The sequence below is a fragment of the Zosterops lateralis genome (genome assembly GCF_965231275.1).
Source record: "Zosterops lateralis genome assembly, chromosome: 7".
In the NCBI taxonomy this organism is placed as follows: Eukaryota; Metazoa; Chordata; class Aves; order Passeriformes; family Zosteropidae; genus Zosterops; species Zosterops lateralis.
Genome location: NC_139767.1, coordinates 36,849 through 141,301, shown reverse-complemented (window position 1 = coordinate 141,301; position 104,453 = coordinate 36,849). Strand labels below are relative to the sequence as shown.

At 51.0% G+C, this 104,453-nt stretch overlaps 3 protein-coding genes across 6 annotated transcripts; 2 read left to right on the top strand and 1 right to left on the bottom strand.

Annotated features, from left to right (window-relative positions):
* Positions 1-828: 828 nt before the first annotated feature.
* On the top strand, positions 829-23,678 carry COL6A1 (collagen type VI alpha 1 chain). The gene is made up of 35 exons (XM_083865266.1): positions 829-1,120; positions 1,845-1,974; positions 3,616-3,816; positions 4,107-4,266; positions 4,382-4,504; positions 4,595-4,615; positions 4,800-4,820; positions 4,918-4,962; positions 5,248-5,301; positions 6,040-6,084; positions 6,189-6,215; positions 6,502-6,528; positions 6,624-6,668; positions 6,904-6,957; positions 7,502-7,564; positions 8,051-8,113; positions 8,275-8,328; positions 8,409-8,444; positions 8,598-8,660; positions 10,591-10,653; positions 13,991-14,053; positions 14,746-14,808; positions 14,914-14,964; positions 15,049-15,084; positions 15,643-15,705; positions 16,153-16,218; positions 16,575-16,610; positions 16,702-16,738; positions 17,485-17,493; positions 18,317-18,450; positions 19,537-19,646; positions 19,914-20,097; positions 20,305-20,479; positions 20,842-20,871; positions 21,623-23,678. Exons 1-35 carry the CDS (start codon positions 1,012-1,014, stop codon positions 22,231-22,233), a joined length of 3,072 nt encoding a protein of 1,023 aa, XP_083721392.1. The 5' UTR covers positions 829-1,011; the 3' UTR covers positions 22,234-23,678.
* Positions 23,679-43,429: 19,751 nt separating this feature from the next.
* Positions 43,430-68,482, top strand: COL6A2 (collagen type VI alpha 2 chain). 2 transcript variants are annotated; one of them, XM_083865707.1, is made up of 28 exons: positions 43,430-43,665; positions 47,808-47,954; positions 48,637-49,235; positions 49,705-49,725; positions 50,377-50,442; positions 50,842-50,895; positions 50,977-51,021; positions 51,214-51,240; positions 51,530-51,556; positions 51,683-51,727; positions 52,912-52,965; positions 53,349-53,411; positions 53,665-53,727; positions 54,186-54,275; positions 55,072-55,134; positions 55,504-55,566; positions 55,687-55,749; positions 56,201-56,263; positions 56,690-56,740; positions 57,086-57,121; positions 57,492-57,554; positions 57,798-57,860; positions 58,050-58,085; positions 58,306-58,351; positions 58,477-58,629; positions 58,801-59,253; positions 59,542-59,580; positions 66,778-68,482. In XM_083865707.1, the coding sequence occupies exons 2-28, from the start codon at positions 47,837-47,839 to the stop codon at positions 67,383-67,385; spliced, it is 3,072 nt and encodes a 1,023-aa protein (XP_083721833.1). In that variant the 5' UTR covers positions 43,430-43,665; positions 47,808-47,836; the 3' UTR covers positions 67,386-68,482. The 2 variants fall into 2 exon arrangements, with proteins under 2 accessions (XP_083721833.1, XP_083721834.1); XM_083865708.1 differs by lacking the exon at positions 66,778-68,482 and adding an exon at positions 62,153-64,305.
* A 125-nt stretch (positions 68,483-68,607) lies between these two features.
* FTCD (formimidoyltransferase cyclodeaminase) lies at positions 68,608-78,193 on the bottom strand. 3 transcript variants are annotated; one of them, XM_083865709.1, is made up of 17 exons: positions 78,036-78,192; positions 77,136-77,319; positions 76,660-76,788; positions 76,459-76,547; positions 76,060-76,239; positions 75,834-75,971; positions 75,416-75,547; positions 74,701-74,762; positions 73,896-74,025; positions 73,587-73,748; positions 73,166-73,209; positions 72,949-73,087; positions 72,569-72,664; positions 70,722-72,398; positions 70,251-70,286; positions 69,707-70,008; positions 68,608-68,895 (listed from the first exon to the last, which is right to left on the bottom strand). In XM_083865709.1, the coding sequence occupies exons 1-14, from the start codon at positions 78,087-78,089 to the stop codon at positions 72,312-72,314; spliced, it is 1,626 nt and encodes a 541-aa protein (XP_083721835.1). In that variant the 5' UTR covers positions 78,090-78,192; the 3' UTR covers positions 68,608-68,895; positions 69,707-70,008; positions 70,251-70,286; positions 70,722-72,311. The 3 variants fall into 3 exon arrangements, with proteins under 3 accessions (XP_083721835.1, XP_083721836.1, XP_083721837.1); XM_083865710.1 differs by lacking the exon at positions 73,587-73,748 and having other exon boundaries at positions 78,036-78,193; XM_083865711.1 differs by lacking the exons at positions 73,587-73,748; positions 73,896-74,025; positions 74,701-74,762.
* Between the last annotated feature and the right edge of the window lie 26,260 nt (positions 78,194-104,453).

The following is a 104,453-nucleotide window of genomic DNA, read 5'->3' as shown; positions in this document are numbered from 1 at the left end:
TTGAGATCAGCCCTCAGGTATTTCACCTTTCCCCACCCTCCTCCATAGTAATTAATGCTCCCACTGTGATGGGGGGGGTTGGCAGGGCTTGGGACGTCTCCAAGACTGTCTCCAGCTCTGGCCATAAAGAGAAGATGGTCGATACCACCTTGGGGTGCCTTGCTGTAGAGGTCCTCAGGCTCTCCTGCCATCTTACAGAGTGGGAAGATGCTCATCTCCAGATATCCCTAAGGGCTTGTGATCCTACTTCTCTTCCTCCTGGCCTTGACAGCTTTGACCCTGTCCCCAACTCCCCGCCCTGAGCATGGCCCTGGGGAGAAGTGTTGTTCCCAGTCTGGGGTGACCCTATGGGTTTCTCCTCAGGAACAATCCTCTCCTGTTCCTGAATGGCTTGAGCAGAAAACCCTGAAAGTCAGGGAAGAGAGTGCTTCTCCAAAAATATTGTGCCTCCATGGTGCCCCCATGCCTGGGACAGCTTCAGCTGTGCCATGTGGTGGGGACTCCCCTGGCAGAACCCAGACCAGCTCTCGTGCAGGCTGGGACATGATGGGAATTCCTGTCCCCCTGGCACAGCTTTCTTGGCCCAGGATCTGAGAGGAAAGTGCTAGCAGGTTCCCCAAGCCCCTCTGCCCCAGCAAGCAGGCTAAGCTTGCTGGGCACTGCCTGCTCCAGGGCTCCCCACGAGGCTTGTGGAAGTCCCAGGCACTGGTGTCAGGCTGCCATCGTAAGTACATTGCACTGACATTCATAAAAAGGGTAAGGAGAAATACTTCCTAAGTTTGACTCACAGCTGACACTTCCTGATCCCTCCCTCCGTCCTCAGGCTGGAGAAGTCTCCTCCTTACCCTTACCCTCCTGCCTTCTCTTCCTCCCACAGAAACCAAGGGGAAAGTGGTAAAAAAATATCTTCAGCGAGTCCTGCCTCCGGACCGTGGCCTCGGTCAGCTGCTGGGTTTTCCTTCCCTGCTTTTTTCCTTGGATCTAGCTCAATGGTAATCTGAACCGAGAAACATGAGGCTGCGAGACTTCTTGCTCACTCTGCTGCTCCCGGCTGGCTTCCTGTGGGGGGGCTCATGTGCTCAGCGCCCAGAAATCATCACCCAAGTCTCAAGCACAGAAGGTAAGCCTGGAATGCTTTCCAAGGTGGTTTTCCTTCCCGGGATCAGCAGACAAGCCTGACTGCTCTTTCCCTCTGGGGCGGATGCCTCTGCTGCTGACACACCGGAGATTTGTCGGGATGTTTGGGCTTGCTGAGGAGAACAATGTAGGATTAGAGAGGATCTGCAAGAAGTACCCATTTTCGTGGTTTTGGCTCTTTTTCCTTGGCTCTGTCTGGTCGGGAGCTACCAGTAACAGTGGGATGTATGAGAGGGGGAAAACAGCGGATACCAGTCCAGCTTTCTGAACTATTCTGGGCTGGATGCTGGCTCCTAAGGAAGTTTATGTTATTGCTCTTTCCTAAAATTATCTTTTGGCAGGATCTGTCCTTACATTTTTACTTTCTTATTGCACTGATTGCTAAAATGGTTTCATTTTTTTGAGTGGTTCCTGCAGCTGCACGTTATTTGGTATACTAAGTAGTATAGGTCTTGCAAAGATATCCTTTGAATGGAAACAGAGAAGAAGGTAGAGGAAAGTGTTAAATGCCATATAACTATGTTTTCTGAAAAACTGATCTTGCTTACTCTTGATGCCAAGGGGGTTCGGACGTGAAAGCATTCCCCTTAGCCCAGATCCCGGGAGCCTGCTAGGAGGGAAATGGAGTGGGCAGTGCAGGAAGCCTGGGAGGGGGAGGCAATGCCACAGGACCGCTGGCCAATTCCTGCTTCTGCACTTCTTCCCAGACTGCCCTGTGGACCTGTTCTTCATCCTGGACACCTCAGAGAGCGTTGCCCTGAGGGTGAAGCCCTTTGGGGACCTGGTTACCCAAGTGAAAGATTTCACCAACCGGTTCATTGATAAGCTGACCCAGAGGTACATTTCCCGGGGATTTATCTGGGCTGCTTTGAGGATGGAGCCTGCTGCTGGGTGGGATGATGAGATCCCCCTGCATATCTGTCCACAGAAGGAAAAAAGGAAAGGAAGGATGCTGGGGAGGGGGATGGAGCCTCTCCTCCCTTTCCCAGTCCTCGGCTGCTCTGTTTTGGCTCTGTCTGTGCTGACAGCAACAGCGTGGCTTTAGCAGGGCTGCTTGCACCCACCCTCGGGAAAGATAGGAATTGCTGGAGCGGCAGACGTAGCAGCCTGACCCCACCATCTCCGAGTGGCCATGGGTTATTGTGCAGTGCCAAAGCAATGCTGGTCCCTGTGCTGAGGCCCAGAACCACCCAGGTGCGTGGGTGACAGCAGGACACCTCTGGGGTTAAACCCAGCACTCACAGGCACCTTCCAGAGCAAACCCTCCCTTGCCACTGGTGCACGCCAGGTTTGGGTGCCCCTTACCCACCCCATTTTCCAGCTCTTCTTCTGCCTCCTCTTCACCCACCTCTGCAGCCACCAGCCCTCGTCTGAGCCGGGATGACCCTGGCATCCCTGAGGAGGCCACCCAGGGATGCTCAGGAGCACCAAAGCTCCTGTATCCCAGAGGGGGTGGTACTGGCCTTGACTGTGGGCAGGAGATCCAGGGATGCACAGGAGCACCACGAGTTCTGGAGGCACGTGGGTCTTGCTGAGTTCCTGAGGGCAGCAGGAGATGTGTGCTGGTGCCCAGAGAGGCACTGTGGGGATGTTCCAGTGCTGCACCAGCTGGAAGGGCAATGCCCTATCTCAGGATAGGTAGGAGGAGGTTAACAGCTCACCTGTCCTTTGCCCAGGCAGGAGAGTTGTCTCACAAGGCTTTGAGTGACCAGGAGCCTTGTGCTTGGGAACAACTTGCCAGGCCTTCATCAGTGCAGTGTCACTCTCCCCTGTGTAAGGCCCTGGGCTCAGTCCTGCAGTGGGATGGATGGAACAGCAGTGGACAAGGCTCAGGTGGCTTTGGGACAGCTCCTGCTGGGCAGAGAGAAGCTGTACATCACCACTTCTTTGGGACTGTCCCTACTTGCTGAAAAAATAAATTGTATACCTTTGGGATTGGTCCCCATATCCTGAAAAGACCTTTTTTGGGGCAGTGGCCAAAGCAGAGGTGATGCCTCTGTCCCAGGGAGTCACAGGTGCTGGATGTATCAGTGCACAGGACAGGGCTGCAACACACACATACTCATCCTTCCCTAAGTCAGAGCATCCTTCCGAGGGAGGCTTCCCTCTCTGATTTTAATACATCTGGCAATGGAAAACCTCTTTGCAGGGTGTTTCAGTGGTTACTTGCCATGCACACACACACACCCCTGGCTGTCTGGCTCAGCCCCTCCTGCCCAGTTCCAGCCCCTGGCACCTCTTCCAGAAGCTTCTCTGCCAAGCTGTTTGATCCCTGCAGCTGCCCACCCACTGCATCGCTTTACCCTTCCACCCACGGGACAAGCTGCCCTGAGGTCCTGTGCTGTGCTTTACATGGGAAGCATGTCCCAGCTTTGCAGGAGAGCGAGGAGTCCAGGCAAATCCCAGTTCTGCAGAAGATTTGTATTTTCTATGCTAGTGCAAGCAAGAAGAACCCCATGTCCTGGTGTGTCCATGCAGGTACTACCGCTGCGACCGCAACCTGGTGTGGAACGCGGGCGCGCTGCACTACAGTGATGAGGTGGTGCTCATCAAGAGCCTCACGCCAATGCCCAGTGGGCAGAACGAGCTGAAGAACCGCGTGTCAGCTGTCAACTACATCGGGAAGGGCACCTACACTGACTGCGCCATAAAGCGCGGCATTGAGGAGCTTCTCATCGGGTCAGGCAGCAAGGCTGCAGTGGGCACAGAGGAGTGGGGGTGGTGTGGCTCTGGTGGGTGGGGGGTGGGAGCTTCTGTGTTGGGACAGTGCACTGTGCAGAGCTGTCCCCAGGCTTGGAAAAGAGGTCACAGTGCAGGGACAGGGGTGGCAAGTTGCTCTAGCTTTGCTGGGATGAAGTACGCCCTGACCTCAGGCTGAGGCACTGTCTTGGGCGTGTCCCCAGGTGTCCAAACCACTCCCCTCCAACTAAGTCCTTTCAACATTAAATTCCATGTTTAAACCCCTCCAGTGGTTCCCATCACAAGGAGAACAAATACCTGATTGTGGTGACTGATGGACATCCCTTGGAAGGTTACAAGGAGCCCTGTGGAGGCCTGGATGATGCTGCCAATGAAGCCAAACTCCTGGGGATCAAAGTGTTCTCCGTTGCCATCTCCCCCAACCACTTGGTAGGGACCACACAGCACGGATGCTCCCGGCAGGGGGTCCCCAGTGTGACAAAGGAAGGGCACTCAGAGCCTGCACAGGTGCCCACAGGTCTCACTCTACCCTCCCCACCCCCAGGACCAGAGGCTGAACATCATTGCCACAGACCACGCCTACCGCCGCAACTTCACCGCCACCAGCCTGAAGCCCACCCGGGAGATTGATGTGGAGGAGACCATCGACACAATCATCGACATGATTGTGAGCACTGCCCACTCCCTCCCCAGGCCACTCCTTCCCCAGGCCCCCCTGTCCCTCTCAAACTCTTCTCTTTGCTTTCTTATCTTGCAGAAACTTAACACGGAACAATCGGTGAGTGTCCCTCTGCAACTGAGCCTGTCCCTGTGGGTGACCCATGGCTAAGGGGCCCTTGGTGGCACAGCCCTGCCCTGCAGGCAACCCTCATCAGCCTGGGAAGCCTCTTCCCAAGCAGGGTGCAGCCTGACCCAGCTGCTGTCCCCTCCTCTAATGTTGTTTCCTCCTTCCCTCTGTGCAGTGCTGCTCCTTCGAGTGCCAGGTGAGTCAGGCTTTTGAGAGCCCTGTCCCCTTCCCTCCTATTCCTGTGGTCCCAGGCTGTGCCTCAGGCTGGTCTAACCCACACCTCTCTCCTGCAGCCTCCCCGAGGGCCCCCTGGACCTCCCGGTGACCCTGGCCATGAGGTGAGGGACTGGTTGTGTCTATGCTGTGGGACTGGGGCAGTGGGATGGGCTCAGTGGGGATGTTCAGAGACCTGGAATCATTATCATAGAACCATGAAGGTTGGAAAAGGCCTCCAAGGTCACCTGTGGGGCATGGACCCACACCATGCTCCCATGTAGCCAGCACCATCTGCTCCCTGTATCCATGGAGCATTTCTGCTCCCACCCTCTCTGCTTTTCTTTCAACAGGTCATCATTCTGTTCCTGGGGGTGATAAACTAACTGTGTTTCTGTCCTGTATTGCAGGGAGAACGAGGCAAGCCAGGTCTTCCCGGCCAGAAAGGAGAGGCTGGAGACCCAGTAAGTGGAAGACCAGCCCTGGTGGCTCTGCACAGGGGCTGATTTTTGGCTGCTTCTGGCCAGACCTCTCGGGCACATCTTCACCAGCATCACCCTGTTTCCATGGGGTGTGCAGTCATGCTGTACAGTGGGGCGATTCCTCCTCTTGCTACAAGGCTTCCTTGTTCCTCACCCAAAATAGCCGTCCCTCCTGCAGGACACATTTCTGACTCAATGTGCCAGCCCAGGGGTGGACTCTGGGCTCCCTTCAGTGTCCTCTGACACAACAAGCACAGCAGTGTTACAGGGAAACCTTTGGTAAATAAGCTGAGAGCATGAGGAAACTATTTCACTCCTCCTCCCTCTTTTATTTTACTAGGCACACTTATTTTTGGGAGGAACATTTCTCCCACACACGTGAGCATCCATCTTGTGTGTTCCCAAATTGGAAATCCCATGCCATGCATTTTTCCTTCCCAAGGGTTTTCTACCCTTCACTTTCATCCCAAAGGATGTGTCCCCAGGCACCCAGTTTCCATCACCTCCATGAAGAGCTGGAGGTGGTGCAGGTGAAGGCAGGTCCTCTTGGTCCTCCACAATGATCCTGTGCTTCCAGACCAGGAAAACATGGAGCAGAGTTATGGGAGAGGCTCCTGTGTGAGAGAATGGCAGCTGAGCCCCATATCAAGAGTCAGGGGGGATGCTGTCCCATGGTGGCAACTGCATCTGCCTCTGTAACACCGTGTTTCTGTCTCCAAGGGCAGGCCAGGAGACATGGGACCTGTTGGCTACCAAGGAATGAAGGTATGTGAGGCTGCAGGCTCACAGAGCTGGTTCAGAGGTGGACCACAGGCTTTGTACTGCAAGTGTTCTCATTCTCCCATTTCCCTTTCTCCTTTCCTCTCTAGGGCGACAAAGGAAGCCGAGGAGAAAAGGTAAGGACCACAGGGATGTTTGGGGGAGATCACTGTGTCCCTATGAGGGGCTGTTCTGGGCTGGCCCTGCAGCTGCGTGGCGTTGGGGTCTGCTATGTGCCCTGACATCCACCCCTCCTGCTGCCACTGCCTGAGCCAGGAGTGGGGATCCAGTGGGATCCAGTGGTGTGCAGAGGAGTGGTGAATAGCTGTGCCCTCAGACTGAGCTGGTGTGGGGACTGCACTGAGGTGGGGGGACAGATCTGCTCTGCATGGACATCTGACACCTCTCTCCTTCCCTCTGCAGGGCTCAAGAGGAGCCAAAGGAGCCAAGGTCAGACTCTGCTTTTGCACCATTTTTCTCTGTTTTACATTTAGGGGGCATTGGGAATTTGGGAATCACTTTGTGGTCCTTGTACTCTGTTTCAGGGTGAGAAAGGCAGGCGTGGAATCGATGGTATTGATGGCATGAAGGTAAATCTCTGCTCCAGAGTGCTTTGCTGGCCTAAGCACCCTGGCTTTTGCTGCTCCAAAACCATGATGGGGTCTGGGGATGAAACCTGTGGGGCAGTGGAGTTCCCTCCCTGCAGGGCAATCATCTACCAGCCAGGGATGGAGCTGGAATGTCTCTTCCAGGGGTCTGGGATGATGGATGGGGTCTTCCCATGAATGTCACTCATTGGGGACTCCTGCTTTGGTTGCCTGACAGGGTGAAGCTGGATACCCCGGATTACCTGGCTGCAAAGGCTCACCTGGATTCGACGTAGGTACCCTGTGGGAGCCCCTTGCATGCAAGTGAACAGCTCTGCCATGATGGTGTGTGGAAATAGGGAATTGCTTGGAAATGTGCGATGCTTATCCTAGCCATGGCAGCTTGTCTTAGGGGCTGGTCTTGGGGCAGTATGCCTAGTGCTTGCCTGGAAGTTGTCCCTAGTTGCCCTGGGGCTGCCTGGGATGCAGCTCTGGAAAACATTATCCTGACATTGTATTTCCCCAGTTTCCCTGCTTTTTCCCTGCTCCTGGTATGACACATTTGTGGTGGCACCAGTGCCACTGTGGTCAAGCTACCACAGCCCAAAACCACCTTTTCTGCCATTTTCCTCTGAGCTTCAGAAGTGTTTCAGCAATATGGGTGCAGTACTGCTTGCACAGCTCCATGGTGCAGGAGTCTCTTCTGGCCATGTCCCTCCTGTCCATCCCAACTGGGAGCTGTCTGCCAGGCTGCTGGGATGCTCAGTCCATGCCCAGTTTCCTGCATATGGTGACACCAGTTCAGGTTTCAGCAATGCTGCCTTTAATTTCAACAGGGAGCTCAAGGCCTGCCTGGACCAAAGGGAGATCCTGGTGCTTTTGGACCCAAAGGAGCAAAGGTGAGTTGCTCTGCCCAGTCTCACACAGAGGGGGGATGTTGGGACCCCTTTTCTGCAGATGGAAATTCCTTGCACTGCTTGGGGCAAGTCTATCACAGAATCAGAATGGTTTGGATGGGAAGTGACCTTAAAGTCCACCTCATTCCACCCTCTGCCTTGTGCAGGGACACCTTCCACTAGACGAGGTTGCTCCGAGCCCTGTCCAACTTGGCCTCTTCACTAAAAGATGGCCCTCATCACCCAGAGTGTGCCCAAGGTTTGTGGGCACCCACAAACCTGGCACAAAGCATCCCTGAGATATCAGGGGAGTGCTGTGAAAAGGTGGCTTTCACTGGGAGTGGAGTAGGGAGGAATCTGCCAGGATGGGGAGGCACCACAATCCTGAAAGAGTCTTGAGGTGCACTGTGGCTCCTGACAGCTTCTGTACTGTGAGAGTTGAAATTCCTGCTGGATGCAGTCTTGACAGTGCCTTGTGTTCTTATGAAGGGGGAGCCTGGGAATGATGGAAAGCCTGGCCGACAGGGGATTCCTGGCAACCCTGGAGAGAAGGTGGGTGAAGAAGCACCCTTGTGTGAACATCCTCTGCTCTCTGTGAGAGGACCCCTGCTCTAGCCTGGGCTTTGAAGCAAAGCTTGAACAAAGCTCTTCAAGTATGCAGGGCTTTGCTCCAGAACTGTCTGACTTCTTGTTTGCATCTCTGTGCCTTGCAGGGTGCTCCTGGGAACCGGGGTGAGCCTGGACCAACAGGAGAGACTGGTGATGAGGTGAGTTCTCTGCTTGTGATGCCCCTTGTGTGCTTGCTGGCCATCCCCACCCCCTGACCACCCCTCTTGTTTTTCCACAGGGTGCTCTAGGTGAGGATGGTCCTCCTGGAGAACGGGTAAGTTAGAGTGCCTCTGCCCAGGGCAGGGGCTGGTGCCCTCTGGAGGAGGAGGAGGGGGCCTCAGGCTGAGCCTCAGAGGTGGGCAGTGAGGGAGGGGCTTGCCCTGCTGGGAGCAGGCCCTGACTTTGTGATGTCACTCTCTCTTTGCAGGGCAGCAATGGAGAGAGAGGACCCCCGGGCTCGCCGGGTGACCGCGGGCCAAGAGGACAGCCGGTAACTGCACCCGCAGGGCAGCCTTCAGCATCTGCTTTCAAACAGGGTGCTGCTTGCAAGCCAGGGGCTGGGATAAGGTGTCCAGGGGCTAAGTCCACCAGCCTGTGGGCCAGCAGGCAAGCTCAGTGCCTTGACCTGCCAATTTGGGAGGGTTCTGCTGTTGTTCCCCAGAAATTGCCATTTTATGCCGGCAGGTAATCACCAAACAGCCAAAATCTAGAAGAGAGCATGCCCAGCAAGCCAAGAGCAGGACAGCTGTCAATTCCTTCCTCACAGCTGGAAATGTTAATGGAGAGGAAAGAGTCAAGGTGTCCTCCTGTGGGTGCACAGGGGCTGCTTGGGCTACCAGTGGTTTAGGCAGGAGGGCACAGGTACAATCAGCAGCAGGGCAGCATGAGTGGGTGTGGATGGAAGGGGGAACACACTTCCCTCCCCTTTTGAGTGGGAGTCACTAGGAAAGTATGCTTCTAGCCTGCTGGGGTGAGTCATCCAGTGTGAGTGTGGGAGGGACAGGCAGGAACCCTCAGCAGGCCAGGACAAACATGTGGCAAGTGACAGCCATGTCACACATCACAGGGAGGGGCAAGGGGTGCTGTGTGCAGGGTAGGGGTAGTGGGACCCAGGGCATTCCACAGCAGCATCCCATATCCCCATCCACCTTTGCACCACTCATCCCCTGTCCCTGAAGTGAGGACATACAGGACCCAGCACCAGCTTGGAGGGAGGCAGAGGTCTGCCTCAGGGAAAAGGTAGCTCTGGCAGGGGACTTCTGGCAGCCTCCCCCTTCCTGTTAACTGCTCAGGGAGCATCAGTGCTGCTGAACAGGGTGTGCAGGGCAGATGTATGGGAGATGAAGGCACGCCAGTATCCTGCAGTTAAATTGTTCAGCAGATGATGGGCTGCTTCCTTCCAACTTTGAGTCCAAGCATGAGGCTGTGTAACCTCGCCAGAAATATCTTGGGGCCATTTGGAAGTTGTGTTTTATATTTGCTGTTTGGCGTGTGCATCTGGACGCTTCTAGGTTGCAAACAACAGCTTTAGGTCACCAACTGTTCTCTCAACTGTTTCCCTCAAATTCCCCTCTCCTCTGCCTCCCCAACTTGCTCATTCCTGGTCGTGGGTCTGGATGGGGAAGGTGCTGCAGAGCCAGCAGAATTTGGCAAGGCACACTGCCCTGTTGGAATGCAGCTCGGCTGGATTGGTGGAAGGCTGTTCAGTGAAAGGGAACTGAGCCATGTCCATGGTGTATTTCCTTCTACTGGAACTGTTGGGCTGCAAAATCACTGAGACCCAGGTTTTTCTCTGAGACTCAGCACCCTCTTGGGCTGTCAGTTCTCTGCAAACAGTCCTGGCTCAGGGTTCTGCGTGTCAGCAAAGGAGAGGGGAGAACATTGGCAGTCAGAGGTGAGAGTGTCTCTTTCTTCATCTGTGGCTAATTCCCATGGAAATCCCCTTAGTTCCATAGGGATGGCAGGCTGGAGGAAGGATGTAGCTATCCTGGAAGCCATGTTTCTCTCCATGCAGACTGCTCAGGGCAAGAGCTGCTCTAGAAGAGCAGCCACGGGTGCAGAGTGTGGCTGGTTTGGGTCCCAGGCCAGGTCTGTGTATCTGCAGATTAATCTCTCCACACTTTTGCTTTTCTTGCACAAAATGGGCTGAAAAATGTCCCCTGTATGAAGCTTCATAAGGCCTCCCTCTTAGGGCTATTTTCTTGGATTCAAGGTGTCCACACTAGCCTGTCTTTATCTCCCTCCATCTCTAACAGTTCCCTACTCAATTCCTGAATCTGCCTCAAACTCCTGCCTGTTTGGATGACTGCATTTCCATCCTGCTGTGGGTGCTGCACCCCTGCTCCCCATTGCACAGAGGTCCCTTTGCACCCACTCCTGCTCCTCTTTGTGCTTCTCATGCCCTCTGTCTGTGTTTTCAGGGAGAGCCCGGACCACCTGGTGACCAAGGGCGGGAAGGACCCCTCGGACCACCTGGTGACCAGGTAAGAGCTTTGTTTAACCTTCTGGATCCCAGATGGAAGTGGTTGAGATGCCAGGGAGAATGGGATGAGACAGCATCTTGGAGTGACTTCTCAGCATCTTCCAGACCAGGAAGCAAAGCTGGCAAAGAAGGGAAGGGATTTTTATGAGAACCCAGGATATGAACAGGGCCAAAAAAATGGAGACTTGAGTGCTGGGCTGGGGGCAGAACAACCTGCACGCCATTCCCCAATCCCATGGAAACAGGCATCAACACATATGACAGAACTGGAAACTGGCAAGTGCAAGCTGCAACCATACACAAAATGTTCAGGCCTGGGGCCAGAAGCTGCTCATCTCAGTCAGGGGTGTCAGTGAGACATCTTGTGTCAGTGAAGGTATCCTGACGTGGCCCCAGTGGTGTTCCTGACACCCCTGTCATCCTGCAGAGACAGCCTCTCCCAGACCCAGCACTTCTCAAGTCTGCTGACTGCAAGGTGTGGCCCTCCTGCTCTGGAGTCTGCCTGTGCCTTGTGTGCCTCAAGGAACAGATCACAGACCACACGGGCTTGCTGGAGAGGAGGGTGGGACACCTGCAGCCTGAGGAAGGTTTCTGTCCCCTGCACAGTTGAAGGCTCTTTCTTCCCAGCTGATAACTTGGGGTCTGGAGGTGTTGCTGGGTCAATCCTGCATGACCATGGCACTGATTGCAATGGCCAAGAGGATTTTTGCACCTGAGCAAGCACATTTTAGGATCATCCTTGGACTGGGCTCTGTAGGACAATGGCCCTCCTACCCACACCATTGGAGTTTTGATGGATCCCAAGACAGAGGAATGTATCAAGATAAACACTCCCACGCTGGCAGAGCAGGGCTTCCACAAAAGATGAAGCATGGAGGCCAGTGTGCAGACAAATGTGAGATGGCTTTTAAACTCCTTTCTGCTTGGCCAAGTGTTGGAGAGCCCTTGGAGAAGATCTGGAGTGCAGAACAGCCATGAAGGGGTGGCTGTTGCATTCACATTGTCCCCAGTATGGGTGACCCCCATGTCAGACCTGCACTGTTCCACAGCCTGAAGAGAGGTCATGCTTGTCCCAGGCTTGGAATTGGACTTCCCTTGAACCTGTGTCATGCTAGTGAAGAGCATCAAATCCCCACAGGACAATTGTCCAAGTCCTACTGTTCTGATATTTTCCCAATCCTGTAGCAGAGCTGAGATCCTGCTGTGACCAGAGTCTGGGAGCATCCATCTTGCTCAGGTGTCTTTTTGGGAGGTGGCCCTGGTGGGAAGGCAGCTCTTCAGATGTGTGCATGTCATGATCCACTGATCAGTGCCACAGACTGGTGCCAGAAAAAGAGGCTGGGGCTGGAGCTGCTCTCTCTGGGGTAGAGGCACATTCCAGATTCAAGGCAGGAGGAAGACCATGCAGAAGACAGAAATTCGATGAAAGCATGGTGGGAATCCAGAGTGGGATAGATCCTACTTCCAGACAACCTTTCCTGTTAGGGATGAAGAGAAGAAAGAATGGTCTCCCTGCTGTAACTGAGCCTGTGGGCCACCAGTTTTCCCTCCCCACCACTGAACTTGAGTCAAATCCCTGTCAGAGAGGAAAGCATTACAAAAGCAGCTCTGGTGCCTCCCCAGGCCAGAGGCTGTCCCAGCACTCCCACAACTCCAGGGAGATTTGAAAAGCAGTTGCAAAGTGAGGATGATTTTTCCATGTGCTGAGGAAGAATGCTTGTGTTTGGCCAAATTAAAAATAAATGCATAATTAGGTTTGGGTTAGAGTGGGACCTTGGCAAACACAAGTATTTTTCAAGCCGTGTTATCAACAAGCTCTGGACCTTGGAGTGTGTTTCTCTTGGCAAGGAGAAAGTGCTCCTGCTAATGTTTGACTCCCTTTCATCCTGTTTCTATCTGAGAGAAGCTAAAGGCCAGCATGCTCTTTCCCTGAGCCTTGTGGACAGGTTTGGTGGTCCTTCTCTATTCCTGGCCATGGTGCCCATCCCTTTTGTTGGGTCCTTGTTGTGTGCAGAGAAGTAGTGGACCAGATTTCCTTACCCAAAATCCTGTGTCATCTATCAAACTCCTCCAGGGCCATGAGGAATTTGCACTGTGCTGCTGCACTGAGGACGAGAGTGGCCAGCATGAGCCAAGGATGCTGTGGCTCCAGCCTTGGCTTGTGTGAAGGATCTTAAGTTCCTGTCTTTCCCTCCAAGATTTCTCTCTTCTGGGCTTTTGTGCAGAAAAAAGATCACATGCCTTGGAGCAGTTCAGTGCTCTGCACTGTGCAATTTTAAGATTTCTGCACCCACAAGGACACCTTTCCTTGGAAGAAAGGTGCCTACACTATGTACAGATGTTTAGCATCAGCCCTCTGTGTTCCTCTGTCCTCTCCATTGCCTGGGGACTGGCTGCACACCCAGCTCCACACAAAATGCTGCCTGAACATTTGATGTGATGCCAGAGCATCACTACCCAGTAATTATCCACCATCATATCCCACCTCCTGGAAAGCAAACCCTGCAAAGAGCTGTGGGCACTGAGCAGAAGGTGGAGGCAGTCCCTTAAGCGTCTATGGACCTCTCAGAGAAAAGAACCCTCTTCCCTCCTCTCCTGTCTTGTACTATCTCTGGCCAGCTCTGCAGCTGGTGGACTGAGTGGCCACTGCCCAGATGGGATGTGGCAATGTGACAGCTTCCTCTGTTCTACCTCATGCTACCAGGGTTCTGCAGCCTCCTGAAGACAGAAACTCCCCAGAGCCCTGGCTGTGACCCCAGACACGTTCAAGCGGTGACGCACAGGAAGGTTTGTGTCACCTTCAGGGTGATGTGCTTGCACCAAGGACCATCCTCCAGAGGCACCTCTCTCATGGCCGATGAGATGCCACCGTGCCACACAGATGTGCTTTGATCCTGGAAAGCTTCAACCTGTCCTCCCTGGTCCTCTTCCCACCAGGTCCTCTGTTACTGGAGTGAGCTCTGAAGGAGAAGGATGGCTCTGGGGGCCTGCCACTGAAAGCATATGATGTTCAGCCTATACCTATGGTATCACACCTTGGCCCACAGAGCTTTTGGGTTTGGTTCATGCTCAGCAGGGATCTACCTCCCAGAGGGTTTTGCAGAGAAAATGGCATAAGGGAGAAAGGAGGAAAAGGAGGAGCCAGGCACAGCTCCTGAAGCACCTCCCTATCAGTATTAACCTTCATCTATAGGTCCTTTCTAGGGCTGTCCAAAGTGGAGCTGACTCATGGATGGGCAGCTCTATCCATCAAATCGTGAAACAAAGGGATCAGCCTCTCAGAGCCGGAGTGGCAGCAAGAGAAACCCCCTTTGAGAGAGCTCTCTGTCTTTCCCTAGGGTGAGCCTGGACCCCCAGGACCCAAAGGCTACAGGGGAGATGATGGCCCCCCCGGCAGTGAGGTCAGTGCTGCTTCATCATCGCTTCTTCTGCAGGGAGGGGAAACAGGGAGGGGCAGCAGGTGCTGCCCCTTAGGTCTTTACCCACATCCTATGGATACTGGAACCCTGTTGAACCTATTGGTACAGGCTTCCTGGCAGACATCCAGATATTTCCATGAGTCCTTAAGGCCACAGCTGCCTTTTCCCCCACCTCCCACAGGTCATTTCTTGGAGAGGTTATACCCACACCACAAACCACACAGCTTCCCATCATGGGAGCTGGGAAAGATGCTCTCTGAGGGCAGCCACCTGAATTGCCAGCAGGTTTGATCCCCAGGGCAGGAAGCAAATGGAAGCCAAGCACAGCTGTTGGCTTTCATAGAAATCCTAGAACAGTTTGGGTTGAGACAGACCTTAAAGCTCATCTAGTGCCATGGGCAGGAACACCTTCCACTATCCCAGATCTCTCCAAGCCCTGCCCAGCCTGGCCTGGAACACCTTCAAGGAAGGGGCAGCCATAGCCTGTCTGGGCAACCTGTGCCAGGGCCTCCCCAGCCTCGGAGTAAAGAACTTCTTTCTGACATTTAATCTAAATCCTCACATTGCTCCTCTATAAGCAGAACACCTCCACAGTGGGCTCGTGTTGGTAGTCATTGTCTTCCCAGCTCAGATGATGTTGTGCAATGCTCGACTCCTTCTTCTGCCCTTTGCAGGGCCCAAAGGGATTGCCTGGAGCACCTGGGCTGCCTGGAGACCCTGGGCTGATGGGAGAAAAGGTGAGTAGTGCTGGGGAGATACACTGTCTGAGGAGACCAGCATCCTGCTGCTGTGCTGAAAGATCTATATTTCTTTTTCTCATCTATGTCTGTCTTCCTTTCTAGGGGGAAGATGGTCCTCCTGGGAATGGCACAATTGGATTCACAGGTGCCCCAGTAAGTTTTTTGTGCTGCCTTGAAACTGTAATACCATTACGTCTACTTGTCCAACCTAACATGCTTCCTTTTCTCCATCCCCAGGGGCAGCCAGGAGACAGAGGCAACCCTGGAATTAATGTAAGTATGCTGATTCCTCAGCCACACAGGATTTGCCCTTGGTGGTGGTTTGGCACTTGGAGCTTCTCCATCAGCTGCATGGTGGAATGGGCTCCCTGGAGCAACCTACTCTTCCAAAACCCTCTTTTCCCTCTGCCCACCTCTCCCTGCAGTGGATGCTGCCAGTGGAAGTGTCCTGCTGTGGCTGTAACACCCAAGGGCAGCTGCTTGGGCTGGGTACTCTCTGATGCAGTCTCAGAGCCAGAGTTCGGGGTTGGGAGTGGCACCCAGGAGAGCTGGATGATGCTATGCTGGGGGCTTGATTTCATGCTGGGTTAATAGTTGGATTTGATCCTAGAAGTTGTTTCCAACCTAAATGATTCTGTGATTTTGTAGCAGTGAAAGCCACCTGAGAAGTTCTCCTTATCAAGAGCACTGAAATCTGTTGCTGGGGAGCCTATGTGCTGCTCTCCACCCCTGTCCTAAGCCAGCTTTCACAAGGTTACCATGCGCCAGCACCAACTTCACCATGCTAACAATAGCCACTCACACAGCAGTCTCATCCATACTGTTTTTCAGGGAACAAAAGGCTATGTTGGACCTAAAGGTGATGAAGGGGAAGCTGGTGACCCTGGCAATGATGTGAGTAACCTGTGCAATGCTGAATCCTCTTTTCCTGTGAGCACAGTGCAGGAGCCTTGGGCAATGATGGGCCAGAGCCCATCAGACTTTGTAAATCTTCAGCCTTTTGCCTCTGAGCAGTGACCGATGCATAGCAAGGGGAGCTTCCTCTAGGTGTTCATTTTGTGTCTGACTGCCACATTTGTTAGGCTGAGGTGGGCATCACCTCTGCAAGGCTTTATATGCTTCCAGGTGGCACTGATGATGATGGTACTTGTGATCTGAGCTTTATCGCTGCCCCATGGAGGGAGATTTCCCCAGTGTCCCTTCCAAATCCTCATTTAGCTGGGTACAGCAACCTCAGAAAACACTTCAGTGGTGAAGCAGGGCTCATCCGACATCTGGAAGGAAAGACACTGACCCCTGACATGCACAGATGTATGAGTTTTTGTTTTGTTTTCATTCCAGAACCTGACCCCTGGGCCCAGTGGCATCAAAGGAGTAAAGGGCCACAGGGGACGTGAAGGTCCTCCAGTAAGTAAGGACCCTGGCAGGGTTGGCTCCAGTGGCATGCATCCCTCCATCATCCCTTCATCTCTCCATGCTTTGGGTGCTCTGGGAGCAACACCAAGCCATGCATACATACTCACTGCCTTCCCACCTGGGTGTACATGGCACACATGGAAGTGGATCTCCTCCTTCCACCTCTGTGTGGCACCAAGCCATCATGCAAACAAGCAGATGTCCCTGCTCCAAGTCCGGTGCAGGGGCCAGCAACTGGGAAGCCAAGAGGCTTTTCACAACTCTGCATTGCTTGGCAAGATATCATTAGAGTACGCAACAGATAGGACTGACTGCTCCTGTAACTCCTCTGTACTTCTGTCTGACAGGGACCACCAGGACCCGTGGGGCCTCCAGGACCAGATGTAAGTGGGACAGGATTGGGGTGCTGCTTGCTGGTCTGCTCTGTGCATTGCTTTAGCTGTTAATCAAACCTTTATTTTCCTCTGTTTTCAGGAATGTGAAATCTTGGACATCATCATGAAGATGTGCTGTGAGTATCCCTGTACCCCTCCTCCCACCCTGCTCAGTGCCTTGCTAAACAAGAGGCAACTGACTTTTCTCTGTCCCCAGGCAGGGGAATGTCATCCGTGGGCATCCCTCCCCTTTCATGAGCCACAGTTAAGTCCCCTTGATCCAAGGACCTCCAACTCCATCTCTAGAGTAGCTGAAACAACTGTGTCACACTTGTATGTGGCACAGATTTGTTTGTCTGTGGCTCTGTACAGGGAAAATATGAGCAAAGTTCTGTAAAAATCCTTGAGTGGCCCATTTTGCAATGTTCTTTTTCTCCTAAGTATGGTCTAATATTCCCTCTTAGGAAAGGGGGCCTGATTTGGGGTGTCCCACCATGGGGAGAAGCAGTACATATGTCCTACAGAGGATTTCTGGCCCATGGCCAATAATGAAGTGCTGGAAGTACACAGAGTACTTGGGGAACTGACTTTGAGCTATATACTCTGGTGACTTACTTAGCTCTTGTTTTTATTTAAATAAGAACACATCAGCATGTGCAGAAACTGAGCTCTGCTGTGTGTGGTGCTCCAGGTCAGGCATTCCAACCTGAAATGTGAGAGAATCTGGGTATTTCAAGTGGGAGAGAAACAGCCACGAGCTTGGATTGTCCAGGCCAGGCGTCCATGGGTTTGCAGAGACACAAACCTGCAGTCTGCATTAGGGTGTGAAAAACCCTTTTGTCAAGCATTTTAATGTTTTCTCTTTCTCTCCCTTTTCCTCTAGCTTGCTGCGGTGAGTGTTACTTGGCAAAGCGGCTCTGCAAACATTTGCTAGTTCTCTTTCCTTGCACCCCTCCCTTTCCCTTCTCCTTGCCTTCTGCTATGGAGATGTAGTGACAGCCCATGAGGGAGAACCAGACATGAGCCAGGCAGGGGAGGGCAGGAAGCAATTCTTGAGCGTGCCACGTGGATTAGAGGCTGATGTGGTTGAATCCTGCAACTGGGAAATGGTTGTCAAGGTGCTCTGTGCCAGCAGGGTGGATTTTCTCCATGCTTTTTGCAGTTGGGATGTCTGTTCTGGGCACACTGTGTATCTAGCTCTGTCCTCTTCCTTCCAAATCCTGTGCTGGTTAGCAGAGGAATGTGCTGGGCTTTATTCCCTGACACTGCCCTGATAGGTTGGGTTTGCAGTCCAAAAACTTGAAGGAAGAGCCAAAGGCACATGGTGTTCTTCAGCTATGAGAAAGAGGGGAGCAAGCTGAGTCAGCCTCCTCCAGCCCACCAGTGTCACCTCTGTCCTGCTGGGCTGAGTGAATGGAAGAAGTGAGAAGACTTATAAGGAAATGGGTTATGGAATAATTACTGGGTGGTTTAAGGGTACTCACAGCCCAGAGATGCCCCGTGTCTTACTAGGGAGAAAATACACATGGAAAAATTTTTAAACTGGCTCTCAAGTCTCCTATGCAGCCATTTTTCTGCATTGTTTTGCACCATGCTTTGGGGGGGTGGATGGGGCATAGGCACCCAGCTGGGTAGGGCTGCATCAGGCATCAGCTGCTTCCTTTGGAAATGCCTCCCTGCAAAACAAGTCCCTCCACTCCTGTGCTGTGCTCCAGAGTGCACCTGTGGTCCCGTCGACCTCCTGTTTGTGTTGGACAGCTCGGAGAGCATCGGCCTGCAGAACTTCCAGATTGCCAAAGACTTCATCATCAAAGTAATCGACCGCCTCAGCAAGGACGAGCGGGTCAAGGTGAGATTTCCACAGAGTGCTGTGAAATCCTTGTGTGCACTCACTTATTTTTCACTGCAAGCAGGAAAATGGGGAGGTGCCTCCACTCCAAAAAGCCTCCACTAGGGTTGGCTTCAAGCTAGGGGTGGGTCTTCCCAAATTTATAAAGTGATGGAGATTATACAGCAGTTTGTTGTCCGAAAGTAGACATTTCACTCTTTCTGGTCAAAGACACTCTGTTTCCTCCACATCCCAGGGCAGATGGCTCACTGAGCATTCAGTCAGCCTGATCAATCAGTATCTCAGTCTCTCCCATGTTCTGATGAGTGTTTCAGGTGTCTGGAGTGTGTGGAACATTCTGATGTCTAGCCCCCTTGCTTGGATTTAGGTCACCAGTTAAACACTCTACTAAAAATGACCCTTGCGTCCTAAGCCCAGCAATACTGCCCTCATAGCAAATATTTCAGTCTGAAGAGGGACATAAATGCTTGCTCTCCTTCCTAACTCCTCTCTGGTAACCTGCTGTATTATGTTTTATTTACCTCTGTGATTTGAAGGGCTGTTTGGAATGAAGACTTTCCTGAAGGTATAACCAGTCGTATCTAAAGCACATAATCTGCTGTTGAATACTTGTGAGGTGGGCATACATGGTGCTTTTTGGTTGGCAAAGAGCCAGTAATAAGCAGAAAAGGTAGAGCTGGATAGCAAAACCACCGTGTTGGAAGAAAACCAGGAGTCTTGAAAACATATCTTTCAAAGAACCAGAGAATCCCCTCTGGTTGGAAGGGACCCAAGGGTCGAGTCCAGCTCCTGACTCTGCACACAGGACAATCCAAAGAATTCCACTGTGTGCCTGAGAGTCCAGTGGCTGTTGTTGAGACCAGTGAGCTGTGAGATCTAAGTTTGGGTCTCCTTTCACTTGCTGTCTCACCAAATTGGTCCCAATGTGCATCCACTCCTGGTGGGACTCTGCCTGCCCAGAATAAGGCAGAAGAGAAACATCGGCGCCTACCATGAAGGCATTCAGGAGAAACTATCAGCAGGATTCTGAGCCTCTGGGTTCCCCTGAGGTATCTGCTCCTAACTGGTTTCTGTTTTGTCTCACAGTTTGAAGCTGGGGAGTCCCGTGTGGGCGTTGTGCAGTACAGCCATGACAACACGCAAGAGCTGGTGGCCATGGGGGATGCCAACATCGACAACATTGGGGCGCTCAAGCAGTGAGTCTGTGGGGTCTGTGAGTCAGGTACACCTACTCAACCCCCATCCTCCATCTCCAGGCCAGCAGCCCCTGCAATGATCTAAATGTCTTTAGTGGAAGGTAGTGGCTGGTGGCATCATAAGTGATGCTGAGGCTAAACTAAGGAGCTTGCCAGTTTTCCATCCAAATCCCTATGCAGGGTTGTCTGCCTAGTCACAAGCTTTGTTCTGGCTCCTCCAGTACCTATGGGCTGGGCCGGCAGGCTCACTGGTGTCTGTCCTTGCAGGGCAGTCAAGAACCTGCAGTGGATTGCTGGGGGCACCTACACTGGGGAGGCCCTGCAGTTCACCAAAGACAACCTGCTGCGGAGGTTCACATCTGACAAGCGCGTGGCCATTGTCATCACAGACGGGCGCTCCGACACCCTGCGGGACCCCACCCCACTCAACTCCCTGTGCGATGTCACCCCGGTAAGGGCATAGGGGACCTGCCATGTGGCAGCTGTGTGGCACAGTGCAGGCTTTTTGGGTGTCTTCATGTCCTTGCTACACAAGGCTAGGGCAGGGGACACAGCTGTCACTAGAAGCAGTTTCACAAAGTGGCAGGCATACATTCATACAGTTATGAATGCATTAGATGATGAATGCATCCAGTGATGGACTCAAACTTCCCCCCAGGTGGTTTCCCTTGGGATTGGTGACATTTTCCGGAACCCTCCAAATCCAGATCACCTGAATGACATTGCTTGTTTAAGCAGACCAACCAGGCCAGGACTGTCCATTCAAAGGGACAACTATGCCGAGCTCTTGGATGACACCTTCTTGCAGAACATCACCTCGTACGTCTGCCAAGGTAGGTGAAAGGCGGTAGCTGGAGGCAATGGGAAAAGTGGCCAGGGATGCAGAATGCCCACCCTGTGTCCCCTACTCATGCTCTTAAGCAGGTGTGAGGGAAGAGAAGAGAGATCAAATTTAGTTAAATAAGGGACAAGGGCATCTTGTGTCTCAGAATACTTTGTGGTCATGTCCCCATCCTCACCTGCTGCAGGACATGTCTGTCCTCACCATTTTCATACACATTTATAGCCTTTACAAAGGTGGCAAAGGTGGATGTTCACCTTCTGTAGGTGAACTTCTGTCTGTTCTGTGGCTCTATGGGACAAATGATTTTCCTGGGTGCGCTAGTGACATTAATCTCTCTTACTTTCTTAACAGAGAAAAAATGTCCTGACTACACCTGCCCAAGTGAGTATTGACTCCTCATGCCACACTGAAGGGCTGTGGGTGCTGTGATGGGGGAAGTGGGAGTTTGTGTTTGTGGGGATGCATGGCTTGGCCACCTCTTGCAATGGGGACACTGCTGGGCCGGAGAGGTGAGCAAGGTCTGTCAGACACTCTCAGGGTCTCTTTCACACACACACCAGCCCAAAGCAGCTGGGGAAAATCTTAGGTGGTTGTTTCTCTGGCATCTCAAACCTAGAGAGGAGGCTGTGAAAGACTGTGACCCTCCCAGGTTTTAGCAACTGACCTCATTACCTGCTTCCACTATCTAGTGGTGGAAGCACGAGCAAAATCAGCTCCATGGGAGGGATGCTGGAGAAAGGTGCTTGAAAAGTGAGTACAGGGAGGGTTTTAATGGAGTAGACCTCCAAGTCAGAAACATAGTCAGCCTTCAGAATTTCCATGGAAAGAAGGGAGGCGAAGAAGATGAAGTGGTTCCCCAGACACACAAGGAGAACCACTGTATTTAAACAAGAGTCATTAGATTATCTCAGCCAAATAAACACTTACCTAGCCTATCCTAAACCAAATAAAAGAAGGATTGAATAGGTGAACAGATAAGTGTAGGACAGCACTGGAACAGGGGAAAGAACGGTTGCATGAGTGGAGATTTCCCGAGTCTGAAAAGGCAGGAAGCCTGTGAGACAGCCAGTGACTTCATCAGCTTTCCATGGAAGTGGCAAACTGTAACAAGCCCTGAACCTTTCCCTTGCAGTCACCTTCACTGGGCCAGCAGACATCACGATGCTGGTGGACAGCTCCACCAGTGTGGGGAGCAAGAACTTTGAGACCACCAAGAAGTTTGTGAAGCGGCTGGCGGGGCGGTTCCTGGAGGCCAGCAAGCCCGCTGATGACTCTGTGCGCATCTCAGTGGTGCAGTACAGTGGCCGGAACCAGCAGAAAGTGGAAGCTCAGTTCCAGTACAACTACACGGTCATTGCCAAGGCCATCGACAACATGGAGTTCATGAATGATGCCACAGATGTGAACTCCGCTCTGCAGTTCATCACAGAGCTGTACCGGCGCTCTGCCCGTGCCGTGGCAAAGAAGAGGGTGCTGGTGTTTTCTGATGGACATTCCCAAGGGATCACTGCCAGGGCCATTGAGAGGGCTGTGCAGGACGCACAGCAGGCTGACATTGAGATCTATGTGCTGGCAGTGGGCAGCCAAGCCAATGAGCCAAACATCCGTGTCCTGGTCACGGGGAAGAGTGCGGATTACGACGTGGCCTATGGGGAGCGGCACCTTTTTCGCGTGCCTGACTACACCTCTCTGCTGCGTGGTGTCTTCTACCAAACTGTCTCCAGGAAGATAGCTGTTGACTGAGCATCTGGATGGGTTTCTGCCAAGGCCATAGCTGCTTCTGTCTCACCCAAAAATGAAAATCAACAAAGCAAAAAAAATTTTTAACAATATTCTTGACCAACCTGAGGAATCTACATAACCATAGAGCCACAGCCTGGCTGTACATAGTCCCCTCCCTTCTCTCTCTGCTTCATCATCTATGTCTCTACTCTGTTAGCATCAAATTCCCTCACTGCCCATAACTTCCCTCCACAACCGGAAAACACGAGCACACCTAGCAATAAGCCATCAGAACACGAATACCAACCTCATCCCACTGTGCTTTTGCCAAGAAAGAATCAGGATGAGGACTTTTGTACCACTAAGGACTAGCCTGGTCTGTTAAGGCTGATTATGCTCTTTTTAGCTACCTTGTTGTTGTTGTTCTTGTTCATTTCTTTCTCTCTTTTATACATCATCTGAGCACTTGCCCAGCTCATGATAATCCTAGCTTAATGCTGTGCTTCAAGTCAAATAGTCACACTTCAGCAAGCTTTGAGAGGGGATTGTTATCACAGCTGGCAAGTTTGGTTCATATCTCCCTATGCGTGGGGAGGAGAGAGGACTGTATTGCACTACCCAAGCTATGTGCAAACATCTCTGGCCTCCAGGGCTGGAGGGACACTCAGTTCCCAGGGCTGGGGTATAGGTGGGTGGTGGAGCATCCCTCGGCACTGACGCTCCCATTCAGGGCAGGGAGGCTGAACACTGACCAAAGCAAAGATGAGCAGCAGCCTTTGGGGAGGGGGAAACCCTAAAAGAAGCTACATAACTGCACTCCCTCACTTAACTGATCTCATGGTCCTACAGTGAAACCAGGAACCTCATGAATAACCTGAAGACTTGTTTAATGGTTCAAGCTTCGTTCTGGAAAATCTCTCTGAGCCCAGTTAGTGGGATTTTTAGTTTGGTTTTTTTAAAATTTTTTATTTTAAAAGAGCCAAGCTGACTTATTCCCAGCAAGCTCTCTTGGAGTACTGTTTCTATAGGACCATCTGGGAGTTAGGCACCTGGGCTCTAGGGAAACCCACTAAGTGCACTATATATTGAATTAAGGCCTCATCCTCAGCCCAGCAAAGTCAAGGGAAAGGCTGCCATCATCTCCCAAGGTCTTTGACTCACACTCTACAGATATATTGACAAAGGTGCTATCACTTATGCGGGTGATGTGAGCCCTTGGTGTTTACACAATTGTTTCCGGGACCACACTGAAAATGTGGTTTGGCTGGGTGAGATTTTGTTTCAGCGCTTCTATTGGTGCTCTTGCTATGAATTCATGCCCTTTCGAGAAACCAACAGTGACTGCCAGGTATCAGCACCCCAAACTCTTTACTTTGTATCCAAAACTCCATTGTACCAGTTAGTTTTATTTTATGCCTGTGTTTTACTAAAATTGTCCACTTTGGAAATTTGTTAAATAAATTGTTTTCCACAGTCTCTTAGGGTGTTTGTCCTACTTGACTTCCTCCCTCCCAGATCTTGATTTTACATCCTAAGAGATCTCTATAATGTCTTTGGGGAAATTCCTAGCCCCACCTCTGTGTCCCAGGGCTTGCCACAGCTTTTCACTGTGAATTCATGCAAAGTCACTTGTTCCCCAGACAATGGGGACATTCAACAGGACATTGTCTCATGTCCTCCTCTTAGTCATGCTGCCTCCATCTCTGTGAAAATGCTTGTTGGGCTCCCTGCAGCACTGGGGACACCTCACTCACAGCTGGAAAGTCTGAGGAGCAGCTCTGGGGCAGGTCTGCAGGTGGCAATTGTTTGTGTCAGATCTCCTGCTCTCCATTCCATGGCAAGTCAGGAAAAAATGCCTTCACATTTGCCCTAAGAAAGGGGGTTTTAACAGCTCAAGGAGTGCCTACTAATGGCTTGCCACAGTCCTTGGCAGGAGTCAGGCATGGAGGAACATGATAGGAACAAGCCCTTGGGCTACACATTTGTGGATAGGGATGCCCAGCCCGCAGGACAGGCTGCTGCCAGCACAGAGGGGTGGGAAAAGGGGGCATCTGCCCACCCCCTGCTCTATGTCCCCCCACATGCCACCTGGACCATATCCAATTCAGGGATGCAAAAGGCACCTGAGGAAAGATCTCCCTGTCTTTGGGCTGGTTTACAGCTTTTTGCTAGAAAAAAAAGTAGGTGGCAGGTGGTATCTTTCCTGCTTCTGTTCATTTTTCCCCTCCATTCTGAACCATGCCCTAGCATTTTCCCTCTCCAGAAAGGAAAAGTAGATCCCAAACCAGCAAAAAATGCCAGATTCTGGGCCTCCGTTCTGGAGTGTTTGTCAGTTTCCCCCATCATTTCATCATGTCATTTAGAGAAAAATCTAACTGTTCTCTTTGAATTCCAACTTGCCCAAAAGAAAAACAATTTTAACCAGAACTGGGTGGCAAGCTGGCTTCCCAGGAGACAGGGAGCAGCAGGAATTCTTCAGAAGTGCCCAGTGCCTCATGTTTAGCAGTCTTGCCTTGTCTCTCCCCACTGCTGTGCACTGCTAAGTTAGAACTGTGGAAGCCCTGTCAGCCTGGGACAAAGCTGGCCCCAATATGCTGGACTTAATTTGTCTTCCATTTTTGGTGATATTCACTAGCCTCTTTTCAGTCTCAATTTTTGTGCTTCCATTATGGGGAAGGTCAAAAATGCCTTTGCCTGAAGGCCTGCTTTGTTAAACTTCAGATGTTCTCCAGATGTTTAGCAAGGGGGGGTTATGTAACAACAACAGAATCCGGGCCACATTTCTCTGTTTTCTTCTGACTAAATGCTCCTTGTTTGAGGCAACACTGATTCACAGCCCTTCATGGGAAGGTGATGGCTGGGGAAGGACTGGATTGCTGAGATCACTTTACCAGTGTGGTAGGACTCCTAAAACACCCAGCTACTCAGGGATGATTTTGAGTATTTAAGAGCCTTTCCTGTGCCTACGACTTTCCCAAGGTGCAGAGATCCATTGCCTTACCTCTCCTAGCTACGACAGCCAAATAACTGAATGTTCAAATGCCTCCTGCTCCTTTGAGGTTTGGGGCTTGCTTTAGCTTGTATTCTCAAGCATGCTTTAGTTTAAGGCATGCATTATTTAGTCCAGTTGCATGGCTTTTCCCCTTAAAAGAAGTAACATTTTATAAGGAGAAAGAATCATGGACAAACAGTAGAGGAAAGACTGTAACTTATTAAGAAATATGGAAATATGAGGTTTGTGGAGGGCCCTGCCTCTGAAGAGGTCATTGAAAGGGTCATGAACCCTGCACTCCCTTGGAGAGCAGATAGTGCATGAGCACCCCCCAGCTATGGATTGGCTACCCGTTCTGTTCCCTGGTTGGTCAGTTCTGTATCCTTCCCCTGATTGGTCAAGTTTCGATCCCCTAATTTGTTTGTTTATATTCTCCCTGATTGGTCCAGTTCCTCAGTTTGTAACCCCATTGGTTGTTGGTAAAGCCACACCCCCTTTGGTAGGTGCATAAAACCCCGACAGCTGAGCCCTTCGGGGTCTTTGGCCCGTCGGCGGAGATGAAGTAAAGAAGCCTCCCAAAGACCATCCCTGGCTCCTGTGTTTCCTTCTGCGCCGCTTGGGATCACCCCCTCGGGAAGGGCAGCCTCCAACAGCTAGAGCCTTGTCCAGACTGATAGTCTTGGACTTCACAAGAGAGCTGAAATCCACCGAGGTGCCCTGTGCCACCTGGGCTGAGGCTGCCTTACTCAAGGCAACTCACTAGGGAAGGTCGCTGCCCTCAGAAGAGCTAGCCAGAGGCAGAGGCGGGTGGCGATAGAGGTTGACACACAGAATTAATTTTCAGCCAACTCAAGGCCATGGAGAAAGACCATTCCCTCCCTGCCCCCACCACACACTAGCATCATCATCATAATCATCCTCTCTCTTCAGGTAAAGGATTTTAGGAAGCTGACAGCCTCCCATAATGTTGCATGGGATGAAGGAGTATCACCAAAGCATGATGCAGTTCTGGGAGATTGCATGTAATAATTTTAGGTTTTTTGCTAATTCCCATCCATAATTAGGTCACTTAGATTTTAGGAACCTATGAAATAATGGGACTAAATAAGTTGTTATGGTCTGGCTAGGCTGAGAAGACTTTAATTTGGCAGGCAATTAACTTTTTATATCTAACTTAACAGTGTCTTCCCTAGCTGTCCATAGATAGCTAAGCCCACAGGCAAATACAGATGCTCTACCAGGGTCTTGTCCTTCAAAATTTCTCTTCATTGTTCGTAGGGAGATCAGGCTGGATCCACAGTGTCTGATTTCTATCCTTTTCCACAGAAAATGTATATTGTGTCAGAAGAGATTCTGGAGGATGTATGGCAGGAGGGGGTCTGCAGCCAGGTGCGCCTCACCAGGAAGGTGAGATGTACTTCTGAACACAGTAAGGGGCACTGTTTAATTTCTATTTCCTTTTTTTTTTCTTGTTTCTTTTAGCTTCTTATAGGTGTGGGCATCTCTGTCACACATGGAAACTACAGAGGTGCTCCCAGGAGCACGCTGTGGCAGTGATATGGCTCTTCTACTGAGGATTTGGAATGCATGGAATGACTTATTCCCCCTGAAGTATTCCACCTGCTCACAGACTCAGCAGAGCAACGCTCCTGGTCCCATCCATCTCTGCAGACACCAGCAAGAAGCACTTCTCAGCTTTGTCATCCCCGTGAAAATGCTTGTGTTTAACATCCAAGTTGCTGAACCAGACAAGAATGCAGCTGGGATGTCTCTTCTTGTGGTAATATATTAAAAAGAGAAAATGGAAAGAAATAGCAGAAGCTGGAGGCAAAGCAGACCCTTCCCACAGCAGACCACGTACATCTGGAGAAATTTTTTTCTTTTTATTTTCACTTTTGGTTATGGTACTTTATAGAATCATAGAAACATAGGAGAGTTTGGGTAGGAAAGGACCCTAGAAATTATTTTGTTCCAAATTACTTTGTTTGTCCTGCTGTGGGCAAGGACACCTCTTACTAGACCAGGTTGCTCCAAGCCCCATCCAACCCTCTAACACTTCCAGGGATGGGATGTAAATAACACTTCCTCCTTGTTCTGAATGCTTCTAGAGGTCTTGAGAGATAAACTATTTCTTGAGATTAATTTCCTAGAGGGGAAAACCCATGCAAGAAGCTTTGAGGGCCATCTATTGTTACAACATCATCTGATTTGACTGCACAAAGCTGTAGCAGTCTTGGTACAGCCTCTGCCTAAGAACTTTTTTTTCCATAATCTAGTGGCCACATAAAAGATGATGCCTCATCAAACTCAAGTTTCTTTTGTCACCAAGAATGAGGAGATCATTAAGCCCATTTTCTACCTTTATGGTATGTTTTACCTCGCACAGAGGTTCCTCCTTCCCTTGTGGAGTTATCAGCTGAAGTCTTTTACTTGTGTTTTCTTTTTTCTCTCATGACCTGACAGTCAGTTCTTGTTTTAGGTGTCAGTAGCCTGCAGGAGCACAACAAGGTCAGGCTATGGCAGAAAGTCCAAAGGCTTGTTCCTTAATATTGAGACCTCCACCCATCATAAAGGTGGTGTTGAGACATGACAAAGCCATTCCATGGAGAAGATTAAAAACCCAAACTAGACTTCTGGCAAGAAAAACCCTGAGACAACTTGGTTTGCACCGTTGTCCTGGAGACTGAGAAGGGATTAAGTCACAAATTGTCTGTGCGCAGGCAGCTTTGAAACAACCTTTGAGAAAGGCAACCTCTGTTTTACATGTGGATCAGTAGAACAAAGCTGGAATTATCCTTAAGCTTCTGCCAGTGAGCAGCAAATCATTTTTGAAGCTGAATCTGATCTGTTATCCTGGAAAATAAAAGCCTCAGAGTGCTCCCAATCACAGAGACAACCCCAGAAGAGGCTTGACAAGAGAAATAAATAGCATCCTTCCACAGAATCAAGATGAGGAGGAGAGACAGCCTGCCAGACCTCGTGATGCCCACATTCCTCAGATGTGCCCTTCCTGGAAGAGGTTGGATGAGGCTTGGAGCAACCTGGTCTAGTGGAAGGTATCCCTGCTTATTTCGCGGGGGGTTGGAACAAGATGAGCTTTAAGGTCCCTTCCAATCCAAACGCTGGAGCTAGTCCTTTCTCAGGATCATCCCTGCATCTGCTTCATTTTTTCCTTCCATTGAGGATGCTCCCTGCTGTCTGCCAGGTCAAAAATCACTAGAAGTCAATAGTTTCATTGCTAATCTCTCCTTGCCCTTTGCATGAGGGGTGATGCTCTTTGATGTCCTTCCTGCTTTCCAGAAGCAAGATTTTATAGTGTTAGGAGTGGGGGGATTAACTCCTACTGGCATATTAAAACTCAGATGCTGGTGCACACCAGAAGGGGAATTCTGCCATGTCAGCAATGCCTCTCCTGTAGTCAGACTGAACCAAACCAGCCCACCTGCATGACTCATGCTGCAATCCAAGCATCTCAAGGCCAGGCCTGGCAGCCAAAGTCTTTGCCTCAGAGGGCAGCCAAGGTTTCAAGACATGTCCTGCTATAAAAATATATTTGCATTCTACAGAAGTTCCCCTCATCTCTGCTGCTGCTGCCCAGGGCCTGGCCTGCAGCAGTGGCAGGACAGGCTGCAAACAGTGTGGCCTGAGGACACCATTTTGGAAGCAGGCTTCCCCTCACAGCACAGGCCTGGTGTAATGAGACCCTTAAATATGGGTCTAAGGTTGCCTCCTTCAGTTTTTCTCTGTCTTTCTTTTCTTCTGTCCTCACAACTAAATCCCATTCCCTTCAACTAGCATTTTTTGTCTCTCAAAAGAAAGGAATCAGGAATAAGCAGGAATAACCTAGATGCTCACAGTTTCCAGTGTTCCAAAAGCAGGGGGGAAGGCATATGTGTCAGTCTGGTTGCTGTTTAGTTCTTGGCTTGGCTTTAGAAAGCAGTTCAAACCTTCACAAACATGGAAGTGCTTGTCTATAACTCCTGAAATCCCTGGAAATCCCTCTCTTGCCCCCAAAGAATCCAAACTCTCAGGAGCCACAACATGTTTGCCCTTTTACCTGAGTCATGCTTGCTTCTACATAAATGGGAAGTTTGGCCTGGATTATTTCTCTGGATTTCTGATAGCACCACCAGTGGTAAAATTATTCCTGCATACAACATTATGTTTAGGTTAATGTGAGAGCTGAACACAGTTACACATGGTATTTTTCATGGGGCTTGAAGCCCATGAGATTTTTTTAAGGCAGCTAGAAAACACAGCATGTTGCTTTTCTGAAGCAAGCCTGTCCCGGATAAATCCCAGGCCATGAGCTGCACACTGCGGTTTTTCCTGGCTCCAAGAGCCAGAAGCACTGGGCACGTACTGAACATGACACAGGCAAGGGCAGCTGGATGAGCCCCATCTGAAGTACCACAGCTCCTTTGAAAAGTGTGTCAAAAGGGGTCTGGCATGCAGGGGAAATGAGAACATGTGGCAGATTACTGTGCCTGAAAGCAGCCACCCCCACAACAGCCCGGGATGTGCCTGGAGGTGCCGCAGGGTCCTGCTGGAAATGCCATTGATTGCTAGGCAGGAACAGGCTGGCCTGGCACAGGTTTCCCTCTGCAGAAGCCCTGGGCCTCACAGCTGCTGAGCAATGTCCAAAGAAGGGACTCCAACATGGGGAAGGGAAAGGGGAAGCTAACTGAGGAGCACTTGAGGTCACTTGGTTTGTTTAGCTGAAGAAGAGAAGATTGAGGGGACATCTTGCTGCGATCTGCAGCTTCCTCATGAGGGGCAGTGGAGGGGCAGCAACCATCTCTGTGATCAGTGACAGGACTGAGGGAACAGCTGGAGCTGTGTCTACGGAGGTTTAGCTTGGATATTAGACAAAGGATCTTCTCCCAGAGGGTGCTGGGGCACTGAACAAGTTCCCCGGGGAATGGTCATAGCCCCAAGGGTGCCAGAGCTCTGGAGTGTTTGGACAATGCTTTCAGGCACATGATGGGATTGTTGGGGTATCTGTGCAGGGCCAGGGGTTGAACTCAATGATCCTCCTGGGTCCCTTCCAGCTCAGGATATTCGTGGTTCTGTGGCTCTGTGATTCTACCAAACACAAATTGAGTGGTTCCACTCCTTGTCATCACAAGGGGATTTGGGATTTCCTGTGAATTCAGGGTTCCTTGGTTTCACATTGTATGGGGTTTTTTTGCAGGGCCTGGGAAGCCCCTTATTGATGTGGCAAGACATGGCCAAAAATCACTCTGATGGCAGATGCTCCATGATTGAATGGTGAGTCAACCATGGCATAATCCAGGCATTGCTACACCCCAGGACCTGTCTCACATACTTTAAATGAGGTAGTTAGCAAAGATATTTGAGTAATACTTTTTGTTTGTGATGTCTGGTGGGTTGTTAGCTAAAGCCAAGAGCTGGAAAAAAATTTGGGGAGATATTTTGCTGGTGGGGTGCTGCAAAACAAAGAAATTAGTAGTTTGCCAAATACCAAGACTGTGGTAGACATGGGAACAGAACCTATCTCCTTTGATTCTTATGTGGAACAGATTCTGAAAAGGCAGGGCCAAGAACTGAACACGTCTGGAGTAAAATTGTCCAGAGTGGTATCAGACAGGTCAGAGGATGACAAACTGGTCCATACAAGTTACCAGTTGTAAAGGGGGCCCCAGTGGCTGTTTCAGAAGTGAACATTTCCTTGCAGAGTGTTATGAATTAGGAAGAAATATTAGCAAAAGTTCTTTATTCAGAGGGTGGGGAGGCCTGGCACAGGGTGCCCAGAAAAGCTGCGGCTGCCCCTGGATCCCTGGAAATGTCCAAGGCCAGGTTGGACAGGATTTGGAGAAACCTGAGGTAGTAGGAGGTGTCCCTGCCCAAGGAAGGGGGTAAGAATGAGATGGGCTTTAAAGTCCCTCCCAACCCAAACTATTCTGAGATTCTCTGATTCTATGATTTGTATGCTATTTTTCATAAGCTTGTATAGTTGAATCAAGGCTGTGGCCATTATGTCTCCAGTTTGTTTTCAGTCCCATGACCTTGATAGCCAGATTTGAAGCATGTGTTCGCTGTGCAGTTATGAAATTGAAACTGACGTGCTCAGTTGACCCCAAACATTGTTTTTGTTGCAATTAAGTTGATGACTGCTTGTTCAACACTAAGGTAGGACACGTGCTGCATCAGTAAAAATAGAGTTATTGCAGTGTGCATTTTTTCTGGGAAATTTGCATCAAAATCCTCCAAAAAGACCCTGAGTTCTATTAAAATGTTTGAAATGTAGTCTTAAATGTTAATCATTCAACAAATCAGTGCCTGATAGATTTTACTGATAGTGATAAAGAGAAATTCAAAAATCAAGTGATTTAAACAGGACCAGAAGTAACAGTCACGACCTGAAACTTGGGAAATTCCATCTGAACACAAGGAAACACTGGTCTTTTTAGAGTAAGGGTGGTAAGACACTGCACCTGGCTGCCCAGAGATTTTGTGTGCTCTCCATCTGTGGAGGTGCTCAAAACCCTGGATATTGTTCTGGACATCCTGCTCAGGCTGACCCTGCTCAAGCCACGGCTTTAGACTGGATGGTGTCTGCCAGCCTCAACCATTTAGCTGTGACTCTACTAGTCCCCATGTCACCAGAGGCAACAGCAAGTCTTCCCTGCAGAGTCCTGGCTTAGTCAGTGTTTCAGAGGGTTTTAGGGTTTCACTTTGCAGTCCCAAAGCACTACACAAGACAAAAGAAAATTATAGAAGGATCGTCTTCCCTCTTGAGTGCATCACAATGACTCAGAAATTACTTTAAAAGTCTGGGTTAATTTTTGTAAGCTTAAAAATGGTTCCTGACATATCTCTAGGTAAACCTGCTGGATTTGGGACCACTTCTGCTTCAGAGCACCCAGAGCCAGGCTTCAGGAGCTGAGCATCTTCTTGCTTAATATTTCCCTTTGTGTCTTCATGTTTCTGGTCACCAAGCTGTATCTGGGAATAGTGGAGGAGTGCCAGGGAGCATCTGCATAGTTTTTGTCTGTGTGAAAGAGCAGCAGTTACAGAAAGTGCAGGATCTTGTGCCGACTTTGCTGCTTAGTCATCCTGCAGTAACTGACTTGGCAGCTGGTCTGACCCTGTCCATTATAAACGTTTCCATTTATGGCTGGGATTTTTTATTTCCCTTTGCCTCCAAATGTCCACACAGCTGGAAAGCCTCCAGAAAGGAGAAGCTGTGGGTTTACATCAAGAGAAACCAACTATGTATATTCATACCTTACATTTGAAGCCTCACTCACAGGAGCACACCACCCAGGATGCTCCAGGGATTCCTTAAGTTGCCCAGAAGTGGGTGCTGTGCCTGTCTGGTGGCAGGAACACAGATGACATTGTGGTTGACAATATTTTACTTGCCCAGGGCTCAGATGAGCTGGGAAGGAGAAAGCTGCAGCCATGTGACCTGGCTGACCTTGTGACCAGCCACGTGTTGTGCCTGGTCCTGTCAGGGACCCAGAAGAAGGGATGGCCATGAGAGCAGATGCTGGAGACACTTGGTGCTGTGCCCATCCAAAATAGCTTCCGCGTGCTCCTTGCTGGCCTCTGGGAAGAGAGGATCTGGTCACAGGGACTCAACATGTGGGATCCAGGTTCCTTCCAGGCATTACAGATGTGCAGGTTTTCTCTGCACTCTGCTCTGGCAAGCCAACAGAAAAAAGCATTCCTGGCTTATGAAGAGCTTTAGAGCAGATAAAGCAGAGTCATGACCTAAGCTGGAAAATGGATATGCCTGCTGCGAGTTCATTACCATGCCTAGAGCTGGAGCCTCTGGGGGAATAGCACTGGGGTGCTGTATTCCATCTTGTGACTTGTCTTGTGCCAATTCCCCATGTCCTGCCCACGAGGAGAACATGGATGAGTGGCCTGATAACAACTGAGGAAAAAAAAAACAAAACCCAAATAATTTTCCTCACCCAGGACACCAGATAGGAAAAATATTTTTCATTTAAGGCCAGATTCCAGCTAGGCACTGAAAATCCTGTACTTTTTGCTCCTGCTCCATGTATTTTTGTGGAAATTTACTGTGTAAAAGAGGTAGCTGCAGGTGGGATGGGACTAAAAGCCCTCCTTTTTTTACAGCAAGGGTGCTAAGGTGGGAGCATTGACCTAACAACCTCCTCAGGTTATAGATAACCTCACCATGTCTGAACTCTTTCCTTCCAAACCTTTTGCTGGGTTCTGGATATTCTGTAGAAACACAGGAATTCTGTAGAAACCTTTTGCAAACAGAGCATCTTTTTTTTCTAGCCAAAAAGGCCTAATGTCTGCCAGAGCTGATTCCTCTACAATCAAAGCATTCAGCTCTTCTGAACAGAGAGTCACCGTGCGAAGAACAAATGGCAGTCTTATTGCCGGGACTTGCTGAGCGAATTCCTGTCTACAGCTCTTGTTGTGACAAGGATTCAAGAAAAGAAGATCAGAGCCACTTAAAACCATCCCATCACAGTGTAGAATCCCTCACTCTCATCCCTAATCACCAAGTTATCCCTTTCATAAAATCTTGAGTCCTACCCAGTCCTTTCTCCACCCAAACAGGGAGAAGAACAGGAGAGAAGCTCAGAAAGGAGTGAGACCCTAAAGTGCCCCTCCTAGCTTAGAAGCTGCACTGGGATGGGTCCTGTGCCAAGTGTTTTCCTGATGGCCTGGATCTGGGACCTTCATCTCACAGGGATGGAAAGTCCAACTGGAGATTCAGGGGGTCCAAGGAGCTGCTAATGGGGCACTAGTGGAGAATCCTGGTTGGGAGGCAGCACTGAAACTGCCCCCAGAGAGAGGAGAGAGACCCCACCACCACACAGAGGGGAGCCCCAACACTTAGCACAGGGAATTTGGGAGCTACAATGGATGTGGGACATTGGAGTGAGTGGGATGCAGCCGATGGCTCATGAGAACAGGCTGCTGGGACACAGCGTCCTGTGCAGGGCAGAAAAACTTTTGGAGGGAAAAGTGGCAGGATATGTAGAGCAGTGGGTCAATTCTGCTGTTCTGAGGGGAAGCCATATGGAGTGACAGGGCATGGAGACTGCAATAGGTGAATATTCAAGTAGTGGATGTGTTATAGGATGTTTGTTCTGCTCAGGGAAAGGATGGAGGTTATTATAGGACCTCCACAGGGGCACAGAGTGGAGATTGTCTCCTATGTGTGTTTAAACTTGTAACACCTTCCTAGTTTTTGGTGTTTTGTAGGGTGAGGAAGTTATCATGTCCCACTCAAACTGTCCATGAGGAAAGGTAGCACCTGTGGAGCGTATTTGTTAAAGGTGTGATGATGATAAATTACTTTGTCATGAAGGAATGATACACACACGTATCTGAATGGCAGCTCCTAAATACATATTCTCCTCAAATGCGGGTTTTGGGCTGCATGAAAGCAACTGCCAGTTCTGGCAAAGGACTCTTAACACAATGCTGTTGAAACTGAAGCTGGGGCTGTTCATGGGTGTCAGCAGCTCCAAGGCAGCAAACCCAGGCAGTAAACTTTGCTGGAATTTCTGGTGTGCTCCAGCCATGGATTTTCTTGGTAGCTGCAGCATGTACTCCCAAAGCTGCTGAGGGGCAAGGATAGACCTAGCACCTCCTGTGCTCCCACACCTCTTCCCAAAGATTTCAAGAGCAAAACCTGAACTGAAGGCAAGCTTGCAGTTTGCTCCCAGAGCAAATCAGGCCAGAGGCTTTGTCAAACCCGGCTGCTGTGTCCTGCTGCCAGCCCTTGGTCCTCCTCCAAGGAGGTGTCTGTCCACTGTGGTCTCTCAATGGGATCCATGTGTTCTTGATGAGAGGCCTGGAGAGCTTAATCATCCCTGGTCTGGGGTTTTCTATCAAGTACTCCTACAACATTCAATTATCTGGATTCCCCAGAAGGGATGTGGGAGCCTGATTTTCCCACAGGGCTCCCAGTGGCTTCTGCAAATTCTTCCTTCCCCCATCCCTGCTCCAGTATCCTTTCTCACTGTGCTTGTCCTCATGCTGCCCCTCGAGGGTGGGGTCGGCTGGATAATATCTCAGTCACAGACTCACCTTTTCTCTCTTAGCGTCTGACAGAGATATACTGAGCAGACAGGCCGTGGGCTCTGCCTTGGAGGCAGTGAGGTGTGCAAAGGCGAACTTGGGCTGCTCTTGGGGATACTCATGTTGGCCTGAGTTCACACAAGTTCAGCTGTTAAACCTTGAAGCTTTTTCTGTGAGCAGGTGAATGTGCCACAACCACTACCACAGGTTTAGGAAAAGCACAAAATATTTACTTTGTGACTTCATGGCAGAGCATATTTTTAATTCATTGACAGTAGTTCTGCTGCTGTCTGAAGAGGCACTCAGGCAGGTAATGCCAATCCCTCTGGGACTCTTTAGAGTGACACAGGGGAAATCTCAATGTAAAATGAAACTCTGGCTTCTATGCCCAGTTAAAAAAATTAGTAATGCATTATATCTTGCTCATTTCTGTGTTTCTCTTAGCATTTTTATCCATGTAGGTAGAGGCTGCCAGAACCTAGATAGAGAAGGGACAGAAGGGAGGGTGAAGAAGAGTAGGTAGAAAAATTGTAGGTAAAAAGAGCTGCAGGTAAAAGAAGAACAGCAGGTAAAAGAAGGACTGTTTGTAAAAAAAATTGTGTGCAAAGGAAGTATATGTGGGAGCCATTGAGTACATGCCTGCACATTCCCATCCTCACTCTTCATTTTGTTTATCACACACTGAAGCTGGAAAATCTCAAGCCTCTTTGGACTGCAGATAAGCATTCCAGTTCCACTGGTGGCCTTAAGGAAAATGAGTATAAACTTAAGATATTGTTTATTGTGTGCATGATCAAAATTATTTCATTTGTTGTTGGAGACTGAGCTCATGTTAATGCTCCAATTAAACGCACAGACTTTCAGTTACCCTGGTAAAAGGGGATGTTGCATCTCCAGCAGAAATATTTTAGCTTCCTTGTGACCCTGATCTCTTGGCTTGATTTAAGATACCATCAGAAAGGAATTTAAGGAAGGACAGAATACAGCTCTCCTAACTCACTCTGCAGAGTACTTGCTTTGTCTCAGGGGAATACCTATTTAATAATGAACCTTTTTTGTTTTGTTTTGTTTTGTTTTGTTTTGTTTTGCTTTGGGGGTTGGTGGTTTTTGGTTTTTTGGGGTGTGTTACTTTGTAGTAACACCTTTGAAACCAACTCAGATAAGAATCGTTGTCTTAACACTGATTATGTATCTAATTATATTACATTTCTTACATGCCTGAAACTCCTGTGACAAACTTTTACGACATTTGGTGCAAATACTGTTTTCCTTCCCAGTTAGTGTGATGGAAGAGGGCAATTTTTTATTGCTGTGTTGTATTTGGCCAGGAGGACAATTCATTACAGAATTCTAAATTCCTTTAGCATAAAGAGAGCCACAAATGGGATGAGAGCCTTGTTTTGTGTTAGAGCAAGAATTCCAGCATGTGTGTAAGCGAAGGGGGAGTGTTAAGTGTTGTGCCAAAAGCACAAGCAACACTCTGCTGTACGTGACCCGGGAGCTGAGCCGAAGGGCTGCACAGGGTTCCCTGGATCCACATCAAATACGTGAGGAGCAGCAGCCATGGAGCAGTGGAAAGCTCAACAACCCCAGGAACAGCAGCTGGGAGGTTGCCCACCACCCTCCCCAAACAGGGATGTCTGGAGAGTGGAGCAGCTTCCTGCAGCCTCCATCTTGGTGGAGGAAAACAAGTCATGAAGGGCTATGCACATAAAGCCCGGCTGAGGAGGGCTGAAGACTAGTTAGGATTTTGCTTCCTGAGTGGATGGTTGAGGTGGACACAGATTTCAGGGGTCTCACTCCAGTTCTGAGGCACCTCTGTGTGTGTGCCTGTGGGCATACACTGTTAGCACGACTTGAATCAGCTGCAAAATTTTGGGGTTTCAAGTTATTTTGCAAATTATTATGATTGCAAATTTAACCTTGAAAACTTTGGGCCCATACTGAGGTCATGAAAGGGGTAACAATGGAATCCGTTTCTCCAGGACTGCACTGGTCTTCGGGAGAGTTTGGGGGAATGGAAGTGAGTAGCCAGACACAGCTCCCTACCACTGCAGGAGCTCATTCCCCAGCCTCCTCCTACCGCCTGAGGAGAGGTGAGGATTAGGGGTTTTCAAAAACCTCAGTTTAATGCTTTCTCTTGATGAACATCCTTAGTAGCAAGTTGCAACATTGAAGTCACAGATTTTCTTTCAGGACCTGAGTAACAGGTCCCTAAAGCCAGCAAAACCTCTGTCATTGGTTTCAGTGTTAGTTTTTTTTCACATTTCCTTTCTAATTCCTTCCTCTTTACAAATCCCATTGAAATGGGAATTAGACATAATCTGCCTCAACGATTCAGCTCCATACAAGGGCTAATGTTGGAAACACTCGTTTAATACCCGAAGGCAGAATATCAGGGTTGCAGAGACAAAGCCGGGATTAAAGACACGATTAGCATTTCGAATAAATCAGCTCAATTACTGACTCCCGAGCAGGCTTTGCCGGGCCACCGGCCTCCTAAAGGGAGTCACTGAAACCAGGGCCAGCCCCCTTCCAGCGCAGCAGCCCACACTGATATACCCCCAGATTCAGAAAAAGAAGCCTTTTTTTTTTTTTTTTTCGCTATTTGCTCCATTTCAGCCCCCTCATTTCCCAGGCTAAGGCAATAATTAATTCCTTTCCTTTCTATTTATATCCATTAGTCATTGCAAAAGTGTCCCCCATAGATTTATGGTTCAATAAAATGAGTGTGTCTTGAGGGAATATTATTCATGCAAGTAGCTGAAATCTAAAAGAGAAAGTCTCTGTTTTATTTGTAACCTCAGCCAGAGCAGTTATTTCATTGGGGAGGGGGGGGTGGGGGGAGGGGCGGGGGGGAGCGGGGGGTAGACTGCACCTCTAGGCTCCAGCAAATGTTTAGATAGGAAGAAAAATGAGATTTCTTTCCTAGGCTGGTACATGGCGTTAAGGACCGTGGGTGGGGTGAGCTGGGATGTGACTAAGTTGTTTTTTGTTGTTTTGGTTTTTTTAAAACCATCACCAGTAAAAGGCTAGGGAGAGTCATGAGGTTTCCTCTATAAACTATGTGGGTATGTGGGGTTTTTTCCCTTAAATTCATGGAAACACCACTGCAAGATTTTCCTTCTCGTTTCTCTGGTGACAAGAAAACAAAACAAATGCAGCTGGGTCATTCTGCTCTCACCAGTATTGCACCACAAAGACCCAGAGATACACACTGCATATTTTAACTCTTCTCTCCCTACCCAGGACTGCAAAATTACAGACGGCATGAAATCTCCACAGAGATATCCTGGATTATCCAGCATGTGCCCCAGACACATCAGCCATCACTCTGAGGTCCTGCCCTGCCAGGGAGCTGGAATGCAGTTCACTATACAAAGGTTCTTCTCTATGAGTCAACAAGTTCTGGGACTTAACCGTCCTGACTGGCTGCCTGGAAAAAATGTGCTGCAAGAGGGGAAAGCATCAAAAAGCACAGATTGGGAAACTGGTAAAAGGGGAAGTATTCTGGCAGAAAGATTCCTCTTCCCACTCTGTCTCTATTCTCTGTCCACCCATTTTTCATAGTCAAAGAATTCCCTGAGCAGGAAGGGACCCACAGGGATTATCCAGTTCAGCTCCTGGCCCTGCACAGACACCTTAACAATCCCACCCTGTGCATCCCTGAGAGCATTGTCCAAACACTCCTGGAGCTCTGGCAGCCTCGGGGCCACTTCCCTGGGGAGCCTGGTCAGTGCCCCAGCACCCTCTGGGGGAAGAATCTTTTCCTGATATCCAACCTAAACCTAAATAATGTGCTTGTTGTGGTCACATAATGAAGCTGTGTTGGTGCTGCCTGGCACTTCTGTGAGAACACTGGGTACCCTCCCTTTCTCTGGCATTGAAATGCCTGAGATGGCTCTGCCACCACCTCCATTATAGTGAGCAGACCCGGACATGCTCTGGGAGTTTGTCCTTCCAGAAGGGATCAGCTCCTGAAGATGCTGAGCCACCATGAAAAAGATGACTCTAGACAATAAGCTTGGACTGAAGGACTGAAGACACAATATTTTATAAGTTAATAATTATGGTGTTAATTACTCCAAAGATCCAAAGAAATTGTGCACCTTGGCACAGAAGCATTCCTACTGCTTCTTCAAGCCGGTGTCCTCAAACCCATTCTGAGAAGGCAGGTCCTGAGCAGACAAGAGATAAATATTGGAGCAAGGGCCTCCACACTAGTGGGGTCTAAACAACCATTTCTTAGAACTCATGGAGAATCAGGTTTTCTTACCACTGTATCTACACAGTGCAGAGTCCCTGGGATATCTGCATCCCCTAAGGATCTTGAGCTCTAGCAAAAAAACGCAGGCTACAGATATAGGCCTGTGCCTGGCAGAGCTTCAAAAGTGCTGTAGGTTGGGAAAACCTTGGGTCTGTTTAAAATAAAATTCTAGAAACTCCAAACAGTCCTTCCTTCCTTCCTTCCTTATGTGTTAGCAAGCAACAATTTGCAAGCACACAAAAGCTGTGTATAAAAACTGGATGCTAAGTAAATAAGAGCTGCAAGAGCACAAGGGACTGAAAAGTTAACACTGGGGTATTAAAATAGGAGAAAGTATGCAAGGCCTTAGATTGTACTTGTGTGTTCATGAACGCTCTCTAAACATCCTGGAGCAGTTGGCTTTAATGGCCTAAATCCCAGGAAATGCTGCTAAAATATGGTATCAAATTAATATTTGCTTTTTTCTTCATAAAGATTCCCCTTTGTGCCTCATCTTACCGCAATTTGAGAAAGTCAGGCTCAGTGGGGGCTGTTGCTCACATGCATAAACTGGCTTAATGCAGAAAAAATAAGTTTATTTTCTTTTCTTTAATATATAGATATGTTCCTTTAATAGATGTCTTCTCCTGGGCAAGATCTGCTAGAGATGCCTTGGAGTCAGCCAAGTCTGTTTTGAGAGGATGGTCCAGCACAGGGGATGTTGTAGTAGGGTTCTGTCAGAGACCACCCGATGAAGACAAGGAGGTGGATGAAGTGTACTTCAGACCCTTGGAGGAATTCTTAGAGCCACAGGCTGAACATGAGCACTCCAAGAGGTTTCTGGAGTGAAGGCAGGTTCCTGATGGAGCTGATGAATGAACCAATCAGGAGAGATGGTCTGTTGGACCCACTACACAAACACAGGGAAGAACTGGCTGAAAATCAGAGGGTTGGAGGCAGCCCTGTCTGCAGAGACTGGGACACTTCAGAGGGTAAGAGAGGTCAGCAAGGCGCAAAGAGCAGAATTACAGCCTTGAGCCTCAGAGGGGCAGGGATTTGCCTGTTGGGGTGAAGGAATGCGAACACATTGTATGAAGTGAGCTCAGAAGTCACAACCCTGGAAGTGTCCAAGGCCGGGCTGGACAAGGCTTGGAGTGACCTGATCTAATGGAAGGTGTCCCTGGCACCTGCCAAGGCCAGAGGTGGAACTGGATGAGCTTTAAGGTCCCTTCCAACCCAAAGCATTGCTTAGTTCTGTGAATAGGAAGCAAGAATTTCAAAAAATGGCAACTACGAGAGTGTAAAATCCATCCTGCTGTTTGTCATCAGTGAGAATGCTGAGAATATCAACTGCATACTTACAAAGAGATGATAACCAGCATCCATTGTTCTCAGTAAGCATTTAACAATCTTGGCCTCAATTTTGGTTCTCTGCTCACAGTTAGAAAACAAGACCCTTGGAGATCACTGCATAACATCAGAATGACATGAAGGGTGGTTGCAATTGTAGACAGACACAAAGGCAGTACAGTAGCTGCTTTCCAGAGAACTCATAAAGCTGTTTCACATGTACACAAGTGGTTTAAAACAGGGAGTTCACATTTTACTGAGGGCTACAAGTCAGATGAAAAAAAAAAAAAAAAAAAAGCAAAGAAAGGAGCAACAGTTTATAAAGGAGCAACTAAACAAACCATAAAACACATTCCAGTTTACAAGGGGATGTAGATGAAATAGTAGCCATCTGTGTCTTACTTCCAATTCTATATAGCTGTAGAGGAGAGCAGATATGCTTTTGTCTTTCTTTCTACCCTTCATCTTCCTCTGTTTCCTTTCTCTCCATTTTAAAAATAGTGGAATATTCAGTATCTGTTCAGTACAGTGTGTTCTGTGAGCTGCAATAATAATTTGCAGGTCAGATAGAATAATAGAATCATCAAGATTGGAAAAGAACTCCAAGATCACCAAGTCCAACATAGAGGGTGAGCAAATAATCCATATCCATGAACGTTCTCTGCAAAATATCTTTCCATGAAATCTGTAGTTCAACTGAAAGGAGAAAGAAAGAAAGAAAGAAAGAAGAAAGAAAGAAAGAAAGAAAGAAAGAAAGAAAGAAAGAAAGAAAGAAAGAAAGAAAGAAAGAAAGAAAGAAAGAAAGAAAGAAAGAAAGATTTCCTTCAGAGCTTCCTATATCCTCAGACCATTCTTAAGAAAAAACCCTCAGTTACAGAAAACTAGCTAAGGCCTTTAATACCAGTTCTAAAAGAAAATTGGGGGGGGGGGGGGGGGGGGGGGGGAAAGGCAGCAGAATGTTTTAGAATGTTTTGAGGTTATTTTGTCCCATTTTCCACCACTATAATGTGCCTGTGTGTCAGGCTGCCCCAACATAAGACAGGAACTTGCTAAGTGTGCCCATCTATGACAGAGATGTCATAGATGTCTCACATATGTCCTTTTTGTCCTACAAATGTCATGCAAATGTATATCTAGGCAGGTGAGAAACACCAAGATTGCCTTTATTATGGAGGGAAAGTGTACAGCAGGGAGCTGTTCTGTAAAATATACAAGAATCCTCTTAGGGACAAGGCATTTTGTCATGTCAAGCTGCAAGGAAAGGTTTTGATTTGACATGAGAAAGTTCAAGAAGCATGAGAGAAAGTTCAATGTAGGTCCTTTGCTCAAGAAACTGCAGAGAAAAGACAAGACTCTCCAGTCTGGGAGGAGGAAGAGGGAGATGTAGAATTGTGGGTCTGTGCTCTGCTCCTTTCCAAACTCTGGGCACTCACCAGCACTGCAAAGGACAGATGTGCTGTCCAGCTGTTTGTGATAAGGCTTCTTTCTGGAGAAACAGCTTCTGGAGGGGTAGGTTCACCTAGAATCAGCTGCATTGAATGGATTAGAAGCATCATGAATGGGTACCCATGAACATAACAGAGCCTGGACACAGCAGCAAAGCAGGCAAAACAAATGGCCTGGAATGTGGCATGTTCACTGGATCACTGGTGGGTGGATGGTTTGCTCAGATATCTCTAGTGCTGTCGGGTAAACCACTGTGAGCAAAAGCTGGACCCCTGCTTTCCACTAAAGATGCTCCAGAGGAAAACGGACCAACCCATTCAGAGCTGTGGGAGAGTCCCTGGAAAGCAACAGCCTCACAAAATCCTTCTTTTGCTCTTCAAAACAAAGTTATAGCTCAAGGAACAACAGGCTGTGTTCCTGAAAGTCACTGCTGTTCTCCATGTTTTCTGTTGGGACATTTGGCCCTAATTTTCATTTAAAAGAGCTAAAAATAGCTTGTGAATTTAAAAGTAATTTAAAAAAACTACAACAACAAAGCCCTTGAGCTCAAGGAGTGTTTGGACAAAGCTTTCAGGCACATGGTGTGTTTTTTGGTGCTGTTCTGTGCAGGGCCAGGAGCTGGACCTTGTGAGCCCCTTCCAACTCAGGACACTCCATGATTCTATAAACACAAACCCAGAAATTAATTAATAGAAACAGGTAATACTCAGACTTGGCTGACTCTGAGCAAGACTTGAATATTTGCAAGGGCAATGATTCCACAATTCTGTGCGATCTGCTCTTTTTTGAAATGTTCTTGTTTTCATTTGTTCCACTCAGGACACGTTACTAGGATGGAAAGAGGAGTAGGGCAGTTGGGGGGGGGGGGGGGGGCGGGGGGGGGAGAGAGAGAGAGAGAGAGAGAAACTGTTTGATGGTATAAATATATGGGGCAGCAATGCCAACCCCGAAAAGGGGCCTCTCATCATGGAAAAATGAGATCGCGTCAAACAAAGATGCCTTCAGCTCCAGAGGGGACAACCTCGCCCCAGCCCATCCCAAGCCGCGTGGGAGCGGAGGGGAGGGGACCCTGCCAGGTCTCGGTAGACCCACAGTGACTCTCCGTGGATGTTAGGAGCTACTGCAAACCAGACTCTGTCCGATTTTGGAGGAGGAGGAACTCAGAGAGCAGTTCCAGACGGCCGGGAAATAGGGGTCTGGAGACGCCTCCGCTGCTCCTCCCGTTCCCTCATCCCGCACATCCCAGCGCCCAGAGCCCCAGAGCCACTGTCCAGCCGGGGATGCGAGAACGTTCCTGACACTGGCCACTCCACAGAGACCATTTTCCTTACATTGCGGAGGGATTTGGGAGAGAAGTTTTGATGACCTCATTTTCCAGGTAGGCAGACATTTTCACTCGGAGTACAGGGGTTCTGTGGCTACTTACTGACCAAGCTCCAGCCAGGAATAACAGAAATTCCTCTGAAATTTCAGCCTGTGCCTGCTGCTGCTTACCAGCCTTCCATCCAGCAAGGTGTCTGTTTCATGTTTAGACAGTGCCTGCTATAAGAGAATATAATTTTGTTTTCTTTACTTTCAGCTCTTGGCTAGTTTGGGGCATTTTTCCAAGGTTTTGGGTTTTATTCCAGGTAATAGTGTGGGCCACAAACTGCCAGGGCCACAGGTCTAGACAATCCCTCAGTGAAGGGGGTGGGTTTGTTGAACCACAGTCTTCTCTGGGGTAACTGAGCTGAATTCAACAGCTGCAGTGAAGTGATAGCAGCGGGGCAGAGAACTGCTGTGCTGCGTGACTCCTCCTTGATTTTTGGGATTTCAGAAGATACGATTTAGACTCACCTGTGGCCCTTGTCCCCTATTTATGCTGAATTACATCTGCACAAGCTTCTCTATTTTGGGAGGTGGCAGCACATTTAGGAATGTCTGTGAATTCATTGCACTTGGTGGCAGGGGTTTGCTCCCTCCAGCCTTCCTGCAGCCCGGGCTTTGCCTGGCTGAAATCCCAGCATAATTACATTGGGAGACCTGGGGAAGATCTGAAGTCCCTGCTGCTAATCTCTCCCCTGGGTGCTCTACCCAGGGATTAAAATTACAAGGCACTTTTGGGTAGTAGCTGCAACCAGCACCAAAATTCCCTCCTCATGCAGTGTGCAAACCAAGGCACACAAATGAGAGGGAAGAGGAGGTGCATTTATAAGAGTTTTGTTCCAAATGGGACATATTTTTCTTTTCTGGTTTCATTTATCAAACATTTGAGTGGAGAAAATGCTGCATGCACAAGTGAGTAACACCGCAGGCACTGCTTGCTGGGCATGGCCATAGAAAATGCTGGGACTGAGCAGTAAGGAGGCTTCAAACTTTATTCTGCATATTTTAGCAGAGTCAGCATAACTTTCCTTTCTTAAGAGTAATGCAATTTGTGTGACTTTAAATTTATCTGGCTTTAGATAAGTTCCTTGAAGGCAGTGTTAGCTTAGAGAGAAGGGCATCTCAATTTTTGCAAATTTGGGGAACAGTTTCCTCAGTTACAATGGGTGTTCCGGTGTTGGAGGAGACATACACAGTGCACCAGGGGGAACTTCAGGAATATCAATGTGTGGGATAAGGCAGACCATGACTCTGCCTGGCCAGGTACATGAGGCGACATTTCCACAGCATTGGGATCTGCTCTAAGTGATAATCAGATGTGAAATGGGAAATAATCAGATATAATTTGCACATTTGAGCCACTGCAATAAATTGTCTGCCATAATATCACTTTTGGTTCAGTTGCTCATGCTGGGAAGACAAGCAAGCAGAGAACTTGGGTCCTCCTGCAAGGCCACTCTTTTGCAGGGCTCTGTCTAGATAAATCCATATATTTTTAAGTTACGTGCCTGCCAGGTCACCTGGGATCTCTGTGTGGGATCAGCAAAGACCATGCATTTTTCTGCACCTGAGGTAGGAGCACAGGACCCTCATTCAGGGAGAATGGTGCAAAATAGTACCCTCAAATAATGTTCAGAGGACCCACTGCTTGAGATTTCCTATTGGTTTTCCCTTGCGTGCATCTCATGGGGATAGAGGTGATACACTCAAAAATACAAATACTGAGAGAAGGCCTCATAGAATCAAAGGTCCTGCTCTGGCAGAGAGAGAAAAGTCAAGAAAGAACAGGATAGGCAGACCCAATTGTTCAGGCATTTATGAGCCAGCTCCCAATTTGCTCTTTGTGTTAGTTTTTTGAACTGTGTTAAAAATTTGCCTTCAACATGCAGAAAACAGTCTGAAATACTGGTGAAATCTGGGGCTTCCATCTCAGCATCTTGCAGCGGCAGGTGGGACTTTAAGTCAAATATCAAATGTTACGGAGTTTGCAACAGCATTACAACAGCTGGTGGTGCTCTGAGGTTGACAACAGCCACTCCAGCTTTGGAGGCCTCTGAGGTGGGGACTGGAGCTCCCAGCAGTCCCATACCATGTATCCAGGGGGGTTAATACCAGGTGGGATGCTGGGAGAGCAGGAGACTAACATAGCTCAGAGTGCAGAGTGGGATAGAGGAGATTGTGCAGGAGGACCCCAGGGAAGTGAGTTGTGTCTCATGTTTTCGGGAGTTGCTTTCCTGCCTCGTTGTTCTGCCCATGGAGACACCAAGGCCATGGTGCTTCACTGACCCAGTCCCTGAAGGGGACACAGCCCTGAAGGCTGTGGGTAGGAGCTGTCCTGTGCCAGAGTTGGCCCTGGTTGCCCATGCAGACCAACTGCTCTGCTCTGCAGTGCCTTCCCACCCACACACACAGAGGGAAAGAAGGAGGGAGAGAGGGACGTGGTTAAACTCAGGATGCAGTGATGAGTCAGACACTTGGCCAAAGCCCTCAGTGCTCCCACCCTCTCCAAAAGTTAATGTCTCTGTCTTCCTCAGCTAAAGGCTGGCTCTAAAATGGTGCTGTCTGAAGGCTCAAAGCTGTTGTGTCCTACAAAAGATCAGGATCTCCTGAAGCCCTGTTTTATGAAGGGCAAACAAAACTAGGAAAGGCTTAGAGGGGTGAAATCTTGATCTTACCTTTAGCATGAAAGTGTTTTATCCTTACCATACCACTTTTATTCTCTGCAGCACAATGGAAATTGAGGCGTACTGACTTGTGCAGGGACTTCATAGAGTCATGGAATGGTTTGGGTTGGAAGGGACCTGAAAGACCATCCCATCCCACTCCCTGCCATGGACAGGGGCAACTTCCACTGTCCCAGGTTTCTCCAAGCCCCATCCAACCTGGCCTTGGACACTTCCAGGGATCCATGGGCAGCCACTGCTTCTCTGGGCAACATCTGCCAGGGCCTCATCACCCTTACAGGGAACAATTCTTTCCACACAGTACACCACACAGCCCTGCCCTCTGGCAATGGGAAGCCATTCCCCCTCGTCCTATCACTCCAGGCCCTTGTCCAAAGTCCCTCTCCAGCCTCTTGTTGCTCCTTTTGGTACTGGCATATGCTGTAAGGTCACCCCAGAGCCTTTTCTTTTCTAGACTGAACAATCCAAATTCTTTCATAAGCACAAGCCCTAGTGAGGAGAAAGACTGTCACTGTTGTAGGGTCTCAGCAGCACTGACACCAACCTTTCCAGCACAAACCAGTTTGCAGAAGCCTGTGGGGTGCACTGCAGCTGGCACTGTAAACTGGAATGGGGCATGTCCCACCAGACAAGAGCTGGGGCACCACATGCAGAGAGGTCTCAAGGGATGCCAGGGACGGCTGAGTTGCCTGTATTCTTCAGTAGTGCTGTTCCTCAGGCAGCTGCGGCAGCAGCCCAGCTGCATTGCACACTTGCCCTCCTCCTGCATTGCCAGCGCCACCAAATGCATGCTCAGTGCCCTTTCAAGCCTTGGACTCTTCCAAAAGTTACCTCAAAAAAAAAAAAAACCAAAAACAACCCCAAAAAAACCCACCAAAAAACACCACACCAAAAAAAAAAAAAACCCTGCCAAAAAAAAATTCAAAAAGAAGGTCTCTTTTTGGACTGGATCCAGGTCTTTTTTTCATAACAGACATCCCACATGCTCCTATTTGTGATGAGTGATAGTGATGAGTTGGCCACCATGCAGAGAAGCATCTCTGGGCCACCACAGGGCCATGTTGGTTGGTTCTGGGGTCCTCTAGACACAAAGGTGAGCATCTCTCCTTCCTCCATATTCCATGCTGGTGACAAGTGTTGCTTTAGTGTTTCCTGAGAATATCCTTTCAAATCCCGCATTCCTTTGAACACTTCCATATATTCCTAAGAACTTTTCAGACTAGATCTCTAACTCTTCTGCTACTTTAAGTTGTCATAACCCTACATGAAATAAACTCCCACATGCAGCTGGGTCTTGGAGGCCTGGTAATGGGTTAAGCACTGAAGAAGTGCATTTCTTCAAGAGGTTCTTTATTTTTCTTTCATTCCATGGGTTTACAAGGAGCAAGGTTTACTGGCTGGTTTTATGTCATGCCAGCAGAGTCAGGAGACTGCACATCATTTTTAATGTGTAACTTGTGTTTTCCCACAGGCATCTCAATATCCTGAGGGGCTGCTGAGATGTTCCAACAAGCCTTGTTTCCCACTCTCCTTTGTGTGTTTCCCACTCTCCTAGTTCCTCTCCACTCTGCTCAGCTTGATGTGGATGTTGGAGATGTCAGTCCTACCTCCTGTGCAGGTATTAACCAAATAATTTGGGTCACTTTTGTGGGCAGCAATTTTAATAAAAACAATGCTCAGTTGTAGAACCTGCTTGCCAGGAACTGCCAGTGGGACATTCCACCTCCCCCGGCCCTTTGCACTCCACTTTGTGGTAACAATCCATCTGTGAGGAGCATCATCCTCCACCCAAACTCACGTTTCCAGGTTTGCTTTGGTGTGCAGAGAGGTAGAGATGGAAGAGCTGGGGTCTGCCAGTGGTAGTCTCTCCCAGCAGCTGCAGTAACAAATATCAATCTCCAGCACTCAGCTCTCTATCTGATGCCAGAAAATTGTTCATTTAAAATCTGGTGATTTCCTCACTTTTCAGTTACAATAAAGAGGTGATTCACAGGTCCAGCCTGACTCTTACCAAAAAAAATCAAGATTTTCGAGATTAATTCAGTACTGAGCAGTGCTGGCTTAATGGTTGGACTCAATGATCTTAGAGGTCTTTCCAACCTTAATTATTCTTTGATTCTATAGCAGATCTTTTAAGTCCTGGTCAGTAGGGAACTGTCTAACCTAAACACAAGTGTCACTTCTAGAACTAGGGGGAACTTGTGCTTTCTCCAGTACCACACTTGGTCAGGGTGTCTGCGGGACAGTGAAGGGGGTGCATAAAGTGCTCTGACATGGTCTGAATAAATGTCCCCATGCAGAAAAGAGGAACTGCCCCATCAATGTATACTTCATCATTGACACCTCGGAGAGTGTGGCTCTTCAGACTGTGCCCATCCAGAGCCTTGTGGACCAAATAAAGCGGTTCATCCCCATGTTCATCGATAAACTGGAGAGCGAGCTCTACCAGAACCAAGTCTACATCACCTGGCAGTTTGGTGGGCTCCATTACTCAGATGTGGTAGAAATTTACAGCCCTCTGACAAGCAGCAAAGACATTTACCTGCCCAGGCTGTCTGCCATCAAGTACCTGGGCCGGGGCACTTTCACGGACTGTGCTATCTCCAACATGACCCAGCAGATCCAAACCCAGATGGCCAACGGTGTGAACTTCGCGGTGGTCATCACCGACGGCCATGTGACAGGTAGCCCCTGTGGGGGGATGAAGATGCAGGCTGAGAGGGCACGAGACATGGGCATCAAGCTGTTTGCTGTGGCCCCCAGTGAGAAGGTGTACGAGCAGGGCCTGCGGGAGATCGCCAACCTGCCGCATGAGCTGTACCGAAACAACTATGCCATCACCCAGAGGGACACTCTGGAGATTGACAGCAACACCATCGACAGGATCATCCAGGCTATGGTAGGGGCAGGGAAGGAAAAGGGGGGCAAAAGAGGAGCAGCTCATGGATGGGGGATGCTTTCCCTTATATTGGGTTTTAGAGATAACCTCTAGTAGAGAAAGTGGAGCCTTTTTCTGGTACTTAGCCAGGATGCCTTGGTTTGTGCCTCCATTTTCCAGCATGTCTGGGAAGGCTGCCTCCCTAGTCCTGGCTCTTGCTGAAGACCAGCCCATACCCCAGCCTGCTTTCCATCCAGGGGCATTGCAAAAGTGTGCCATACTGAGACATATGCTCACCATCAGCATGGTCTTTGAGACCCCAGCTATGAGGCGCTGTTAATGAGGAGCTTTCCAGAGGACATCTTTACAGCCAGGGGACCTTTACCACCTCTCCCTTACCACCACACACTCCTCCAAGGGTGGAGTGCTATCTCCCCCATGGGACTGAGCACCTTAACTGATCTTCTTCCTCCTGTTCTCTCCTTTGCAGAAACATGAAGCCTACGGCGAGGTGAGTGAGCAGCATCTTTATGCCTTTGCCATACAGCACAGGTTTAAGTTACCCCAGTTAGAGCAGACCAGCTCAGGCCCCAGAACAGCATGGACCTGCATGGGATTGGTCCCTGCTCATCTGTGCATCAGGGCAGAGTCTGGGGACACATTTCCTTATCCAGGGGTTGTAATAGAATACTGGACTCACTACCTGCCTCCGCCTCACCTGCAGTGGGTTCTGGTCTATGGAATAGACACATTTCATCACTTTGGAGGCACATTCCGTAAGTGCTCCCCCTGCTGAAGCTCCTGCCTTTCTGGTACTTTGAGCAAGGTTTGGCACACAGAGAGGGGAGTATGCAGGGGATGCTCCAAAGAACATTCCAGTGCCCTGATGACCACAAATGAGCAGGCCCCCACCACCTCTGACACTTGGAACTCTTGTTCTTCCAGTCTGAGTCCAGAATGAAGCTGTAATGAACATGCTCAAGGCAACTTTCCACTCTTAATTTATAGGCAACACTTCTTTGTGTGCTTGTTGCTGCCTCAGTCCTGACCCAATAGATTTTAGGCCTGAGCTGATGGGGAGAGGCACATGGAGAGCTGTGGGTGCAGAGCTGAGTTTGGGATGCACACTGTCAGCACCTCAGTTTAATTTCTTGTGTTTCAGTGCTACAAGATGAGCTGCCTGGAGATTGCAGGTCCACCTGGTCCCAAGGGATACCGAGGGCAGAAGGTAAGTTGCTCTAAGCTGTGGGAAAGGCAATAATGCCCCTGCCTGCCACAACCACTGCAGGATGCCCTAGACCTCACCTCACCTCAGCTGCATTCTCAGGTAGCACCAAGGTGGGAATTCCCCCCAATATCTGTCTTGGCCTGGGGAGCCACAGCCAGCACTGGTGTGCCCAAAACTGTGCCGAGGCTGATGCACTGCCAGCAGTGCAGAGACACCTGAGCACCTGAGGACACTAGGACTGAGGCAGCAGCTGAGCTCCTTACTCTCAGATCAGAGCTCTCACATGCACAGGGTGCCTCACTATCCTGCTCCAGCTCTGTGTGCTCTGATCTCACAGAACTTGCCATTTCCTCAATCACCACCAAGCCTGGACTTACGTTGGGTTTTTCCTTTCCTTAGGGTGCAAAAGGGAACATGGGTGAGCCAGGTTCCCCTGGGCTGAAGGGACGACAGGTGAGTTGTGGAAAATTCTCCCCTCCGTTTGCTACATCTCTAATGACCTCAAGCTAACTCTCCGCGCCTTCCTCCCCGTAGGGCGACCCAGGTATTGAAGGTCCTATTGGATACCCTGGTCCCAAGGTAAGAATCCCATAGCTGATGGCTGAGCTCTTTGCATTCGTTGAGTCTTGGTAAAGCAGGGGAAGCTTTGCTTTTCCCTCTCACCTGCCCATTTCCCACCCCAGACCCCTGCGCTCAGCTCCTGCCGACTGCCCAGACACTAACACAGTGATTTTCTTTTTTTTATTTTTTTTGTTTCCCTCCGTTGTCCAGGGTGTCCCAGGACTGAAAGGAGAGAAGGTGAGAAAGAATGGCTGGCTGGGTACTTGGCAGAGGCCACACTCCTTTTTAATGCACAGAGGAGAGATGAGCTGTGATGGGGAAGGATAACAACCCTATTAACGTGTAATTGTGGACTGGGGGAGGGATTTCCGAGGGCATCGCAAAGCCTGTCTCCTCCTCCAGGCTTTGATCACGGTCTGGTGAAGCAGGAATGGGTTTAGTATGTAAATGAAGGGCGGAGAGGGAGGCGGGGGGGGGCGGGTGGGATGGGGGCAGTGTCTGACTTCCTGTTCTCTTCTTCTCCCAGGGAGAAATTGGATCTGACGGACGGAGGGTAAGAAAGAATATTTTCTAACCTGCACGTTGTTCCAGCTCCCAAACCCTTGGACTGTGTGTTAATAATTTTTTGTGGTTTTCTGTTTTTTGTTTTTTGGGGTTTTTTTCCTCCCCATGATCCAAGGGTGCCCCTGGCTTGGCAGGAAGGAACGGCACAGATGGACAGAAGGTAACTGGGAGCACTAGGAGCACCCCATAATATTGCTGCTGCTGTTCTGTTTCTTTACCCTCTTTCATCCCCACAGGCTGTTAAGTTTCTACTATCCCACATGCTGGCTTTCTGTTCCAACGGAGGTTTCTGTGAACTTATCTTTACATTATTCTGCATGTCCTGTAGAAATACATGAAGTAATTCAGGACACTCCAACAATCCCGCCCTGTGCCTGAGAGCGTTGTCCAAACTCTCCTCGAGCTGTGGCAGGATTGGGACTGTGATCACTTCCTTGGGGAGTCTGTTCAGTGCCTCACTACCCCTTGGGGGAAGAACATTTTCCTAATATCCAGCCTAAATCCCTCACACAGCTCCACGCCATTAAGTGCTGTCTCTCTGTCAGCAAGCTCTCTGCAGGACCTGGGTATGTAACCCAGTCTGTGCTCCTGCTGAGAAGGTGATAAAGCTAGATAATTTGGGTGTAGATACCTTATTCTGAGCACAGAAAGCTTTAGAAATTTGGGGTTCAGCGTAGTTTGTCACTTCATCTGTAAACCACAGCTTGTACTTAGTATTTCAGCCCTAAAGCCAAGTTCAAAGGCCTCACAGCATAGTCCCAGGCTTTGTCCACTGACCAGCACACCCTGGCTTTGCACAGTTTCCTATACCCAGCCCAGTCTATCTGTGGGTGATAACTGTTCTTCCCACTCCTCAAGTGCAGCTGAAGCTCTAAAACATCCTTCAGCCCCCCCACTCTCTAAAACACTAAAGCCCTTCAGTTCCTCCCAGCCTCTATCCCAGAGCTGTCTCAGCACTGGTGACAGAGCTGTTTTGAGACAGAGCAAGGCAGTCCCTTCTCTCACAGCATCTGTCCAGCAGAGTGGTTGCTGCACACTTGAGAGGCATGAGAGAGGACCAGCACAACCCTGGATATCAGTGACCGCCAAATCTAGCCTCAAGGGATATTTCCATCTCTCAGGGTACACTCATGGGATGAGCCTCCCTGATTTCCTTTGGTCTGCTTTCTTCTTCTGCACATTTCACCCTGTTTAAGGAAAACACTTTTTATGAATGCTCTAGCTGGTGATGGATAAAGTCAGTGGATGATGCTAGTATTATTAACTGTCAGCAAGAAAAGCTGTGTTTTCTCTTCAACCACCTATGACTTCTCAGTCTTTTCATTTTGAATGCAATCTCTCCAGGGCAGGCTGGGGAGAATTGGACCACCAGGATGCAAGGGTGACCCCGGTGACAAGGTAGGAACACTTTACCCTTCACCAGCACGTCAGTATGTAGAAAGATGGCAAACCAGAGTTTACTGGCCCATTTTCCTACTAGCTGTATAATCTGATCCCAGACCTGGGATCCCTGGAATGGGGACCACAGTTTGATTTTTCTGTGCCTCATTTCCATGGACAAACAAGCTGGGAGCCCCCAGTGTCCCTCCCCTCCATATAGAGAGGAGGAATTTCCCCTTTCATCAACATTAGCAACAAGCAAAAACTACCTCAGCCTCTAAAGCAACTTTCTAAGCACTGGCTTAGAAATGTTATTTGATTAGAAGGTTGTATTTGATTTATTCTGCATGGAAAGTGTTCCCAATGTGAAGTGTGTGGTTCTTTGTTGTTTCCCTCCCCAGGGCCCTGATGGCTACCCAGGAGATGCAGGAGACCAAGGAGAAAGAGGAGATGCAGGCATAAAGGTACAAGTGCTCTGGACAGACGGCAGGATGTGTTCAGAGGCAGACAGTGGGGACAGCTAAACATCATTCCCCATATTTTTATATATATCCTAAATCCTTTGCTGCCTATGGAGCCCATAGGCTTTGGGGTCTGGATCCCATCACCAGGCACAGGAGCTGAGGGAAGAGCCTTGCTGACCTTGCTCCTTGGGCTACTCGTGGTGCAATGTGCTGGTGAGGCAGGCAATGACCATTGGCTCTCTGGTTGTTTCAGGGGGATCCTGGCCGGCCTGGACGTAGTGGACCCCTGGGGCCCCCAGGAGAAAAAGGAAGCCCGGTAGGTTCATGCAGTGTTTTACTGTGGTCTGTTCATAAAATCACAGAATGGTTTGGGCTGCCAGGGACCTTAAAGATCATCCAGTTCCACTCCCTTCCATGGACAAGAACACTTTCCACTAGACCACATTGCTCCAAGCCCTGTCCAGCCTGGCCTGGAATACTTCCAGGGATAGGGCAGCCATAGCGCCTCTGGCTTTGGGCAGGACTGGACAGATGCTGTAAGGGACAGTTGACAAACCTGTTGTCAGCTGATGGAGGAAAGGTGACACAGGATCAGTCTGCTCCCAGGCTGGAGCCCCTGCTCATGGCAGTTCCACTGTGTGGAAGCAGAACCTGGGTGGTCATACACACTTCTCCTTGAGGGGGACTGCTTGACAGAGGATAAAAATGGGTGTGTGCATGTGTGCACACCTTGACCTCTCTTCCAACAAACTATATTTCTTTTTCTTCTGTAAGGGACTTCCAGGCAACCCTGGAGCTCAGGGGCCTGCTGGAACCAAGGGAAGGAAAGGTGAAGTGGGACCTCCTGGACCCAAAGGAGAGGCTGTAAGTGACTGAATAGATCCCTGGACATTACGCACACCCCGGGAACCTGAGGCAGTTTCATGGATGAGTGCTGAGAAACTCCCCTGTTCTGCCTTGTACATCCCAAAAGATGTGCAGATTCTGATCTCCTTGTCTCTCCCATCCTCACAGAGCAGAACTCCCATAATCCTAAGCCTGATGTTAACCATTCATCTTAGAGAAGCATCCTGTGTTCCCATATAACCACACACACCTGGCCTCTGTGGATACCCGGGGACACTTTGGTTGTACCCTGGCAATTTCACCAAACCTCTGGCTCCTTGCAGGAGCTCAAAGAATCAGGATCTGGTGACCATTATGCAGAGCTCTGTGAAAAGGGCATTCTCACATATTAGTGGTGCCACACAGACCCAAGTTAATATGATGGGGCACTACAAATTTTGGATAGTGGATTGGAGAGGATGATGCCTGGCGCAGCTCCACCAGCACCAAGGGGCCAGAGCCCAGCCAGCCTGTGTCCTTGTGCAAGATCCAGTGAGGAAAGCAACACTGGATGAGCTGGAAGTAAATCATAGTCTTCAACCCTGAGGCAATGAGCCAGGCGTGTTTGCAGTCACTGTGGTGAAAAAACAGTCTGGCTGTGGCTTCCTAAAAGGAAGCATGGACATCCCTGCTCCCCTGCTGCTGGGAACACACCTGATTAGGGGGCAGGTGTACATCTCTTGGGCCCAGAGGGAGGAAGGAGGGCAGCCAGGGGTCACTGCCCAGGTGACATCTATCCTTTCACCCCATTTATGTGACTTCTGTGTCTGCCAAGGGGCGACGTGGAGATCCAGGGACGAAAGGCAGCCAAGGCTCTCCTGGAGGCATAGGAGAAAGGGTGAGTAAAACAACTGCCCAGATTGTTGCAAGTAAGCCCCAAATTGACAGGACTGGGGTGTGCGTGATGTGCTACAGCCCAGCCATGAAGTGTCCATACAGCACCAGAGCTGGGAATGCAGATCCCACTGTGCTGTGCTCCCACTGTGCCACTAGCACCAGCTACAGCCTCCTCCTCCAGAGTTTGGTCCAGAGAGGGGATAAAGGGCATCAAAGCTCAAGGCTGAGAGACACATTCAGAGGGCACACTACCCTGACACTGTTTCAAACCAAGGACCACCAGGTTTAAGAAGGGCATCATGGAACACTGCCATTCACACAGGTAGCATTGGAGACATTGCTGACTAGGAATATCTTTCCCTTCTCACAGGGAGATCCTGGTCCAGAGGGTACTCGTGGTCTGCCTGGTGAGGTTGGAAACAAAGGAGCTAGGGTAAGCATGGAGCAAGCTTGGTGGCAGCCAGGAGGAAGGGGGAGCTCTGGTGCCACCCAGGGCAGCATGCTGGCTTTCCTCCTTATGCACTCTGTTCTTGTGTCTTTCTTTGCTGTGCAGGGAGAACAAGGACTGCCAGGACCCCGAGGCCCTTCAGGTGCTGTGGGAGAGCCAGGCAGGATAGTAAGTCACACTTGGGCATATGTGTGATTATGCCCTCCTTCTGTGGTTAGAGCTTGCCCTGCTGATGCAAGCTGCCTGCACTGTCCCTCCCAAGGAGAACCTGCATGACTTTCTGTCAGGGAGGCTCAAAAATTGGGTGTTCCCATGACAATGTGGAAGGGATCTCTGGAGTGAGTGGGTCACTGGGAAGAGGGAAGATGGGACTCCACAAGCACCCATTTATCCTGGGTCTGTGTTTAGTCCATCACTGCCACTGTGACATCCAGGTGGCTCTACGGGACGTGGGAACCCCAGTGGTAAGACCATCACTGCCACAGTAAACTCATGAAGGGAGATGGTCCTGCAGCACCATCTTGAGAGCTGGTTTCTCCAGCACAGTCCCCTGTGTGCTAGGGGGCAGCAGGGAACATCGTCACTCACTCCCTGCCTTCTCCCCAAATCTATTCTGCAGGGATCACGTGGGGACCCTGGTGACTTGGGCCCAAGAGGTGATGCTGGACCACCAGGACCAAAGGTAAAGTTCATGAATAAACCTCTACATTTGAAAAGGCAGGTTTGTGTTCCTATTTACTTATTTATTTATTTGTTTATTTTTAAAAGGCAGTTTTCACAGCAGAAACTTGGTGTGCCTTAAAAATAGAATCAGACCTGAGCCTGCCTATGGGGCAGAGATGTAGGTCTTGCTCTGGCCAAGGCAGCTCTAATTACACTCCTCACCCTGAGCAAACTCAGGGGCATCCCTGGCATGTGACATCCCCAAGACCCTGCAAATCCTTGCTCTGCAAAGCTGTTCCCAGTGCTTCAGGACCAGCTGCAGAAGCCTTGACTCCTGCTGGTCTGTCACCCCCAGAGAAGATGAAAATGACTGTAACTGTCACAGACAAGAGCAGGTCAAAAGGGCCAGGTTTTGTATCTCACAGGTCTTTTTGTTCTACCAAAGGGTGACAGAGGCAGGCCTGGCTTTAGCTACCCTGGACCCAGAGGACCTCAGGTATGTATTCCTCTTCCAACACATGAGGAAATCTGTTTTGAGTGGATGTTGCTGTTGGATCTGAGCAGACTGAGAAAACAGGGAAGGAGGAAGAAAAATGCTCAGGGTCACAGATGTGTGGAGCCTGTGAAGGAGAAAGGGGCTTGAACACCAGGACTGAACCTGGCCACATTCCATCAGATGCTGGTGACCGCAGCTCAAATCATGGTGATAGTCCCTCAAGCATCAGCCTGAAGCTACAGTTGCTCTTCACCTTGCCTGTCACTGCAATCTTTGGGTGTATGGGTACACAGTGTGGGGCCAGTCCTGGACAGCTGCTAACCTCTCCCTTGTCTCCTTTTGCAGGGTGACAAGGGTGAGAAGGGGCAGCCAGGACCCAAGGTGAGTGTGGTTGTCTCCATCACCTGTATTTTTGTACTGACTGGAATGCCAAGGAGTTGTCTCCCAGCCCTCAGAGTTAATGGCTGAGGAGCCAGCCCTGCCAGCAGCTGCCCTGGATGTTCCTGCAGCTGGAGCCTGGTTATATCTCCCAAGCCCGTTTTCTTTTTAAATCATATGAAAAATGTGTTGCAGAACTTCTTTTTTTTTGGGGGGGTAATGCCTGTATAAACACTGTTTGCTGTCCTCTGAGCTGCTGGTTTAGAGGATGCTCTTCCAAGCCAGCCAGGTATATGTTTGTGATGCAGCAGAGCCTCTGCCTGAGCACATCCAGATGTGCTTCATGCCAGATGTTTCTGCTTCCATTGAGCAGGGAGGACGAGGTGAGCTTGGACCAAAAGGAGTACAAGGGACCAAAGGAGAGAAGGGGGAGCCGGTAAGCAGACTCCTTGTACTGCCCCAGGGTCAGTGTCCGCCACCCACACCCCTGCCACGTGTGCTGGGGATGATACTGCCACCCTCTACCTGATCCCTGTCCCCAAACTCAGCTGTGGCAGGCTGGTGACTGTGCTTAGCAGGGCTGGGGCTGACCAGGGGGTCCGGAGGGTCCCTGAACACTGGGGGCTGCATTACCAACAATGCCCAGGAGATATTTGACCCTTCTTTACTTCTTCCCCAGGGTGATCCTGGCCCAGGAGGAGAGCCTGGACAGCGTGGTCCACCTGGTGAAGCAGGCCCTGAGGTACAGTCTCATGGAACTGTGTCTGAGCAGATGTTGTTGGAGGGGACACAGCTGCCAGATGTGTCCACTTGCTCACAGTGGGCCTTCCCCTTCTGCAAAAAGCCACGTTTTTGATGGCTCTGACATCTAGTTCCCAGAAAAAGAACTCTTGGGAAAACTGTGCCTGAAATTCCTGTGCTCTTCTTACAGGGAATCCCTGGCCCACCAGGAGACCCCGGTCTGACTGTAAGTAACCTTGCTACTCTTCCTCCTGGGGCAATCACGGCTTTCTTGTGCACAGCCCAAGAACAAAACAGGGCATCAGGTCCTGCTGCTGTCTGGCAGAGGTGGCCTGTGGCTTCCCATGGGAGTCAGGGAAAGAGGGGAGAGGGCTGGCTGGGTGAGAAGGGAAAGGGGAACTTTTACTTTAGAGGGAAAGATTGACCTTGCACCCCTTTCCTGGCAGGACTGTGATGTGATGACCTACGTGCGAGAGACGTGCGGATGCTGTGGTGAGCTGACATAACCTCTCCCCAAGGAAGGGGAACAACCATATGTGGGATTGGAATGGGGGGTCACCAGAAGGTTCCCAGCATTGCTGACCCCTGTGTTTCCCTCCCCCTGCCCCTCTCCCTAGACTGTGAGAAGCGCTGCGGTGCCCTGGACATCATGTTTGTCATAGACAGCTCTGAGAGTATCGGCTACACCAACTTCACCCTGGAGAAGAATTTTGTTGTCAATGTGGTCAGCAGGCTGGGCTCTATTGCCAAGGACCCCAAGTCACAGACAGGTCAGGACTCTGTGGGGACACAGTGGGGCATGGGGAAAAGAAAAGGGTCTTGGATCCTTTCAGCCTCAATGGTTATTTTCCATGGCTTTTGAGACCAATTGAGCAGCTCTTTGACTCTCTCCACTTTTCCCCAAGAATGCAAAGCCAAGTAACATGACACTTCCTTGGCAGGTGCCCGCGTTGGGGTGGTGCAGTACAGTCACGAGGGGACTTTTGAAGCCATCAAGCTTGATGACGAGCGCATTGACTCACTGTCGAGCTTCAAGGAAGCAGTGAAGCGCCTGGAGTGGATCGCTGGAGGCACTTGGACACCATCTGCCCTTCAGTTTGCCTACAACAAGCTCATCAAGGAAAGCAGGAGAGAGAAAGCCCAAGTGTTTGCTGTGGTGATCACAGATGGGCGCTATGACCCCCGGGATGACGACAAGAACCTCGGGGCTCTTTGTGGTAGAGATGTGGTGGTCAACACCATTGGCATAGGAGACATGTTTGACCAGCCGGAGCAGAGCGAGACCCTGGTCTCCATCGCCTGCAATGAACCCCAGCGAGTCCAGAAGATGAGGCTCTTCTCAGACCTGGTGGCAGAGGAGTTCATTGACAAGATGGAGGATGTGCTCTGCCCAGGTCTGTCCCTGTCCTTGCATGGAGCTGGAGTTTTGAGCCCCAGGGTTTGGTGTAGGGGGCTGTGAGATGAGATGTGTCCCAGTATCTTGGCCAGCAGCTGGGTCATCCATGGTGGGGTCTGACCTTAGCGCTGAACAAAGAGTCCTTCCTCAGATACAAAAGGACCAACCTTTTGGGACATCCTTTGGTGTTCCCTGTAAGAGACCTTGTCCTGTCACTCTGACTGTGCAAGCTGTAAAAGGGGATGGCAAAACATGGCTGAGTTTTCCTTGTTTCTTTTCCTTCCAGATCCACAGGTCGTCTGCCCCGAGCTGCCCTGTCAGACAGGTAAACATTACAAGTAGCTTCATGCCATCTGCACAGTCCCTGGGGGGAGACTGCACAAGGCTCAGGAGTAGGAGAGTGCAACCCTGTTCAATCCCTTTGGAAGGCAGGACTTTGGGAAATAGTGTTACTTTACATGAGGAGAGGCTCCAGGGTTTCATCTCCTGCTCTTTTCCTGTCTCTCTGTGTTCTCTGCACAGGTAGGCATGAGTGTACTGTGGGAGTACATGGGTCATCCCTTGTATTTCTCCCCATTCAAATTCTTGGGAGCCACCTGGTTTTGACCTCCAAACTCAAGTCAAAATCCCTTTGCTAAACACCCACTTACATGACCTTTGTAGCAGAATGCTCCTTGGGGGTGACAGGCAGAGCAGATATTAAGGATCAGTTGGAAAATGGCAATGTAGTGGACCCAAAGCTTTGGCTTCTCTAATGCTGGCTGTATTTAATTAACAATTGACTGAAGGTGTTGTATTAAAGGAAAAGGCTGTAAGGATCCTCTAGTGCTCTGTGTGCTGAAGGTAGCTTTACTGGCTCACATATTGCTTGTTAAGGGACAAATGTGCATCCCAAATTCCTAGAGATCCTGTCTGCCTGAATCCCTGTGTCTGTTTAAATATTATAGATGTACAGAATGCATCTATAGTATTTAAACAGACATGAAGTTTATAGAGGACCACAGTTTTTCCCATTCTGCAGTTCCTATCTCTTCTCTCACCATGAATGTTTTTGTGGCAGTCCCCGGCTTCAAGTGATCCTTATACAGAATATCAAATTTCATTTTTAAATAAGTCCCTTTCTTTCCATGCAAAGGAAAGGAAAACTGGTCCCAGGATGCACAGAAATTCAGAGAAAAGCTGTAATTATTCCTGTCTAAAATCTCTTGTTGGTATTTTGAGTATTTGCACATGGCCATGCCAGGGACACAGTGTCCAACTGAGATGCCAAGCTCCTCTGCCATGTCCTCTGAGGAGCTTTACCTGCAATCTGTGCACAAGGAGGTGACATCCCCAGGCCACACTGGTGATTGCTCAGGTGTCTTCCTGAGCTTTTGGTCTTTGCAGCCTTCCCATTTCCAAGGAACACAAGCAGTGGCACACTCATTTCCCCTGGGCTTGGGCCATCAAAGCCCTCCAAAGAAAGGCAAAATTGTCAGTTCTTTCCTTGTAGTGCAGTTGGGTGTTCCTGTTCCTGATACAGGGTGAGAACAGTTCACTGGTGCCTGGCAGCCCTGGGAACCAGAACAGGAATAACTTGAATAGGCATCTGAGGCTGTTCCCTCTTCAGTGAATCCTTTAAGCCGTGTCATACACAAACCAGGCTAAGTGCGGGCAAGACCTGCTCCTCAGAGAACTTGAGAGGTAGAGTGACATGGCTGGGTAAGGTTGGCCTCCTCTCAAAGTGCCCTTTTAGCATGAGCAAAAGTTGTTCTAGGTCTGGTAGATGAAATTTTAAGTAATAGGTTCAGGAGTCTCCCACCCACCACACTGGATGGTCTGTGCTGCACTGCTGTCACAGTTTAGAAGGATTTGCAGTGGTCACACTTCCCTTGTGGCAAGAGAACATGTTGGATGGGATGCAACGGAGCATAAGGCACATGACAGAGCCTGGGGCTTCTCTGGTTCTCACAGAGAAGAATCCCATGAGCTTGTGCCAATTCCCATCCAGTTCCTCTGGGTGAGGACATTGCCCTTTGGAGGGAATGTGAGTGAGCCAGTGCACATCCAGTGCATGTGTGTGTGTCATGGACTGGCCAGACAGACAGGTCAGGGAGGCAGATAAAACAGCCCTGGTTTAGCCCCATGGCTCAGTGTGGTGGTTCTGGCACTTGGAAAGGCAAATCAACTGCCACAGCTTCAGCCTGGGTATTGCACAGCCCCTTGTCTCTCATCAGTTACTGCTGTGCTAACAGGATGCTGGAGGGTTGAATGCTGAGAAATCTGAACTAACCACTTGCTTCATAGAAATCGCATGACATCCTGAAAGGCTCTTGCTAACCGATACAAAAGGATTTGCCTTGAGCTTTGGGATTTTATTCAGTGTTAAATTCAGCACAGCCAGGTGCAGACAGAAGCTGTCAGGGTCCTGACAAGCCCAGCCACCACATGGCTTTGACTAGAGTCACTGCTCTCAGGCTGAGTGCCAGGCAAGGAGGTCACATAATGTTGTCCCTTAGATGTCTTTTGCCTTACAGCATCATGTGTGCAGTTTGCACATAGCACAGTCCTAAGCTACGTGACTGGTGAATCCCATCTGCAGAAGGAAGTGGCCTTTTTCCTGAACACTGCTCCTTCTCCATCATGCCTGTGCCAGATCAGTAGGAACCTGGGGAGTTCAGGTTCTGTGTAATTTTCTGGAGTCACTCAGTTGATGTGTGAAAGAGTTCAGGGCAAATCTCACAGTGCCTCAGACACAAATGGCAGAAAGATTTAAAATCTCGCTTTGGTTTTTACTTCTCTGTCCTCATTAGCTCTGTTCTTCTCTAGTGCAATGCAGGTAGAAAAGCCAGGTAGCTTTCAGAGATGCAGCCATTGCTAGCAAGCCCTGAAAATATTCTTTTGACGCTCACTTGCAGATGACAGGAACCCTGGGAGCGTAAACTCAGTAATTTTCCGCCCCATGGAAGAGGGAGTCAACATAGATTTCCCCAGCACCATACACTCGATCGCCCAGTTCCTAAACTCCACGCGGGAATCCCAGGACCCCAGCATGTACACCCAACTGGTGGCCACTTTGGCCTTTACCGCCGAAAAAGCCAAGTTTGCCACTGGAAATGAGCGGCAAGAGTGGATGGACTTGTTCATTGACACTTTCAAAATGGTGCACAGCGAGATTGTGGGGGACCCAGAGACTGTGCTAGGGCTGTGCTGAGACCTCTCTTGGGGGTCACATGGAGGCAGAGGCTGACTGGAGGTGGAACTCATCCTGTGTTCCTGTGTGGCAGAGGGGACAGCACAGGGGGAGATGCTTTTCATTCAGGAGAGACAGAGGCAGTTGGAATGGCTTGGTTGCATTCAGCTGGGGACAGGACACAAGGAGCAGTCCCCTCCAGCCAAGCCAGCATGGTGGCTTTCCCCAATAATACCAAGGGATGCTCTTGCTCTGCCTGCTGCTTTTTTTGCCAAGAGCCTAATGATGCATTTTCCTCACACCTTCTTGCGTATGTCCTTGCTGACCCCCTCCAAAGCACCTTCTGTATCCTCTCTCTCAGTTACCACATGGTCTCTCTGAGTCCTGTAAGGCTGATTAAGCAAGGTGCATCCCTGTTCACCAGTGACTCTGTGGAACCCCTCATGGGCAGCTGGGGGTGTGGAGGGAAGGAGCAAGCAGGATGAGAGAGGGAATAACCCTCCCCTTCCATTGGGAGCACTGACATGTGGGCTCATGTCCCACTGACATGTCTCTCAGAAGCTGTGTGGGCTCCCCTGGCCTTTTTCTCTGCTTGTACAGTTGTGTTTCCTCTGTCATAATCCACAACATGTACTTGTCAATATACAAAAGGCAGATATTCTGTCACGTAGGGCCAGGTGGTCCAAAGCAAAACACCTTGACTGATGTGAGTTGTTTAAAAGCAAGCTTGATGTAGTAGAGCCTACTCAATCCACACCCAGTGCTGCTTTGGCTCAGAGCCACCACCTGCACTGCAGGTGTGTGTGTTTAGACAAGGCCTGGTATCTCCATCCACTCAGCTGCCTCTGGTTGCACAAAGTCAGGTAGGCGAGTGCCATTCCCACCTCCAGTTTAACTGCTCTCAAGCTCTGTTTAGAGGTAGTGGGATTTCGTGTGCAGACACAGGAGTAGAAGCGCTTCCTCTGACTGACATGATATTCTTGCAATAAAGTATACTGAGCAAATGTAATATTTAATGGGCAGAAGGGAGGTGTGCCATCTTCAAGAATTTGGCTGTAGTATTTCCAGCTGTAAAAAGTGAAGCCAGTTGCCAAACTCAACCATGGGAATTGCCCACTTTGGACTTACTGTAGTGTTCCCCCAAGGTTTCAGTACTTTTTCCTCCCAGGGACAAGTCACTTAAAGAACCCTGCTGCTATCAGTGTAGAATAGAGGGAAAAAGGTTCTGAGGGCTTTCCATGGTGTGCACTGTGTTTTAGGTGAAAGCAAAAAGATCAGCCTGTGGCTGACTCTGGTCATAATTCACATATTCCAGATAGTCTGTGCAAAGCCAAACTCCCTATTCTGTTTTGATTTTTTACCCCAAAATTAGTGTGACTTAGCCTACTGGGATGCATACAGGACTGAACTCAGAGTAGTTAAGCTGCTCCAGCCATGATGCCAGAGGAAAAACTCCCAAACCCCACTGATTTGAAAAGGTCTCAGGGCTGGGACATTTTGCTGAACAAAGAGAGAACTGGGGAAGATTTCAGCAAAGGGGGTGTTGATTTTATTTAATTTCATCACACAGTAGCCATTTATTCCTAGCAAAACATTGGAAACAAAGTTTTTTACCTCTCAAAAACCTTCAGCTCTTTAGATGTGGGGAGAGGGAGAAAATGTCTCTTTGCATGAGAGATGTCTCTGTGCTTGTCCTTGTTAGAGGTAAATGAGTGAAGGAGTGGATTTTTTAGCATAATCCTAGCTAATCCCTCTGATAAAACCAGATGGACTTAATTATAGTAGCAGTTCCTTCAGAGAAGCTCTTGGGCAAAGGAAGGACAGATAAGGAGCTGGGTAAAGGATGGTCCATGCCTCCCCAAAGACACAGGAGGGGCTGAGAAGGAGGGAAACCCCAGAAAGGCCTGGGAGGTCAGTCCCCACCTCACTTTCATCTCCACTGTCAACACTGCAAAAGAATAGAGGAAATACAAGTTCCTCCAGTTTTAGAAGAAGCCGGAAGGTGATGTGAATGGGTGGGGTTGCTCTGCACACACTAATGGCAGAAAAATCAATGATATTTCTGCTTATTTGTGCTGCCTTTGTTAGACATCCTCAGCTGTGAGCTACAAGCATTCATGATCTGCATGAGAAGGACCAATGCACCAGTTAAAAGCATTACAGGAAGATTTTAGTTGGCCTAATTCATGGTGGTGCCTTTGAGACCATCTCTAGCAGTTAGGATGAGAATCTTGCCACAGGAAAGGGTGCTCGGGTCCTCAGTATCTCAGAAATGGGAACAAGCTGCCACCAGAGCCTGACAGTGAACAGGACAAACCTAAGGCTTTGCTGCCTCACATTCCCTTGAGATAACTCATATGTAAAGGCACCTTATTAAAAACAGCTGGAAGGTAGCCCTCTCCAGCTGTGAGGGCTGATCAGCAAGCGGAACATGGCTTTGGGGAATGCTCGTGTCAGGTGTGCACTGTGCTTTCATTGAAGCTCCATGGAGTGATGCTGCCCTCTTCTTAGCCAGGAGCTCTTCAGGCTTGCTTGTCATCTCAGAAAATATGTGGGCAGGCCTTGGGGGAGGCTGTTAACACTGCCCCAACATGACGTGCAGCCCCTGTTCCCAGCTGCTTTCAGACCCTTATGTAGGTGTTGTGCTGTGTGGTTGCAATGGGGATTCCTTCTTGCCTTTCCTTCTCCATGGCTGCTCAGAGCAGGTGAGGACCAGGAGTGCAGGTGCTGCCAAGGGGAGGTATATCTGAGGCAGCAGTGCCTGCATACCAGGAACTGCAGCATCAGCATGCCTTTACACAATATTTCTCATGGAAGATTGGGCAGAGGTGAGTATGTGCCTTTATTGCTTTAAAAGAGGGGAGATAGCAAGTGAGAGGACAAAAGGAAATAGCCTCAGGTTGCACCTGGGGAGATTTAGATTGGGTATTAGGGGAAATTTCTTCACTAAAAGGGTGGTCAGGCACTGAAACAGGCTGCCCAGGGAAACAGTTGAGTCATCATCCATGAAAGTGTGGTGCTTAGGGATATGGTTTAGAGGTTAACACAATAGTGCTGAGTTAGTGGTTGCACTTGAGGATCACAGAGGGCTTTTCTAACTATACAGAATCTGTGATTCACTTGTTTCATGCTGAACCCAGGAATAGCACTGTTCAGCACTAAGGAAGCTCTTTGTTAGGCTGGATTTGCTCATAGTGTGGAAATTCAATCTAACATTACATTCCTACCCCCAAAGTTACTCCCTGTTGCCAGAAATGGATGCTCAAGGTAGGGCTGCTCCAGAAGCTCCTATTCCTTGCCAGTCATGCAACACAACAGGGCAGCATCTTTGACACTTCACCCTTTTGAAATTCAGTCTCAGAGCCATAGAACTGCTTTGAGAGTGCTATGGGCATTGTTCTGCTGCCAGTTCAGGGGGAACACTGAATGGAATGCACATAACTAGAGAAAAGAGAGGAAATAATGGTCTCTGACTATTATAGTAGCTATAAAGATAGCTACTTTATTCTCATTTTTTTTTCCTGAGTTTATTCACTGTATATATTCATATATTCTATATGCTTGGATTGGGCTTGGAGCAACCTGGTCTAGTGGAAGGTGTCCCTGCCCGTGGCAGGGGGTTGGAATGCGATGAGTGTTAAGGTTCCCTCCAACCCAAACCATTCTGAGGTTCTCTTATTCTAGGATTTTATGATAAGAGTAACTCTGACACTAAACCACTCTCCTGAAGTAAGTGAGAGGTTTCCAGGTGCTGCTTGCCATTAATCTCTGGATATTCCTCTCACAAATAAGAGCTGGAAATTGATGTAGGGCAGTGGGTATAATTCTGGGACTGAAATGCACAGACCTGTCTAGTTTCATGAGGGTCTGCCATCAGTCCCAAAATTAACATTCATTAATGCTGCAGTTAGGGACACGAACCACACTCACCCATCAGGTTGAAGTGAGAAAAAGAAGGCAGTTTATTATGATTTAGGGTTTTTATAGTATTAGGAATTTGGTCGAGGATTGGCAGATGAGAGGAACACCTCTCTGACCCCAGTGGTCAATTCAGAAGTCCATCACCGAGAGGAATGAAAACAATCTACATTGTTTTGAGAGACTCCAAAGGAAAATCTGTAAACAATCATCACAGTCATCAGAAGGCTAAGGATTAGGGCAACACATTAAATGCCCAGTAGCTGAGGGCATCCAAAGCCAAGCTCCTACATTTCAAGCTGTAAAGACAGGCTTTGGCAGCAGGATTGGGCTGGCTCTTCTTTAGACAAGGATGCACAGTGGCAACTCCAACACAAATTATCCCATAGTTTTCTCATCCTCCCAGCTCCTGTCTTCTTCTTCCCCCTGCAGAGCTTGCTGTAGCCCAGTGCACTCAGCGCCCCGTTGACATTGTCTTCTTGCTAGACGGCTCAGAAAGGATCGGGGAGCAGAACTTCCAGAGTGCCCACCGCTTCGTGGAGGACGTGGCCCAGCAGCTGACACTGGCCCGGAGCAACAGTGACCACATGAATGCCCGGATCGCGCTGCTGCAGTACGGCAGTGAGCGGGACCAGAACGTGGTCTTCCCATTGACCCACAACCTCACCGAGATCTCCGATGCCCTGGCGCAGATTAAATACCTGGACTCATCCTCCAACATTGGGTCAGCCATCATCCACGCCATCAACAACATCGTGCTCAGCCCAGGCAACGGGCAGCGACTTGCCCGGCGCAATGCCGAGCTCTCCTTCATCTTCATCACTGACGGCATCACGGGAAGCAAGAACCTGGAGGAGGCCATCAACTCCATGAAGAAGCAAGATGTCATGCCCACAGTGGTGGCCCTGGGGAGTGATGTGGACATGGATGTCCTGCTGAAGCTTGGCCTGGGGGACCGGGCAGCCATCTTCCGGGAGAAGGACTATCACAGCCTCTCCCAGCCCAGCTTCTTTGACAGGTTCATTCGGTGGATTTGTTAAAAGAAGGGCACACACACAATCCTTCTCTCACTGATATACACACCCCTGATATTACCGGTTGTATTTTCTTCCCCCTGTATGGTTGCTAGCCCAGAAGAGTTGCCCTCTGGATCCTCCTTTCTGCACAAAATCCAGAGCTCTTTTTCTGTTTTCTTCTTTTTGATGATGAAGAGTCATGTATCTTACATTTATGGTGCTAATTAAAACATGCATCAAAGCAGGATACAGAGCCATATGAAGTACTTCTATAAAGCGTTGCACACACCAAGCCATGACTTGTGTACATACTGTAATCCTAGGAGGGCTTATCAGAGATGGAAGAAACCTTTCCAGAGCAGCAGGACAAATGAGTAATTCTAGTTTTCAAAAACTCTCAGTATCTCTTAGTGCATCTTGCTCCTCCTTTCTGGGCACAGCAGGATGGTGTGAGAGGTTTTGCTGCCTTCCACAGATGCTCCTTTGGGTGGGGTTATCTATCTTAATTTTGCAAATCATCTCTAAGATTTTTATTTTCATGTGGGCCATACTTGCCTTGATTCCTTCTGTCATTCTGCCCTTCATCAGAACCTACTCATCTATTACTCCATTCAGAATATCAGCTGAGAGGGGCAGCATGATTCCCAGCATCAACAAATACTGGACAGCCACCAGAGCTGCCTCCCGGTCATCCCAGTGTGCTCAAAGCATCCATGGTACCTTCCTCCCACCAATATCTGCTGAGCAATACCCAGATTTGAACTTGAATTGTGCTGTCTGCAAAAATAAACAAAGCTTTTTTCACCCTATCCTGAAAAAGCCTTTTTTTCTGTAGTTGTGGGGATTTTAAAAATTATTTTCAGTGAGCAGCTGATTCTCCTGGTTTCAAGCTGGTAAATCCAGATAATCATGGAATCACAGAATGCTTTGTGTTGGGAGGGAACTGAAAGACCATCTCATTCCACTCCTCCTGCCATGAGCAGGGACACAGATTGCTCTAAGCACTGGTCTTGAACACCTCCAGCTGTTCATGCTCATCTGTTCATGGGAGAATCCCTCTGTCATGGTGCACTTTTTCCTACAAATTATTACCCTGGTGTGGAGGATGGCAGCGCATAATTACAGCATCCCCCAACCACTCCCTCTGCTACACATGGGAAAGCTCACATGAAATGTCAGTTTTATGGGATCCATGTTAGCAGCCAGCATCATTGCCTGGGAAAAAAAACACACGGAGACCAGCAGATTGAAAAATAGCATGTGATGACTTTCAGCAGGCTCTCCCAAAAGATAGAGGGTGGATTGACTTGGAGATTCTAGGTCAAAGGATTTACAAACTACACACAAGAAAAATCACTCAGCAGGCAAAACACTGCTCCAAGGGGAAGGGGGAGGGAGGGGATCGACGTGCAGACAGTTCCCATAAGGAGTTTGGCTTCATGTTTTGCTGATCACCGCAGAGCAGGTGGGACATGCCAGATGTTCAGTCAGAGTCAGAGCTGCTGCTTGAGCTGCTGCTTGAGCCACCAGAGGGCTGGGGAAGAGAAAACAACTTTAGGACAGCAGGGAAACAAGCATTCTTGAGAGGGGTTAGTGACCCTGTGATGGCTGTCCTATATTTTGGGAGGGCTGAAGGTTTTTTATGATTTTTTTACAAGGCTCTTAAGGTCAATGAAGGAAATTCCAGAAAGATCTTACTTTCTGCCAGTAAGGACGTTGGTCACAGCAGATCACTTCCAGAGCTGTTTCCCAGTGAGAGGAGCTGCTGGTATGATTTGTTTGGGAAATGCTCTCACCTCCAGTGTTGGAAGTGAGACCTTGTTAAGCAGTTCCTCATTCAGACCTGCTGAGGATGGTGCCCATCCCTGGAATGGTATTTTCTGCAGAATCTACTCCAAGCATAGGGAATTGCTTCTCCTTTTTGGGGTTTTTTTGTGAGTTTTTTTTTGGTTTTAAGGGGGAAGCAAACAGTTCCTCTGCTGCAAGACACTGAGTGAATGTCCATTATGGAGGCATGACTTGCACTCAAGTGAGCAGGACAAAGTCCCAGGATTTAATACACTGCCTAGTGCACCCCGAGCCATGTCACCCCTTTAAATGGCTTCAAGGAATTTCACGGATTGCTTTTCAAATTACTCACTTAATATTACTCATTCTTGCCTATTTATTAATCCAACAAGTTTCCACATCTAAGAAAAGCCACTGAAGTTTGGGCAGCTTGCTCCAGCCACTACAGGGTAGGAGAAGAGAGTCCCAGCTGCTCAGGCTGGATGCTCTGGTATGGGGAGGGGCTCCAAAGGACTGCAGCAGAATTAGGGAAGAGTTCACTGCTGTCCCGCTCTTACCTTGCCTCCATGGTGTTTGCAACGCTTCTTCTTATGGTGCTTCTTATCATGCTTCTTATGGTGCTCCTGGTGCCCGTGGGGATGATGCCCTGATGGGGGGTGCCCGTGAGTGTGCTGGCCAAGTGGAGCAGGGTGTGGAGGGCAGATTGCCACACCACCAGGGTAGGGACCTGTGCCAGGACCAGGGTGTCCTGGAGGGGCAGCAGGGCAAACTGCAATGCCACCAGGGCAGGAACCTGTGCCAGGACCACAGTATCCCGGAGGGGCAGGAGGGCACACTGCAAGGTGTGGTTGTGGTGGGCCTAGGAAGAAGAGAGGGCTGTTAGTGGTCAGACAGGCTCTCCCCAGACAGACAGTGCAGGGAGCTAGGGTACCCTTCCACCCAAAGGGCCCACCCTGGTCTATCTCTTCCTCACAAGACATCCCACACCCCTTTGAGATGCAGGTAAACCCCCTAGGTGTCTGTGGCCATGGCACAGATCTCCCCTCTAAACCCTGATGGCTGTGTGGTACCTGCAGCCCTGCCTGGCCCACAGCTTCTCACCTTGGTTGGGGTCACACATCCTCGGTAGTCTCCAATCTGAAAGGGAAGGACAGACGTCATCGGTCACCTCCTGCCATGGGATATTGCCAGACCAGCAGCTAGGACCTATCTCCTCTGTCCCACATGTCTGCCCCCAGCATAGGGACCATGCTTGCTTCCCCAGGAGTGTCATCTGCCCACAGACCCCAACCGCCGTCCTGTCCCTTCGGTGACAGTGCCAATCCCCAGAGTGACTGTCCTCCCCTCCATGCACCCCCAAGGCCCAGGTATGCGGTTTCCATTGTTAATAGAAATAAACCCACACTGGCCCAGCCTTGGTGCTGAGCTTGAGTCGTTGTGGGGACTCAAGGACAAGGGACTGGGGACACATGCCTGTGTGCAGTGCCAGCTGTGGGGACAATGCACTCTGACCCACGGGTGTCCATGCTCCCACTGTCCCCGTGCTCCCCTGCTGCCCTGCGCTCATCAAACCTGCAGAAAAGTTCCCAGAAGAGGCAGTGCCGGCAGCACTCGGGATTCCCGTCCTCAGCACGGCTCTCCCGGCTGTCGGGCACCCGTTAAATAGAGGGGCCCTGCCCCAGCTGAGCAGGGGTGCGGCGGGCAAGGGTGCCACCGGAGCGGTGACACTGCGCTGTCACCATGGGCACACAAGAAACGTCAACATGCCGCTCCCAGCCGGCACAAAGGTCCCACAGGGATAATAAACACAGGTGATGGAGGGTGGTGATTCCAGCTCCCGGCGCCAAGGGGTGGATGGAGTAAGTCAGTTGACCCTGCCATGAACCCTGGCTCGGTGCTCCCCGCTCGGGCACAGTGCCCAGGAACAGGGGTGACCTTCCCACAGACGAGGCTATGGGACAGTGGGGTGCAGAGGCCAGACACTGCTCAGTGTGCTGCCGCGCTGTGCGGGTGGAGGACACAGTATCTGCTGTCACACCCGGTCAACAGGGACAGGAGGCAGGGCTGGATTCCCTGATTTTCAGGTTTTCCTCTTGGAGGATCTGTGAGGAGTGTGGCGGTGGGTTGATGAGCGCTGATGGTTATCCTTTGCTGATATGTTATGTGTTAATGTTGCATAGTTCATGTCTTGTTACCGCTTATTCTTCCTATTCTTAGGACCAAATAGCAGTTACCTGTCAATCTTGTTGTTTACATGGCACCTGCTCCTGCCAGTCAACCAGAGACCTCTCCCAGTGTCTGGAAACTTCTAAGAAGAGTCCTGGGTGATTGGTTGGAGTCAGAGTTTCCCCCTCCTACAAGTTAAATTATGTACCCTGAATTCCTGTCATTGGTCCCCATGCTCTGCTGTCCCACGTGTTCTTTTCCCCCCTTTAAAAACTGAACCCTTCAGGCGCTCGAGGTCTCTCCGTGTCTCCTGCTCTCCATCTCTCAATCTTGGAGCCTTGGCCCTGGGGTTGGAATAAAACCTCAGTTGCGGTTTCATCAGAGGGTCCCGTCTCTCATTTCATCTGCGCCTTAGCAGTGGCTCTGTTTCACTGACTCAAAGACCCCCAAGTTGCGGTGGTGCCAGGGCTGGCCAGAGCCAGCAACACCGGGAAAACCACAGCAGAGGAGGGTGCAGGGTTTGTCCCATCTCAACCTACCCCACCCCCCTGCTAACATCCCTGATGGTGCCTCATGTTTGGCAGTGCTCCCTTCCCAGAAAATTCAACAGGCTGGAATTGTCACACACAGCTAGGAGGGTGTTTCATGGGGGGTTCTGGACACAGGGGCTGTGCCAGGTCAGGAGGTGCTCATGCACAGGGATGTCCTTGCAGGCAGTGCCACAGGGATCCTGCCATCCCTTCTGTTGGGATCACTGTGGTCCCAGGAACTGCCAACACAGTCTGCCCCAGGGATGGGAGGATGGAGCCTGGGGTCCAAGCCCCAGACAGCAAAAATCCTCCTTGTCCAGGGAAAAGCCAGGGGATATGATGCTGGATGTGCCTGAGCAGAGCAGCTCTCTAGTGGCAGATACCAACAGAGCCTAGGCAGGGACAAGAGTATTTCCCAGCTGTATTTGCCACTGCAGAACCCCCAGAGCATTCCCCCGAGCCCTTCTCAGGCCACCCGCTTGTCGAGGAGTGCCAGCACGACCGCCGAGCCTTGCTTCGCCTCTTCCAGCAGCCCAGAGACCTTCTGTGACATCTGTGTGGGGACAAGATGCGTAATTTGCCACTCGACAGGCCAGAAGAGCCCTCCCCCGAGCAACCCCACGCGTCCTGTCGGGGCCCAAGGGGGCACGAGGGTCCCGAGGTCACCGCCACCTTCGCCCCCTCCGCCGCACCGCCAGGGGGCGCCCGCGCGGACCGGCTCACCACAAGCTTGAACTTCTCGTCCGTGATGTCCTTGAGGTTGATCATGACGTTGAAGTAAGCTCCGAACACCGCCGCTTCCAGCATTTTGGCTCCCACCTGAGAAGAGTCGGGCTTGCGAGAAGCTCTCCTTCTGTGGGTGAACCAGCCCCACCACACAGCGCTGAAGCAGGTCAGACCCTTACGCTGCAGGACTCCCACCCTGCCCCACCCACCAACACGCAGCATTTTCCAATCTATTGGTATTCTCAGGAAATGGGTGCCAAAGAATAACTGGGTGGAAACCACTGCCCAGTTTTAAAAGCACAATCGGAGAGATGCATCCTGGAAGTCAGAACATGAAGGAACACCTTGCAGGGCAAGTGTATGAGGTGGGGCCATACCTGGATGTCAGATTTGCAGGCCAGGTTACAGTGTCGTGCCAGCTCCTTCAGACCAGGCCAGAGCCCGCTCACCTTCTCTGCCAGGCCATAGGGCACCCCCACGGCTATCTTCAGCCCCTGCTGCATAGCAGACATGCGCCTGGGAGAGGGGACAGCACTGGGGTGAGTGCTAGGTGGCTGTGCCCCCAGTGAGCCAGTCCCTACTAGCCCAGCTCACCTCTCCTGCTCCTCAGGGGTGTTCTTAGGCAGCTTCATGGCTTCCTGCAGGCAAAGAAAAGCAGGTTTGCTGCTGTCACCCAGACCATGCCTTGTACTGGGGGTAGGGGCAGACCCCATAGTTCCCATGCTCTTGCAAACCTCCCATATGTGACGATGGCCTTTCCCCAGGCCCAGGCTTTAGCGTCCCTGGAAGTGTTCAAAAAGCAAGCAGACATGGCACTTTGCCATATGGCTTAGTGGGCATGGATGTACTTAGAAGGTTGGACTTGATAATCTTGGAGGTCTTTTCCAACCTTAATGATTCTATGATTCTAAGATCAGAGCCATACTCCTAAGGAATCCAGAGCGCACCATCCCAGCCCTCCTCCCAGCTGGAAAGCCCCCTGTTTCCCTGCAGGATGCCTCTGGTGGGTCCTCACCATGTAGCTGCTGAAGGCACGGGAGTCAGCATCCACCATTGCCACCAGCTCCTCCATGGCCTCGTGGAAAGGAGGGATCAGCCTCCTCATGATGGGGTCCAGGTCCTCAAACTGTCGCTTCCCGTAACTCATCAGCCCCACCATGCTGCCCAGTGCTGCTCCCTGGTAAATCCAGGGATTTACCAGGGTAAATCCTCCGCTGCCAGGGTAAATCGTCCAGTAGGACACAGTGCCCACTGCTACCACCATGCCAGCTCCCCTTGGCACACCCAGGACCCCCAGCCCTCCATCTCGGTGTGGGACACTTACAAGGGCTCCTGCAGCTGCAGACACAGAGCCTCCTCCAGGCGCTGCTGACCTCGCTCCAACTGCTCGCACAAAGGCACCCAGTGGCCTGGCCACCAGCCCTCCGTCCACCTCTCCTGCCTCCACCAAATATCTGCAGCACAGATTATTTAGAGGCCTCCATGTGCAGGAACACCACCAACACCCAGACCCTTCTCATCCAATACTGCCCTCTCCAGCATCAACCCTGTGAATGAGTAGGGGACTAATCAAAAAAAACCCAGCCTGAGGGGCAGTGTAAGGACTGGGAACCCCATGGGGACAGCTGGGAAACACAGGTGGTGTGGGGGTTGCTCTGCATTAGGCAGGTTAGGCTGATGCAAACAGCATTTGGTGGGACAGAAACACTCCTGCAGCCATGGCCTGGGGGTGGTGACAAGGACTTCACCTTGTGAGTGGATTTCTCTTCCTTTCCCCCTATACAGACTCATGTTGCACACTGGCTGGTGCAACGTGAATCAGAGACAGTGAAATTTTGCATGAGGATAGGATAAGGAATTTTAACATACAAATCTGGCCACAAAACCTGTTCCCACTGCCTGCTGAAACAACCTGTGGAGTTTCCTCACTCCACATTCACATCCATTAGCATTCGGGAGCAGAGACCACCCTCTTCCTGCACAACACCCAGCAGAGATGTCCCCAGGCTGTGAAGAGGAGCTGGGAGCCACCACTCCCAAAACAAGCTGAGTGCAGGATGTAGGCAGCAGGATCCCCCCATCCAGGCAGGAGTGGGCACCATGACAAGAAGTAGGATGTGGGTCCCTACTCGATGATGCGCTCCCGGGGGTGAAATGGAGACAGAGAGTCCAGGCCCAGCCGACTGACCACCTGCAATGAGCAGCTCTGTTGCGTCAGCTCTGTCACTTAAGTCCTGCTGTATCCTCATTCCCCAATGCTAATTAACCATGGGTGAGTCAGCACTGGGACAGAGCCACCACCCAGGGAGAGGACAGCCGGCACCACCAGCCCATCCCATCCCAGACTCGAGGGTGGTGTGCAGTCACCTCCACATGACTGGGAACTGTACCGATAAATCATTAACTTGCTCTTATCTAGCATGTTGCCCACAGGGTGGAAAAGTCCCTCCCTCCTCCAGTGGAGCAACAGAGCCTGTCTCCTCCTTTCCAGCTTACTCCCTGTCCTTGGACAGCCTCCCATAATGCCACACACTATCCTTGAGCTCTGGGGACACCTTCTTCCCCTCCTGGCCTCCATGCAGGCAAGACAAGTAGCTGCTACCCACTTAGTCCTCATGGGTTGTGATTCCTGCTCCCTGTGCATCTTGGCATCCTCAGTACAATAAAGCAACTTGTCCCACTTGTTGTCACCCCCCAAAATCCACCCTGGAGACAAGTGTCATGCCTGGGGCCTGAGCACTCCCAAATCTCTGCTCAGCACCACTTTGGGAGGCTGGTGGGGGGGGGGGATGTGTCTCTCTCATGATCCGACCCTTGTGCTGGTAGCAGGAGAAGCCACATTACCAGCCTGATCTTCTGTTCCTCCTCCAGGATGAAGAGTTTTTCCTTCTTGATGTAAAACTCAGCTGCGTCCAGCATGGCTTTCTTGGGAATGAGCCCCACTAGCTGAGACCCCACCACAGGAAGATTCAATTTCTGCAAAGGACATTGGAAATGTGATATTCCCCAGAGCCCTGCTGCCATTACTACCCTAGCCTGGTGGTCTTCATCCTTTCCCAAGCCATGGGAAACTCATAGAAAAGCTTTCAACAGAGGAGCTGGGGGCTTGCAGCAAGTTGCTGAATTTCTGGGGGTTTTGTGCTATTCAGCACTTCAGCTGAGCTAAGCATGAGAGAAACCAGACCTCAGGGTGGGGAAGAAAATGTGATGGGAGACATCCTTTGGGAAGCCCCCTTGGGAACACACACCCCAGGCCACCCACCTGTGCATCGCGGCAGATCTCCTCATAGACGGTGTGGAGCGGTGTGGTCTCAAAGTCCAGCAGGTTTGTCGAAACCTGGGCCATGTTCTCCTCCTCCAAATACCAGCCAATTCCCTGAACCTTCTTCAAGCGCCCGGGCTGCCAACAACTGCCACATTCAGGGTACAGCCCAGGAGATGTGGGGACAGGCAGGCACGCTTCTGGCATGCCCATGCTCCTGGAGTACCTGGTTAGGGCCGCGGCCCTGCTCACGGATGTTAAGGGCAATGCGGTGAGCCAGCTCCTTGGTGCACAGCAGGTTGATGTTGTACGCAATAAGGAAGGTCCGGGCACCTGTCACTGTGGCCCCCCACCGGGGGACAAAAGTTGGGGGCCCAAAATCAGGAGACCACTCTGGTTTTGCAAGCTGGGGAGGAGGGAGGAGAGCTTGTGGGCTGGCACCACCCAGGAGCACATGCCACTCTCCCAAGGAGGGCATCTCCTTCCCCAGCTGGAATCTGCCATGACCACTTGTGTCACCAGCTCCTCTTGGTGTAAAGGGATTACACCAGCCCCTAGCATGCTCCCTGAAGCCAGGGAAGTACAAGTCAGGTGTCTGCGCAGCCTGTGCCACCACCAGACTCACCTTCTCAGGGAGAGCCTCATACTCCCCAGCACGGATGGAGGGCAAGGCTTTCCTGCTCTCATCCCGTGCTGCCGCTCCATACAGGTAAACTGCAAGACACAGCCAGGGGTGAGCACCACCAGGCAGGGGCTAGGACTTTCTCCAACAGTTGGAATCATGCAGGGTGGGATGGAATGTGGAGAAGTTCCTGACCCCACTCACCAGGCACACTCAGCTCTGCTGCCAAGCGCTGCCCGAAGATGTGGGCGCAGGTGACACATTCGTCCATGCTGACGTTCCTCACTGGTACAAAGGGGCAGACATCCAAGGCTCCCATCCGAGGGTGCTCACCTGGTTGGTGGGGCAGATATAGGAGTGAGAGGTGGGAAGAACAAGCAGATAAGGAGGGAGAATAACCCTTTCCCCCACTCTTACAGACTGGACACTATTGATTGAGAAAATCATAGAATCATGGAATAACCCATTTTGAAAGGGACCCACCAGGATCACTGAGTCCAGCCCCTGGCCCTGCATGAGGCAGCCCCAACAATCGCAACATGTGCCTGAGAGCATTGCAAACACTTCTTAAACTCTGTCAGGCCTGGGGCTGTGACCACAGTCTCTGTTCCAGTGCCATGCTTGGTCCCAGCATCATGGCAGCCCTCTCTGTGCCAGCACAGTCCCTGCCCCAAGCTCACCTGAGTGTCGGCTCATGTCAATGAGCTGCGCAGCCACCCGGGCCGCGCTCAGTGCCCCTTCCACCACGGCCTCAGGGGACCCCACAAAGGTGTAGACAGTGCGGTTGGTGGAGGGGCCGGCGTCCACGTCCAGCAGCACGCATCCTGATGTCCGGGAGATGGCCTGTGCCACCGCATCGATCACCTGCCAGACAGCGGATGGGAGCAAGGCAGCTGAGATGGCTGGGATTGCACAACAGCCATGGCTTTTCAAGAGAGGGCACATCTCAGCTCTCCCCGTTCCCACTGGTGGGGGGGTTGAGGATGGCCCCATGATCAGTGGGGATGCAGCCTTGCTCACTCCTGGGTCCCCAAACTTGCCATGATGGGGGAGAGACACCTGGCTGCTGCTGCATGTCACAGAGCACAAATTGCTGTTCCTGAGGATACATCCATCTGCCAGCTTCCCAACACATTTGGCTCTGAAAAGCCTCTTTGCTGGAGGAGGCTGCGTTTTTACAGCCATGGTGGGTTTGCTAAACTCTTCTGCCACCAGCAGAGCCAAAGTTCAGTTGAAGGCTGATGCCCAGGATGGACTCCATTAACCTGGACAGTGTCTTTTGGCACAACAACTTCAAGCAATATTTCTCTGCAGGGGTATCACAGACCAACCCCAGACCTGGTGCTACAGCAACCCGCAGGCAATGGTGGAGGAGGTCTGAGCCCCAACTTCTCACCGAGGTGCCATGAGGGAGCTGAAGCTACCTTTAGGGATTTGGTACTAGCCAGGTAGCGAAAGGTGCGCGGCACTGCAAAGGAAGCATGGCAGAGTCTAGCACTGGGTACTGTCCTGCAGGAGGAAACCTGGCTGTCAGCACCCCAGTGCCACCCACCCCTCAGCCCTTCCATGTATTCCCTCACCTCTTTGTTATTCCCCTCTGAGAAGTTGGGGACACATTCCACCAGCTTGGCCATGGTCCCAGGGTCTACTTGCACCCCTCAGCCCCCAGCTCGGCTCTTCACACCCTGAGGGTTTCCTGCCCTTTCCTGCTCCACTGCGGAGCAAAAGCCTTTCAGCAGCTGACCCGTGGCCTCTTTCCCAAGCCAGAGTTTCTCATTAACTGAATCGATCTATGGCCAGGGGGACAGAAACGGGCTTGGATAAACACCATGGTAATGACCCTGCTGTGCTTGGCACAGCTTCAGGCACAAGGGCTCTGTGGGGCCAGATGGCAGCACTCACCAGCACCGATTAATGGATGAAGGAAAAAAATCTGCTGCAATCAGCAAGATCCTGTGATTACCACATGGGACAGGCAAGTCACTGCAACATGGCCACCACTCCTAGCTGGGGGGGACAGAAAGAAAAAAATCTGCTGCAATCAGCAAGATCCTGTGATTACCACATGGGACATGCAAGTCACTGCAACATGGCCACCACTCCTAGCTGTGCGGGACAGCTTCTTGCAGGACCTTCACCACGGATACCATAGATACCGGGTAAAGCCCATCACTGCGAGCAGGATTCGAAAATGCACATCTCGAGTTCAACGCCTTCACCCCTCGGCCATCACAGCGCCAGTGCCGCAGCGGGGCGGGGGGGTATACTGCTGGGCTGGATCATAGCACGTTTTTCTGGGAGGAGGAGGAAGTGTTCGAGATATTCCGGGACACCCTGGGACAGAGGGGAGTTGTAAAACACGCTTTTCAGTTTGGCTCGTTGGTCTAGGGGTATGATTCTCGCTTAGGGTGCGAGAGGTCCCGGGTTCAAATCCCGGACGAGCCCTCCTTTTTTCCACACCCACTGCTCACCACGGACACAGCTCAGCACACCGCAAACATCGCCTCACATGCCTGCTCGCCACCTCCGCCCCGGCCGGCACTGCAGCCGGCCCGCACAGCCCTGGCACACCTACATTCGGCCCTTTACCCGGCCTCTGTGCCTGCAAGATCACCTCCCTGCTCTGCCCCACAGTTATTGCCCCCGCTCCAACCCCCTCACCAGCCCACTCACACCTGAGGGACCCTCTGTGCCTCACCCCCTTTCCCCAGCTTGGGTAGCAGAGGAAGGCAGCGGTGACAGAGATTTTCCCCGGAGGAAGGAGAACACCAGTGCAGAGCTTGTGTCAGGGGGATGTAGCTCAGCGGAAGAGCGCTTGCTTTGCATGCAGGAGGCCCTGGGATCAACTCCCAGCATCTCCATGTCCTTTTGCCTCTCCAGACCCCACCCTGATGCATACGGGGCCGCCAGAGACCCCCCAGATCGCCCCCTTAAAATATCCCTGGGGCTGCCTGTGGGTACACCTGACCTGGGGTTGCCTCCTGGCACCCCAAGGCAGGCAGCAAGGACATGCCGGCAGAGATTTCCCTCCCTGCCCAAGTGCTGCAGGGTGTGCAGGCACCCAGTGTCCCTTCCCCATGGGGCTCACGGTGTCTCTTGGGGGGACCATTGTCTTTGAGTGATCGTTGGTGCTTGGGGGGAGCAGCCAGAGAGGGAGATGAGGCTGAGGCTGTCATCTCAAGGCAGTGTAGGGTGGCAGCTGGTGCAGCTCTGCCAGGGCAATGGGAGGGGTCAGCATGTAGGGCCTGGGGACCCCCAAACCCAGCTGGTGGTGCTTACAGGATGTGTTAGATTTCTGTGCCAGGGCCTTGGGTCAGTACCAGGAGTGTTCCCAGCAGCAAAAAGAGATGAGGTTTGCGGATAGGGAACCCCAAACCTGGGGCAAGAGTTTGCAACCTGTAGGCAGAGATCACATGTTTTAAGGACCACCCAGTTTTCAGAGGGGGCAGTAGGTGCCATGGCTCAGTTGGCCAAAGAGGTTGTCTAGTAAACAGGAGATCCTGGGTTTGACTCCCAGTGGTGCCTCAGGCTGGGGGAATGTTTTTCCTCCCTGTCCTAAACTAGAGGCACTGCTGGGGGTCTTTGTCCTGCTCTGAGCACTGTCAGTCCCCAGTGCTCTGTCCCCCATGACACTACTCTGGGGCTAAAATGTTGCTTCTTCTCCCTTCTCTCCTCACACTGGAGAGATGGCCTAAACTGTTTCCAGAAACCAGGGAATTTTGGAAATAAGAGATACATTAGATGCTGTCTGGACCCCCACCGTCTTCCTGATTTCTTTGCACAACTGGTGCTGAATCATGTGGGAAATTTCTCTGGACACAGGCTGGGTGTGGGTGAGTAATAGAGATACCTGGTTTGTTCGTTTTTATGGCAACATTAAATGCCACATTACCTATGCTTTACCACCCCATGAACACAGAAGGGAACAGAGAGACAGCCAAATGAATCACAAACGTTTGCTTGTCTCCCTGCCCTGCTGTGACAGGGGCTGACAGGGCTCTGCCTGCCCTGCCTTGCTCACCAAAGGACACCCTGAAGAAACAGCTCCAGTATTGCTATCTGTGGGCAAAATAGGCAAAAGTAACATCTGCTACAAGATTCTGCTAAATAGGCAACTTACCAGGACGGACGAGGTGGCCGAGTGGTTAAGGCGATGGACTGCTAATCCATTGTGCTCTGCACGCGTGGGTTCGAATCCCACCCTCGTCGGGCTCATTAGGAGCAGATTTTAGGGAGATGTGCTTTTTGGCACAGCCCGTGCAATATCCTCCTGCTCTCCCTGTTTTGCTCTGCTGTGTCAAACACACATCACATTTGCTTCTGGGCTGCTGCTCCCATGGCCTGAACATGCTTGTGGTGGCTCGGAGATTGGCGTGGCCCTTCTGTGCAATGCCCCATGGGTGCAGAGTGCCCCAGCCCACCTGCCAGCCTCTCTCTCATGCCATCCCATCGTCTCTTCTCCAGGAGCACTGAACTGTAGGCAGGGAAGGTCAGGACTGGGCATTCCTGGGCATCCCCAGGGATGCCAACGGGAGCCAAAACCTGCCCTGGACATCTCTGCCATGTGCCAGAGTTGCTTGTTCTGGGGATGGCAGAGCTGCTGTGCACTGGCAGCTCACTCCTGTGCCTGGAGCAATGCTCACAGTGGAGATTCCTGGAGATAGGAGAGCATGATCTATGGCAAGATGAAGAGGAAAGAGGTAAAACTGTCTCTGGAATCTAAGTGGTCTTGCAGAGAGGAAAGCCCTGCATTTGGCAGTGTCTGTGCCTTGAGGCACCTGGCAAAAGGCATCATGCCAGTCTTGCCAGTGCTTTCCCTTCTATTCCTTTCCACTGATGAGAATGTGGCCAAGCAATTCCATGGCTTCAAGGTGAGGATGCTCAGGCTTAGCTGCCCACACCTTTTTGACCTTCCCTGTGGCTACATTTCCTTCCCATGTGTCCTGGTTTAGGATAAATTAGGGGAGAACCTCCAAAGGAATCCCCTAATAACAAAACCTCTACCACCCCTCCCCCAGCCCTGGGTTTGGGAAGGAATTTCTTGAACAAAATGGATAAAAACGGTTTATTGACAAATGAAAAAAAACCACCCCTGACACAAGGGAAAAGAAAAAAAAAAAGCTCAGGTTACTGTGAGGGGGAGGGCGCAGAGCTTCTTTCGCAGGCTCCAGAGATCCCCGGACTTCTCAGGTCAGGTCAGGTCCAGCGCTGGTCCAAAATCTTCAAGGGCAGGGGGGGAAGGGGAAAAGAAAGGGAAAAGAGGGAAAGAAAAAAACAAACAGAGGCGGCAGAAAGAGAAAAAGAGCAAGCAAAGCGGCAAGCCAAGCAGCAAAAAGCCAAGCCAGAGCAGCCAAAAAAGCCAGCAGCCGAGAGAGAGAGAGAGAGAGAGAGAGAGAGTGCCAACTGAGCCAACAACAAAAGTCCCAGCCCCCCCGAAAGGGTGGGGGGGTGGGGTGGTGGGACGGGACAGCTGTTAGACATAACCAGGTAGTCCACGATATGGGATAGGAAGCACCGTCAACCCAGGACACCATGCCTTGGGGAAATGTCCTTGGGGACCAGTAAGGAGCTGCTTCCCTTTGTTATATGTGTGTATTATAAAATTGGCTTTTCGCAAGATGTGTGCTATATGATTAATAACATAGTAAGGATATAGGATATAAGTTTATTTCTGCTATTGATAAAATAAGATTAGATATAATGGGAGTAGTTGATGTAAGTATGCTTAAACTGTCTGTTTGGTTGGGATAACATCCAGTGAACATGTAAAGAAGACTCTGCTACTGATACACCAACTATCAGCATCTACCACCTGCAGAAAGCACGGACCAAGGCCCAAACTGGAAGCGATAAAAAGGACACAGCCACGAAACACGCATGCTCTAAAAAGGCGGACCCAAGGAGGGGCCATGCAAAACAGTTCCTGGAATATGGAAACTAGTTTATGGAATTTTATGAATATTCATATATCGATATAACGGGAAGGGTATTTAACGAGTATCCCTGAGAAAGCAAGGTGTGGACTTGGCATTTAGCCAAGTCACCCGGCCGGCTGTAATTGGCTTTTTTTATCTCCTAATTGTCTTAATTATTTTATTAAACTTATTCCTTAAAATTTACTAAAAAGTGAACCTCGTTTTTCACACCTTCATCAGCATCTCCTGAGCCAGAAGCTATGTGGGGAAACACCCCATTCCATTCCCAAGAGGTGCTGTGGTCCTTGTCCAGCTCAGCCACCCCAGGAAAGGGTGATGTCCCTGCCTGGACAGCCAGGTGCCCTCCAAGGGATCTCTGGGATACTTCCTGGGAAAAAATACATGAGTTTGGGTCCAGCCCTGGAGAGAGACCAAGTTACAACTGGAGATGGTGAAATGGGCTGGGGTGGTGGGTGCTGGGCTATAGTGTTACATGGCAGGGGAATTGCTCTCACAGGTTGGGACCCAAGATTTGCAGGGCACAGGCAGCCAGGAAAGGATCCCCACTGATTCCCTTGGGATACCCTTCAACCCTGCCCTGGAACACACATGTCCCTGTCCTGGTGAGCAGTAACAAATGCTCCTGAAAAGAATGTGCCACTGTTGGTGGTGCTGTGGGGCATCAGCTCACCCAGGGACCTGGCAATTACAGGGATCCTGTGACACCATGGAATTAGGTCATCTGCAGCCCCGGGACAGCACCTGGCAGCTGCAGCCTGGCTCTTCCCAGTGCCACCGGCTGGGCTCCACTCCCTGGGCTGCACACAGTGGCCCTGGAGCACCCCAAGTCTGCTCTGACAAGGACACAGGCAGCCAGAATTCTCTGTGCCTGGGTCTGGTTGCATCAAGATTCTGCCTCCTGGCATTGGGATGTCCCACTCATCCATCAGCCATCTGGGAGTGGTCCCTGACTGTTCTGCTTCTGGGAGACAAGCCCTGGATGAGCACCCTGCATGCAGACATTCCCTGAAGATAGGATGCTGTAGTCTGTTGCTGCTCCCTGCTGTGCCTTGCCTTTGGCTTTCAAGAGAAATTTTAGGACACAGACAAGCTCTCACTCTCTAGCCAGTCTTGGATACATCCAGCCCTTGGGCTGTTGGAAATCAAAATGCAAATTGGGGAAATTGGAGTTGCAAAGTGCTGCTGGGGCTCGTGATAGGAAGGGAAACATGAATAATTGATCCTGGGTCATGTTTTTCTTGTCCTTACCTGCAGGAATAGGCAGGGGTGAGGTGGCCCCACATCCTGGCTCTGTGCAGCAGTTAAGAAAATGGATCCGACGTGCTTGATTTGGTGAAATTTTCTCAGGTTTGAAGTTCCTCCAGAGAAAATCACATCTCAAGCAGAAAGTGCTCATTCCCTGAAATGAATATGGATTGGAAAAGTCAGTCTTTGTTTATCTCCCAAATATCTTTCCCCTATTGTTTTCCTTTTTAAAAATTCAATCTGATTATTTTAACTTCCTAACATGTGCCTTTTGTTCCCCCTGCTATCTTTTCTATGAAAAGGACTTGTTTCAGTCCACAAATCTGCTCACATTCAACAACATTCCCCCTCTGAGTGCCTTACTGCATTTATCCCAAGCATCACTGCAGCCATCGATATTATTGTGGGATGTAATGGTCCAACGTGAGCAGAGCCTCAAGTGCTTAAACTGGATTTCAAAACTGAAACACACAGTGAGGCTGCAGTTCAGAATATCCCACCCTGTGCCTGGAAGGGAGTCACCCAGGAAGGTTGTTTTCCTGAGATCATGGAACTGCACAAAAGCACAAAAGCACAAAAAACAAACAAACAAAAAACCAAAACAAAATAAAACAAAAAAACACACCCAAAACAAAACAAACCAAACAACAACAACAACAAAAGGAAAAAAAAAAAAAGGCAAAAAAACACCCAAAACCAAAAGAAAACAACAAAAAAAAGAGACCCCCCCCAAAAAAAGGGAAATAAAACCAGACTGGTAGAAGGGTTTGATTCTCAGGCAGTAGGTCCAATGTGCACTTGTGGCATCAATTTATTATTCAAGAGTGGTGCAAAACACATCACAGTAAAGCTTAAACTAAAATCTCATCTTCTCCTGCTTTCCAAGTCACCATTTAGGAGATTATGAATGATGAACCCACAGTGTCCTGTCTCAGTCCAGAAGCTGCTAGGTTGCTTCTCTCTGAAGCCTATGTCCTCTGCTGAATCTCAGAAAACCTGATTTCCTTTTTCCTTTCCAGAATGATGTCAAGAAATAGCTGAGTTTGACCTCAGACCATTGGAAAGGCTTTGTTGCCCTGACAGACAGAGCAGAGAGGAGTCACTAGGGACCATTCAGTGCGATCCATCATGGCCAAGTCATCTCAAGAACTCAAATGACCCCCCAAACTCCACAAGACATGTCTTTAACAAGATGCTGACAGCCCCCCACACATATAGTGCGTGTGTCCCAGTACTGTCAGGGTTTATTCCAGGGCAGGAGATGTTTGTGCTGTTAACTGGGCCCTGCTGGTGTGAAATGTAAAGCCTTTTTCAAAACTTTCCTTGCCCCTAGAGCTCATGATGGCTCATCATGGTCCTGCTTGGGACCACATCAGCAACTCCCTCTCCCTGCTGTTTGGGTGATTCGTGTTTAAGTGCAGGTTGGGACATTTGGGATGTTTAGTAGCTAACAGACTTCCAGCAGAGTGATCCGGTGTCACACCGAAGCCTGCAATTACTGTAATTAACCCTGTCTTGATGATGTCACTCCATCGTGAGGAAGGACATCTGCGACCTTCTGGCTAACTGCTACTACCCTATCTGAAGAGCAGGATGGAAGGGCTATTAGAAGTCAGCTCCCTGCACAAAATCAGTCAGTTTAAGTGTGTGTCACCTGTAGGGGTGGACTTCAGAGCCCATGATCACTTTGCTTTTAAAATCTATGTGCTTTCCAAACAGGACTCATACCCCAGGTGTGAGGAATAATAACAAAAACAAAACAAAAACCAAAAAACAAACAAGCAAACAAACAAACCCACCTAAACACCCCCCCCAAAACAAAACAAAACAAAACAAAACCCCAACAACAACCACCCAAAAAACCCCACCAAACAAAAACCAAAAAAAAAAAAAAAAAAAAAAAAAAAGGAAAGGAAAATCCTCTAAGTGCATTCAAACCTATAACAAATTGCTCACGCTGGGCTAGGTCAAGTCCCTGTGTCCACATAGCTCATATCCTCACTCCTGCAGCCCCTCAGCTTTCCTGCCATCCATGAGACTCCTGGCACAGAATTTCACTCCAAAGGGATGTTTCTTACATTCAGTTTACATCCTTGGTCTCACCTCAGATGCACCAGGGAACTGAATTGGTTCTGCTGAGGGGAAGGTGGGGATATGTCTGCCCTAAATTCTGCTGAAATACTCTCCTCCCTCGTGGCATAAAGACCTAAAATGCCTCTTGGCCTTAGGAAGGAAGGTAATTAATGCCTGTAGCCCAAATCATTTCAATCTTACTCAGCATTACATGGAAGCAAAACATGAGAGATGAAAGAGGGAACTGTTTAATCAGCTGGGGGAGCTTTCCAAGAGAAAACTGCTGGTTGTTGGGGAGTTTCAGGTGGAAGGCACACACCCACTCCCCTGGCGGGGCTGGGCCAGCCTATAAAACTGCAAGGACACTGCTTAGCCCTACCACCTGCTCCAGCTGTTGCCATTACTACCTCTGTCTGGGTAAGTCGAGACAGGCTCTATCCCCTTCCCCACTCCTCCCTTCCAGCTGCACAGGATATCAGGGAAGTGTGTATTTCTGCTGTAAAATGAAGAGTGCAAGGGGTTGCAGCATGCAGGGATTATAGGGTCTGCAACCACATAATCAGTTGCATCCTGCATGATTTTCCTTGAAGGAGAAAAACAAATTAGAATGGGACACACCTGGGTTGTAGGGATCAATGTGTCCCTGTTTATGTTTGGCATCAAAGGTCCCTTATATTTTGGGATGGGATGGCTCAGCTCATGTAGTGTTAAGGGGGTTTTGCTTTAGCCACATGCATCTTATGAGCTTCTTGCTTGCTAATGCTCCTTGTCACCTCAGAGCCAGGAGTGGGTCTGCTCTCTGGTCCCAGGACCTGGTGCCTCCAAGTTTCCCAGACCAATCTGCAGCTCAAACCAAACTCCCCTCATTCTTCCAAATGGTTTGTGGGATGAAGCAGGGGGTAGCTTTCCTTTGGTGTTTCTAAACCATTCAAACTCACCCTCTAGCTCATTCACCCATGCCTCTTATTATGGGAGGTATTGCATGAGGGCTCAGCAGAGCCTCTTGCCTTACTTTACACCCTGGCTTTGGCTTTCAGGTGCACATCCTTGCTGAGCCATGTCCTGCTATGATCTGTGCCTGCCCTCCTCCTGTGGTCCCCGGCCCCTGGCCACCAGCTGCAACCAGCCCTGCTTCCGCCGCTGTGGAGATTCCACCGCCTTCATCCAGCCACCCACGGTCGTGGTCACACTGCCCGGGCCCATCCTCAGCTCCTTCTCGCAGAACACCACAGTGGGCTCCACAGCGTCAGCCGTGGTTGGGAGCTACCTGCGCTGCTGTGGCATCCCTGTGGGTTCCCGGGGACTGGGCAAGGCAGGACTGCTGTGCCTGGGCACTGGGCTGTAGAGTGTCCCTGGCGGGCCCCTCCTCCTGCCTGTGCCAGTGATGTGGTCAGGAAGGGCAAGCGAAGCACACAACCAAGACTAGGGAAGAGGATTAAGGAGACGCCCCTTGGTTTCCCAGCAGTTGCCTCAGGAGGACAGGAGCCGTGTGAGCTCATCACTCCAGACCATGCCTCTGTACACCTTTATCTCACTAACTCTTCATATTTCTATGTTCTATTCAACATTTGTTGCTGGCTGGGAAATAAATGCTTCTAGCAGGCTGTAGATGGCAGATGATAGACATGGGGTGGGGGGCAAGGGGACGCCTTGTATGGATCAGCTTGTCCCAAAGTGGGGATTATCCATTTCTTTACTGAGCGCTGGAAATGCACCTGTACTCTGAACTGGTTCACTCTCCTTCTTATTAAAGGCTTGCTACATCACAGCATGACTCTTCTGTTGTTCCTTGTTCAGGAGTCTGGAAGGGTGATCTCCTCTGGAGGCAGCTTGTTGCAGCTGGGGAGGCCTGGTTTTTACATGAAATAGGGGTTTCTGCAGCCCAGCTCTTCCTTGTGCTGACAGAAGTGTGTGGTTTGCTGGGACCAGTCCCAAGGCAACTTTCTCATCCCAAAAATCTCTCCTCCTGCCCCACGGCAAGCACCTGCTCAGGGAGGAATTCCCACAGTAGCAGACTTTATTGCCTGTTCCCTCAAGGAGCTGGGATTGCAAAAGTTTGAGACTTCAAAATGGCATTTACCCTGCATTTTGCAGTGATTTTGGGGGGCCGAGCTAAGGAGGGTGAATGTGGAGTCAGGCAAAAAGGTAGAAGTGGGATTCTTAGGAGATGGGGGCCCTTTGGATGGGCATCCTATGCCAAGCTCACCCAGTTTTTAATGGGTGACAGTGAAGAGTGAAAAAGATGAGACAATAATTGCTTTATGGATAGGGGACATGGAGTCTCTGGAAGATGTCATGAATTGAGTAAAGCCTCTCAACACCCTCTTTTTAAGATGCCATGGATCATCTGTCAGAACCTTTTCAGCTGATGGAAGAAGGAACAAGAGTATTTACATAAAGCTTGTGGGTGTTTATAATGAGGGATTATGCTGAGCTTGAAAGCCTATTGGTCATCAAAAGCTTTTAACCAAGTTTAACTGGTTTTATTGCTCAGGAGATCTTTGCAGAGGTGTTCCAAATTTGGAGAAAAATTACATGGCAATTGCTCAGCAGACAGTTCACTAGGAAAAGGGAGGTGTTACTGCTCAGATATTTTTATCCCAGCTTTGGAAATTGTCTGCAGAGATAGGATGCAAAATTTTGAATAAAAAAATTAAAGAATCTCTGTAATTCTAGCAGAAGTTTTGTTGGGAAGCTGTTGGTCTCTGGACCTTGTGAAGCTGCCTTCCCTAAGCCTGCAGCACCAAACAATCCAGAAGGGAGCAGGTGGTCAGAATAATGACATTTTTATGTAGCTTTGCACTGAATGCCTCCACTGGTGAGTTTATACAGATTTTAATTTTTTTTTTTTTCTGAAAATACAATGTCTCCAAAAATCTAAACAGCTCCTTGATTTGACTTGAAAATTGTGATGTCTTAGTGCAGACGGTCAGGGAAATGAGGACCTTGGTGCCTTTCAGGGCTCCCTATCCTGAGGGTCTGCAGACTCTGTATCCCATGGGATCCTTGACTCCAGCATGTCTCCTTGGCTCCCAGCTCAAGAGTAGTCCTGAATTCACCACATTTCCCCTCCAAGCCAGCCCTTGCCCCAGGCAGGACCCCCTAGACCTGCTGATCAGGCCCTAAATACAGGTTTCTGTAGAGTGGTGCAGCCAAAGGCTCCAGTGAGAAACACAGAGCTACATAACAAGATAGGGATGAAAAAGAATGCTCAGCAGTGGAAGCACATGGAAGGAAATATCTGGGTCCTGGGATTTGGTCCTAGTATTGCATACCTATAGTGTTCAAAAGCAGCAGAAGCATTTTTGAGAAGAGCCTGCAGTATAGCCCAGGTTCCACCCTCTGGCCATGCCTGTTGAGGTTCATGTCGCCTGCCCATTTCTCATCTTCCCTCAGCTGCTTCATGATCTTGGAGGAAACCTTCTCCCTGTGGTCACTCAGTATCCTCTGGATCCTGAAGGATGAGTACCTTCCCACCCTGGGGGTGAATGAGGTGGGAAGGAGAGGGGAGGTCATGGTTTGAGGAGGAACATGCACAGAGAGCTGTGGTGGAAAGGGGGAGATTGCTGTGAACAGCAAGTGAGTGGGACCATTCATAATGGAGACTTTGCCTGGGGAGGGTTGGGCTGGATTACGAAAAAGTTCTTCCCCCAGAGGGTGATGGGGCACTGACCAGGCTCCCCAGGGAATGGGCACAGCCCCAAGGCTGCCAAAGATCCAAGAGGGTTTGGACAATGATCTCAGGCACAGGGTGGGATTGTTGGAGTGTCTTGTACAGAGCCAGGAGTTGGACTTTGATGATCCATATGGGTCCCTTCCAATTCAGGATATTTTATGATACTATGGAAACCCCAAGCAGCATGGTGCTGGTGATAGGGCTGGAAGGATTGGTGGTGGGTGGATCATTGGTGGGTCAACACAGCACATCAGTCTGCAGCTTCTTTGCACATACAGGTAAGGAGACAAAAATTGTGGTGTGTCACAGCAGTGGGAGAGGATAAAGAGACAGATCCACCATCTGTGCCTTTACTGAGTTGCAAAAGGTGTATCTTAGACCGGCACTGGGGCACTAGGCTGAGGGCAACGCTGTAAAAGTGAGCAGCATTAACAGGTAGCATCCCTCATCCCCCTCACTGGGGCAAGGACTGTTGGGCAGAGAACTTTGGGAGCTAGCCAAGTTAGAGACAGAGTCCCTGGATCCGAAAGCCTGTAGGCATGTGAGGCATAGAGATGGGTCTTGTGTGTCCAGTCCCTGGATATTTCCAAGGCCAGGCTGGATGGAACTTGGAGCAATCTTCCAAACTGAGAAAGGGCAGAGAAAATGGCTGCATGGCCAGGATAAGAGGGAAGGAGAGGCTGTGGGAACTGACAATGGTCAAAGAGGAATTTCTAGGCATCAGGCAGCAACAGCAGAGTCTGAGTCTATGTAAAATCAAGTCACATAACTTTCTCACACTGGCCTGAGAAACTGTTAGGAGGAATCAAAAACAATCCTTGGAAGCTAAAAGACTGTCAGCAGCTGCTGTTTTTGCCTGGTTGTTGTTTACTTGTAAGAAACAGTTGAGAGGTGTTGTTCCAAATGACCAATAACATTCATTGTACCAAAATACTGTATAAAAGGATGTGCCTCTCAATAAACTTTTGCTTTTAAGCCCTCCAAGACAATTTGGTGTATATAGGTATTAAAGCTGTCCCAAATAATAATAACGATAGAGAGGCCATCACTGAGGATATCCCACCCCAGACATCCATAGATCAACCACGGGGCAGGGGCTAAGGGTGCCCTCCCTGCCACATCTGTGGAGCCAGATAGGCAGTGGCTCTGCCAAGGGCTCTGGCTCTTCTCCAGGGCTGGAGATCCCATGAAACAGGAAAATAACAGGCTTCCCTCGTATCTGAGTCATGGGGGAAGAAGCAGGCAAATTAAAAGGCACAGGCATCCTGGCCTGGCCCTCCTGATGCTCCCTTGTGGGAATGGGGCTCACAAGACTTGCATCCCCCAGCCCTATTGGCTCCACCAGCACTGTGTCACCCAGTGCCCACAGCACCAGCAGACAGTGCTTCTGGCTGTCCTACACCCTCCTCTGCTCTGAGCTTTTGCTGTGGAGGGCAGCCCCCAGGGAGAGACTGGGATGAGTGCAATGAAAGGGGAGCCCAGATCCCAACCTTTGCATGGTCCTGGTAGGAAATCTAAGTTTTAAAGTCAACAATTGTTTGATTAAACATTTCAGGGCTGTTAATTCTTGTTTGCTGAAAGGTCTCCATACCTCCCAAAGAGGAGAGGGGTGATTTAGTTACTGTTGTGTGGAGTAGCTCCTGTCAGCACTGGTTATGTGGCTGAAGGAGCTGGGTATCTGTGGGGGGGTTATGAGACTTCGAAATCATGGGGTGCAGTGTTTCCCTTGCCTGCTCCCTTCCACCCCTCTGTGATATGAAAGGCTGTTGGCTGAACCATCCTCCCAGTTCCCCTCAGTCAGCTCAGGGAGTCTGGATGGGAGGAATCTCTGCTCTGGCACAGCCATGTGTTACAGTCAGCATTAGAGGCTCGCTGCTGTCTGCTAATCACCTATTTGCACTGTTCTCTGTGTGTGAAGGAGGGTCCCTAGCAGCTGGGGCTCTTGCAGCAGCTCATTTCCCACCCCAGTACAGCTAGATGCACAAGTACAGCCGAACCCTCAGGAAGTGTGTCCTGAAAAATTCCCCAAGTCCTGCCCTGGAGCTGTGCCCCCATGGCACCCATAGGAGCACCAGCTGACCCCCATGGGAGCTGGGAAAAAAGAGCAGATGGAGAAATTTGCTGGCTATCCAGCACTCACAGCTCCTGTCCTTTGTCCCAAATCCACACCGGGATGTGTGGGGCTGTGACATGGATTGGAAGAGGCTGGATCCCACATCCTGGCTTGGCAAATACCTATAGGCAGTATGGAGCCTCAAAGTGTGGAGGCAGATGAGCCTGCCAAGCCTCTGCCCTGGAGAGATGTCCCTTGAATGGAATGTGATAAGCTCATCTCAGCTGTTCCTGGGAGAGGTACCCCTTAGGTGAGGCCGTTCTCCCTGGTTGTGGTGAATACCCATAATGCTCTGATAAACCCATGTAGATTCTTTCTAACCCATTGGTTTTTCCCTTTTGGTACCACCCTCGCTTTTCCCGATAAATACCCCAGCTTCTGCCCAGTTCAGCAGGGAGTTGTCGTCCCTGTCCCCCTTTGCAGGGTGTTGGATAATAAAGGCTACCCTGTGGAATTGCCACACGACTCTCCTGTCTCTCTGTCTCTGTGTCAGCCTGGGATCACCTCACAAGGGAGAGCTGAAATCATTGCTAAGAGCTGATCACTTGCAGCCACAGGCTGTGCCTTGCTGAGGCTGCCCGGCAGCCAGAGGACTGCCCAGAGCCCTAGAAGGTTGTCTCTTGTGAGACCTCTGTTTCTGGGAAGGTTGCGGCATTCTGAGTTAGACCACAGACCCTTTGGCAGTTCTCATCAAGGGTTGGCAGCAAAATGCTGCTGGAGCAGCGGATGTAGCTCAGCAGAATAGTGCTTGCTTTGCATGAAAGAGGCCCTGGGATCAACCCCCAGCATCTCCATGGTTTTTGCCTTCCCAGACACCTCCCTGCTGCACACACGGCTGCCAGAGTCCCCTCAAAAGGCCTTGGGGTTGCCTCCTGGCATGGCTGGCCTGGAAATTCTTCCTCAAGGCTGTGGGTGTGCTGAGGAGAAGCACAGCCTCAGCTGTACTCCAAAACCCAAACTGTAGGGTTGAGGAGGCAAAAGGGGTGCAGTACTTCAGATTGTTGGTGTAGGGATAGGTGTCTTGCACTTTTGGGTGCAAGAGATGCTAAGCTCAACTCCTGGATAAATCCTCCTTTGGATATAACCCCCTCCTTTTGGGGGGCAACCCCTCCTTTGGATAAAGCCCCAGCTTTGGAGACAACCCTTTGTTAGGACAGCTCCTCCTTGGGGACTGCACCCCTGCTGCTCTCTTCTTACCAGGTGCAATATGATCAACCCTTGCATCCCTCAGCTCCCTGTGAACAGCATCCCGCGGGGTGACTGTAATGCCTCCCATTCAACTAACATCACTTTGTTACATAAACACAAACCCTTCAGTACCAGGAGAACAAGCCGGTGCAGTTGTTCAGAAGGTAGGGGATGTAGCTCAGTGGGAGAGCGCTTGCTTCGCATGTAAGAGGCCCTGGGTTCAATCCCCAGCATCTCCAGTTGTTTTAGTGATTCCTCCCCGCGCCCCCCCCTCCCCTCCCATCATTTCCTCCACGAGGCGGCGATGATAAATTCCTTTTACATCAGGCTTTTCCAAAGGAGATTCCCTGCGCTATGGCTGTGCCTCCCACCCGCGGCCCAAATGGCAGCGCCGACGCCACGCTCTGCCGTCCCCACTGCCCTGACAGCACCTTCTCCACTCAGGAGGGGTCCAATCCTGATCACGGCCGTATGGGCCCCCCCGTGCCCCTGTGCAAGGCAGCGTCGCTTCACGCGTGCCCGGAATCCGGCAACGAGTGCCCAAAAACAAAGGCTCGCCCGGGAGTTGAACCGAGGACCTCTCGCACCCGAAGCGAGAAGCATACCCCTAGGCCAACGAGCCAAAACAAATAATTCCTTCTGCAACCCCCCCTCTGGCCCGGGATATCCCGGGCACTTCCCCCTCCCCGCCCCCCCCCGAAAAATGTTGTGTGGTCCAGCCCGGCGCAAGGGTGTCCCTCCGCGCCATGGGGGCCCGGGACTGTGATATGGCCGAGGGGTGAAGGCGCTGCACTCGAAATCCAATAAGGATTCCCTGCACAGGTTCGACCTGCTCACATCGATGGTTTTACCCCAACGCCCGGATACCCATACTGGGAGTGTGGGAGTGCCCTTGCTGGGGCTCCCGGGAGAAGCTGATATAGCAAGATCATTGGCGGCCAGAGGAGTCCTGCTTCTCCCTCGGGAGCACCTCAGTGTCCCAGGCAGGGACTATGATGCCCCCAGGGCAGTGGCACACCCGGGATTCTCCAGGTTTTGCAAACGCAGAAGAGGTGAAGATAAAGATACTGAGGGAAGTGGCATGAGGAGGTGGAACAGTTTCCCGTCTTGCTGAGTGGATGCCCCCTCATCACTCTGTCCCACATCCCTGGGAGAGCAGTGCACCCTCCCTTGTTGGTCCAGCTCCCAGAAGAAGTTTTGGGCACCACCAACCCTCCTTCCCAGCTACTTCTCCCAGCACCGATGTTCACCCCTAGAGGCACCACGAGACGCGTGGGGAAGGAAAACAAAGTGCCACAGTGTCCTGCAGCCTCCGGGAAGGGAGGGAAAAAGCCTGGGGCATTTCTACACAGGCTTGAGATGCCAGGACACAGAACAAGGCCTTTCCTAGGGAGCTCTGACAGCCCTGCATCCAGCAGAAAGGGGTCTGGGGAGACAAAAGGACATGGAGATGCTGGGGGTTGATCCCAGAGTCGCTTGCATGCAAAGCAAGCACTCTCTCACTGAGCTATGTTCCCCTGTGCAAGGGCAGGGAGGGGGCCCTGGGATGCTGGGGTGGGGATGCCTTGGTTCGGAGTCCCTTCCCAGACTCACCATCTTGAGCTGCTCCTGAGTTCCTATGCCATGATTAAATTGTTTTAAGGATACAGACGCCAGAGACATTGCAAGAGGATATCTGTGATTGGGCCAGTGAGGAAACTGTGTGGTAAATGAACGGGAGTGGAGTGTACAAGGAGCCATGTGGGGACCTCGTTGGATCACCTGGAGCTACCCAATGAAGCAGCTGGGATCTCTCTGTGCAGCATCTCACACTCTAGGAGCAGGGAGGTGCCTCTTGCTGTGGCCACGAGGTGCCAGATCCAGCATGTCTGACTCCCAGCTCCTCTTTCCTCCATAAAATGCCCCTCGCTGGCCATTCGCAGCAGTTGGAATGGCCGGTGCTTTTTCTGCCACCTTTTGCTGTGGGGCATCCTGCAAAGGCAATCCCCTGCGAGCTGTTTGTCCTCAGTGGCAGCAAATGGTGGTGTCTGTGTGCCAGGAGCTGTCCATACATGGGGTCCTGCGATGCTGGGCGGGGAGGGGGGGTGGTTAGTGGGGAGTGCAGTGAGCAGTGTTGGAAGTAAAGGCTGATGCCGTGTGTGAGGTGTGGAAGGGCTGTAGAGAGTTGTACAGGTGTGTGTGCATCGTGTCCCTGTGCGGGCAGGGCCTCATGTGGCAGCGGGTGTGTGGAGCAGCATTTTGCCAGGCAGTGGGGAAGTGGCTGGGGTGTCCCGGGCCAGAGGGGGGCTGCAGGGCAAGTTACACGCACTGGCTCGTTGGTCTAGGGGTATGATTCTCGCTTAGGGTGCGAGAGGTCCCGGGTTCAACTCCCGGACGAGCCCTTCTTTTGGGTACGCAGTGCCCCCCTGCCACCCGGCTGGTCCCCCCCCAAGAGACACCGTGAGCCCCGTGGGGAAGGGACACTGGGTGCCTGCACACCCTGCAGCACTTGGGCAGGGAGGGAAATCTCCGCCGGCATGTCCTTGCTGCCTGCCTTGGGGTGCCAGGAGGCAACCCCAGGTCAGGTGTACCCACAGGCAGCCCCAGGGATATTTTAAGGGGGCGGTCTGGGGGGTCTCTGGCGGCCCCGTATGCATCAGGGTGGGGTCTGGAGAGGCAAAAGGACATGGAGATGCTGGGGGTTGATCCCAGGGCCTCCTGCATGCAAAGCAAGTGCTCTTCCGCTGAGCTACATCCCCCTGACACAAACTCTGCACTGGTGTTCTCCTTCCTCCGGGGAAAATCTCCGTCACCGCTGCCTTCCTCTGCTACCCAAGCTGGGGAAAGGGGGTGAGGCACAGAGGGTCCCTCAGGTGTGAGTGGGCTGGTGAGGGGGTTGGAGCGGGGGCAATAACTGTGGGGCAGAGCAGGGAGGTGATCTTGCAGGCACAGAGGCCGGGTAAAGGGCCGAATGTAGGTGTGCCAGGGCTGTGCGGGCCGGCTGCAGTGCCGGCCGGGGCGGAGGTGGCGAGCAGGCATGTGAGGCGATGTTTGCGGTGTGCTGAGCTGTGTCCGTGGTGAGCAGTGGGTGTGGAAAAAAGAAGGGCTCGTCCGGGATTTGAACCCGGGACCTCTCGCACCCTAAGCGAGAATCATACCCCTAGACCAACGAGCCGGGGCACGCCACCTCTCCCGCGCCCCGCCCTCGCCCGACCCGCCCGCTCGCTGCGCGGACGCCGCTGCCCGGGGAACCCGGACCGGGACTGCTCCCTGCGCATGACCCGCTCCCGCAGTCCCGCCGGAACACTGCGCCATCAGAGCTGCACTCGTGGCCCGGACATCCCGGGCACCCGCATCCCACAGTCCCGGACACTTCTCTGTAACCCGCCACAGCGCGCCGCTGCCCCCACCGCCGCCACACCTGTTTCCCCGCCTACAGCACGGACGCTGTGATGGCCGAGGGGTGAAGGCGTTGGACTCGAAATCCATAGGGGTTCCCTGCGCAGGTTCGAATCCTGCTCCCAGCGACAGATTTTACCATGCCTACATGGCAGTTCACCTCTGTATTATTCACTGCGTTATCCTTCTGCTCCTGCTATCTGGGAATCTATCACGCGATATGTAGTAGCATCGTAGGGCAGGGAGCCATGGACCATCGACTCAGCGGCCAGGGGAAATTCTTCTCTCTCAGGAGGTGGGAGCACTGGGAGAGGTTGAGACTGGCCCCGGGTGTCAAGGGCGGGGGTTATGTCATTTTACCTATGGGCCAGCTAGTATACATGCAAGCTCAGGCCAATGGGGCCAAGGTGCCCAACAATGCACGGCTGGGGTTTGTTTCCATCTTCAGGTATGAAGAGACATGGGTCTCACTCCCAGAGGAATCATCCCTTAGGTCAGTGTCTGTCTTGTGTTTCACTGGAGGTACAAAGCTCTCTGGGGTTTCCCCTTGTTCCCCTCCAGTCACTGCAGTTTGGGGCTGGGCAGGGTGAGTGGGGCAGCTCGGGAGGCTGGGCCTGGCATGTGGGCACCCACTGTGCACCACTGCTGTCTCCCCCACCCCACCCCCTGGGGCTGTCACGCAGGCAGCACCAGGTCTTTTTGCAGGGGTCTGTGGGGCTGTGCCAGCCGCACAACCAACAGGGAGGGGTCTGGAGAGGCAAAAGAACATGGAGATGCTGGGGATTGATCCCAAAGCCTCTTTCATGCAAAGCAAGCACTCTCTTACAATCTCCTGTGCAAGGGCAGGGTGGTGCCCAAGAGTCCCCACTGTCTTCGTGGTCCACCTGCCCCTGTGGCCTGGGTCTAGGGAAATTATGCACCATGGACACCTCCAAATGCCAGCCCCACCTCCTGGGCACCCTAAGATAGGTTTACTTGTTCCCGGCTGTGCCAAGGGCCAAAAGGCAGCATCAGCCACCCTCCTCAACTCCCAGAATTGTGGGGCATAGATCTGGGGCATGATTCTTACTTCAAGTGTGAAAGGTCCTGGATTCAGCTACTGGATGAGCCCACCTTTTGGGCACTTACATTCTTTGGCTGGCACACGGGACTGTGTGCCCCTTCCAGCCAGAAAGGGGCTGGGTGCCTCATCCTGGCTGGGTGGGCAGGATGGACCCCCAAGGCTGGCAGTGCATGTCCCAGGGATGAGCGGACTCAGTCAGGACCTCTCCCTGCCTTGCACAGGGGGATGTAGCTCAGCGGGAGAGCACTTGCTTTGCATGCAAGAGGCCCTGGGATCAACCCCCAGCATCTCCATGTATTTTTCCCTCCAAGAGCAGCTGTATCCCTGGGCATCCTTGGAGGATGCTTCCCTATGCTGCCTGTCTCATGGCCAAGGCACCTGATTTTTTTCCAGCCATCAGTAAATATCCCTGCGTGTTCCCTTTTCCTAATCCTCAAGGTGTGAGTACTGTGGCTGAGCAGGGCCACACACCAGGCTGTGGGGGTGGCATAACCTGCAGCAGCAAAGTGGGGTGTCCGTGGCTGTGCACATGTAGGCAAGAGGCATGATTGGCTGTGATGGCCGAGGGGTGAAGGCGTTGGACTTGAAATCCAATAGGGATTCCCTGTGCAGGTTCGAATCCTGCTCACAGCGACAGGTTTTACCCAAGGCTGGATGAAGTGGGATGCTAAAATACCACTGAAGATTTTGATCCCTGAAGAACAGTGGACATGGAAGGGGTAGTGAGTGCTCTTGCACTGGGACTGATCGGCTTGTGGACTCTAGGCTCAATTCCTCGATGACTCCTCGTTTTGGGCACCTGTGGCCAGGCATGACCTCTGTGGTGTCAGGGCAAGGATGGAGAGCCACTGCCCAGCACAAGAGGGCACAGACAGCCTCCGTAGCTCAGTGGCCGCTGGCCTGGTCCCATCGCTGCCAGGAGCATGGTGTTGTGTAGTGCCCGTGGGCAAAGACACAGCTCAGCCATGACCAGGGCTGGTCCCCTCCTGGGTTGGGAAGAAGCTGTTAGGGCAGTGGGGGATGGGTGATTGGGGGCCATGCTGCTACTGCAGCCTCAGGGGGAAGCTCTGTCATGGTGTATCCCCCACCTTTGGGGAGCCCTTCCAGAGGTAGATGCGAGTGTGTCATCACTGTCCCATGGAGGAGGTGGATTTGAGGAAGGAAAAAAAAAGCTGGAGATGCTGGGGGTTGAACCCAGGGCCTCTTACATGCGAAGCAAGTGCTCTCCCACTGAGCTACATCCCCTACCTGAACTTCCTACACCTAGGGGTTCTGCTGACCCTCTGCTCCTCGTGGCCTCATTTTAAAACCAGGCAGGTGCAGCCCATAGCCATGCTGTACTGGGCAGAGTGGGAGCTTCAGATGAAGTTTAGAAACTCCCACTGAATCATGAGGTGCAGAAATGAACCCCTGGCTTTTTGAACTTTTCAGGGAGGAGCCTGAGTGTTGCTGGATCCAACCTTAGCCCCAGACTTCGTCAGTGTTATATCTCTAAAAAATTGTATAGGTGTAGTAGAAGCTTTATACAGCTTTATCCTGTGGGATTAAAAATAAAGCAGATATATTTATACAAATATATATGAATTATTATGACAATTAGACAAAAAAAATCTTAATCGGAATTATTTACTACACAATATAGGTGCTATAATAACTTTTACAATGTAGTACACTGCAAAGGAATATTGAAGCAATTATATTAAAGCAAATGTATTAAAGCTACCTAAACAAATTATTAAGTAGAGATTGATGTTTCTCGCCCAGACTAATAACTGGGGGCAAATCTCTTTGGCTCAGCCTTAAGGAATGACCTTGGGGAATGTTCCCACTCCAGGGGGAAATCTCCACACATATACTTCAAGAAGGGATCTGTCAGAAAACCCTGCCATTCAAATATGGGACTTTTATAGTATAAAAGGATGGACTGTGAGCCAGGTATGTCCAGACCAGCTGTGCCAGCTCAGCAGCTTTAGTAAAGTTATCAGTAATAATACTTGCTTTTTCATTTATCCAGGTATTTTACCAGATCTACTACATCTTCATCTCACTATCAGGATGTTTAAATTTGGGATTGATGAGTCAGGCCGGTTGCAGCTTTATTCAACACCAAAAGCAGTGTGACTCCTTTTTCTTCATTTAACACTGACAGTTTGGGAAATAGAGTATTATTTGAGTTGCTTCCTCCATTCCAGGCAGAGCGACCTGCTACATATGCCCAGGTAACATCCCCACAGCCAGGGAAAAACAAGGGTGACTTCTCAACGGTGGCATCCATCAGAGACAAACAGAGCTGCCACAGTTCCCATCTCACCCCAGGTAGTGCTGTGAGTACTCGAGCTAAAAAAAAGGGATTTCTTCTTTTCTGGCGTCTGGCTCGTTGGTCTAGGGGTATGATTCTCGCTTCGGGTGCGAGAGGTCCCGGGTTCAACTCCCGGACGAGCCCTTCTTTTGGGCACCCACGTGCCTTGGGATGTGGTGGGGCCAGGGTGCGGGTGGAGAGAGGGAAGCAGTGCTTGCAGAGCAGGGATGGGGCAAAGTGTTTTGGGTGGGAACCTCCATAAATAAAGATGAGCGCCTGGGAAGCAGCAGTGGGAGAGGGTGGAGTGCAGTCTGTGACAGTTGGGTTAGAACCGTGGGGACAGACTGAGGCGAGGGCACTTGGCCAACCAACTTTGCTCTTGAATAGATGGATGTAGCTCAGTGGAAGAGCACTTGCTTTGCATGCAGGAGGCCCTGGGATCAACCCCCAGCATCTCCATGTCCTTTTGCCTCTCCAGACCCCACCCTGATGCATACGGGGCCGCCAGAGACCCCCCAGACCGCCCCCTTAAAATATCCCTGGGGCTGCCTGTGGGTACACCTGACCTGGGGTTGCCTCCTGGCACCCCAAGGCAGGCAGCAAGGACATGCCGGCGGAGATTTCCCTCCCTGCCCAAGTGCTGCAGGGTGTGCAGGCACCCAGTGTCCCTTCCCCACGGGGCTCACGGTGTCTCTTGGGGGGGGACCAGCCGGGTGGCAGGGGGGCACTGCGTACCCAAAAGAAGGGCTCGTCCGGGAGTTGAACCCGGGACCTCTCGCACCCTAAGCGAGAATCATACCCCTAGACCAACGAGCCAGTGCGTGTAACTTGCCCTGCAGCCCCCCTCTGGCCCGGGACACCCCAGCCACTTCCCCACTGCCTGGCAAAATGCTGCTCCACACACCCGCTGCCACATGAGGCCCTGCCCGCACAGGGACACGATGCACACACACCTGTACAACTCTCTACAGCCCTTCCACACCTCACACACGGCATCAGCCTTTACTTCCAACACTGCTCACTGCACTCCCCACTAACCACCCCCCCTCCCCGCCCAGCATCGCAGGACCCCATGTATGGACAGCTCCTGGCACACAGACACCACCATTTGCTGCCACTGAGGACAAACAGCTCGCAGGGGATTGCCTTTGCAGGATGCCCCACAGCAAAAGGTGGCAGAAAAAGCACCGGCCATTCCAACTGCTGCGAATGGCCAGCGAGGGGCATTTTATGGAGGAAAGAGGAGCTGGGAGTCAGACATGCTGGATCTGGCACCTCGTGGCCACAGCAAGAGGCACCTCCCTGCTCCTAGAGTGTGAGATGCTGCACAGAGCCCCGGCTCCCACTAAGCCCCTAAAACAATCTGGGTGATGCAGAGTGGGGGGCAGAGGGGCAGCAGCCTGGCTCGTTGGTCTAGGGGTATGATTCTTGCTTTGGGTGCAGGAGATCCTGGCTTCACCTCCCAGATGTGCCCTTACTTTTGGCCACCCACCATGTCCAGCACTGAGGGTGACCCTTGCTGACTGGGTACATTCCTGTGGGAAAGATGGACTCCAAAGGACTGGCAGCAAAATGCTGCTAGAGTAGAGAGATGTAGCTGAGATCAACCCCCAGCATTCTCATGTCTTTTGCCTTCTCAACCCTCTCCCTGCTGGTCGTGAGGCTGTCACAGCTCCCCGGGAAAGGCCTGGTGCTGTGTCCTGGCATCCCAAGGCTGTGTAAAAATCTCATGGCTCTTTCCCTACCCTGCCTGCAGGCTGCAGGATATAAGAGGCCTTTTAAAACTTTTTTTAAGCCCCCATGGGGCTCAGGGTATCTCTTGGGGTGGATATCAATGGTGGGGAGAGCAGCTCAGAAGGAGGAGGACCGTGGGTGCCAAATAGGCATATTCATAAATGAGCTGAATCCAGGACCACTTGTACTCTAAAACGAGAATTGCACACCCAGACTAATGAAGTAGAGTACACTACTCCCCAAATAACGTGGGACAGGGCTATGAGGGGGAATCCACTCAGCATCCTGGGAACGTGTTCCACCTCCAATCTGCAAAACCTAGGGAATCCCGGGGTTATCAAAGTGTCTGCCTGGGACGCTGAGGTGCTTCCGAGGGAGAAGAGAGGTTATATGGGGCTGGGGGTGCTCTGGCTGTCCATGATGCTCCCGTAATCAGTTTCTCCCGCGACCCCCAGCGGAGGATCAGGGTATTCGGTAAAAATCTGTCGCTGTGAGCAGGATTCGAACCTGCGCAGGGAACCCCTATTGGATTTCGAGTCCAACGCCTTCACCCCTCGGCCATCACAGCGTCCGTGCTGTAGGCGGGGGAACAGGTGTGGCGGTGGTGGGGGCAGCGGCGCGCTGTGGCGGGTTACAGAGAAGTGTCCGGGACTGTGGGATGCGAGTGTCCGGGATGTCCAGGCCACGAGTGCAGCTCTGATGGCGCAGTGTTCCGGCGGGGCTGCAGGCGCGGGTCATGCGCAGGGAGCAGTCCCGGTCCGGGTTCCCCGGGCAGCGGCGTCCGCGCAGCGAGCGGGCGGGTCGGGCGAGGGCGGGGCGCGGGAGAGGTGGCGTGCCCCGGTTCGTTGGTCTAGGGGTATGATTCTCGCTTAGGGTGCGAGAGGTCCCGGGTTCAAATCCCGGACGAGCCCTTCTGTTTTGGGCCTCACCACCCTGCTTTCCAGCCTGGCCGCTGCAGAGCCCGACGGGACCCGGCCATCGACTTTTCCCTCTCAGGGACACCCGCAGTGCGGGAGCTTTGAGTAGTGTCACACGGGGCTGTGCCCTGTCCCTGGACTCCCAACCCATTCGTACTGCAGAGTGACCCTATTTTTGAGTTGGCAGCAGGATGGGGATGGGCTGGGAAGGAAGGGCTGTGTCTGTGGCCATGAGACACCCCTGGCATGGGGCAGGGGCGGGGGGCCTGGCTCAGCGGATCAAAGCATCTGTCTAGTCAACTGGAGATCCTGGATTTGACTTCTAATGGTGCCTGGGTCTGGGAGGCTGTTTTTCCTCCCTGGCCCAAGTTGGGGGCACTGCTGGGACTTCCCCACTGCCCCCGTTTGCCTCTCACAATGATGACACTGACTCAGAGCACTTTGAGTGTATGCTTTTACTGAAAGCTTTTTTCAGGGTCCCCAGGGTCTCCCGCTGGACATAGCAATGACCAAGGCATCTCTCCCACCCAGGACCCACTCTAGTTTCTGCTCCTTGGCGCCTGCAAGCCCCACAAGCAGCAGCAGGATCTGTTTCCCTGAGCATGGTTGTCCAGCCCACAGTGCACCTTCCAGGCTCCTAGACCTTGGCAAGGCTGGCTGGAGGGATCTGGTAGTATCTCCTTCCCCTGGTGGCCAGACCTGTCCAATGGTCAGGATGAGCCACAGGAGAAGGCTAATCCTTGCTGGGTGTGGAGAAGGTAGCTGTTTTGATCCCTCTCCAAGTGGGTCACCCAGAGCTACACCAAGAATCCCGGTGCCAGTAGGGGATCGGGGTGGCGTGGGATCAGGACACCTTCCTCTGCTTCTCTGGGCTCCCACCACATCCGGGATGAGATTTGCACTGTGCCTTTTGCCCTTTATTTGCTGCTTTTTCCCAGTTACAATGAACAGGCATAATCACCAACAACTCTGATGGGAAAAACCCTCCTATACGTTCTCTGCCTGCTCTCTCCACAGTACCCAGGGTATCCATCCATGGTTTCACATTTCCTTTGTCCCGGTTTACTTCCCTATTGCACTCTCCGTTTCGGAAGTTTATTGCCTGACTGCTCAACAGCCACTTTTGGCAGTAATTGCTCTTGTAAAGATTTCTGAGTGCTTTTTTTTCCACGAGTCTTGGGTAAGAGACTTCCAGCCCCTCCACATAAGGACCCTGGCTAGCCCTTTAGACACTACGTCAATCTCTACTACCATTCCCTTCCAAAAATCTCCAGGGCACGGGTGACTCTTAATCCTGGGGAGGGCGCAGATGCCAGGGTAGACCAGACACTTACTGGTACCATTTCCCCTCCCGTCCCCGCCGTGTCCCCGTGTGCCGCGAGAATCCGAGCCCACCCCGAGGATCCCCAGTCCCCCCGCGCAGGAGCAAAACATCGACGAGGGTGGGATTCGAACCCACGCGTGTAGAGCACAATGGATTAGCAGTCCATCGCCTTAACCACTCGGCCACCTCGTCCCGCTGCGCATTTCAGTCGCCCCCTGCTGGCCTCACACAACCGCCGCAGTCCCTTCCGGCCCTGTCCTGGGACCCGTCCCAGTTCTATCGCCTGCTCACATGCTCGGGGCCCGGCCAGAATGAGCGCGTTCTGACGCCTTCTTAGCGCAGTAGGCAGCGCGTCAGTCTCATAATCTGAAGGTCCTGAGTTCGAGCCTCAGAGAAGGCACATTTTTGGGGATTTTTTTTGCCTCCCCGCGGCCATGCGAGGCGGCTCGCAGTGCGCCCGGCTCGGACACTAATGAGCCCTTCGTCCGGCCCCCGCGGCAGGCGGTTCCCACAGGGCTGGACCCTCACGGGCGCAGGGCGGACGGAGGCGTGGGGCTGGCAGATCCCACGGGCGAGGGGCTGGTGGGGGCGCGGGGCAGGCTTTCAGCGGGACAAGGTGGCCGAGTGGTTAAGGCGATGGACTGCTAATCCATTGTGCTCTGCACGCGTGGGTTCGAATCCCACCTTTGTCGGGGTTTTGCTGCTGCCCCGGGTCCTCCATCCACAGGTGAACGGTATGGAGGAGGCCGGGAGCGAGACCAGGCCCCCGCACTGGTTCCGCAGAAACCCCGGGGGTAACAGACAGCAGCCACCCCCACCCGTCCTCCTGGAGAGCATCCCATGTTATGAATAAAAATGGGCGGAGAAAATATTAATCTCCATTAACGCCTTTATTAATCAGCTCTTATTAATATTTGCCCGAGGGGTTTTTGGCTGCCCGTAGTCGCCGTGGAGGAGGAGGGCTTTATCAGCTCTGCTGCAGGCAATTCAACAGAGCTGGAGGACTGGCCCTCCCTGGAAAGCAATCCCAGAGTCCTGGCTTTGTTTTCTCC

Coding starts and splice junctions, on each gene's coding strand:
- COL6A1 (XM_083865266.1), top strand. CDS start 1,012: ATGAGGCTGCGAGACTTCTTGCTCACTCTGCTGCTCCCGGCTGGCTTC. Junction 4,616..4,799: donor AACTTAACACGGAACAATCG/GTGAGTGTCCCT, acceptor CCCTCTGTGCAG/TGCTGCTCCTTCGAGTGCCA. Junction 5,302..6,039: donor AAGGAGAGGCTGGAGACCCA/GTAAGTGGAAGA, acceptor TCTGTCTCCAAG/GGCAGGCCAGGAGACATGGG.
- FTCD (XM_083865709.1), bottom strand. CDS start 78,089: ATGGCCAAGCTGGTGGAATGTGTCCCCAACTTCTCAGAGGGGAATAAC. Junction 73,749..73,895: donor CTGCAGCTGCAGGAGCCCTT/GTAAGTGTCCCA, acceptor TGGATTTACCAG/GGAGCAGCACTGGGCAGCAT. Junction 72,399..72,568: donor ACGAGAAGTTCAAGCTTGTG/GTGAGCCGGTCC, acceptor GTCCCCACACAG/ATGTCACAGAAGGTCTCTGG.
- COL6A2 (XM_083865707.1), top strand. CDS start 47,837: ATGTTCCAACAAGCCTTGTTTCCCACTCTCCTTTGTGTGTTTCCCACT. Junction 55,750..56,200: donor TGGGAGAGCCAGGCAGGATA/GTAAGTCACACT, acceptor TCTATTCTGCAG/GGATCACGTGGGGACCCTGG. Junction 59,581..66,777: donor CGAGCTGCCCTGTCAGACAG/GTAAACATTACA, acceptor TTCCCCCTGCAG/AGCTTGCTGTAGCCCAGTGC.